Here is a 144,179-nt window from a genome sequence, read left to right as displayed (position 1 = left end):
TTAGCAGAAAAGAAGAACTGTTACTAAACTCAATTTGCATGGACCTCAAAGCATTATGTTGAGTGACAAAAACCCAGTATCAAGGGTTACATACTATGTAAGTCCATTTATATAACATTCTCAATGTCACAGAATTATGGGATAGAGGACAGATCAGCAGTTGCTAAGGGTTATGGACGGTGCAAGTATTCCTATTAAGTCATACATGAGGGAATTTGTCATGGTGGAAAAATACTGTATTCTCATTGTGGAGATAGTTACACAAATCTACATGTGTTAAAAGTTAATGGAACAAAACAAGACAATAGGTCAGAAAATGGCAATATAGGAAGACACCAAACTCAACTCCCCCCACAGACATACCAAACCTATAGCTACACAGGGAAAAATATCTTCTAAAAGACACCCCAAAAATAGCTGAGCAACTTCTACACAGCAGGTGAATGAGAAAAACCCACATTAAAATGGGTAGTGGAGTCTAAGACACAGAATTGCCATAAACCCCTTCCCTGGCACAGTGACCTAAAACTGGGAAGGACTCAAAATTCTGAGCTTCTCTCTGAGGAGGTAAGGATTTTAACCCCACATGTGATATGACAACTTTAAAGACTTGCCACCATCCCAACTTTGACAGACAAGCTGCCCAAACATCTAGTTTTGAAAATCAATGGGGACTGTATTCATAAGATCCACAAGAGAACTGAGAAGTAATTCTTCCAGGGCTTGCACAGACCTGTCCAGCTACCCTACTGAACCTACCTGAAATGTGCCCAGTCTTTCTGTGAAACAGCCCTATTTGCTTAATCTTAAAGCTTTGGCTTCAGTGGTAGAGCATCTAACCCATATGTGGGAGCCTACTGAAATACTCTCCAATAACTGCAGGTGTGGGCAGATGCCATCTTGGTACTCTTCTGCCCATCCCAGGTTACTGGTACCACCAAAGGCAGCACTTGTACACCCCAGCCTTTGGGGCTGCCACCTAGAGGGTATTTGATTGCCTGGTCTGGTGGCCAGTGAGGCTTGTGTTCAGTTTCAGTAGGATGTTAGCAAACAAACACAGTTATCAAATGGCTCTCACAACAGGGCTTAATGCAGAAGGTGCAAACAAAAACACCTATCTCCCAGTCTTCCCCAGAAAGAGCTTTATATGCATGTTTTAAAAGCTGCTGCCTGAGAGCAGGATATCCAATCAGCCTGAAGCTAGATGCTGACTGAGATTTTCCCCTTAGGAAAACTGACAGGTCTTGGCATACCCTCAACTATTGAGAGCTAGGAAGAACAAAGTAGTCTGTCTGGCCAATGTTTTGAGAGAAAACCAAGAGCTAGGCAGGGTTGAACAATAGAGTTCAATGCCTCAATTGTTAAATCATCAACTCAACAATACATTAGAAGTCATGGTCGCATACCATGATCAAGTGGATTTATTCCAGGGATGCAAGGATGGCTTAACATTTGCAAATTAATCAATGAGATACATCACATTAACAAAATGAAGGATAGAAGTGTATAATCATCTCATAGATGCAGAAAAAGCATTTGACAGAAATCAGCATCCATTCATGGTAAAGATTCTCAACAAAGCAGGTATAAAGGGAATGTACCTCAATATAATAAAGGCCATATAGGACAAGCCCACAGCTGATGATATACTCATCAGTGAAAAGCTGAAAGCTTTTCCCTCTAAGATCAGGAATAAAACAAGGATGTCCACCCTCACCATTTTAATTTAACATATATTGGAAATCCTAGTGTCAGCAATTAGGCAAGAAATAAATGCATGCAAATTGGAAAGAAAGAAGTAAAATGCACTATTTGAAGAGGACATGATCTAATATATAAAAATCCTAAAGATCCCACAATAAAACTGTTAGAACTAATGAATTCAGCAAAGTTACAAACTACAAAATCATTATGTAAAAAACATTGAATTTGAAAACATACCAACAGACTATGCAAAAAGGAAATTAACAATTTGATTTAAAACAGCATCAAAAAATAACACTTAAGAAAACCTTAACCAAAGGGATTAAACTACACTGCAAACTCTAAGTTACTGATGTAAGAAATTGAAGAGAAGATAAATAAATAGAAAGATATTCCATGTTCACAGAATACAAGAATTAAAATGTCCATTTTACCCATCTACAGGGTCAGTGCATTCCTTGCCAAAATTCTAATGCATTTTTCACAGAAATAGAAAAAAAATCATAAAATTTATATGGACCTAGAAGACTGCAAATGGCCAAAGCAATCTTTAAGTAAAAAGAACAAAGACGCATCACAGTACCTGATTTCAAAATATACTACAAAGTTATAGTCATCAAAACAGCACATCATCTGCATAAAAACAGATCAATGGAACAGAAGAGAGATCCCATAAATAAACCCTTGCATACATGGCCAACTGATTTATGACGGAGGAGCCAAGATTACACTATGAGGAAAGGACAGCCTCTTCAATAAATGGTGTTGAGAAAACTGGACAATCCATGCAAAAGAATGAAATTGGACCACTTTGTTACACCATATACAAAATCAGCTCAAAATGGATTAAAGACCTAAAATAAGACCCAAAACCATAAAACTTTTAGAAGAAAACATAGGCAGTAAGCTCCTTGATTTTTCAGTCTTGGTTATGATATTTTGGATTTGACAGTAAAGCTAAAGGAAAAAACAAGTGGAACTACATCAAACTAAAGTTCTGTTTAGTAAAGTTGGTTTAGTAAACCAACAAAATGAAAGGGCAACCTACTGATGGGAGAATATTTGTGAATGCTATATCTGATAAAGGGTTAATATCCAAAATATATGAACTCATATAACTCAACAGCAAAATGAAACAATCTAATTAAAAAATTGGCAGAGAACCTGAATAGACATTTTGCCAAAGATTTTAAATGGCCAGTAAGTACATGAAAAGGTACTGAACATCACTAAAATCCAAATCAAAACCACAATGAAATATCCCCACACACCTGTTAGAAAAGCAGTGATGAGTAAGACGAAAAATAATTGTGAGCAAGGATGTAGAGAAAAGGGAACCTTTGTATGCTGTTGCTAAAAATGTAAATGGGTAAAGCCACTAAGGAGAACAATATGGAGGTTCTTCAAAAAATTAAAAAAAGAAATCTCGTATGATGTAGGAATTACACTTCTGGGAATTTATCTGAACATAAATGCTAACTTAAAAAGATATCTGCACCCCCACATTCATTGCAATGTGTTTTGGCTAAGACATGGAAGCAACCTAAATATCCACCAATGGAGGAATGGAGAAAGAAAATGTGGTGTCTACATACAATGCAATATTATTCAGCCACAAGAAAGAAAAAAATTCTGCCCTTTGTGACAATCTGGATGGATTTTGAGGGCATTATACTATGTGAAATAAGTCAGAGAAAGATAAATATTGTATGATCTCACTTATATATGAAATTTTTAAAACATTAAATTCATAGAAACAGTAAAAAAGTGGTTGCCAGGGGCTGAGAGGTGAGGGAAATGAGGAGATGTTGGTTAAAGGATACAATCTTTCAGTTATAACATGAATAAGTTTCAAGGATTTAATATACAACATTGTGACTATAGTTAATACAATGTTGCATACTTTAAAGCTGCTAAGAGAGACTTTGTAAGTTCTCATAAAAAAATTTCCACTGGTGATAGATGTTAAGTAGACTTATGTGGTGATCATTTTGCAATGTACACACATAACGAATCATTATGGTGAATCCCTGAAACCAGTAATGTTATGTGTTTATTTGACCTTAAAAAAATGGGTATAAAGGGACAGAAAAATGCCTCTGAGAGGGAAGAATGGGTTCAGCAGGGGAGGGGCACACAGTACACATCAAAGATAATAACCTTCTTCTTCTTAAACAGAATGGAAAATATCATTTCTATTGGGGAAGTGTTCTCTGATAACTATTCATGCTTTAGAAAAGCAATCTCTTTAAAAAGCAAGGAGAAGTGATGCCAGTTTACCTGGAGAAATGCAAAAATACTAAATGGTGATTCTACACCCCAGGTTTTCAGCAAGTCCCAGACTCGGCAAGGTCTCCCAGAGACTTTATGAGTCTACTGACACTTCAAATACAGATATAATCCTCCTCTATTTTTTTGTTGAGAAAATATGCTCACCTCTTTCACTGTGTGTGTGCTTTAAGTTTAGCCTGGGAAAGTAAATTGATTTATCTTGGTAAGTAATTATCATCTGCTGAAAAATTCAATTCTATGTTATATACTTGGCATGTTCGTTCATTTTTTTAAACTATGATTTTCAGCTCATTCTCTGTTAATGGCAAATAAATCACATAATTTCTGAAACTTTTCTTTTTAATTTGTACTGAGAAAATATATCCAGAAGCTGATTAACTGATGACTGGATAATTGGAACACTCAAAACAAGATTATTCCCCAAAGCTCTCTAGATAGCTTGCCGCTATTTCTAGTTTCTATACATACAAAAAAAAAACAGTTCTCAAAATTTTAAGTGGAAAATATACAGCTGTTTAATTAACCTCTTAGCCATCCTGCATACTAAGGATAACAAACCAAAATCAAATCAATCATGTTGGGAATGTAAAGCACTAGAGTTCTGTTTGTTATAATTAAAGAAAAAGGATTTATTTCAATATCGGTTTTAGGTTAATTAAATTGGAAAAAATACAGCTTTGCCATATACATATATAAGTAAAAATTTATGGATGTGAGCAATATTTATTATGTTTTTTCAGGTTTAATCATCTGCTAGAGAAATATTCTATCAGTTAAAAGACTAAACCAGTGATCAGCCAACTTTGTATAAAAAGCCAGGTAGTAAATATTCTAGGTCATAGGAATCCATAGCAACTACTGGACCCCACCTTTGGAAAGCAAAGTCACCACAGTCACAAGCCAGCAGAAGGATATGTTATTATATTCCAAAATACTTTATTTACAAAAACACGCTGCAAGCCAGACTTGGCCCAAGGGCCATCATTTACCAGTCTTTACTCTAAAATATATTTCCAGCAGCTGGTATATGTGTATGTATACACATTACACGCATGTGACAACCGTATGCATGCAGTAGCATGCGTCTCTGTACTTTTCCCAGAACCAGAATTATGCGGTATGAATTTTATTTTCTTTGGGGATTGTGCTCAGTACCAAAAGTGAGTATTTATCTCAATGCGCATATCCCACATCATGGACAACGCCTAAAGATAAATGAATAATAATGATCGTGAAAAAGGCCACAGCAATTGTGAATCCAAAAATGGACCTTAAATGATTACCGTATCGGTTTTCCAAAATGGGAAGTATTGTCTTCATCTCCCTTCTGCCCACCACCCTGAGAAAGGGCTCAAAATCTGTTTTTTTCTCTCTCTTCTTGCCTATTACACTGTGCTTCCTGGAATGTGAACATCAATATGCAGAACAAGGGAGACTGGTTAAGCAGAATTTAGCTACAGTTGTAGGTAGTACTTAAAATAAGTACGATAAAGTGTTGAAATAGTACTCTAAACATTGTTTCTAAGATGAATTATTTTCAAAAGAATTTCTTGTAACTACATATTTACATGATATGAAAAGAACTGTGTTTTCTCAATTTTGTACATCCTGAAAATCCTTTATTAGTTCTTTCTCTCAGGTCAAGTATAACTAAAAAGTTGCGCTCATAAATTAAGGCTGGAAAGTGCTACCGTGTATTTTTATTGTATCGGATTTTTCCTACCCATTTAAACTAAGCAAAAACTCATTTAAACCCAGCAGCAGGAGGAGGAGGAAGGGTCAGTCAGCTGCATGGCCTGCTCAGCAGGCACCAAATTTGGTTTAATGCTCTGCTGTGGCCATCTTGAGAGTCTCAGTAATTTCAAACACAGGCTCTACATCTTTGTTCTGCTCTGTGTCCTAAAAATTATGTAGCGGATCCTTCAGGGTATGGTGAGACCTCAACAAAAGTTGGGATGTTTTCCTAATAATGCAATTTAAGAAAGCTCCGATCTTGAAATCTCAATAAAAGACTCATTTGCTTGACTTCAAAGGAAATTCCTGCTAGCATCAACTCTTCAGAAGGTAGAAAAAGAAAGAAAGGTGACATAAGGAATAAACGGAAAATTCTCTTTTCAGTTCTGAAAAAGTAGGTAATTGGGTTATTTTGGTTCTGTTCAAAATGTCAGAAAGAGCCAGCTCGATGACATATAAGATGGTCACTTTCTCTACTCTTAATGGTTTTCCTAATAAGGTAAATGGAGGACAAGCCGGCAACCTGATTACTGTAAATCCTGATGTGATAAACAGAAAGACACTGTCCTTTTACTTGGCCAGGTTTTGGAGTAGGTATAACGATGTAGGTGGGCACCACACAGACACAGTACTGGATCAGCCTCATAGCTGAGTATTTCTTTATATGCTAAATAACCAAAATTCTGAGCCCTTAGCAATTCTAACAGACTGAGGTAGGAATCCTAAAATCGGGAGCATGGTGCCAGCCTAAAAATTTAGGATTGTAGAGAAATGGATCAACGGTCGTATCAAAGGAGATCTTACATAAGGTCAGCAGAGTAGAAAGGAGAAAAACAATAGTAATAACTCATTCTATAAAAGTACAACCCATCTTTGCCTCCCTTCTGCTCTATAGAACTTTCCCCTTTTTGCTTTGCTTTATAATGTCAGCTCCAAGACATCAGATGTCTTTATTCACTGATGAATCCTGAGCTCCCAGAACAACACTTGACATATATTGGGTGCTGGATAAAATACAGGTCAAGTGAACGACCGAACCACTGGAGGATTTTCAACTGTACCTGGCCTCACACACCACCAAAGCATTCCTGCTGGGAGAAAGCAGCTACACATCAAAAGTTTACAAAGGAAAACCAGGCTTTAGCAGGCAGTATTGACTGATAATTACACTGCAAAAACCCCAGCGAATCCCAACGAGGTTTGAAAATGCTGAGGATGACAGGAAATGCAGGAGTCGCCTCCGATACCCGTCTGTGCTCCCAGACACGATGAAACCTGCAACGTGTAACCACAAAGCCTGCCTTCCACTCCTCACTGGTGTAGGTCAATGCAGGAGTTAAATCGAAACAGTCTCCTAAAGGCCAAACACTTCTTAACAGGTCAGCTGATGGTGCTTAATCCCTGCTCGCTGCCTCGGGCTTAACGTAGGGCTTCACGGCTCACATCAGCGGCCCGGTTACCTCTTCGGGGCTTTCTGGGACCGAGGACTCTTAATAGCGCTCAGCCAGAACCACCCTCTGGTCCTCCTCAATGCCCCCCATCACTGTCTGGATTTGGTCACAGAAGAGACTTGTCCCATTATCCCTTCTGCTCGGAGCCTCGGACAGTGAAGGAACTCTCGTCATCCAAACCCCGCTGGGGCTGTTTCGTTTTGGTTTGGCTGTTGGTTTTGCCCACCAGCACACGTGGTACTGAGCAGAATGCACCAGGCACCGAGCTTCTTTCTGAGCTACAGCGTCTTCAAATGTCAGTATGGGTCAAAACTCCTGCCCCAAGTGCCTCAGAGGCCATTCTCCCATGCACGGTTGGAATGAGATGACATAGTCAGAATGCTCTGTGGGCTCAGAGTACCGGACAGCAGGCACCCGTGTGGGCCTCACGGCCTCCAGGCATGAGTGGGGAGCCTGCCGGGTTGGAACCGCTGTCCTGTAGGAGTCTCATGACAAATGACGTCAACCAGCTCCAACTCACTTAAGCAAAAAACAAACTTGCTAACATTCATGTAGAGGAACAAAGTGCCAAAATGAGGGCCTCAGGGAGGACCAGAAAGTGGACAGCCTTGGGGACAGGCCTTCTCCCATCACCGTGACCGCTTTATTCTTTCCTCTCTGCAGACACCTCTTTGCTCTTCAGTGTACTGACGTGTGGCCACACCCACTTCTGATGTCACACACAACCTCTCCACCCGTCCTGCACCCTGGGTTCAGCACCACCATGGCAGCCTGATGGTGTCCACGCCTGAGCTACATATTAGGGCAGGGACAGCTGACCAGGGCTGCTAGGGCCCCACTGCCGTGCTGACACCCGGAGTCCTTCACAGGTTCGGGGGAGCTCCTGAGGGGAAAACACATACAACAGAAAACCAGAACCCCCAGGAAGAGAAAACAGGTATGCTGTGCTTCAAGGTCAAGGAATCAGCTCTTGATGGAGGACCGACTGAATCCGTCACACAGAATGTCCAGGACCCAGTCCTCCCCCATTACAATTTATGGGAGTCTTAGAGCAATGAGGTTGAAATAAAGTCTGAAAAGTGCTGGCTGTATCACTTTCCTGGTGCTGCCATAACAAAAAGGTACCGCAAACTCGGTGGCTTAAGACAGAAATGGACTCTCTCAGTTCTGGAAGCCACAAGTCTGGAATCAGGTGTCACAAGGACGCACTCCCTCCAACAGCTCATCCTTCCCCAACTCTTCCCGGCTCTGCTGGCTCCGAATGTTCCTGGGCTTCTGGCTAAAACCTTCCAATCTCTGCCTTTACCTTCACACGGCCTGCCTCTCCTTTGCCTGTCATTTCCTCTTCTATCTCATATTCTAAGGGCACTATCACTGGATTTAGGGCTCACTTGGGAAATCAAGAACACTTATTAAGTTAAGGGTCTTGAGAGGAGACCAGGGGACTCTTCCAGACTAAGGTCAGCTTCACAGGTCTGGAGTCAGCATGCAGGCAGATTTTTGGGAAGGGCCTCCGTTCAGGTCACTGCAGCCTGCCTCCCTGGACAGTAGGACTCCAAAGCTCAGCCTGTGGGCACTCATGGGCAGAAGAGGAGGACCTTTCTGCTTGGAACTTGTGACTGGAGCATGTGCAAACAGGGAGTGAACCCCCAAGATCCAGAGAAGACATGGGTATTGGGCATCAGAGAACCTCACCGACTGTAGGAGCAACCTGAACAGACTGGGCAGCAGAAGGCTGGATGGGCAGGAGGACGTACAGACAGGGAGGACCTCCCTGAGCAACTCCGGGATCATTCAAGACAGAGGAGACCAGGCCCAGGGCCTCCTCTCTCAAAAGAAAACAATTTTATTATGATCATTGCTGGTCTGTTACCCTCCACGGGCTGGTGTGTTCTGAGACATCTGAGTTTCAAGTACATATATATAAAATGATTTTTCAGTTGCATATTCTTCTAAAGAGCTTATCACAAACAAGCTCACTATAGCTCTAAAAAGGGCATAAGTTTTCTTCTAAGGGAATCAACATATTAGTCCTCTAACACCTCAGTGTGTATTTATTTAACTGGATAAATTGTTTCCCTAAATAGCAGTAAGAACAAAGTCACCAGGCAAGGGATAAACAGGCTTCAATGTTACTATCACTTATTGCTAGCACCCTGCTCTTTAAAATCCCTGTGCAAACAGGTGGCAAAATGAGAAAGAACTAACCCTACTGACTCACCTGCAGCATCCCAGTTCTACAGAAAGAGCTCAGGAATATTTGCATCTAAGGAAAACATGGACCTAGCAGTTCAGTTAGAAGCAAAGACATTTTGATGGCTAGAAGATAGATTTTTGCCTCTTTGACAGTTAGGCACAGCATCAAGTTTTACTTGATTAAACAAGTCAAGATATTTAAAATATAATAATGTATCCTGGTAAGAGGAGTGCAAAAGATCTAGAAAGGTCATATTGCCCTCTTCATGGAAGAAAAAAATAATCTCTGGGCAGGAGACAGTGAAAATGTAACTTTAATATTTTCTTTTGCATTATCTTTGTATAAACATTTGTGGATTTGTTTTTGAGTCATTATGTAAGTCCACTAAGCATATGTGAACACCTATCTGCCATAAACCTCAGATTGAGAACAATCAAAACCGTTGTTACCTCTATATCTTTGTCGGGGAAACAGTCTGCAGTGAGACGGCCTTTGGGTTTTGCTGATGGAGAAAGTCTCATTTCAGACAGGACTCCCTCTCTTATAGATATACTATTAAAAATGAAATCTCACATTTCTCTCACACCTTATCATTTTTAATGTGTGTTCTCTCACTTGCAAAACCTCAGCTGACATGAGGAGACATTTTCCAACATTCCTTCTCAGTGGAATGCCTGGGCTTATGGGAACCTCTGGGAAGTCACGGTTCATGGTCCGGGATCACAGTCTGTAACCCCAGTGGGGTGGTTTGAGCCCATACACCTGCCATTTCTCGTCACACAGAGGACCAGGGAGAGGAGTGTGGAACAAGTGATGGATACAGGGAATGGCTGGGGTTTGGAGTTGAGGCGGGGGAGGTATCAGGAAAGCCCTGGTGGGCACAGCAGGGAGTGCAGTCAGGCAGCCAGGCACCCAGCGGGGAAAGATCGAGATTGCCTGGGGACCCCACCCGGCAACGGTCACCAGGAGCACAGCAGGCAGGACAAGGGCCATCACGCCACACTGCATCTGACAACATCTGCTCATATGCCTCCCTCACAATTTCAGTCATAACCATGTACCTGAAGTCCCATTCTCAGTACTTCATATTTGCCTGAGATAGATTGAAGTAAATTAGAGACAACTGTATCACTGTCCGTAAATGGGAAAACAGGGTCACCTGCCATCAACAGAAGGTACCCAAAATAATTATGCTATTAAATGCTGACCCAAACTGATTTTCCACAGAAAGCCTTTAGCCTGAGGTCTGCTCTTTTTGTTAAAAAGAAAGATCAGCAAGTGTGAGAGAGTTAGAAAGACAAATAGTACACAGACTTTCTCCTGGATTTACATGAAAACTTCAGAAGACAATTGAAAGAGACTATGCACTGGCATGGACCAGCAGCAGCACCCGATCGACACTGGAAAACCCAGACACAGGAAGGAATGTGTCAGCAAGGATCAAGTTTCATGCACTTAAAGTCAATACAGGACTCCAGGTCTGAGGGTAGGGAGAGCTCAAGAACAAGGGAGGAGCCTGGCTTACAGAAGAAGGGAAAGATAACAAAAGGGGAATCAGGGAGGGTTCCTGTGATGAGTCAGAACACCTACCAGCTCTCCAATGTAATTCACTTACATTATCATCCATCGTGCTACATACACTGCTATGCTGTGATACACAGACAGGGCTGGATCATAATTGAGAACCTGGATACCAAGCCTGATGTGTAAGATTGAGCCCCACCACCACCACTTTCTGGCTCCATGAACTTGGAAGAGTCATAGCATCTCATCATTATAGTTATAACGGCTGGACTGTAGTGTCCTCATCTAAAAATCGAAATGAAAATGGGCATATTAGGATTATTCTCACAGGATTTTTATGAGGATGAAATGAGGAAATGAATGAAAGGGGCATGAAACAACCTTCTAGAAAATACTATGTAAGAGCTGGCTAGGCAGGCCAGACAGAATCATGCCTCCCCACCCTGACCCAGCACCCAAGATAGCTGCATCTTTATCCCTGGAAACTGTGAATCTTATCTTTCAAGGAAAAAGAATCTTTGTAGATGTAATAAGGCTAAGGACCTCATGGTAGGAAGATTACCCTAGATTTCCTACTCGGATGAGTCCTTAAAAGGACCTTTCTAGCTGAGATCAAGGTGGAAGGGAGATACCACTATGGAAGGAAGGGCAGGGAGATGCAACACTGCTGAATTCGCAGCTAGAAGGGGCCACAAGCCCAGGGCTGCGGGCGGCCCACAGAAGTAAGAGATGCAGGGCAACCAGTTCCGCTCTAGAGCCCCTAGGAAAGCGCACAGCCCTGCTGACGCCCAGTTCCAGCACTCCAGTGGGGCTCATGTTAGACTTCAAACCTACATAACTATGAAGTAATAAACTTGTGTGATTTTAAGCCATTAAATTTGTGGTAATTTGTTGCAGCAGCGATAAAATCTACATTATCACACTCACAAGATGAGAACTTAGACTCAGCCTAATAACTAGAACTGAGACGTGGGTCAGCGATGAACTTCAGGCGGAATGCCGGGAGCGTAGATGACAACATCTGCATTCTCTCCTGGGCTTGTGACAGAATCAGTCACAAATCCAAAGGCAAGACCACGTCTTCACATGAAGGTCAAGTGGCTCTGGCAGTGGTATAGAGGCAATGCTCAATTTTCAAATATTTTCTTTTTCTTCTAAGCCAAGAAGAAAACTGTTTTCTACTTGCCCTGCATCTAGACAGATCATTTTAGGCAATGGAATATGAAGAAATTGAAGCTTGCCACTCATACGTCTGGCCCCTAAAACATCCCCAGTGGTCTTCCCTGTTTCTTGGTCCATGGTGCTGCAACCACATGATGGAAAGGAGAGAACTCATCAGCGCCGAGCTTTATGGGGAGGCAGTTAGGGAGCGGATGCCTCAGAGGACCTCCCAACCTACTGCCAACAGTTGAGCAAAAACATTTTTGAAATTGGAAAGTGGGTGTTTTCCTCTTATGGTAGTTAGCATCGCTTATACAAGTATAGAACTAGAGGGAGGGATGCAGAATGCTCCTTGCATCAGCCTTCTCACAGGAACAGCTGGAGAACACAGGGATAAGGACCACGGTGGCTTCTGCTGATTTGTGAGCTGTCTACCTCTCCCGTGACTCATCAGGCAGTCAGCAGCATCCGCATCTCAGCCTCCCATTCTGTCAATGATGGATCGTCATGCAAGGGTAGGGCAGCTCCTCTTTAGCCTTGCTAAGAGGACAGACCCTGATTTAGATCCTGCACAGTAACCAAGACAGATAAATCTTAGCAAACTTATTTAGCTTCCTCCTGTGACAGCATGACAGCTTCCATAAACAATCTGTAGTCTGATTCTACATCTCATAGGACCCTTTCAATCATAATATTGGTAAGGATGGTCCAACTACCATCTCGATGTGACTAACTCTCCTGAACTTTGTACTAAAAGAGAACATACCAAGGTATGGAGATCTATTTGGATCTCTCCCACATTCATGATCCACATCAGCAATTCTGCCTCCAAAAAGGACATTTGACTTTAAATACATGAAATAATTAATATTACAGGAGGTATGTGTGTATAGCAAAAAGTTTTGAAGGTGTTGCATATGAATGACTGAACTGGAGACAATGATGTCATCTAAATTGTCAAAAGAATGATGTAGAATTCTCAAATTTTCCAGATAAAATTTGATTAATTGCTATGGTTAGAACTCTAGAATGACAGAAGTTATTTTAGACGGCAATCACAATTGACGAGTTTCAGTAAAGGCAAAAACATCCACAGTGCAAACAGAAGACCAGGAGGTAAAGGCTATGCAGAGGTACAGGTAGAAAAGATCTAGGGGTCACAGTGGTCCTAACAGCGAGAGTGAGAGAGAGCATGGGTAGGCAAAGGTCCCTTTTGGATAGTTGGAAAGCTCATTTCAAACCTCTTCCGTGCAGCCTTAGAAGAGGAAACACCGATGCCATGGCAGGATTCAAGGTCGGCCACAGGCATATCAGGTCACCGAAGACCTCTCAAGACAAAGACAACTGGAAATATGAATGGCTCTGAATGCAATTTTTTCTTACCTTTTTCAAGACAGGTTGGTGCAGGGAGGGGAGATAAGGCAGCGAGTAATATGTGGTTGAGGACACCATTCAAGACATCAGTAGACGCGGCATGAAATGGTGGAAAACCAATCCCCAAGAAGTCCCATCAGTTGTCATCATGTCCCCATGTGTGTGAACACATAAATGACAGAAGATGGGAACTGCGGATCTATCAGAAGCACTAACACTCTACTAAGAGTAATGCTAGCAAATGAACAAAGGCGTGCTTCAAAAATGTACCCCAGGGAAGGAGCTGATTGACACGGTAATGGTGGTGGTAGAGAGGGGCTCAGACGGGGTACAGTATGTTCCCTGATGGTATAAAAAAAAGTTATAAAATGACTGTATCCCTAATCGTGAGGCTAATGGTTCCATCGAGATACCACTGGGTTACCACTGAGATTTTCTCATCTTCTTGAGATATAGATGGTTAACAGAAGGAAGAAAAAAGTAGGCCTTCCTTTTTAATATCCTAACAGTGGTTTCCCTATATAACTTGTGTACTCCATTATGAGGTATTAATGGGATTTTTCAGTCAATTAAATACTACACAAAAATACCATCAAAATGTAATTAGTTATAAATTAAAAGTGGCCGTGAAATGGAAATTGGTACCAGGATAAACTACCCCTATGGATTAGAAATAGCTATCATTTGTTGAGTGCTTATTATTTACCAGGCAGTGTGCCAAGAACTTAGAGGCATCATCTTCTGGCATTTAGTCCTCACAACCCCCAAATAACAGTAGATAATAGTTTCCCCCAATTTATATCTCAGAGTTGAGGCACCGAGATCTGTTAAGTGATCTGTATCCAGCCACTCAACCAGTAAACAGCAGAGTGAATCCAGCTCAGGTCCTCTGGTTGCACAGCCAAGCACTTCTCCTCCACTCTGGCTGCTCCCCTGCAGTCCCACCACCATGGGGTCGACAGAGGGAGGGGCTTCTTCCTCTCTCCCAGCACTCCATTGCTCTTGGGTCACCTCTAGCGTATTCCTAGACACTCATATCCTGATGGGAAAAACAGTTCTGCTTTCAGCTAACGAACCCTCTGCTAACTTCCACAGCAGACAAGCACAGGAGATAGAAGTCTGAGGGTACCAGCTCTATAAACTGGGGAGAAGTAACTTTCCAATCCTCTGTCTGTAAAACAGGGATGATGAGAAAAGTTCTTATCTTGTAGGTTGTTGAGATGAGTAAAAAATTCAATGCATTTAGAACTTAGGATAGTAACTGGCATATGGAAGATGCTTAGTTAAGTTTAGTCATGATTTTTATAATTACCCAACCAATGCTTACTGCTACTCAAGGATACAGATTTTATTCAGCTGACTTGGAATTCCTGGGGCCCCATCCTGGTATCCCTCACTCAACACTAAGACCTTCTCAACTAGGAGAAGGATAACTATATAATCCTGGGCCTCTGTCTCTGAACAGTCCTTCTCAAATAAATCCTTACTCTTTTCTACCATTTCCCAGGGCCGATCAGGCTCTCAAGTCACCCATACATTGCAGCAGAATTTTAAAGGAGCGCATGTCACGCTCATGTCTTCATTTTAAATCAAGTTAGCTTCTAAGATACTCAGCTCACACCGAGCACCCATGCCCTCTCCTCGGCCCAGCACTCCCCACAGCACGTTTGGCTGAGTAAGTCAATCTCACCACTCAACTGGGGTATGTCTATGTTTTATTCATCTTTGTTCTCCCCTAATTATGTTGCGGTCTCACCCCAAGATATTCCATAGACAATATTTGTTCAAGAAATGATCAAGGGAAAAAAAAATACATGCGACTGAACCAGGAGTCCCTGAGCTCACCCTCCAGGTTCAGGGACCTGCTAAAGGGACTCACAGGACTCAGCACACAGACACCAGCAAGGGGAAAAGGCACATGGGGTGAAGCCCAGAGGACGTAGGCTCCCAAGAATTCCCTCCCAAGGGAGGCACAACAGACAAGTTTAATGCCTCTGGCAACTCACTGTGACAACACCTGTCAAGTGTTGTCTATCAAGCAAGCTCAACAGAGATTCAGCAGCCAACATTTTACTGGGGGCTGGTCAAATAGCCACCTTCTACCTAGCATGACCAAAACTCTAGATCAGGAAGAAAGCAGATGCTCAGCATCAATCATATTATTTGTACAGTGCAGACACACGAGCCACCCTTATCATTTAGAAAAAAACTTCTTATCAATGTAGGGAACTGTTTACTATTCACGTTCCTAGACGCCAGGCAAGAACTAACTTTACAAACAAAGCTCTCTAAATATAGCAATCTCAGGTCTATTCAATCTTCTTCTGAGCAGATACAATGAAACATAAACTCTACAATATTCCTTTAGCTTTTCGGGAGTTTTCCTTTTCAGCCATTTTCTGTAACAATGTGAGATTACAAGTCACTTAGTGCTAATGAAAATTAAAATATGAAAATTCAGTTACATTAATGAGAATTCAAGGCAATCGTGGAATAATGGCACTTTGTTTTCTGATAATATTTCTTTTAGAGGAGAGAAAGAGTTTCAGCCAAATATCACCCTGGCATTTGCTCTGGGAAGGTCACCATGCTTTTCATTTGCTGCAGAATATTAAACTTGAGAAACTCGAATCTAGTCAAGCTCCCGAATTAAGAGAAGTAGAAACTGAGGCCCAAGAAATGCATGCCTCATTCTCAGAAGGCAGCCAGCTAACATGGACAAGTACCGACAGAGATGCTATTTTTGGTCCTCAGAGTAGTTTCAGATCTCCAGATCGTTACTTATTTTCATTAAAGAGAATGGCTGCTTTGTCTCTTTTCTTCTTTCACGGTCTCTTGGTGACTTTCCGGAACTTTTTCAGGTCAACTAGTATTTGACAAAGGAGTGAAGAATATTTAGTGGGGCAAAGGATATTCTCTTCAAAACATGGTGATGGGAAGACTGGATAACCACATGCGGAAGAATGAAACCGGACCCCCGTCTTACACCACTCACAAAAATGAACTCAGCAGATTAGAGACTTAAACTTAAAACCTAATCATAAAACTCCCAGAAGAAGAATATTTAGGGGAACAGCTCTTGTAACTGGTATGGGTAACTGCTGGGTATGACACCAAAAGCACAAGGAAGAAGTGGAACTATATGAAACTAAAAAAAGGTTCTGCACAGCATTTCGTTAACAGAATGAAAAGGCAATCTATGAAATGGGAGAAAGTATCGTATCGTGTGTATCCTCTTTGGTGATGCACCTCTTATGTTCACTGGGTTGGTCAGAAGTTCACCACATTGGAAGCCGATGTTCAGGCCCTCCCCAAATTTAAAAAGGGGGAAAAGGATGGTCTAACTTTTAAGTCTTCAAGGAATGAGCAAAGAGAGAGCTAAAGAAAAAAAAATCTGGTAAGGGGTTAACAGCCAAAACATCTATTGTTAAAAACAGACCCCAAATGGAGCTGCTTGGGCTAAACTCAGTGTTACAAAACCAGGACATATAGTTCCCACTGCTTCTGCCCATCGAAGTCTTTCATTTCATATAGCTGCTCAGGGCTCCTTTCTATCTGCTGGATTGGACACTGCCTGAATTACATTGGCTTTTGCTCAGACTCTTAAGATGTTTAATATGCTTCAGTTTATCCTCTAACAGTTCAGTGTTAGAAAACAGAGCCGAAGGGGGCGCCAGTGGCCAGGAGCAATGACCAAGCAGCAAAGGTAATTTCTGAGCCCCTGGAGCGTGCTGCTTTCTTGCTGCCTCGGGAGGTTGTGGGTAAGTTCCTCCGGTTTTGCATCCAGAGCGTTCAGACTTTGAGCATTTCTCTTCCGGACTGAGCTAGAAACCAGACTTGGTCTGGGACCAGGCTGGGTCAAATGTAAGCTGAACTCAGTCCAGCATAAGGCCTCAGGTGAATAAAAATTTGTTTTAAGGCTAAACATTTAAGTAAACATTTAAAGCTAAGCAGGCTGACCTTACCAAAGATAATCTTGGATTACATTGGCCACAGCACAGACCTTTTAGCCTTGATAAATTTATCCATTTATAAGACGCCCTAGAGAAAAAGGGGTTTCAGCCAACATTTGCCATACAGGATGGAGGAACAATTATTTTTCCTTCTCTACAGTTGCTGGAGACCAGGATGAGACCCACTGAGACATCCCACTCAAGATCCTGCAGGCGGGTTCTGCGTCAACTGGCAGAAGCCAGCAAAAGGTGCAAATCTTTACCAAAGTCAGCTTTCCCAGATCTTTCTCTGTGGAGCCTGGTTGAGAGAGGAAGGTAGTATTTCACTGTGTCTCTTTCCAAAGCCAGATTGGCAGGCAAGAAACTTTTGTAAGAGTTAATTAGATCTTTGAATTGAAACTCGTAGAATTTACTCTCAGACACCTATTGGTTCTTGATCTCTTCTCTCCCCTTGATAGCTGTTGTCTTCTTATTTGTCTTGTTTTGTATCCTTAGAATTTGTCTTGGGGTGTCAGGTTGGGTACACAAAAATAGGACTGGATGTGTGGGTTACACTCCGCTTGTGGCTAAAGTCCTACTGAACAGCTGCCAACTCTTGGGATTTCCTGAGTCTTTCTTTTTTTCTTGGCCATCTTGGGAGGGGCTTGGGATCTTGGGAGGGTAGTATTGTTTGTATCTTCTCAGGGAACACATGTCTTTCATCCACAGGGTTGGTCGGAAGTTAGTCACAGCGGAAGCTGATATTCTTTGCCTCGTCAGATTAAAAAAGGGAAAGAAAGGATGGTTTAATTTTTAAGTCTTCAAGGAATGAGCCGAGAAAGAAATCCTAAAAAGAGAAAGGGAAGGAGGAAAGCAAGTGAGGAGAAGAGGATAGCTAAGAGACTGCAAGAAGATCTAGGACTGCATGGAAAGGCGAATTCGCAGGGATCAATGCAGACACCACCACCACCACCTGTCCTTTTTAGTAAAGCTGCTGATCTCTCTGTGACCCCACAGTGCTTTTTTCTCCTGTCTACATGTAAATACTATAGAAATAATTCTAAGTCCATCTCTCGTACACTCACACAAAGCAGGGGCTCATCCTGGTATTTTGGGTCACCCAGGTACGTCCACAGAACCTTCAAAAGAGGAAAGACCACCCAAAGGCTCTCATTTACTACCTGTTGAAATGATAGAACGAATGAATAAATACATAAATAAATGATGATTGTGGATGAAGAAACTGAATGCTGCTTTTCTTTAAAATGGCCTGAATAGAATGTTCAGTGTGACATCAATTCTTTACCCCGAGGGACACAGTAATTGTAAACTGTTGCCAGACCACTGCTAACAGACTTCTGGAGCTTCCCCCATCTTTACAAGACTCCTTTCTTTCAGCCTCAACTGTTCCCTTTATTTAGCTCTTTCAGAAGTGTTTCTTTTTAATTGATTCTGAATCCCTGCAATACCATAACTGTGTGTATATGTGTACATGAGTGTGTAAAAGCATGGAAATGTGTGTTGGCATGAATGTCTGCACATGTGTTTTCAAGTCTTATTTTATTTCTGGATTACCAGTGCCGGTCATGCTAATCAGAAAGACATACAGTTGTTTTTAAGCTCGGGCCCCAAGAGAAAGCACCTCCTACAGTTAAAAACACATTCCAACCAACCTCCAAAGGTCCACTCGAAGAAACCAGGCATCTGTGTGCACATGGCTTTAAATCATGAGACAAAACTTGTACCTTCTGCCTTTTGTCTGATGGAAAGTCGTATTTAATATTATTTCTCTTAGCTTCAGTTATAAATGAATCTTTTAATTTCAAGTACTGAAAAAATAAGCAAAACAGCTGGGCTTGCCATCAATCACAAGATAAATGTGCAGAAACCATTCAGACCAAGCGAGCAGACCAGCAGAAGTGCCATCGTCGCTGCTGCATGCATTCTACCCAACAAGGCCCATCTGAGACACCACCTCAGCAGTCCTTCTCAGCCTACTGAGTCCCTAACGATCTACTTACAAAGAAAAAAGTGACCCCAAATCAGAAGGAAATTGCTATTCTGTGGGGGTGCGGGGGAAAGTCAGCCAATGTTTGAATTTTCTCTGGCTTACTAAGCCCATAGTTCAATTTTTCGTCACCGTAAAACACAATACAATATTCTTTGGCTTTTAACAGGCATAGCATGGTGAAGGTAACAAATTTGAAAAGCTAGAATGACCTCAAACAGATTCCCTGAGGACTCCTTCTACAGCCAGCACCCACAAGGATGTACTCGGATATAGACTAAGACCTTGCAGACCTGGGCTCGTTCTATGTTCTTCCCCGTCAGCTGGGTCACCACTATGGATGGCTGCTGTCACCTCTATGGTGGACAACTCCACGTCATACAAAGACCTCTGTAGGACACTCATGCAGATTTAGGACAGCAGCAAAGGGAGAGGATAAAGAGGCCTGGCTGTTGATCCACAGTAAAGCACACATGAGCACACACAGACCCTCTCTAGCTCTTTCGGGCTAAGAAACTCCTTATGCAAAGTGGGAGCTACGAGCCAAGTCCTGGCTCTGAGTGCTGAGACATTAACACTGCCTCTTAATTCACTCAAGGGACTGTTTTAGGCACTGAAGAAAACTGGCTCTTTAAGTACTTTTATAAATCACTGGTATGCTGCTTTTGAAATAATTTTTTTCTACCACATTAACGTAGCTTCTGCATTTTCCTTCCCACACAGTTAGGAGCTCAAAGCCCTGAGTGAGACACCAGAGAATCCTTAAGACCTCAGAGGGCTGTCTGCTACAGCTGAGGATATATTTTCCTGGGCTGAGAGCAACAATGCAAAAGAAAGAAAGGGGTGGGTGAAAAATTCCAAACATAGATGCTTTTCTCAGAGCGTCTTTAGCCAGAAATAAGTCAAACTCAAAACAGCATTAGAGAAATAGTAAGCAGTCTGTAAAGGACAGCATCATAGCCAGAGGGGAGCTTCCTCTATATTTCTCTTTTAAGAGTGCTGAACTGATTTTTTCAAAATAAATTCTGGTATTAATTCTTCAGCCCAAAAGCCAAGTTCTTCAGCAATGTTTACATTATTCCCCACCCAGAAAAGCCTGTATGTTGTGATGTAGTCTAGAGCCATTGCTCTTCCAACTCCCCATTTCTTGAGCTGGTCTGATTTTTTTCTTATTGCTCCAAGAACTCCTTTTCTTCTTCTTTATTTGCACATTTGATTAATTAATGCAGTTTTGTTCTTCTTTCTTATGATAGCTTTGGCTACTCATGGGTCTTTTGTAGTTCCATACAAATTTTAGGATTATTTTGTGAAAATGTCAATGGTATTTTGATAGGGATTACACTGAATCTGTGTATTGCTTTGGGTAGGATGGACAAGCTTTTCATTCTTCTAGCCTACAAGTGTGGTAGATCTTCCCACTTAGTGTGTCATCTTCCATTTCTTTCCTCAGTATCTTGTAGCTTTCAGTCTATAAGATATTGTATAGGTCTTTCACCTCCTTGGTTCAATTTATTCCTAGGTATTTTCTTCTTTTTGATGCAACTGTAAAAGGAACTGTTTCCTTGATTTCTCATTCTCATAGTTCATTATTGGTGTGCAGAAACTCAAAAGAATTTTTGTGTATTTTTTGTATCCTGCAAATTTTCTTAGGAGAGAAAGAGTTAATGGGTTGACTTGAAAAGTTTTAATATTCTAAGTTTATACTTAAGGACTAAACAGACGATGGTGAGCTTTCACAAAAACTATTTGAAAGAAATTACCTGGAGCTCATATTTATGCCTACATTATTCTCTTTCATTCGGTTCAAGTCATTTAAGGGGAAATTTAATTTTTATGTTGGGATTTGTTTCTACACAAATCACGAAAACACACTTCGGAGCATCTGATGTATTTTTAGAAGTGTTCAATAAGTTTTTATGCCTCTTTCTCCAACCACAGAGGTGGCACCTTGCCAAGAGGATGAGAAATTATATATATGCTGTCTGTAACTACTGTTTACGTTCTCAGAAAGAGGGAAGTTCGTGGGCTAATGCAGAAGAGTGGTCGGGATGAATAATGCAGCGATGGTGCGCTCTGAAGTTCTCAGCACTCTGAGCTCACAGGACTAACAGTGTTGAAAATCTAGAAGCACATGTGAAATTATTCTGGTTCATGCCTGTGACCTGGTTCATACCAAGGTGACCAAAGAACATACATGGAAGTAGGCTACCCATGAGAAATAACAGACCTCAGCTTAGCGAATTATTTCTTCCACTTGAAATTAATGATGCCTTTTCTCCTGGTTGGTTTTCATTCGACTCTTAAGTGAAACTTTCATTCCTGGAGTCAAAGTGTCCGCCCACCCTCAGGAGTTCATTTATTAGGACACCGCAAGAATGGAGGGCCCTCTGCTCCACAAGGCAAGAAGCTTAGTGAGAAAAATGATGGTCTAGAATCCTTGCAGCAGACTCACTAACCCATAATAATCTTGTAATCGAACCACACTCACCAATCCCAGCCCTCTCTCCATAGGCCACTGGTACCCATTCCAGGTTGCTAAGTGATGCGTACATGTTTAGGAGTGATCTATTTTTTGTGGGAGTGGGTAGGTGGGCGCGTGCTGATCTTGGTCAAGGTAGTCGGCTAGGAGGGAACAGGTCGGGGAGGGGAACCAGAGAACCAAACCAGAACGGCAGAAGTGACAGGGATTATATGTTGCTTCAAAGTTTTCAAGAATTTCTCTGAAATGTGGGCTCAAATCATTTATAGGATTTTCATAGTCTTATCTTTTTCATGATTATTGGGTCTAGTCAGGTTCAACTTTTCTTACAATGATTTTAATTTATATTTTTTCCAAAAAAAAAAAAAGGAGTGTTTCATCCAAGTTCTTATTGAGATTAGCCTACTCATACCTTTTTTGGTATCTTCTCTAACTGTAGGTATTCTACATTTCTCATTCTTAATTATGTATTTGGGTGTTTTCCTTGGTTAGATGAGCTAGATGACTCCACTGGATATTCTTTTTATTATCCATAATTGATTATGAAAAATATTATTTGATGCATTTAACAATTCTATTTTTTTCTTTTAATTCATTAATCTTGCATTTATGCTTAATATCTTCCTCCTGCATTCCTAAGCTTAATTTGTTGATCTTGTTCAATTTCTTTGAACTTAAAGATTAGTTTTTTTTGGTCTATATTTAACCTCCTTTCCTGAAAGTCCCCTCTTCTTGGCTTCTTAGAACTCCCCACCCTTATGACTTAGAAAAAAAATTGGAATATGGGTAAACTAACTTTTTCTTTAAATACATAAAATCATTTCTTTCAGCCAGAATAGGTAATGCTTTCCTTACTATTTTTCCTATGGTTAGTGAGAAAGAACATTTCTTGATGCTTTTCAGAAAGCTGTTCAGCCAGGTCCTCACAGAAATACAGATGGATCAAATAGGCCACCTTGGATACAGACACTGCATGATCAGGAAAATAGCTCTAAGAGAGACACAAATAATTTTGTCCAGGTAGAAGCCAATTTGGAACTTGAGAGCAAAAAAGGAAAACTAACACCATTGCTAAAACACCTCACTTTGTGTACTGGGCTTAATCCTATAGTTTATTTAATTAAGCTTCCATGAAATCTCCCTTTAATACTGAAGTTGCCAACATGCCTGAATCTGTTAATGGAAAAAAATAAAACCAACACCTCACAGAAAAAAACCAAGGACCTGTCCAATGGCAAATTGTTTTTGGTAGGAATTAAACATAAAGCAGTTTGACCATTTCAGAGAGGCAACCGAAGGATCAAGAAAATGGCTTTTGGTTTTAGCTGCTAAGAGGGTATTTATATTTATAATAGCTATGATTTTTCCAATGAAATCCTGCATGAGACAAGGTTCTAATATAAACATATGGCTCGCTGCACATTGCAGGGGAAAAAGAAAAGTGTTTCAAGGTATTATACTGTTGTCTGTACCCTGAAATGATTTTTATCAAAATCAGAAGAGTTTTTAGTCAGTCAAGTTGGGATTGCTAAATCATGGGAGTTTTGTAATAACATAGTCAGATGGTTTCCATGGAACATTTCTTGGGTATTGTGTTATTAACACAAGAATTAAAGTGTCCCCAAAAGGCCTCTGACAAGATAGACCATAACTGCTCCAAAAGGGCCATTATATTCTAGTCTGTTGGTGATTCAGAGATTGAGTGCCGGGTCTCTAAGGATGAGCAGACAGGGGAGAAGAACCGTGACTGAATTGAGTTTCTTTTGTCACGGCACGGGTAGGAGTTGTTAATCCGTTTTTGCTTTCAGTTTTGAATAAAGGAGAAGAAATTATCCTCCTCTGGAAAAATGTCTACCCACCCTTAAACTCCCCTGTGATTACAGTTGAACAAAAAATGTGTCCTTCCTTTCATAGACCAAGACTGCTGTCTCCTGTGCTGGGGGATTGAACAGCTGCCGTCTGCTGTGCCAGGGGAGAGGGCTGCAAGTCAGGGATTAACTGCAGTAATTTCCCTAGAAACAGTAGAACTTGTGTGCAGAAGTCACTATGCAAGGACCAGATGAACTTTGTAAAGTCATACCCAGCCCTCAACTACTAACTGTAGAAGCTTAAAAGGCTTCCGACCAAGGGTGGATCTTGGTAATATCTTCATGGTACATTTCCACAGTCCATTTGATTCTAGGTTACTATTCCCATTTTATGTAGAAGACATCAGACTCCAAAAGTTAAATGAATTGCTCAAAGTTCTATTTTTGTCAGTGGCAACAAACAATAGTAGGCCTGCAGATTGCAAAGCACATGCTGTTTTTCAATGGCATCTAAATGGTGGAGCCACAAAGATGAGAAGCCATCGAGACAGCAAACCAACTGGTGCAGTCTTCTCTGAATTAGTGCAAAGAAAATAGACAAAGGAGACCAAGATAAGGCCTGTCTTTCAAATTTGATTACTCTTTCTCACAGCTCCAGCATCTTCTATACAGTAGGACATTACTACCAAACATTTTTCTCTGGTTTCTTCTTTAAATATGAGTCTGTTTGGAGAGTAACCAAAGCTAGTATTTATTGATTGTTCCTTTTGCCAGACTTGCTTTTAAGCACTTCCTATGTATTATCTAATTTAATTTCTCCAACAGACCTATGTGACAATGTACTGTTATCACCATTTTAAAGGTTGGGAAACCAAGGCAGAAAGGTTAAACAACTTGTAATTTTCACAAGCATGGAAAAGGCTGAAGCTGAGGATCTCAAGTTAAGATGAGATCTGGACTCTTACTTTTCTTATTCAACAGTTCCTCAGTTTATCTAATTGTTTAGCTTGAGAGTTTATGAAGTAAGCTTTTGGAGTATGAAGCTTGAGAGAGGGAAAGAGGAGAGAAGGTTAGAGAAGCAGGACATGGGTAGGAGAGAGCAGAGGAGAAGTACTTTCTAGGCCAACAATTTATGAGGAAAATTTGGGGATTTTGGAAAATAATTTGTATTTCAACTTTTTCCTGTTAGTTGAACACAATTAGTCTTATTTCTATGGTCCCTGTCTCATCCTCAGATACTGAAACCAGGATTCAGAATCAGAAATGGAATCATCAGTCCATTATACAAAAGATAAAAGAAGTTTGTGAAAACTCAACTTCCTTTTAGGGAGAACAAGATTTTTTTTTAATATGGAGTTAATTTGTACATGTGATGACATGAGAAATTAATTACCACCTTCTACAAAATCATGACAAACAAAGGAGTGAGGAAAATACAGGGTGTGTTTTGAAAGCTTGGTGGCTGAAACATACCAAGATCATTCCTCTTTGCTTCATAGAAGGCCACATCCTTATTCAATTTAATTATTTTTATTTAGTTTAGAAGCTTCAAATACACATCAATCTTCCTCGGCCTGTTTCAGAGGCAAAGGGCAAGGCCAGGGCAAGGTTGACAACAGCAGCCAGGACTAGCAGTCTGAACAATTCAGAACATCAGCGTGAACACTGCAAGTCAAGTAGCAAGAGGTCCTGGTCCAAAGCAGTTAATATGATGGAAGAAGAATCAGGCGGCTACAAGGTCACACAGGTGTAACCTAGAGACCAGCTCAATCCTCTAAGATTTCTCGGCACTCCCAGCGACTTCCCTTCCCTTGTCCCTGTGCCTTCACGTTTCTGTTCCTCCATAAACCTACATCACACTCCTCTCAAGACTAGTGGCCTCTTCTGACCCTCTCTCTGAATCAGATGTAGACAAGTGGCTTGATTCTCAAATGCACATGTGCGTGTGCACACACACCACACACACACACACATACCTAGACACCAAAAGCATTTTTGTTTAGCAGCACATATTACTGAAGGTTTGGGTAAACAGATGGATTTTTTTTCTTTGTAGCAATTAAAATGACTTAAAATCCGACAGCTCTCCAGCCACCTGACCATGTTGTTCAATCATACATGCTGCCCTTACTTCCAGTGTCCCACAGTCAAATTCTCCCCATCCTTCCAAATTCCTGCTTAACTTTCACAAATAGCAGATTGTCAATTAAACTGTTAAAGAGACTCACCCTGATAAGTATTTTGGAATTTGTAAGGTATTTTCTACATAGAGACAGCCCTCCACCTAGTAGAGCCACCATGATTATGGTCATCTTTATTTATCCAAGCTCTAAGGTCAAGTTGCCTCCTGGTTTTCCTCTTATTTGCAAAATCCTCTTCTTTCTGTCTTCCAAATGAATGTCAGAACACCAGGGTGCAGTATTCTGACTTCACTGACCATCACACTCTGTTTCAGTGTGAGCTTATGAAGCCTTAGGACCTTAAAGGACAAATACACTATTGACTTCCAAGCGTTATTCCTCTAGCTTTGAGGTCTCCCTAACAGCAGACTCCTCTATCTAGCTATGTCCTCTGCATCCCCACTGGGTGTCAGATGAACATCTAGAACAGTGAATCCAACAACAGTATCCCAATTATATTCCCCAAACCATTTTCCCTCCTGCATTTCCCATCCTGGAAATAGAACTATCATTCATTCAGTTGTTCAGGCCAAAGCATTTAAGTTATGCTTAACTCCTCTTTTTCTACAAAATTTTATCCAAACCAAGAGAAAATCCAGTGGATTCTGCCATCAAAATATGTTGTAAATCTAATCACTTATCCCTTTCTCCACTATTAAATGAACCACCATCATCTCTGTCCTGAACATTTAATAGCCTCTTAACTATTTTTGCTCTCTTTCTTCCCTACAGTCTGATCTCCACAAAGAAGCCAGTGATTCTTTCAAAACAAACATGTGCCACTCCTCCTCAAAACCCTACAATGATGTCCCTTTACACAAAGAATTCAGTCTTTGACACCTCTTCATGGCTGCACATGCCCTAGTGTTTTCATACCCTTCTGATTTCCAGGGAGACAACTGTCCATGGGTTTCTCATATTTCTCATTTCTTACATGTGGCACTAACTGGATTTATTCCATCTCTTTTCAAAGGCATTCATAACAAAAGGCAGGCATGCTTACTTCTCATTATAAATGATTCTAGTTCCATAGCGTTGGCACCTCTCCCATCACACAGCCCATTGTGTGAGTAGGTGTTACCTTGTTCATGTTGCCTTGAAGAAATTGGAGTTTAGGTAACTAGCACAAAAAATGTTGAATCCTTGGCTAACACTACTGCTGTGAGTAACAAATTATCCTTTGCCTCTGATCCAAGAGTTTTGTGCCTTTAACTAGCATCCATTAAACTGTGACAGATTAACTTGTTAGCTTTCAATTAAAGGAAATTCTGACCTTTCATAATTAACCAAACCAATCAGGTCACCTAACCATCAAATGGGTCACCTAGCAATCCACCTTAAGAAACTAGAATAAACTCAAAGCAAGAATGAAGGAAATAAAACTTAAAGCAGAGACAAATAAAATAGCAAAAAGGAAACAAAAATTAACACCAAAAAAAGTTGTTTGCAGGAAAAGCTTTTAATAATTAGCAAATTTTTAGTTAAACTGAAGAAAAAAAAAAGAAAGAGAGAAAAGACTCCAATGATTAAAATCAGGAATGAAAATAAGGAGACATTATTGTCAACTCTCCCAAAATAAAAATACCATGAATAATTGTGTGAAAATAAATTAGATAACCTAGACAAAATGGACAAATGACTAGAAACACACAGGCTGCTAAAACTGACCCAGGAAGAGATAGGAAATCATATTATACCTGTAGTAAGTAAAAAGATTTAGAAATTATACACTTCAAACAAAGAAAAGCTAGAACCAGATGACTTCACTGGCACATTCTACTAATATTTAAAGAAGAATAAATACCAACCCTTCACAAAGTCTTTCAAAAGATAGAAGAGGAGGAACACTTTATAACTCATTCTAAGAGATCAGTATTCCCCTAATAAAAAAGCCAGATAAAGAGATCACAAGAAAAGATAACCAGAGACCAACACCCCTTATAAATATTAAGGCAAAAATCCTCAACAAAATACCAGGAAAACAAATCCAGCAGAATAAAAGGAGGGTGCACCATAACCAAGTGGAGTTTATCCCAGGAATGCAAGGTTGGTTCAATGCACAAAAATCAATTGGAATAAACAAACACATTAGTAAGAAAAAACAGGCATGATCCTCTCAGTGGATATAGAAAACTGATTTTACAAAATCCAACACCATTTCATGATAAAAATATTCAATATACTAAGAATAGGAAGGAATTTCCTCAATCTGATAAAGGACATGTGGGATAAATTGCAGAATTTCCAGAATCTCCTGCCTGTTCTTTGTCTATTTACATATCAACAGGTGTTTACAACTGTAGTTTCCCACAGCCTCCAGGGCAAGGGGTGGAGAGATAACTGCCATTCTCTCCTCCCCTGCATTCCTGGTACATGTTTGGTCTGGCATCTGCTGGTCACCAAGGACCCACCGATGGAGTTCCTCCTTGAAGGGGCAGGCAGGAAGTAGTGCATCATAAGAGAACAGAGCATGAGCAGTGGCTGGAGGAAACAGACTGGGTCAGGCCTAGCTAGTGAATTTGAACAAGCTGTGAGCAATAAAAATCCTTTCTCCTAAACTACTCTTTCCCTTGACTCATTTGTTTCACCAGTTTCATAGGGGATTCATCCCAGGTCAGGACACCCTCCCCGCCAGGGTGCTCCAGGATTCCTGTGAAAAATTTATAAACATGTTAATGGTGAAAAACTGAACATTTTCACCCTAATATCAGGTGAACAAGGTGAATCTAACTAGGAAGTTTTCTTTCTCCACTTTTGTTCAACACCTAGAATTAGGACAATTAGGCAATTAAAAGGCATCAAGATTAGAAAACCATTCATTAGCACCATATTTGGAAAATTCTTGAGAACACACATGTACACATACATCCACACCCCATACCCAATACAGAAGCTTAACAAAATTGCAGTATAGGAAGTTAATATACAAAAATTCGCTGTATTTTTAAATATGGGTGTTTTACAATCTAAAATTTGAATTCTATAGACTAGTAATGAAAAAAATTAGGAATAAACTTAACTAAGGAAGTGCACACTACTAAAAGTCATTAAAGAAGACCTAAACAAATGGAAAGACATACTGTGTTCATAGATTGAATTATGTGGTGTCACAACTTCAAGACTCCTCAAATTGATCTAGATGTACCACAATACCTATCAAAATTGCAACTGTCTTCTTTGCAAAAGTAGACAAGTTGATCAATCCTAAAATCATATGTAAATTCAAGGGACTCCAAAGAGCAGTAACAGTCTTGGAAAAGAACAAGTTGGAAGGATGCATGTTTTCCCATTTCAAAAATTACTACAAAGCTGCAGTAATCAAGGCAATGTGGTACTGACTTAAAAACAGACATGAGGATCAACAGAATAAAACTGGGAGTCTAAAAGTACACCTCACATATATGGTCAATTAATTTTCAACAAGGGTGCCAAGATCATCCCATGAGGAAAGAATAGTCTTTTCAACAAATGGTGCTGGGACAACATGAGAGGCACATGCAAAGGAATGAAGTTGGATCTCTAACTCATACCATATACAAAAATAACTCAAATGGATAAGAGATGTAAGTTTAAGAGCCAAAATTCTAAGACCCTTAGAAAGAAACATCAGTGTAAATCTTCAAAGTTGGATTGGGCAGCAGTTCCTTAAATGTAACATTGAAAGCTAAAGCAACAAGTAAAATACAGATAAAATTCAACATTAAAATTAAAACTACTGAACATCAAAGGATACTACTAAGAGAATGAAGAATTAATCTACAGAATGGAGGAAATATTTGCTCATTAGGTAGGTATTTCATAAGAACTCAGGATCCAAAATACATTAAAGGACTAATAACTAACAAGAAGAAAACACAATGGAAAAATAAGCAAAATATTTGAATAAACATTTATCAAAAGATGATACACAAATAGCCAGTAGGCATAGGAAAAATGCACTGTATCATTTTGCATCAGGAAGATATAAATTAAAATCACAATGAGATGCCACCTCATACCCAAGAGGATAGCTGTTGTTTTTAAAAATTGTGAAATAAAATAATAAAATGTGTTGATAAGGATGTATTAAAACTGTAACTTTAACACATTGAAAGTGGAAATGTATACTCATACAGACATTGAGGAAAGCAATGTGGCATTTCTTCAAAAAGTTAAACAAAATTACTATAACACCTAGCAATTCTACTCCTATGTATATACCCAAATGGATTTTTAAAATATGTACATACAAAAAAGGACACAATAATGTTCACATCAGTGTTATTTATAATAGCTAAAGAATGGAAATAACCCAAATGCTGTCACACCAATTAGAATGGCCACTACACAAAAGATGAGAAATAACAAGTGTTGGCAATTATGTGGAGAAATGGCAAACCTCCTACACTGCTGGTGGGAATGTAAATTGGTACAACCACTGTGGAAAGCAACATGGAGGCTCCTGAAAAAACTAAAAATAGAAATACCATTTGACCCAGGAATTCCACTTCTAGGAATTTACCCAATGAAAACAGAATTCCTGACTGAAAAAAATATATGCACCCCTATGTTTTTCACTGCATTATTTACAATAGCCAAGCTATGGAAGCAACCTAAGTGTCTGTCAATAGATGAGTGGATAAAGAAGACATGATACATATATACAATGGAATATTATTCAGCCATAAAGAAAAAAGAAATCATGCCATTTGCAACAACATAGATGGACCTAGAGGGTATTATGCTGAGTGAAATCAGCCAGGCAGAGAAAGACAAATACCATATGATTTCACTTATTTATGGAATATAAAAACAAAGCAAAACAGAAGGAACAAAACAGCAGTAGACTCAGACACTTAGAAGTGACTAGTGGTTATCACGGGGGAGGGGTTGGGGTGGATGAGTGGAGAGGGTAAGGGGATAAGGGGTACACGCATAAGTTCCTCATGGGGATAGTAGTACAGCATGCCAGATATAGTCAATGATTCTGTAACATCTTCCTATGTTGACAGATTGGAACCACACTAGTGGGGGTGCAGATTTAATAATATGGGTTAATGTTGAATCACTGTGTTGCACATGAAACCAATATAAGATTGTATATCAATGACACTTCAATTAATAAAAAAATATCCCAAATGCCCATCATTGATGAATGGATAAGTACACAGTATATCCAGTCAGTGGAATGTTATACAACCATAAAAATAAATAAAGTACTGACACATGCTGAATATGGATGAACCCAGAGAACATTATGTTAATTGAAAAGAACACAGACACAAAAAACTAAGCATTGTATGATTCCATTTGTATGAAAATTTCAGAAGAATAGGTAAAGCCATAGAGATGGAATAGATTAGTGTTTGACAGGATGGGGAGGGGGAGGAGCTAGAATTTTTTACGTTGATATAAATGTTCTGGAGTTAGCAGTGATGTTTGCACTACATTCCAATATAAGAAAGCTCCACCCACTCATTGTATACTTATAAAATCGAAACTTTTTAAATTTTATCACAATAATTGTTTTTTAAAGGACAACACATTGTATTTTATCTCTGGAAGCTAGCACAGTATGTAACATAATAGTACGTGTTTAAATATGAATACATTGACAAATGAACCAAAGTTATCAGGTCCAAAGAAGTAGAATAACTTACATTGAGTTGTGAAAATCTAAAGTTCTACAAGCCAGAGTCAAGTCCTGGGAGTCTAGGTTGGGCAGGAAGGATCCAGTGATGTGATCGTAAACATTTAACAGCCCTTTTTGTGGGGAGAGCCCTGATTTGTGAATAGTCCCACCCTCCCTGGTTTCAGGCCACCTGACATCACTGAATATGTTGCTGAAAAGAGACATGCACAATATTGGCCCTTGGGAACCAGCTCCAACACACCACCAACAGAATTTCAGGTCAGGGAACTGAGAGAAGCATTGGTGGGGAGTGTTTGGTGAGCTTATTTCCTAGGGCAGGAGCACTATGCCTTCTGCATAGGTGTGAATTCTAATGAGAAAAACATCAGACTCCTACAGACACATTCTATTCCTGATTAGGATGCTAGCATTTCCTCACAAACAGCACTTGGGGCAAAAAAGAACCACTGCCTTTGGTCACTGCTGCCTTGATCCACATAGGCACCTGCTGGCAGACACCTACAGATATATCACAGAAAGTCAATACAAATTAGACCTCTGCTTTCAGAAGCAAACACTCACTTGTAGGAACACTGTGGAAGCAGCTCCTGTCTCAGGGCACAGCTGCATGTCTCTCTTGTTTCCCAAGTCAATTTTATACCTTGTCTCCTAAGCCCGAGGACTCAGGCTGCCTAGTGCACAGCTGCTTGCTTACAGCACCAGGTGGTGAGGCTTCCAGATTGCCAGTTGAAGGAGCTTCAAGAGAGCAGTTTAAATGTCTACCTAACGTGTTCTGAATGGATTGAAGTAGGCAAAGTATTAATTTTCAATCTCATAAATGTCTCCAAAATCTATTCAAACCTGAATGGGGAACTGTTAGCTCAGAGCAGAAGGGTAATGAGTTTATCCCAGAGCCATTGAATGAATCAGTGGTTTGAGATTGATCAGCGTGGGCTTAGAACTGCAGTTCTAAGGGTAATAAGTGACTTGTGACTAGGGAAAAAAGTCAGATATCAATAATAAAAGTACCTACAGCTACGAAAAACAAACAAAAAAGACCACACAGTCGAAGAACCTTGCCCAAGCATATTTATCATGAATTCAGCCTAGTGGTGAATTGTAAAATAAAGCTGCTAATAAAGCCCAAAGACACTGCACTGGACATAAAGCTGCTTCTCCACACACCCATCTCACCACCACCTCCACCCAACTCACAAGGGAAGGTGGAAACAAAAACTAAGTTTCTTGTATATCATGAGCTAATGATTTCTCTTTAGACCCAAGACCACAAACACTGCAGGTTATAAATGCAGCAAAACTCTTCCTTGGTTATTAATGAAGTAAACAAACTTGACTATGGAATAAAATGTGAAGAAGGACAGTGACAAGCCAGAAGACATGTTAATTAATGGCATGTCGTCCTAAGGATGTATTGCTTTTCTGCATCAGCATCTTAAATAATTGAGCAACCTCTAGAGGCAGTCTTTGGAGGCTGTTTTTAACAGCAACAGTGTTTAAAACAATTAGAATGAACAGTTCTAATCACTGAGATGGTGTGAATATAGACTTTGAAGCCACAAATTAAGTGCTTCAACTAGGTGAGCAGAGCTGCAACTAAGTGAACAGAATTGCCTGAACGGAATGTGGAAGACAAATCATACTCAGAATTATTTAGAGCAGTTCTGTACTAATAGGGAGGACTTGACTTAAGCATTTCCCAACCCACTTGCCCCACAAAAATCACTGTTCCTCACAAACCACTCTGGTTAAATATGAAAAATAATATAAATGTAAAAATCTGGTTAAAATTTTTTCAAATCATTTGGAAAACACTACATACTATATTTTCTTTTTAGAGATCAAGCATATTAAACCTGAGAGATTCTATAGAATTTAGAAAAAGTATAATTTTGTTTATCCCATTATTTACCAAACTCACTTTTAAAAAAATACCCTATTCATATCTAAGAATTACATTAGCATTCCTCAAAATACAATGTGGAAAACCCTGGAATAAGACATCTTTTTGAGGCACTCACAACAGTAAGCTTTTCTAACCTATTGCAAAGGTACTTTAAAATATCTCCTTCATACTGACCCCAAAGGAATCCAATAAAAGATTCAGCTAGAAATGCTCACAGGAAATATACTACCCCACAGGACAAATTTAATTCATACCCTTGCTGTTTTTTCCATGTAAGCAGAGACCACAGAAATGGCCCATACTAGAGTATAAGGTCAGTGCGAGCAAACACTCCTGTAAAGAGCCAGGTAGTGTTTATTTCAGGCTTTGTGGGTTAAACAAAGATTGTGAATGAATCTCCGTAGCATAAGAGCAATTATAGTTGATATGTAAAGTAAACTTATCAGCATGGCTGTTTTGAAAAAACTTTATTTACTAAAATAAGTGGTGGGCTTGATCCAGATGGTAGATTATAGTTTTCTCATATCTCAAGTAAGGCATAGTATTGGCTCCTGCCATGGACTGGATTTTATCCCCCCCTCCACACACACACACAGACACACACACACACACACGCACACACACACACTATGCTGAAGCCCTAACCCTGAAGCCCTATCCCCCCCTACACACACACACACACACACACACACACACAGTATGCTGAAGCCCTAACCCTAAAGCCCTATCCCCCCCTCCACACACACACACACACACACACACACACACACACACACACACACAGTATGCTGAAGCCCTAACCCTAAAGCCCTATCCCCCCCTCCACACACACACACACACACAGTATGCTGAAGCCCTAACCCTGAAGCCCTATCCCCCCCTCCACACACGCACACACACACACACACACACAGTATGATGAAGCCCTAACCCCAATGTGATGGTATTAGAAGATAGGGGGACATGAGTTGTTTCTCTCTCTGCCATGTGAGGAGACAGCCAGGATAAAAGGTTGTCACCAGATACTGAATCTGCTGGTACCTTAATCTTGGACTTCCCTGCCTCCAGCACTATGAGAAATACAATGATGTTTATGCTGCTCTTTGATATTCGACTATATATAACATATATATTATATACACATACACAGAAGACATCTTTTTCATTAATAATTAAGTTTCCTAAAAGCTGGGCCCCCCACAAGCATACTATTCTAGTTAGTAAAGAAAAACTCAGTAATTGCCACCTTGATGGTATTATGCGACCATGTTTAATAGAGAGTTTCCTTTTTAAATAGGACCTGTATCTAAAAGTTGTGTGTCCCACAGAATACCCATTCTTTCCCTTTCCCCTCATGTCCCAGAGAGCACACAGGGGGATAACAGGGCCATGCTGGAGGAAAGCCCCAGGGGATGAACTCCACCCACCTGCTGCTCTCCTGTCTGTTAGTATGACAGCAAAGTTTCAGCTGGCAGACAGACAGCCTGGGGCAGACACCTCCTCCGCAGGGAGCTATTTGGACATGCCAGCTGCTAGCACCTGGTGAGCACATGAGGTGAGGTTTCTTAGCTGTGGCCCCTCCCATGCAGAGAGGAAAAGCTCCTTGCACCCTGGATAGCTGAAGGGTAGCCCCACCCTCAGGGCTTGGGTGAATCTGTTCCCAGCTAACTCATAACCTGACAGTGAGAAGAGGTTACCCTTCATTCCTACTCCCAGTCATTTCTCAGTCAACCAACAACTTTGTGCATAGAGCAAAGTTCAATAGATGAATTCTTATGGAATGCTGTCGAGGCAAGAACTTATCCAATCTCCAATTAGATACGTGTTGGGAAGCATACACACATGTTCTTATACATGTGCACCTTTCACGCTTTATCCATGTAAAACATCACCATGTACCTTTCCTACATTCTGACTTTGTTGTTCTCATGCTTTGAATAGACCAGTTTGAGGCCACTGCCCCCAGATGAGGCCACTTCTCAACAGGAAGGAGCAAGACCCCAAGGTAAAGAGACCAAAATGAGTAGCTGCTCTGAAATCGCCGCACCCAGCCTCGGGGCTGCAAGCAAATGACTTTGCTGGCTCCTACTGCTGATTTTCCTCATCTGGAAATGGGGCTGATGGGATGTGTGATAAGCATTCATTAATGTTTGTGAAGCATTCTGAGATCCACTGAGGAAAGGGACAGAATGTTTGTCTCAGCAGGGCAAACAGACACTTGGTACCCCTCCAGCTACATCATGCTGAGTGAATTACTTTTAAGACTTGAAATTGTTGTCCCAAATCTATTTCCCACTTTCTTGCCCCAGGCAGATTAGCACCTGTCCTGTTTTTCTGTGAGTCACCAAGTTAGCAGACAAGTGGGGTCAAAAGACATGACTGTGGTTCATGGAGACTCCCGTTAAACTGAAATGACTGTTAGAAGAGAACATAAGAAGTGCATTTTTAACGTGTACTTGATGCCAGGTTATAAAGGCAGCCAGCAGGAATGCAAAGCAAGCACATTATTTCAAATAATGTATGAAAGCTAAGATATCAGAACCATAAGAAATACAGCCGTATGCATATCATTCTATTACTTTCCCGAAGAACGTTACTTGCTCACTTAAAAACATTTTTTAAAAGTCGCAGACCTGTTAGGCACCTGCAACAGCAAACACAACTTCCCCAATAAAGCCAACTTGTACCTAACTTTTTAAGAGAGGTAAAAGGAACACACTGCAGCCTGAGTCAGATTGTTTAAATATCATTTGCTAGCCAGCAGACAAGCAATTTAGACAACACGAGGAGAAAACCCAAGCCAAAATCCAAAAAGACATCTGGGGTAGCAGAATGGAAAGGTGCAAGGTACCATTAAGAACTGCAATAAATCAGCCCACTTACCCCTCCAATCAAATCTGATCAGAGACTACAATTCTAGGATAAAAACTTTTACCAGTGTCTTGCCAGTGGGTTTCAGCTCAGGACAAGTTCACTGTGGATTCAGTGTGACCAAAGAAATGACAGTAGAACGTCCTTGGGGTGAAAGGGTTATACGCAACTTAATTCCAGTGGCAGGTCAGTCACCGGAATCCCGTCCACTCAGAGCAAGTCTGCATGAGGTAAGCCAGTCTCTGCCTCTGGGCCCCTCTGCCCCCGCAGCCATTTCAGTCCCTGTCCTCAGCGCTGCCACCACTCCAGCCTCTGCTCTGCTCTCCTGCAGCCCTGCAACCATGCCACCGTGTCGCCCAGAGCACTGGGCAGAGCTCTTTACATAGAGTCAATAACAGCATATTGCCCACATTGTGTAGTCAGCTAGCCAACCAGGGCCAGGGGAGAATCCTGGCCACAGGAACCTTCACATTATCCACAACCAGAAACACTTACCAGCTCACACAGAACTTCAGTTTTGCCTTAAAGAAGGTGGGCAGAATCTTCAAGCTCTTTTGGATCCAGAGAAGACTGGTTTTAATGTAAGGAAGAGTGGGAAAAGAGCTAGTAGAGCCTTGGAGAGCGGAGAAGAGTGAGCTGAGTCTCGGGCAGCGTGTTTCAAAGTGTGTGGACTTAGATTACAGAATCAACATTAGCTGAAACTTGTTAGGAATGCAGATCCCCAGGTCCCATGCGAGATGTACTAAATCGGAGACTGGGGAGTGAGGCCTAGCCATTTGGGTAATTAACAAGCCCTTTAGGTGATTCTGATCCAAGGTTAAAATTTTTTATTTCATCATGCTAAGATTTGAGGATCACTGGTTAACAGTTGCAAATTGGTACCACCCTGAATGTGAGTGAAAAATATCATTCAACTGGTGTAAATCACGGGAAAGCTAATAAAGTGAGAAAATCGAGCCAGCTAGTGCTAAGCTGTGAGACCTGTGTTTCCCTGAGTGTGATTATTTGGGGCAGAGACCCTGTAGTAAATAAAGAGGGATGCTTTTTTGGTACTGAAATCATTCTCCCACCAGCATCTAAAAAAAAAACAAATAAGTGTTACCAGTTAGGGTGGTGTCTTGCTAGTGGGTTTCAGCCCCAGACAAGTCCACTATGGATTCAGTGAGACCAAAGAAAAGACAGTAGAATGTTCTTGGGGTGAAAGGGTTATGGCTAGCTTTATTCCCACAGTGGCAGGTCACTCACTAGAATCTCATCCACTCAGAGTGAGTCTGAGTGCAGCAAGCCGGTCTCTGCCTCTGGGCCTCTCTGCCCGCGCAGATGTCTCAGTCTCTGTCCTCAGTGCTGCCATGACTCCAGCCTCTGCTCTGCTCTCCTGCAGCCATGTCGCCCCAAGCACTGGGCAGAGTCTTTATATAGAGTCAATAGCAACGTGTTACCCACACGTGTGCAGTCCGCCGGCCAACCAGGGCCAGGTGAGAATCCTGGCCACAGAAACCTTCACTTTATCCACAGGTGGAGACCTCTAGCTATCCACCAGACACACAGTTCCATTATTTGGGAGCACATTTAATTTCCCAGCCTCCCTTGCAAGCAGGTAGGCATCTGAGCACTCCCCTGGGCGTATGAGCAGAAGTGATGTGTGTCACTTCCAGACCTGCCCCATAAAGAACATCCAAGTGTGCTTCTCCGTGCTCTTCACCCATTCGTGTGGATTGCGATGGCAGCCCACTGGAGGGCACATGCGAAACGTGCTGTGTCGCAGCAACATGAAAGGGAGCTTGCCTAGACCCCAGTTCCCGGCCTGAAACTTTCATGAGAAAGAGGTCAGCTTTTTGTTCCTTGAGTGACTATTTTAGACATCTGCTTTTTAAAGCTGCCCTAAATAATATAATAGAACTCAGGTCCATGATATATCCTCCCAGAAGCAACACCAAACATGATCGTGTTCTCAAATTTAAAAAGTTTATTCTGGAAATTTGATACTTTCATAAATCTCCCTAGAACATGGAAAGTAGAGGAACGGAGATAGAAAAAAGGAGGGAGGGCCTAAACACTGCAGGCCTTCCTTTAACTGTGTGTCTATTTACACTCCCTTTAACAAAGCAAGACACCAAATTCAGGCTAATACATTATTTTCCTTTAATAATCATGATGTGAAAACATCCCTGCAGAGAACACTGTGTTTTATCAGTAGCATCTACATTTCCCTTTTCAGAAAAAGGGAAGAAAACCAGGTAAGATTATCCTGTACAAGTGACGCCCATTAAGCTATTTTCAGTGCACTTCCAGTTTAAAACACCCACCTTCAGTTTGCTCAGCGTCATTGTTTTGACATATAAAGTAGGTCCTAACATATCCTTGCTGAGTCGATACATTCATGTTATACTTTTATTCGAGATTGTTTAGTCTCATTCTCACTCGGGTCTGAGAGTGACATCATTTGATGTACCTGTGACACCTAGTATCTGCAATTAAGAGGGAGAAAGATTATGGGCCACTCTTGCCTGTGGCAAACAGCAAATAACTGGGAACATGCATCTGGGTTCCTTGGAAAAGTACAGTTCTAAGGAGGGCAATTCTGCTTCTCCACAGACAAGGCAGGTAATCACAGAGCATCACCCCGAACAAGATCAGCACCCCACTTCTCAAAGTTCTGCAGTGACTGGCAACCACAGCCTTCCAAGTGTCAGGGGACTTCCAGTGTCATCACGAGTCCAGAGGTCAGACACCTTGGGTTTAAGTCCTGGCTCCACCTCTTAAGCTCTGTGGCCCTGCAAGTTTCTGACCTTCTCCAGGGGCTTCATTTTTTTTTATCCACACAAACACCCCCTCCTTCCTGACCCCTGGTTAAATCCTTCCGAGTCTCCACATCACCCTGAAGAAGGGACATGTTCTTCTGTAAACAAGGCTCTTCATAACCTGACCCCAATCCAAGCTTCCAACCCATCCGTGTCACCTTCAGGCACATAGCACTTCTGGCTTCCTTGACTCTGCTGTGCTCCACTGAGTAGCAGCTTTTGTGCTTCCAGCTTCAGGTGTTTAACAAAATGAATGCAAACATCCCCTCCCCAGCCAGGCCCTTGAGACGCCTCTGGGCAAGCCACTCCCTTGCTGCTGTGCTCTCCTTACACACAGCACACACCTCCTCTTGGAGACTTACTACCCCCAACTACAATGATTTATAATGACTTGGTCTGTTTGTTTAGCTTTCTCACCCCTGGAAAGCAGTGTCCTGACCCCACCCGAAGGCCTTTGCACCAGCTGGGAACATTCATCCTGCAGAGACAAGGGCTCACTCCCTATTCCTCCACATCTTTGCTCAAACCTCAGCTTCTTCCTGCGGCCTCCTCTGTACTCCCTGTGTACAGGGTCAATGGGACTGCCCTGTCTCCTGGGTCCCCGGGGCCAGGCCCCTTCCCCTCTGCTTTTTCCATTTCAGTTACACCCTTTTAAAACACAATATAATTGACTTATTAGTGATTTTGCTTATGATGTTGGTGTGTCTCCCTATCTAAAACATAAGCTTCGTGAGGACATGGATCTTTCGTTACTGACAAATTATAAGCTCCCAGAACTGTTGTTGTGCCCAAAGTTGTGAATCCCAGAAGACCACCAAGGAGACAACACTGATACAAAAGCACAGAGCCTTTATTCGAGCTAGCTCCAGCTTAATCTTTCATCTGCACCAATGCAGTGGCAAGATGGCAGAGAAAGAGAGCGAGTTTCAAAAGTACAAAGGTTTTATTGGGGATCTAGGGGCAGTTGGTGGGGTGAGAGGTGTGGCCTTGGCCAATTGGCTAGGTCTAGGGGTAGTTGGTGGGGTGAGAGGTTGTGGCTCTGGTCTATTGGCAGGGTCTAAGGGTGGTTGGTGGGCTTCTTGCTGACTGTTGAGGAGAGAACCGAAGTTCCGATTGGCTGAGGTAGGATCCGCCCCAATTGGCTGGAGAAGGATCTGGGTCCTGATAGGCTAAGCACGGGGAGGTGGGGGGGGTGGGGGGCGGTTGCCTTATAGTGGGTGAAAGGACAAGAGCGACCCACAGCAGCAATTCACCTGAGAATTTCGCTTTATTAGGGAAAGGTGCTGGGTTATATAGGAAGGGGCATGGGGTGATTGAGGTGTCACTTCTACAGGGCTAGTGGCTGTTGGCTAGGTGCTGGGATTGGGAGGTGGGCGAGAGGTGATTGGGCTTCAGGTGGCACCGGCGGGACCCCGAAGAGAAGCCAGAAGTTCGCCATCTTACTGGTGGGGGCCCTTCATTCCCCCCTTTCTTCTCTATGGGGTTGTGGACATTGCGTTCTCTCTGGCTGCTTCCTGCTGAACGGGGGTGGAGAAGGGAGTGAGGGCTTGAGGACCGGGAGGAAAGGGTTGATAGGACTCCCCGCAGTAAGGACGACTAGATGTGGACTTCTTCAGGTTGGAAATCAATGAAGGTTCCCTGTAACCATAGGTCGAGGACCTGTTGATTCTAATGGTGCCAAGAGGATATGGGTGTCAGGAGCCAGGCGTCTGCGGCTATTGTTTCCAGGAACAGTTTCCAGCAGAGAGAGGGGTCCATCTCAGTGTGTGGTGAGGAGGTCATGTGAGGGTGAGGGATCTTCTGTGGCCAGAAGCTGGTAGTTCCTGAGTAAAAGTTGGTTGAAAGCTTGATTAGAGATTTTTCTGACTTGGGATTTCATGAACTTTATTATACAGGGTAAGAAGAGACAGGCGAGAAGAATGATTATTATGGGGCCTGCAATGGGCCAGAGCCAGGTGATGAGGGGGTTTGTTAGTATTGAAGAGAATGGGTTGGAATTGGAAGCAGAGTGGAGACTGGAGGCAAGGTCGGTGAGTTTGGTGATGTCAGTTTCTACAATGCCGGATTTGTTGATGTAATAGCAGCACTCTTCCCGGAGGAAGACGCAGGTGCCGCCCTTCTCGGCTGTAAGCAGATCTAGGGCCCGCCGGTTTTGAAGGGTGACCTTAGCTAGCGAAGTGACCTGTCTTTGCAGAGAGGCTAGGGAATCGGCAGTGGATGTCAGGGCTCCCTCAAGTTTGGCGTTGAGATCTCTAACTGCCTATAGAGAGTGACCCAAGGCTTCTCCCGAAAACCCTGCCCCAATGACTGAGGTGATCAAAGAGATACCGACCATGATGGGAAGGAAAGCAGCTATTTTTGTGCACAAGGGCAAGGGAGGTTGGAGCTCAAGAAATTCTGCCATGCTGTAAAGTGTGAGCTGTGGGATTAGGGTGACGAGAATGCAGGGTGTATCGGAGCTGAGAGGCAGTGAGTTGAAAAGACTGCCATTACACCAAAAGAAGTGTCCCGGTTCCGTAAAAGTCTTAGAGCCGGAGGTAGGGGTGTAGATAGAGAGGCAGTGAAGTGCGCTGGAGGGGGGTGGAGTTGGGCCTACACAGTGTGGATGGTAAGATTATCTGCGTATTCTGGTTCCCATAGGGGTATGCCTGCCAGGGGGCAGAGGGGTTGTCTTTCTGCATGGAAGGAGTGGTTGGAAATATTAAGGGGCACGGCGGCCAGCAGTGGGTGCTGTAGTGATGCACACAAGAAACAATTGGTGGTGTTAAGGGTGTAGTTGAGAAAGATGGTGGTGTCCTGAATGAGCTGTAACGAAGAGTAGGAGAAATGGGGAGAGGGGCGGGGATAAGAAGATGAAGAGGCGCCATCAAGAGTTTGGATAATGACTTTTTCGGAATGTCTGATATCTGATGCAACTTGAGAGATCTGGGAATGAGAGGGAACATACTTTCGAGAGATATGAAGGGTACCGTGGGGGGTTGAGGACCCCCCATAGTAAACTGAGGCTGTGACTCCAGCAGCCCATCGAGAGTCCCAGGGATCTGGGATTGATAAGTAGAATGAGCCGTTGGGATATTTCATGAAATGATTGGAGGAGTAATACTGTGGGTACTGGAAGTTACTCATGTAGTGAATGGTGCAAGACTAGTAGGGACATCTCCTGTAGGTGTCTGGCTATCACCTGCAATAGGCTTGTTTTTGGTCATAGAGGAAGCAGAGGCAGGGAGAATAAGGGTAGCTGCTAGTGAACACTTCGGTGGAGGGAGGAAAGTGGAGGTATAAAGGCTCAGAGCAGCCTTCCAGAGGGCAGTCTGATGTGGCAATGAGGGCAGTAACTTTTGTTTGATGCTGTGTGTAAGTCTGTCTGACTTTGAATCACCATACAAAGGAGGCTGGGGTGGCGGGGAAGACAATAGGAATGAGGAAAAAAAGCAAGAGAGCAGTAAAGGAGGAAAACGTCATGATTCGGGTATGGATGGCAAAGGGGGTGAACGGGATTTTGGAGCAAAGAGGACAGTAAGGTCAGGAGTCTGGAGGGAGGGAGAGTCTGTAAACTTTTGTCGGTTAAGAGATCTGTTAGGTGATGTGGGGACAGAATGGTAAGGGGCACCCTGAATGTCACTTTATGAGCTTCTTTCTGCAAGAGCTGTCTAGCGGCTAATGCTCGTAGGCAGGGGGCCCATCCCCGAACTGTGGGGTCTAATTGCTTGGAGAGATAAGCTACTGGGGCAAAGGATGAGCCATAATATTGGCTTAGGACTCCTAGAGCTTGACTGGACTTCTCATGAATGTATAATGAGAAGGGTTTTGACAAATTAGGAAGATGGAGAGCTGGGGCTTCCACAAGGGCTTGACGGAGCTTAATGAAGGAGTGTCGGGGTGAGGAGGATAATGGTTTTTTAGGGGGGCTCTTGCTGAGGTCGTATAGGGGTCTTGCCAACAGGGAGAAGTTAGGGATCTACACTCTAAAATATCTAGCCAGGCATGGAAAGGAAAGGATTTCTGTCTTGGTTTTGGGAACGGGCAGGTCAGAGAGGAGCCATTTTCTGTCTAAGGTAATGGACTTTCTTTGTTGAGATAGAAGGAATCTGAGGTAAGTGACAGGAGGGGAAGAGATTTGAGCTTTGACGGGGGATACTCGGTAACTTCTGGAAGCTAGAAGGTTAAGTAGGGAGGCAGTGTCAAGTTGAGACTGTTCCCACGAGAGACTGCAGAGTAGAAGATTGTCCATGTATTATAATAAGGTGGACTTGGAGTGATCATGATGAAACTGTTTGAGGTCCTGAGCTAGGACCTGTCTAAAAATATGGGGACTATCTCGGAAGCTTTGTGGCAAAACTGTCCAAGTGAGTTGTTCAGAATGTCTTGTGTATGGGTCCATCCAGGTGAAGATGAAAAAATCTTGGGAGCAGGGGTCTAGAGGGATAGAAAAATGGGTCCTTGAGATCTAGGACTGAGAAGTGGGATGCTGAGGCAGGGATCTGCGATAAAAGGCTGTATGGATTTGGAACTAAGGGATGGATGGGGACAACGGCTATGTTGATGAGGCGAAGGTCTTGGACATGGCGGAAAGATCCGTTGGTTTTTTTAACAGCTAATATGGGGGTATTAAATGGGGAGTGAGTGGGTCTGAGGTAATTTTTGTTTAAGAGATCTTGAATGATGGGTTGGAGGCCTATCACGGCTGCAGTGGTTAGGGGGTATTGGGCCTGACAGATATACTGAGAGGGGTCACGTAATTTGATAGAGGCAGGGGGACATAGGGCCATGGAGGGGCTTGTAATGTCCCAAACTTTGGGATTTACAGGGTGTATGAGGGCGGAACCAGAGCTTTCATTGGGTAGAGGGGGGTCGTCAGCTATGATTTACAGGGTGTATGAGGGCGGAACTGGAGCTTTCATTGGGTAGAGGGGGTCGTCGGCTATGAGGGCCATCAGAAAGGGAGTACTGGGGGCTGTGGGAGTGGATATAATTATGGAAACGTGGAGGAGGGAAAGGATGTCTCGTCCTAGTAAAGGGATGGGACACTGGGGCATAACTAGGAAGGAGTGGGAGAAAGGTATGGGACTGTCTAGGATTGTGCATAAAAGGGGAGGGGGTTTAATGGGAAAATCTGTTTACCTCCTACCCCGACTATAGGAGTAATGGCTGGCATGGTAGGGCCCCTGTATTCTCGCAAGACTGAGAAGGTGGCTCCTGTATCTAGGAGGAAGGAGATGGGGCGACCGTCTACTGTTAAAGTAAACCTGGGCTCCTGTTTGGTGATGGAAATGGTTGGGTGAGAAGCCCCCGGGCCCCGTCAATCTTCTTCTGCCAGCCCCACTACGGCAGGCTTAGGATGGGGGTTGTTCGTCCAGCCTCCCCTTCGGGTGTTTGGGCAATCAGACCCCCAGTGGCCCTTTTTGTGGCATCTGAGGCATGGGGTGGTAGGAGATCTGGGGGAGGGGCATGCCCTTGACCAATGTCCCTCTTTTCTGCACTTGAAACAAGCTCCTGGGGGGGGGGGCTTGTTTGTAGAGGGGCACCCAGGTTGTGGTTTTATCAGCTGGGCCAACATCTGGAAATTGGCCTGATTAGCCTTTTGTTTATGGCATTCTTTCTCCTTTTCCCAGTTATGGAAGACTTTAAAGGCCACTGTTAGGACCTCAGTCTGTGGGGTAGCGGGGCCCTGTTCTAACTTTTTGAGTTTAGCTTTAATGTCGGGTTAGCTTTGAGCTAGGAAGTATGTCATAAGGACATGTCTTCCTTTAGGTGTTTCTGGGTCTAGGCTGGTATACTGTAATAGGGCTTGAGTGAGTCTGTCTAAGAACTCGGAGGGGGTTTCGTCTCTCTTTTGAATTATGTCTTGGAGCTTTTGAAAATTGACTACTTTACGAGCTGCCTTTTTCAGACCTGCTATTAAGCAGGAGGCAAAAATATTTTGAGAGCGGAGACCCATGGTGGTGTTATAATCCCAGTGTGGGTCTTGTTCAGGGACAGCAGTGGGGCCAGGGGGATAGGTGGGGTCAGTCTTGTGGGTTTCGGTAGCGTACGTTTGGGCAAAGTCCCAAACTCGTCTACGCTCTTCAGGGAGGAGAGTGTTGGCCAGGAGCATGAAAATGTCATGATGTGTGAGGCTGTAAGACTGGAGGGCCCATTGAAACTCCCTGATGTATGTCGTGGGATCAGTGGAAAAGGAACCTAGGCATTTCTCTAGTTGGGCTAAATCTCCTAAGGAGAAAGGGACATGAATGCGCACGATGCCTTCGGATCCTGCTACTTCCCGGAGGGGGGCCATAATTTTGGGAGGCCCTCGGGACCAAGTCTGAGGGGGACTGAAGGCTTCTGGCTCAGTCTGTGGGGGAGTAATGCGGTCTAGCCGCGCCTAGTCGAGCAGGTCCTGAAGTGCAGAAGGGGGTCAAAGAAAATAAAGAAAGATAGAATCAGACCGATGTGTTGCCAGCCAACAGCCCAGTTGCTTGCCTCTGTAGCTCTAGTTGGGCTTGAACTCATGACTCTGAGGTTAAGAGTGCCGTGCTCTACTAACTGAGCTACAGCAGGGCTCCAGTTAATTGCTTCTGGAATGCATAAACAGAATGTTCTTTGTTCTCCATTCCTGCCACATCGGCAAGTGGGGGAAGGGCATATCTAGAAGCAGGGGTGGTGTTTCTACACATTTTCAAGGTCTCCCTATTTTCAGAGTGAAGAGTCTTGGCAAGATATGTTTTTGTGGACAGATAACTTCCAAGGACTGCACCGGTTGTTCTCTAGCTTGTGCTTTCCCATGCTGCGTTCAGACATGGGGGAAGGTGCTTTCCCATTCTCCCTACAAACATGTGAGAAGACAAAGGCGGTCCCTAACAGGGGAGAAACAGGTGATGAGGGCAAACACGGAGGAGGCCCCTGGGACCTAGTTCAAGGGGGGGCTGAAAGGCTCAGGCTTAATCTGCGGGGACGAAGGCGGAGGAGATGAGATGGGGGAGGAGATGGTGGGGGAGGAAGGGAGAAGGGCTGTTGTAGGAGAAGAAGGGGAAGGGAGTGAACGGGAGGCTTTTGTGGGGGCAGTGGCTTGCAGGCTAGGAGAACTTGGGAGGGGGCAGGGGGAGGAGGAGGCAGAAAGCTTCGATATAGGGAATCTCCTTCCATTTTTTCAGGCCCCGGCAGTAGTTAAAAAGATCGTGAGTGATGTTAGGATCAAGAGTTCCCCCTGCGGGCCATTGGTTGTTATTGTCTAGGGGGTATGTCGGCCAATCTTGGGAGCAATATTTACAGAGAAGTTTTGGTTTTATATCAGGCGTCAGGGAGAGGGTAGCCAGATGCTTAAGCAGGCATTCAAGAGGTGAACTTTCAGGGAGGGATGAGGAGGCTCCCATGGCTGAAGGACAGAGAAGGAGACAAACAGGGGAAGACGAACGGAGATCCTCGGACTGGAAGCAGACTGCAAGGAGACAAAGGGCGTCCCCGATGATCCTTGGTGGTCTGTGGAAACTCGTATATGAGTCGGAATTTCTTGGGAAGTGTGGGTCGTCACCCAGACTTCCCTAAGAAGGCAGAGTGCCGGAGTCACGAGGTACCTAGCGCTAGGAGTTTTCGGCAGACAGAACAGATTTCGGCGGACAGAGCAGAAGGAGGAAGGGGGGGAAGGGAGCGTTCTCATCTGCAAAGGAGTCACCTCATTTATGGCTGTTGGAGGGGGGTGTCTGAGAGTCTGCCACAGCCGTGAAGGCCTGAGGCGGGGATTTATAGCTGTCAGAGGAGGGGCCTGAGGGTCCGCCGCAGCCGTGAAGGCCTGATGTGAGGAGCGTTCCCTCCTCATCCCCGAGCATCAGGGCCTTGCCGGACGATCACCGTCAATGGCACTGTGATAGCTCGGGGAAGAGTGGCCCACCCCGGGGGGAAAACTTACCTAAAGGCCAGAGAGGAGTGGTGAGTGTGATGAGCCAGCGCCGGAAAAAGAGGACGAGGGCAAGCTGCTGCTGGTGTCGGGGGGAAGACAGGGCTCAGTTGGGGTGTCCTGTCTCCCGGTTTCGGCACCAATGAAAGGAAAGGAGCGACACACAGCAGCAATTCACCGGAGAAATCCGCTTTATTAGGGAAAGGTGCTGGGTTATATAGGAAGGGGCATGAATTGATTGAGGTGTCACTTCTACGGGGCTGGTGGCTGTTAGCTAGGAGCTGGGATTGAGAGGGGGGCGAGAGGTGATTGGGCTTCAGGTGGCGCCGGCAGGAACTGAGGACCCCAAAGAGAAGCCGGAAGTTTGCCATCTTACTGGTGGGGGCCCTTCAATGGGTGCTCAGGAAGTATTAGCTGACTAGGTAAATGAATCTTTTTATCTCAAAGTGCCCAGAAGTTCAATAACTACTGAACTGAATTAATGAATGAATTAATGCCTGTCCCTAAGTTGTTTTCATGCACACTTAAGAAAAGGAATCAAATTAAATCCATCAGAAAGAACTCCCAGTTGTATTACCTTTCTCTTTTCCTTGAGAGAAGCTTGGGCTGAAAACACACATGCTTACAGACAGAACTGGGTGCAAATCCCAGCGGAGACACTTCAGTGCTATTTAGGCTCTCCTGATCCTTATGCCTCAGTGTAAAATGGGCTCAGTAATAACATCTACCTCTTTTCGGCTGTTGTTCAGAATGAGAGATTATGGAGCAGAAGCATGTACCCCCGGACCCAGAACACTGAAAGTGTTCTGTAGCTCATAGCTGCTCTCATGACTGCGTGCTCAGTAACGGGGGCCACTATTATTACCAGGAGGCCGCCGTCTCCTTCTCTCCTCCTTGCAGTGCAGACTCACATCTCTAGAGACACTGGGTAGGATAGAAGGTTGGTAGACACATCGACTTCCCCGACTGCCCTCTTTTCTTCCATCCAACATACTACCTCCAAAACAACACAAAAACCCTACATGATGTGCCTTCCAGATAACACACCAAATAAAACTAAAATCCTCTAATTGTACTCAAGCGCTGATATTTATTCTTTCACTCATTCCCTTCTCTATTCAGCAGTATTTATAAATGCTGACCCCTATGCTAAGCACAGGGTGTGTGTATCAGACAAGGCACCTGCCATGAGAGCTTAGGATCTAATGGGCTTAACAGGCAATAAACTGGTATACAACACAAAATACAGACTCATAGGCTGTGACAGATGCTCGTAAGGACAGATGCAAGCAAGGTGTGGTAGGAGATAACAACAGACAGTGAGATGAGACCTAATTAAAACAGGGTGAAGAAAGGGTGGTTACCTTTAATACTGGGAAATGTAGCATATAATACACTGCGGATCTGCAGTCGACTATTTCATGCCTGTCTCTCTGCTTTCCAGCCAGACTGCAAGCTCTTCAATGGTGGTGAAGGGTCTTAACTAGATCCCCAAGTTCAGTACTACCTGGCCAGGCCTGAACTTAACCTTAGGTTAAATAGTGTTTACCTGGTTGGCTTTTCCTGCCCTTTAGGACAGTCAGGACAGAATGGGAAAATGAGATTTCTAAGATCTATATTTTATGAATGCTATAAGAGTTTAAATATAGTATCAAACCTGATTGATTTTTCTAAAAACCTCTCAATTTTTTAGCTCAATTACTATATCTTTGCTTCTCATATTGAAAATAGAACCATCATTTCTTTATTTTTAACATATGCAGATAGTGCTTTAGAGTGTTATGTAGATTTGAACAGGGAGGAATATGCCCCAAAGGAAATGTGTAACTGGTAAGCTTCGAGGAGAGTGACCTTAAATGCAATTGACATAATAAAATTAGGTATTTTTCTATGACTGTTGTTATTTTACGTAACAGATGGACTTGCATTTGTAGGTGATGTTTTATGCGAAGAGACAGGGATCTGGGCATGGTTTGATAATGTTTTTAATATGAACTTAGATAAAAAGAGGAGAAAAGAATAAAGCCCAAGAAATAGCACAATATGATCACTGGCATATTCCTTCTTGTTTCCTTTCCTGAGAATAAAGACAAAGACAATCGGGATCCACTGGAAAGAAAAACTGCCTCATACTGCTCATTCATGAGTTTCCAACTGTAATTAAACATCTAATGCTCCAGATGGCTAAGTATTCAAAATTGGTACATTTCAGCTCTACTGAAACAGTTTATTTTGAAATGTTCAAAATATTATCCAGTGGTGCTTAACAACGGAGCAAGAGAATCTTTCAAAACTCTGTAAGGTATATGTGAGTATGTGCCTCATGTAGAAACTCATGATTCAATAATTCTTCCTTACTATTTTCTTTCCTTCCTATCGACCTATATAGTGAAAGTTCTTGAAAATTAGATGTGCGTGTACTTGTCACGTATGTAACTCCCATTCTACTTTAGGAGAGAATCCCTGGTCTCTGCCAGGTGAGAATGCAGTCTCTTGTTCCGTAGAAACAGACGGTATTTCCTTGTCTCTTCATTTTGGGTCTGGTTATGTGATTCGTTTAAGCCAGCACGGCCTGTGGGTAGAAGTGACAGCGATAGTGCTTCCGCTTTCCCTCTCATGTCTCTGCAACTGCCATTGAAAAGATCTCTAGCTGAGTAGCTGCTGTCCCATCACCCTCTGCCCAAAAATGACTATATGTGCAAAAAAACTGAGCACAACTCCTATCAAACGGTCAGGTCCAGCTGGCCCCTTGGCTTGAAGCATTAACTGTCTGGCCGATCGCCACCTATATCAGCCGACCCCCAGTTGGACAGCAGACACGTGAGTGGGCAGAAATCATTGTTAGGTTAAATCACTGACTTTGGGGTGGTTCATTAGGCAGCAATAGCTAAGTGATAGATTATGTCACTCCTCCATTCTCTGAGGTTGTAGTAGGGAGGAAGCTAGAGGGACAGAAGTGGCAGGCCACATAAAGGACATAAGAAATTTTTTTTATTTTGAGCACATTTGTCTTACATCCCCCCCCAAATGATTTTAAATTTCATGGGTCTGAAAAAATGTGTTACTTATCTTTGACAAGTCAAGAGTAGCCACTTAAAATTCTGTTGCCTTGGCTGTATTAAAATTTTTTCACTGCAAGTATCAGCACAACTCTTTTCGTAAACAAAGACCCATGGTTCCACATTTTCTTTTTCGCAACTCAGTTTCAAGCCAAACAGTTTAGAGAAAGGTACTCTTAAGTGCTTCTGCTAAATGAAAAATTTTGGTTATGTGTCTAAGCACTGTGACTGTTTTGCGAAAAATTCACTCATTACATTAAGTGCTGCTTTTCTCCTGGGCATTTTTCATAAATGATTTCAATGAGTATTTAGAATACTGTCAGATAGGTTGCTGTCACTTTCAAATCAGTGAATAGAGTCAGAAAGGTTAAATAACATGCTCAAGGCAACATAGCTAGGTAGAGTTAGGATTCATACCAGGACCATCTGATTACAATTTTTCACCCCAAATACTACGATATCTTCCAAGAAATGAATTGGTAACCAAATAATTTAAAATGGTAATGTATGTTGAAATATATATATATATATATACACACACACACATATATATTTATATACCCACGAGCAGGTTTACTGTGGTATCTTAATATTAATAACTGAAAGCAACAGACACCTTTGTATGTCCTTTGGAGAGAGGTGGGGTTCTTTGAGATGGACGCCGTCTTTCAAGTGGTCAAAATGACTTTTGATATGCTGAGTGGATAACTCTGCAATTACAAACTTTATTTGTAGCCCATTTATTTAATGCCTGTCTCTTTTATGAAAGAGTAAGCCCCATAGGGTAGGGCTGTGTCTATCATATGCACTGTCATTTGTCCAGGAGAGTGCTGACACAGATGAAAATTCAGTGAATATTTGTTGAATAAAAACAAAACAAAATGAACTCTTAAAACGTTCACCTAAATCACTCATCTGCCTTGGCTTAGTCCCCAACCCTACACAGATATATAAGCACTCCTTAGCAACTTACTCTGGTGTACCCCAACGTAATTCAATATTTTTCTCTCTTGACTGTATCTCCCCTTGATCCTGCACATCACTTCTTTCTCTATCCAATGCATTTATCTGATCTGATTGTTTTCAACTTCTCAGCCTACACCAAGAAAATGTATTTTACTGAACTCTTGGGATCAGCTTTCAAACTTATTAACCTGCATAATGGCCTGTATAAAACTGATAAATTCACATGGGAATCCAAGAAGAAACCACTACGGAGTTAAATTAGCAATGTGAGAGCAAGTAAAAGAGAAGGGAGAGTGAGAAATCTGAGTAGATGAGGAAGGTTAGAAGGCCACTTCCCTCTTTGTAAGAAGGAAGTGGACAGCAAGGGACATGAAGCGTGGTTAGAAATGTAGAGCAAAGGCAGGAATTCTTGAATGAAAAGTCTCAGTTGAGTAGTTAGGGTCTTGCCTGAAGGATAAAGAGCAAGAATCTGGATGCTGGGAAGAATCACATGCAGGCAGTGCCCAGTGGGAAAGAATTCCTGGACAGACATTGAGCCATCTCTGCAGCCACTGCTCCCTGGAACAACTGGAGGACAGGTGAAGAGTCTAGGCTATTATTGCTTTGTCCATTGTGCCCACTCACTGATTCTGCCCCCCATCTCCCTCTGGGGACTCAGCCACTCTAAGGCGATGCCTTGTCTTTTCTCTCTCTGTGCCTGCACTTCCTCACTGTCTCTGCCTCAACCCGTAGAGATGTGTGTGTGTCCCACTCTGGGTGGCAGCAGCTACAAAGCATGTGGTCAGGAGGACCATCCATGGATTAGAGGTGAAGACTAACGGGTGGCAGTCCTCCATGGATCTTGACTGGGGTGATGAGCCCCAATATCAAGGTCTTCTCCAAGGTAGATTCTTTTGTGGAGATAAAGGATAGAAGAAATAATGGAAAAGAGAGATAATGATAAAGACTGCATCAACATTTATCTAGGCCAACATTAATGATGGAAGGATAAAAGGGGAGTGAATTCTAAATGTAAAACACGACTTTGAAATGTAATTTCTTAAATAATAGCTTAAGAGCCTTAAAGTAAATCAATGAATTAAAAACATATTACTCACATGGTAGCAGCAAACAATTTTAATTATATTAGGTCAGTTGATGTGGTTTTCTAATAAAGCACATTCTTGCTTAGAGCAGCTGTGCATCAAATCTATTAAATATGTGAAAACACTGTGCATTTGGGAAAAGTTAATTTGAAATTTGTCATGTTGCTTTCCTCTGTTTTGACTTTGGCTATTCATTTACATTCAGAAATAGTGCTTCAAGGATGGGTGAGTTGTTACAGTGTTCAGATAATTTAATATGCAACTATGTTTTGAAAGTAAGATAATCTCATCCGTGTCATTAACAGACAATTGATTTAAATTTAAACACCTTGGGCTCAAGTCACCAATCAATCTTATAAAAATGACGCAGGGGAGATGGATTCTTCTCTCTTTGGAAATAACTATGCTACCCTAACACAATCTTTATTTCGCACTGCTTTCTAAAGTACATAAGTATATTGTTTTTACCGTGAGCTGCTTCCAATCTGCTCTGGGAGTGAGAAGGGTATTAAGTCCATAAATAGACTCAAAGTGAGTCATGCATTAGTCAATAGGGAAATTGTCAAAGGATTTTGCTTATCTATATGACCAGAACAGTTCTGCTAGTTAGGATTTGGGATGAAATACAAAAACACTACCCACTTCACAGACCAAAAAAAGGAATACAGGTAAATTCTAACACCTAGTAAGCATCTGAATCTAAAAGAAAAGAAATCCAGTTAATCCCTTTCTGACTTTGACTTACAAAATGTCAAGATTGGAGTGGACTTTCTGGGTCCCCCAGGTCCATTCCTCCATGGGATGCTGGAACATCTGAGATTCTGTACTCAACCTCTAGTCGAACACATCCAGTGGCAGAGACCCTGAGCCCAAGTAAGGCAGTGCATCCCATCATTGCCTGGCTCTGATCTTTACAAGATCCTTTGGAATAGTGGGTGGGTCAAAATCTTTCTCTTCGTCATCGTCATTCATTCACAGGGCAAGACAAATTTCTCTTTCACATCCTAAACCCAAGGAAGCGTGTCTGCCATTAGATCCCTCCTGCCTTAGGTTGAGATCTGGCATAAAATACAGGAAAATTTACTTCCTATGAGTTGAATCAGCTACTGACTACTTTATGGACATATACTTTACAAGCGTCTTTTTTTCTAATTCTGCTTTTCTCTTACTTTTCCCATGGAACAAAACTACACGAAGCATACTGAAGAAGAAAACTCCTATAAATTATCTCTACTCATTTTTTCCCTCTAGTTAAGGGATTAAGGGCTTTCTTCTCTTTAAACCTTGACCTTGAAATAAATGTCAGACCATGTAGACTGTGGCTTTTAGAGCTGCTCTGTTAATAATGGTATTCACTAGCCACATGTGGCTAGTGAACACTTACAATACACTCTGTGTAACTATATTGAATTTTTAATTTTATTTAACTTTAATTAATTTTTTTTTTTTTTTTTTTTTGAGAGGGCATCTCTCATATTTATTGATCAAATGGTTGTTAACAACAATAAAATTCAGTATAGGGGGGTCAATGCTCAATGTACAATCATTAATCCATCTCAAGCCTAATTCTCGTCAGTCTCCAATCTTCTGAAGCATAACGAACAAGTTCTTACATGGTGAACGAATTCTTACAGAGTGAATAAATTCTTACATGGTGAACAGTACAAGGGCATTCATCACAGAAACTTTCGGTTTTGATCATGCAATATGACCTATAAACCATCAGGTCAAATATGAATATTCATTTGATTTTTGTACTTGATTTATATGTTGATCCCACATTTCTCCTATTATTATTATTATTTTTATTTTTAATAAAATGCTGAAGTGGTAGGTAGATGCAAGATAAAGGTAGAAAACATAGTTTAGTGCTGTAAGAAGGCAAATGTAGATGATCAGATGATCAGGTGTGTGCCTATGGACTAAGTATTAATCCAGGCTAGACAAGGGCAGCAAGACATCCACGGATGCAGAAGATTTCTCTCAAAGCAGGGGGGGTGAGGTTCTGAGCCTCACCTCTGTTGATCCCCAAATTCTCACCTGATGGCCCCCCTGCGACTGTGCCTGTCTTAGGTTGTTCCTCCCTTGAGGAATCTTACCCGTCTCTGGCTAACCAGTCATCTTCCGGGGCCATACAGGGAAATGTAAAGTTGGTAAGTGAGAGAGAAGCCATATTGTTTGCAAAGGTTAGCTTTTTACTTCTTTGCAGATTTATGCCCTGTGGCTTCTATGCCCAGCACTTGTCTCGAGGTATCTTTACCACCTGGAGGAATTATGATACTCGGTAAATTCGATATGAGGCACGAATTCTATTTAAGGTTTGTAATTAGGAAGGAAGAAGAAAAGCTATAGATGTAGCATATGAAGGAAACTTGGGAGGATTGATTATTTCTTTGGCATATCTTCTTGTATAGTACCTTAAGTATGTATAAGTTTTAAACTACTAACTAATTTGCACACACATATTAACATAATAGGAATACGGTGACATAAACAAAGCAAATCTATAATTACCAGCCATCTCCAGTGAAGCCAAGAAAACCATTTAGGCACCCTAGGCATTTGTGAAAATTTATCTATGATATGATGGATATTTTCCAACTGTACTTGAACCATCAGACAAATTAAAGCAGCCCATTTCTGGGATCTGTTCACATCCCATATGTTCTTTTAACCATAGATAGTCTATAGTCATGAGATTTTGGGGTGCTACAACTTGCACCCCTCCCAACTCCTGGTTGAGTTCCAACAGTACAGATCCAGTCAAATTCGTTGTCTCACTGTATGCACATGCCAGCCTAGACATCTCCCTCCTCCTTCTTATGGCAAGTCCAGGAGACGGTGGGCTGGATGCAGCCACAACCGCAGCATCGTCCGGTCACTGTGGAGGCTTTTTGATGATCATCCCCCGGCACGAGTCCTCCAGAGAGTGCTGATGCCGGAAGCTCCTCCTCATATCGTATCTTAGTTCATTTTCTGGATATCCAAGCTAGGCCTTGATCTTCTGCGTAGAAACAAACAGACCCTTTGCCCACACTTTGACATGCCCTCTATACCACTGTGCAGAACTCATTGGAGGTCAGCACACAGTAACTGCTTTTTTTTTTTTTTTTTTAATTAAGAGAAAGGAATATTATCAGAAAAGAGTACCTCCATAGCTGATCATCTGACACCCTTTAAGTGATCAACATTAAGGATATTTAAAGCATGCGTTGATCTTTGATTTACCAATAGTTTTATCCTGTTAAGGAGTAATCCCCCTTTTCTTTCTTTCTTTCTTTTTTTTTTTTTTAAATTTTTAATCTACACTTACCTGAAGAATACTATGTTTACTATGCTCTCCCCTATATCAGGTCCCCCCTAACAACCACATTACGGTTACTGTCCATCAGCTTAGCAAAATGTTGTAGAGTCACTACTTGTCCTCTCTGTGTTGTGCAGCCCACCCTCCCCTTTCTCCCTCCCCCCCATGCATGCTAATCTTAATACCCCCCTTCTTCTTCCCCCCCCTTATCCCTCCCTGCCCACCCATCCTCCCCAGTTCCTTTCCCTTTGGTACCTGTTAGTCCATTTTTGGGTTCTGTAATTCTGCTGCTGTTTTGTTCCTTCAGTTTTTCCTTTGTTCCTATACTCCTCAGATGAGTGAAATCATTTGGTATTTCTCTTTCTCCGCTTGGCTTATTTCACTGAGCATAATACTCTCCAGCTCCATCCATGTTGCTGCAAATGGTTGGATTTTTCCACTTCTTATGGCTGAGTAGTATTCCATTGTGTATATGTACCACATCTTCTTTATCCATTCATCTACAGATGGACATTTAGGTTGCTTCCAATTCTTGGCTATTGTAAATAGTGCTGCGATAAACATAGGAGTGCATCTGTCTTTCTCAAACTTGATTGCTGCGTTCTTAGGGTAAATTCCTAGGAGTGGAATTCCTGGGTCAAATGGTAGGTCTGTTTTGAGCATTTTGATGCACCTCCATACTGCTTTCCACAATGGTTGAACTAATTTACATTCCCACCAGCACTGTAGGAGGGTTCCCCTTTCTCCACAGCCTCGCCAACATTTGTTGTTGTTTGTCTCTTGGATGGCAGCTATCCTTACTGGTGTGAGGTGATACCTCATTGTAGTTTTAATTTGCATTTCTCTGATAATTAGCGATGTGGAGCATCTTTTCATGTGTCTCTTGGCCATCTGTATTTCTTTTTTGGAGAACTGTCTGTTCAGTTCCTCTGCCCATTTTTTAATTGGGTTATTTGTTTTTTGTTTGTTGAGGCGTGTGAGCTCTTTATATATTCTGGACGTCAAGCCTTTATCAGATCTGTCATTTTCAAATATATTCTCCCATACTGTAGGGTTCCTCTTTGTTCTATTGATGGTGTCTTTCGCTGTACAGAAGCTTTTCAGCTTAATGTAGTCCCACTTGCTCATTTTTGCTGTTGTTTTCCTTGCCCGGGGAGATATGTTCAAGAAGAGATCACTCATGTTTATGTCTAAGAGGTTTTTGCCTATGTTTTTTTCCAAGAGTTTAATGGTTTCATGACTTACATTCAGGTCTTTGATCCATTTTGAGTTTACCGTTGTATATGGGGTTAGACAATGGTCCAGTTTCATTCTCCTACATGTAGCTGTCCAGTTTTGCCAGCACCATCTGTTGAAGAGACTGTCATTTTGCCATTGTATGTCCATGGCTCCTTTATCAAATATTAATTGACCATATATGTTTGGGTTAATTTCTGGGGTCTCTAATCTGTTCCACTGGTCTGTGGCTCTGTTCTTGTGCCAGTACCAAATTGTCTTGATTACTATGGCTTTGTAGTAGAGCTTGAAGTTGGGGAGTGAGATCCCCCCTACTTTATTCTTCTTTTTCAGGATTGCTTTGGCTATTCGGGGTCTTTGGTGTTTCCATATGAATTTTTGAATTATTTGTTCCAATTCATTGAAGAATGTTGCTGGTAATTTGAGAGGGATTGCATCAAATTTGTATATTGCTTTCGGCAGGATGGCCATTTTGACGATATTAATTCTTCCTAGCCATGAGCATGGGATGAGTTTCCATTTATTAGTGTCCCCTTTAATTTCTCTTAAGAGTGACTTGTAGTTTTCAGAGTATAAGTCTTTCACTTCCTTGGTTAGGTTTATTCCTAGGTATTTTATTCTTTTTGATGCAATGGTGAATGGAATTGTTTTCCTGATTTCTCTTTCTATTGATTCGTTGTTAGTGTATAGGAAAGCTACAGATTTCTGTGTGTTGATTTTGTATCCTGCAACTTTGCTGTATTCCGATATCAGTTCTAGTAGTTTTGGAGTGGAGTCTTTAGGGTTTTTTATGTACAGTATCATATCATCTGCAAATAGTGACAGTTTAACTTCTTCTTTACCAATCTGGATTCCTTGTATTTCTTTGTTTTGTCTGATTGCCGTGGCTAGGACCTCCAGTACTATGTTAAATAACAGTGGGGAGAGTGGGCATCCCTGTCTGGTTCCCGATCTCAGTGGAAATGCTTTCAGCTTCTCGCTGTTCAGTATAATGCTGGCTGTGGGTTTATCATATATGGCCTTTATTATGTTGAGGTACTTGCCCTCTATTCCCATTTTGCTGAGAGTTTTTATCATGAATGGATGTTGAATTTTGTCAAATGCTTTTTCAGCATCTATGGAGATGATCATGTGGTTTTTGTCTTTCTTTTTGTTGATGTGGTGGATGATGTTGATGGATTTTCGAATGTTGTACCATCCTTGCATCCCTGGGATGAACCCCACTTGGTCATGGTGTATGATCCTTTTGATATACTGTTGAATTCTGTTTGCTAATATTTTATTGAGTATTTTTGCATCTACGTTCATCAGGGATATTGGTCTGTAATTTTCTTTTTTGGTGGGGTCTTTGCCTGGTTTTGGTATTAGGGTGATGTTGGCTTCATAGAATGAGTTTGGGAGTATTCCCTCTTCTTCTATTTTGTGGAACACTTTAAGGAGAATGGGTATTATGTCTTCTCTGTGTGTCTGATAAAATTCCGAGGTAAATCCGTCCGGCCCCGGGGTTTTGTTCTTGGGTAGTTTTTTGATTACTGTTTCAATTTCTTTGCTTGTAATTGGTTTGTTTAACTTTTGTGTTTCTTCCTTGGTCAGTCTTGGGAGGTTGTATTTTTCTAGGAAGTTGTCCATTTCTTCTAGGTTTTCCAGCTTGTTGGCATATAGGTTTTCATAGTAGTCTTTAATAATTCTTTGTATTTCTGTGGAGTCTGTCGTGATTTTTCCATTCTCATTTCTGATTATGTTGATTTGTGTTGACTCTCTTTTTCTCTTAATAAGTTGGGCTAGAGGCTTATCTATTTTGTTTATTTTCTCAAAGAACCAGCTCTTGGTTTCGTTGATTTTTGCTATTGTTTTATTCTTCTCAATTTTGTTTATTTCTTCTCTGATCTTTATTATGTCCCTCCTTCTGCTGACTTTAGGCCTCATTTGTTCTTCTTTTTCCAGTTTTAATAATTGTGATGTTAGACTATTCATTTGGGATTGTTCTTCCTTCTTCAAGTGTGCCTGGATTGCTATATACTTTCCTCTTAAGACTGCTTTCGCTGCATCCCACAGAAGTTGGGGCTTAGTGTTGTTGTTGTCATTTGTTTCTATATATTCCTTGATCTCTATTTTGATTTGTTCATTGATCCATTGATTATTTAGTAGCATGTTGTTAAGCCTCCATGTGTTTGTGAGCCTTTTTGTTTTCTTTGTAGAATTTATTTCTACTTTCATACCTTTGTGGTCTGAAAAATTGGTTGGTAGAATTTCAATATTTTGGAATTTACTGAGGCTCTTTTTGTGAGCTAGTATGTGATCTATTCTGGAGAATGTTCCATGTGCACTTGAGAAGAATGTATATCCTGTTGCTTTTGGATGTAAAGTTCTATAGATGTCTATTAGGTCCATCTGTTCTAGTGTGTTGTTCAGTGCCTGTGTGTCTTTACTTATTTTCTGCCCGGTGGATCTATCCTTTGGGGTGAGTGGTGTGTTGAAGTCTCCTACAATGAATGCATTGCAGTCTATTTCCCTCTTTAGTTCTGTTAGTATTTGCTTCACATATGCTGGTGCTCCTGTATTGGGTGCATATATATTTAGAATGGTTATATCCTCTTGTTGGACTAAGCCCTTTATCATTATGTAGTGGCCTTCTTTATCTCTTGTTACTTTCTTTGTTTTGAAGTCTATTTTGTCTGATATTAGTACTGCAACCCCTGCTTTCTTCTCACTGTTGTTTGCCTGAAATATGTTTTTCCATCCCTTGACTTTTAGTCTACGCTTATCTTTGGGTTTAAGGTGAGTTTCTTGTAAGCAGCATATAGATGGGTCTTGCTTTTTTATCCATTCTATTACTCTATGTCTTTTGATTGGTGCATTAAGTCCATTTACATTTAGGGTGACTATTGAAAGATATGTACTTATTGCCATTGCAGGCTTTAGATTCGTGGTTACCAAAGGTTCAAGGTTAGCTTCTTTAGTATCTTACTGCCTAACTTAGCTCGCTTATTGAGCTGTTATATACACTGTCTGGAGATTCTTTTCTTCTCTCCCTTCTTATTCCTCCTCCTCCATTCTTCATATGTTGTGTGTTTTGTTCTGTGCTCTTTTTAGGGGTGCTCCCATCTAGAGCAGTCCCTGTAGGATGCCCTGTAGAGGTGGTTTGTGGGAAGCAAATTCCCTCAGCTTTTGCTTGTCTGGGAATTGTTTGATCCCACCATCATATTTAAATGATAGTCGTGCTGGATACAGTATCCTTGGTTCAAGGCCCTTCTGTTTCATTGCATTAAGTATATCATGCCATTCTCTTCTGGCCTGTAGGGTTTCTGTTGAGAAGTCTGATGTTAGCCTGATTGGTTTTCCTTTATAGGTGACCTTTTTCTCTCTAGCTGCCTTTAAAACTCTTTCCTTGTCCTTGATCCTTGCCATTTTAATTATTATGTGTCTTGGTGTTGTCCTCCTTGGATCCTTTCTGTTGGGGGTTCTGTATAATTCCATGGTCTGTTCGATTATTTCCTCCCCCAGTTTGGGGAAGTTTTCAGCAATTATTTCTTCAAAGACACTTTCTATCCCTTTTCCTCTTTCTTCCTCTTCTGGTATCCCTATAATACGAATGTTTTTCCTTTTGTATTGGTCACATATTTCTCTTAGTGTTGTTTCATTCCTGGAGATCCTTTTATCTCTCTCTATGTCAGCTTCTATACGTTCCTGTTCTCTGGCTTCTATTCCTTCAATGGCCTCTTGCATCTTATCCATTCTGCTTATAAATCCTTCCAGGGATTGTTTCACTTCTGTGATCTCTTTCCTGACATCTGTGATCTCCTTCCGGACTTCATCCCACTGCTCTTGCATTTTTCTCTGCATCTCATCCCACTGCTCTTGCATTTTTCTCTGCATCTCATCCCACTGCTCTTGCATTTTTCTCTGCATCTCATCCCATTGCTCTTGCATTTTTTTCTCCATCTCTGTCAGCATGTTCATGATTTTTATTTTGAATTCTTTTTCAGGAGGACTAGTTAGGTCTGTCTCCTTCTCAGGTGTTGTCTCTGTGATCTTTGTCTGCCTGTAGTTTTGCCTTTTCATGGTGATAGAGATAGTCTGCAGAGCTGGTACAAATGACCGCTGGAAGAGCTTCCCTTCTTGTTGGTTTGTAGCCTTTTCCTTGGAGAATAGCGACCTCTAGTGGCTTGTGCTGGGCAGCTGTGCGCAGACAGGGCTTCTGCTTCCTGCCCAGTTGCTTTGGGGTTTATCTCCACTGTTGCTGTGGGCTTGGCCTGGCTGGGGCTGTTCCTCTAAAATGGTGGAGCCCCGTTGGAGGGGGAGCAGCCAGGAGACTATTTATCTCCGTAAGGGGCCTCTGTGCTCCCTGCTGCCCAGGGGGTTAGAGTGCCCAGAGATCCCCAGATTCCCTGATTCTGGTCTAAGTGACCTGTCCTGCCCCTTTAAGATTTCCAAAAAGCACTCCCCTTCACAAGGCGCTGGGTTCTTGCAGGTGTGGATGTGGTCTGGATGTTGTCCTGTGTCCTGTGGTCTCTATTTTAGGAAGATTTTTCTTTGTTATATTTTCATAGCTCTATGTGTTTTTGGGAGGAGATTTCCACTGCTCTACTCACGCCGCCATCTTGGCTCCCACCTCCTAACTTTAATTAATTTAAATTAAAAAATTAAAGCAATATAAACTATGTTCCCAATAAACCTTACTTTATTGTTTTAGCAGATTACATTTTACTTCACCCACTGCATTATGTAAGATAATACTGTATTATAGTATGTGTTTCTGGCCCATGCGTCATTTCTAGCACACACATAAATGCATGACCAATCTAATAGGTGTCAATGGCTTGATTCAGTTTTAATGTTTTTTTTCCTATGCACAAATGTAACATTGTAATATGTTTATTTGAATATTATATATAGACAGCAGAAGTTGCAGGGTAGCTATGGAACTCATACGTAATAAACTGAAAGACTTATTGTAATAATAGAACTAAATTATTTTTCTAGTACAAAAGAATGTATGGGCAAGGTTTTTAATTTAAAATGAAGACATACTACTCATGCAGAATCAAGTGGAAATTAGAAGCCAGTGTTATGACCCTCATATAATGTAAAAAAAAAAGACACTGGAAGAAGATGGAGTTTTTACAAAGAATGGCAATTGCAATTTGCTGCAGCAGAGCAAACTGAAAAACTGCTTCTTTGTTGCATTAACAAAGTTATACAAAATTAAGTAGGCAAAGTTAACTGACATTTTCAGCAAAAATTGTGAATGGGTAAGAAATGTGAATAGTCAGAAGCATTCAGTGAAAATCATTTACTGAAATCAGATTTAATGTTCGCTGATTATCATTTAATGTTAAATGATTTTTCAGTAGGAGCTGACTTTGTTACTCTGGTTTGGATACTTAACACAAAATAGAACACCATTTTTAGATGGAGACATGGTAAAAATAAGTTATTTCAGTTATTGAAATTTTATAGGAAAATTATGAAGAAAAATTTAAAAGATGTTGTAAAAAATGTTAAGCCACCACACAACAGCATATAGAAGCCAAAATCTTGCTAATATTAAAGAATAATTGATTCAAAATTGGAAAAATTACAAGTATTTTTCATTAGTTTGGGTTGAGTTGTGTAAGTCACAGACTGGTTAATACTTGGGTTATCTTTTGTCTCAAAGGGTTTCTAAATTATAGAGAAACACCAATTCCCAGCCTAAAATGGGAATTGGCAGAGCTATTTCAAATCTTTGGAAGTATCAAAGAACTTTAGCTAAAATATGGAAAAAAAATTTACTTCCTATTATGACAGACATTGCTTTAGATACATTAGATCAAAAAATCTGAATTTATGGCACTATTAATACTCACATTATTTGTTAACAATTAGTATTAATATTAACAAAATAATTATTATTAATACTAATAAAAGAGACTGTTTACTGTTTTATACCAATATGTGATACATATTGAAATCTGTGATTATTTTTAAGGCAGATTCCACTAAAAGTGTCATGGATAGAGTTCTTAAAATCATTCAGTATATAAGCAAATGCTATGAAAAATGATCCATTCATGAAACTGTTGAAAGAAACAGAAGACTATCTTGTATTCTCTGCAAATGCTTATTGGCTGAGCTGCAGAAGAGTTTTACAAAAATTTACTATAATGTTAACTCTAATTCACGATTTTCTTGAAACAAAAGAAATGCTTGCCAAATATTCAATAATCAAAGACCAAAAATACGGCAGTATGATTCATGCCAAAAAAAAAATGACAGTGTGATTTATGTTTTCTCACTCATATGACACTGCATGTAAATGAGCTAACTGTGATGCTCCCAGGAAAGTAAAAACTAATTTGTGACCTAGCAAGACAGTGTGGGAACTTATGTTGAAATAGGAACTTTTCATAATAAAACTCAATGGTAATTATTTGGCAATTAGTTCTGAGTCACCATGTTACAGATAACAATTATAATTTACATAGAACCAACAGTACTGTATAGATTGCTGCCAAAACTAATGCTGAATAATACTTTGTTAAGGGTGATACATTTATAGATGCTTTTCATTTATAAAATACCACTTTGAATTTGATGGCAGTCATACCGAGGTTGACACTAGACTTAGTGAGTTTACTTCATTGGAATGTAGTTTTGAATTCCTGTGAAGTCAGTACCAAAAAAGATTAACCAATTTTGTTAAATGGATACAAACACTAAAGGAAAATGCCTTTTTGATATCTGCTTCAACTATTGGACAATGTTTAGGTATGTTTAGGTACTTGCTATGTGAACCTACTTCTTCAACATAAAATTCTAAGTCTAAATATAGATCAAGTATCTCTGATGAAATTTAACATCCAAATTGATGTGTATTGTAAGTATAAATCACCTGTCAGACTTTGGAGACTTTTTGTGGAAACAAAATGAACAACACCTTGTAAATAATGTTTTATATTGATTATGGATTGAAATGGTAATATTTTTCATCTGTGGGGTTAAATAAAATATATATATCTAAATTAATATTATTAAAATAGTTATGACTGTATAGAAATGAATGGTACATTTATTTACTTTCAGTAAACAAATAAATGAAGGAGAATAGATAAATCTCCCACACAGAATTCCAAATAATTTATGTAGATATCCCTTCCTCAAGTCTTCCTTTCAAAGAGTACAGTGTGTAAAAGGTGGGAAAGTACTTTACAGTGGGGACACCTGACAAACACATCTTCGGCCAGGGAATCAAGGTTAGCATCAACGATGGTAAGTCATGTACCCTTGATACAATGTAATGAGAAAACCAGTATAATGCCGTGGTCTTCCCCCCGAACATTCATAACCTCTATGACCTGTGTGTTTTTACCATTACTGCAAGCAATGAACTCAGTTCCAATACTATACACATGGAGACCGCATCAGATTCCACAGGTTAAGGTCCCAGACCTGCAAGACTGACCCCTTGACCATTCCATTTCAGATACCAACCCAAAGTCTGGGTTGTCACCTGTGCTTTTGACTGGGACTTCCAACGACCCCCTGCTTGGTTTCAATTAATTTGCTAGAACAGCTCAAAGAACTCAGAGAAACATTGCACTTACTAGACTACCAGTTTATTACAAAGTATATTAAAGGGCAGGAATGAACAGATGCTTCTCCCTGTGGAGTCTGTAGCCCTGTACGTGGAAGCATTCTGGTTCATAGCCTGGAAGCTCTCTGAACCACCTCCTTTGGTGGTTTTGTGGAAGCTCATTACATAGGATGACTGATTAAATCACTGGTGATTAACGATTGGTTCAATCCCCAGCCCCTCTCCCCTCCCTGGAGTTCAGATGGTGGGACTGAATGTTCCAATCCTCCAAACACATGGTTGGTTCCTCTGGCAACAAGCCCCCATCCTTAAGTGCTTTCCAAAAATGCCTCATTAACATAAACCCAGATGTGGTTAAACGGGATTTGTTATGAATAGCAAGATAACTTTATTGCTCTTATCACCCATGAAATACTAAGGGTTTTAGGAGCTCTGTGCCAGAGACAGGGACAAAGACCAAGTGTATATTTATTACAAATCACAATATCACAAACCTTTGTATGACCATGAGAAAAACATCAGACAAACTTGAATTCAGGGACCTTCTACAAAATGCCTGAGCAGTATCCTCAAAACTGTCAAAATCATCAAAGCAAAGAAAATCTGAGACACTACAATATCAAAGGAATCTAAGAAGACATGATAGAAGGCTTGGTGGGATCCCAGAACAGAAAAAGGACATTAGGTAAAAACGAAGGAAATCTGAATAAAGTATGGATGTTAGTCAATAATAATGTATCATTATGGATTTATTAGTTGTGACAAGTATACCATACTACTGTAAGATGTTAGACTAAAGGAAATTGGGTTTGGGGTAAACAGGAATGTCTGTACTATGTTCACAACTTTTCTGTAAACCTAAAACTTACTCTCAAATAAAAATATTATTACAAAAATTTAATTTGACCTGTTTCCTTTATTTTTTTTTAATGTGGCTACTGAAAATGTTTACATTTCACATATGGCTTACATTAGGATCCCATTGGAAAGCACTGCTCTAGAGAATGGAATTGCTATGGAACAAAGAGCAGTGGATCTGGTGTCTGGAAACCTCTGGTTTGAAGTCTGACTTTAACTCTTACCACACACATCACAGGCCCTCTTAGCCTGAGGTCCTCATATATATGATGAGAATTAAAGAGTGTTGCAAGGATTCCATAAGATGGTTTATTTGAAGGAAACTAGCTCCTGATCTATAATGACCAAACAGTTGTTGACTACTGATATGTGCTGGATTTTTACTCTTGCAAAGGGAGGCAAATAATGGATTGCAATGCAGTACGAAGCTCTGGGGAATTGCAGAGAAAGGAATGACTACACACTCAGGAAGGTTTCCCAGAGAGAGCAACAGTGACCTAGATCTTCAAAGACTGAGTCCAGGCCCAGAAAAATGTTGATTCCCATTACAAGTACCTCCAACTTAATGTAATACAGACTTACTTTTTTTCCTCCTGTCTTTAGGGCTTGGTGCCAATCCTCTTAGTCACTTCTTTCTCTGTTGCCAACACACCTTGTTCTCCCTGTGCATGCCCTTAGACTACACAAAACTGGCACTTGACAATTTCTACATTTTATAATTTAATTTCTGTATCACATGCATAGACTTTTTTTGCCTGAAGCTTAAATTAAGTATAATTTTAATGCATAGGGATAAAGGGGCTTAGTCACCATATACTACCTAATCTTAAATGTATTCATATTTGGCTATACTACTAAGAAATACAGCCCATGGTTTTCTTCCAAGCAAGAGATGGACAGTTAATTTCATTTCCAGCAGAACGCCTCAGTGATGACAACCTCTTCTCCTACCAAAGTACTAGCCAGCCAGCCATCTTTTATTCTACCCACTTATTCTTTCATCTCACACATGTTGAGTGCTTACCATGTATCAAGTGTTGATGACACAATCTTTTGCATGAATGGGTTTTCCTGTCTTTTTCATGTGTCTTTGTCATATTTTCCAAGTAAGGTGTAAATGACTTAAAGACGTGATTGATGGCTCCTTTCTCTTCTGAAATCCTCTTGCTTACTGGCCTCCTCCCCACTCCAATCATACTCCAGCACTATCACTACCAACAGCTACTCTGTTGTCAGGCATCTGGATCTGGGGAGGTCTCTCCTTGTGCACTAGGTAAAAGCACTAAGAGAAACCTCACCCTGGATGGGGCAGAGTTCTTGACTCTGAAAGAGAAAGATTTCTCAAGCAGGTCAGACGAGTGTAGGTAAGGAAGGAATTCATAAAAGTGAGAGTAGCAGGGAATAGCACCTGCCTTGCGGGCAGCAGAGAGCAAGGAAGAGCAGAGGAAGAAAAGGGAAGATCATTGAACTCCTGCTCGACATAGCACAGATCCCTTGCCAACTCCTAAATCAGATCACCTGGTGTCCAGTGTCCACTTGAATCTGCATGGCATGGGAACTAAGCCCCTACCACCCTGGATTTGGGGGAGCTGCAGAGCGCTGGATGGAGTGAGATTATGTTCTGAGAACTTCCCAAAGGCAACGAAAGGAGATTTCCAGGCAGGCTACTGAAGAGCATGATCATACAGCTGCAGTCCTGTCTGGGTCACCCAAGTGACAGGAACTGGCAAGCCCAAATCAGAGATCTCAGTAGCACTTCCCTAATTGTCTGAAGTAAGACAGAACGAGTGAAGATTTGTGCTTAAGTCTGGAAACTAGAATAAAATAGCAAAGTGACAAAGACACTTACCCCTGGAAGAGCACAGAGACAGTAGACAGTAAATTGGACAGTGACAAGGCTTTATTTAAAAAGTACACACTCGAAGAAAGGGGAGTGTAAGCAACCACAGAGAGGAAGTGCACTTAAGGGCTTAGGATTCTCTTTTAAGGCTTTCAAGAATGAAACAAAGGGCGGCAGGGGGTGAGGGGTATAGTCTTGACATGTGGTCTCATGATGTCTGTCTCCAGTGAGAGACATTATGTCACTATCCACAGTCAGTCCTCCAGATAATTCTGTAGAAGAAACTTAACACTTAAGACAAAGAATTTATTGATCCAGTTCCTCTCCAAGATAGTGGTTTCCCTCAAGCACTGGGAACAAATCGGTTAGGACTGCTTGTCCTGCCTTAAGATAGGGTGGGTTAATTTCTGATTACCAAAGAATATGTTAGGAATCTTACCTCCTAACTCCCTGGTTTTTAAAATGGAATCTTAGCCTTAAGATGGAGTCCTTCCTGTTCTTACTATATTGTTTATATCTTGGCATTTTTCATCACAGGCAGGAAAAGTTCGGATGCTCGTCCCAGGTCCCTGCCCTGCTCCAGGGCCAACTATACTTTCCTACCCGGAAGAGAGAATGGTGAGCTTCCAACCGACCTGCAGAGAAAGGAGCAGAGGGGTGAAGTATAATATCAGCCAATTTTTTTTCCTGAATATAAGTCTGGCCCTTCTTCTACCACCTTCCCCCTGCTTCTAGATTACAACGTCTATTGTACTTTTACTGTGGAATTCAGCTTTCAGTCACTGTGATTCAATCAGGCTTGTCCAGCGAGCCATCCTCCTTTACTTGATAAATAAGTCACACATAGTTTCCCCTAAACATCAGCCGAGTTTACCAGTCTTGGGAAAGAGGGGCACATTTTCAGCCACAGGAAATCAGGTTTGTGTGGGTTTCATCCATCTAACACTTGCCGTGATACCAAACTTAACCGCAGTTTTGTAGAAGAGAGGCCCAGGGCTAAGTCCGAGGTGCTGATCGGCAACCCTGAACTAGCGGCGGATTTGAGTTTGACGCAAACCAGATGGCAGGCACTGAAAGCTATTAAACCTAATTACTCCTCCGGTATGGGGCAAAACGGGAACTGGGCGCTATAATCACTGCCAGTCTTCTTGACTGATCGGGGTTGTTAAAGCTGCAAAGGCCATTGGTTTCGGTGGGGGAGGAGGGTGTCACCTGGCTCCCTTCCTACGACTCAGTTGTTATTCTGAAGAATGCATTTAATTACAGAGGGAACTCGTTTATTTGCTTTCTAGTAGCTGGCTTTTCCTAGGTTATTCCTACCGGCGCCTTCCCCGTGCCGAAACACAAAGGCCTGTGTACGACTAGATCACATCTTTTGACTTCCATTTCAGAGCTTCCTCTGAAAGCGACAGGAAAGCAAGGTAGTGTGATGCAAATAGCCCCACAGGAGGTTACCTTTACCAAAGGGGACCCATTTTCAACTGTATGCAAACTAGAACTCTCCAAAGACCTGTGAACTGCAAATAACTCCGGGTGTGAAAGGGGTCAGCTTGGTTTAATTTAAGAGTTTCACAGAACTTTTCTATAGAAATTCAAACACCGGTGAAGAAACCCCTCGGGGGCCTTTAAAAAAAATTCCAGGGCCAGCACCTCTATTTACTCTTTAGACTCCTGCCTGTCTGGTGGAGGTCTGCTCTTAAAAGCTAATCAGCTCACCTAGGGCTGTTGCCCAGGCTCCCGGTGGCAGGCTGCCTCCTCAATGCGGAGCTTTGGAGCACAGTGCCAGCAGGGGAAGCTGGGAGAGGAAGCAGTTGTGGAAAAAGCAGGATTGAGATTAATGCTCAGGCCAGGATGAGGCTAGGGATCCCCAGACAGTGGCCAAGTGGAGCAGAGCTCATGGTCACCCAGCACTGCTCTCTTCTTCTGCTCTGGAGGAAGACCACCCCCACCCCGCACCCCATCCTGCCCTGTCACACAGGTGCATCACCAGGGTCTCCTGAGGAACATCTTCATTGCCATATTTTATTATAAAATATACCCTCATTTCTCAGAAGCCAGAAAAGTCCAAAGGAATACTGCGCATATTTATTCTCTGTCTGTCCCTTCTTTAGATGTTATTTATGGGGAGACCCTGCTCAAGTCTAGGTAGACATAACAGCTCCCCTCAAGCTGGAGAAAGGATTTTACATTCTGAATTCTCACTTTAGCCATGCTCGGAAAATGGCTTAGACTGTGGCAAAAGATTTGAGTTAGCTCTTAAGGGGGACGTTTTTACTGCAAGAATGTGGAGCGTGGAATACAAAGTAAGATTTTTGACATGTCTTGCTCTGAGGCTATTTAAGAGAGAGCAGAGATTTTAAAAATTTTTTCCTGGGGTTATAAGCACAGTTCTACTTTGAACCAGATGACTCCTCCACAGTGGCAAACTTGGCAAGATTTATTGGTAAAGACAGCTGCTTAATCTGGCAAGGAGAATGAAAAATATCCCAGCATACACCATAAAGCAACTTAATACCCCATTATGATCACAACCTAGAATGGCTCTCCCATGAAAGAAACTTGAACTTTTTGGTTGTACATGGTTTAATTCCATGATCTTCCTTTATTGATTTATACTGCAAGGAGATACCCTGATGGATTTCTGAGCATCAATGCTGATTCACCCAGCGAGGGCGATAGGTCCTGTATAGTTCAAAAACAGCATAATCTTCTCCTTGATCAAGCAAGTCTACCAGGCTGACTTCAGTCATGGACAACTGATCTTAATGCACAACTGAGCTTCTGTTGGTGGGATCTCAGAGGGCCTGGAGAGTCTGTCCGCCTCAAACATCTGCTCTCTCCAGCCACAATATGCAACTGTGCCAGGTTTTAGAAAAGGTCTGTCTTTGAACTAGTCTTTGATTAAGACATTGCCTCTACAGTTATGCTAATATATTATCTGGAAAAACAAATGTTTCATCTGTTAGTGATGCCGGGGTTCTTGTTTGTGGAGCCAAAGAATGAGCTTCACAGTCAAGGTAGGAGAGGCTTTTATTTAGAGATACAGTGAAAGGACAGAGCTCCCGGCTCATGCCAGGAGGGGACAAGAGAGTCCGTGGTGGTGCACTGTCTAGGGGTTTTATAGGCAGTTGAGGATATTCGGGACTGTGAAAAAAGCTTAGGGGTGTGGACTTGGTAAGTGGTCTCTGAATATTTAGAATTAACACAAGCAACATCCTCTGATGATTTCTCCGTGGGATACCAGCATCTTGGTCTGGAGTCATATAAAACAAGGCCACCTGCTCAGACCCCAGGGTGGGCTGAGGTATTGTTTGCTAAAGAGTAAGTGAAGAATTTTTAACGTCTTAACGTCTTGCCTATTAAAATGCAATCTTATCTTTAAGGTGGAATCTTTCTTGCCTTTTACTGTGTTGTTAATGCCCGGGCTTACTTGCTAAATTAGTTGCCCAGTTTGCAAAATCACTTCATCAGATCTGAAGGAGAAAGACAGCACATAGGCCTGGGCCTTTTAGTATGCTAAAGGGAACTTTACACATGATATTAAATGGTTAGCATAATAAAACATGTTCTACTCTTCTTTATCTGGGGAACATTAACTAATTTTACTTAAGAATGATTCTAGAAGCTCAATGTTAAACATAGAGTTTTAGCAGGGGTGGGTGGGGGTGGGGGTGGGGTTCCTTGCATGTAGTTACATGGCTCTGACTGAAAATATTCCGCCCTGCTTTTCCCCGGAGGCCCTCACCCTACTCTGACTACACTCACAGTCCCTGTCTCATTAGTATCTATGAATCTGTTTGTATCTATCCACAATTTGCAAAGAGGTTGAATACCTACCCTATAGGTATTACCTAGGACAACCTAGCAGAAATGAACACCCTGAGAGTACTCAACTGGGAAGGGGCATGTGGGGGTGGGGGGAATGTAGGAGAAGGAGAGAGAAGGAGGAAGAGAAAGAACGAGAATACTGGGAGGATCATGAAGACAGTGTGGAAAGCACACGGATCCCGTGTCGTAGTTTCTGTGCTGTTTGGGGCGGTCTCCCTCTGGGTGAGCCCTGCCGGCTTGCCATGCACTCGCTTTCACTTTGGCACTAGAGCGTGAAGACCTAGACACTTAGGTGCTAGAAGGTGAACCAGGACGGGCAACAAGAAGAGCTAGATCAGTGTAGGGGCCCTGGCAGGGCCAAATGTTTCTCTAAGGAGGATCACAGAAATGCATCCCTGGTGTGACGGAACCGAAAAGGAAGCCTTGAAAGGCAGCTGTTCTATGACTATGATATATACAGCCTTGCACATGAGATGCCTGAGCCTGCCCACACAAAAATGAGCACCCTCACAAGAATGTGCACACATGTATGTATGTATTTACAGAAATGCACTGAGCAAAGATAGCTATGGGTGCAGTCAGCTGGACCTTTCTCTTATAAAAAGAAAAAGAATCCATTCAGTCAAAAAGAAAAAAAATGTTGAGTTCTAACTAACTTCTGGAAACATCTATTCTCAACATTTCCATGATTCTGTCTAACCTGGTTAAGTTTGACTTCCTTCAGATGGTGTCATGGCCTCTGGATTTGATTTCTGGCTGCTAAAGGCTGTCAAGTGCCAACAAGCGGGCTCTGCCTTACTCTGGTCTCACCGTGTTGGCTTCCCTCCACCATGTGAGAGGTTGAGCCAAAGCAGGGTAGCCAGAGACCTGAAGCCCCCTAATAAGAGCTTTAGATCCTGCCCACCATGAGCAGGTGAGTCATCCACATTCAGCAATTAGTAGCATGCCCGCCCTAAGTAAGTAACCCTGTTGAGGACTGGCAGCTGACAGAAAGCCAGCTCTCCATGCCTGCATTGTATCCATGAATCTACCTCAGTCTCTCAAGCTTCATTTCACTGGTAGCCTGATATGAATCAGGTTCATGCTTAAATGTCATTTATTTTGAATGCACATCCCATGCCCAACTCCTTTCTTTCAATCTCAGTGGTCTGAGGCCCTTTTGCCCCTCTCAGGGACCTTGCCTTCCCTGCTCACACCCCGTCGTGATCCCTCAGTCAAAGCGCTGCCACCTCCAGGCAGGTTTCTCAGTTTTCAGATTCCTCTCCCTTTACAATGACTTGATCTGGCAGAGTTCTTGACTGTCCCATGTAAGACTCTCTCTTTCCCATCTCTGTCCCTCAACAAGTAAACAGAGAATAAACTAGAGGAGGAAGGTAAATCAAGATTCCTTGGAAATGTATAGGAAACAAGGCTGTGTGGCTGAGCCAGGTGACCTTAAATAGAATGGACTGGAGGTGTTAGGAAAAGACATGAATGAAAGAAAGCAGGAAATAAACACAGGGGAGACTAATTAGCTAATCCAGCTAAGAGGTTAGACCAAGGTAGATTACATAAAAGGGCACATGAACAAAACCATGGCCTAAGCAATAGTCTTTTGGATACATTTAACCTTAGGAAGCCATCATTTACCTCAAGCGACCAAAAAAAAAAAAATGTGGAAATAAAATGCTTAGCAGAGAGAGTCTTGAGAGAAATAACATTTCTTAAATGCCAAGAAACAAAGGAAATGAGAGGGTCTGAGGACCATCAGTGGGAAAATTCATGATGGGGAAAGACTGGGAAAATGGCTGTGTTTCAGAGAAGAGGCCACCATCCAAATTTTCACAGGGCCCAGCCCCTCTGCCACAAATCCCTTGTAGCTCATCCATCACTCATTAAGACTGCACCAAATGAGCCTTAAGAAAGAGAGAGATGACCTTTCATATTTTTTCATGAATAATGTCAGTGATGGTGACTTTCATCTTCGTAGAACTGCTCAGGGCCTCAAATCAACCTTTCTGTGCTTAATACAGAATAAAATGCAAGGCCCTATGGCAGAAACACTGGCAATGCTAAACATCCATTTACTCATTTACTATTTAATTTTACCAGAGCGCAAATTCCTTACAAGTCAGTGTCTACTGTAAAATCCCTTTGGTGAGTCAGCATGTTGCTAAATTCTTATTTTAAGCCTTAGCACAGCTGTGGGATGGACATAAAAATACAGCTTCTTAAACTATAGGAGTAGAGCCCATGATCCTATTAAGAAATAGCTCAGGAGGCTACGATGTTTTTTTTCTCTACAAGTATCAGAATACTATCAGTAAAATGAAATACCAGTTACTAAAGAAAGATACTTGAATTTTGACTACGAATACATGGAATCTTAAAAGTTGTGAAGGAGCATAACTTGGATGATAATGAACCTCTGGGCAATATAGTGCTACATAGATACTAAATATTAATGCTGTGACAGAATTTAAGTTATTTCAAGTTCAGATTTCCTAGAATTGGTTCAGGCTGTATTCACTATTCCCTTTTGGAGTTTTTAGTGAACTTGTTTGCTTTTCTTAATCTAAGCAAGAAAAGAGGCTAAAAAAATGTGTTGTTGTGGTTAGTTTTTCACTCAAACCAAGCAACAATCTTGACCTTGAGCATCAAATATCCATCATAACTGTTCTTTTTATGCTGAGGTCACTTCTTCCTTCCATAGTGCCTGAGTTTTCATCTTTAGTTTATTACCCTAAAAGCATCTGCACTACTGATGGCTGAGTACATTTCATCCATGAACAAGGTATATTTTTACATAAAGTAATTAAAAAACAGAGACAGTCATTCTCATTCCCCAGTCTTTCCATGACTTTTCAGGAAAAGATGACGAAGCTATACTACAGGAAAAAGGAAATAAAGGAAAGGTGGAAAAAATGATGAAAGAGAGGAAGGGGGAAATAAAGAACAGGGGGATGGAAGGACAGAGGGTGGAAAAGAAAAGAAGCTAGTGTGAGACCTCCTATGAAGCATATTTATGATCTATTAAGGGCTTTCTCCCCCTAGAGTCAATCTCTAAAGTGGTTAGTGTTCACCTGAAGTGTACACATAGTGGGACTTCAAGACCAAGAACAAAGTAGTACATTTCTCTCCATCAAGAACATGATGATGATCCACACCTTTCATCCATCAAGCCTGCCCAGACCTGCCACTTTTTTTTTCTTTCATGAGTGCAACTGAGGAGATGGGAAGGAAAAGGCTAGAAGTGATCAATGGTAGCACGAAAGGACTAGCCACACTGATATTAGCCATAAAAGGACACAATTCAAAGAGGCCAAAATAGGCATCTCCATCTTCCTCATACCCCGCATACATGCCTTAGTGTCTAGCTTCTATCTTTAGAAGTTTCTCTGCCTCTTAAACATATCTTAAAGACTTCTTAATGTACCTCTTCCTTTCTAAAAGTAGATTGATTGAGGCATAATCAAAATACAAAAAATATGCATATTTTAATATATGTATGCATCTGTCAAACCACCACTACCATTAAGATCATGAACATACCCAACACTGAAAAGATTCCATGTGCCCTTTTGAAACCCCTCTTTGAAAAAAGTAAATTTTAAATCAGTTTGTCAATTTCTACAAAAAAGCCTGCTGGGATTTGATTGGCATTGCACTTAGATAATAGATCAATTTGGATAAATAGTCATCTTAACAATATTGAGTCTCCCAACGATGAACGTGGTATAGCTCTCCAGTTATGTGTATCTTCTTTCATTTTCCCTCAGCAATATTTTGTAGATTTTGGTACAGGTCTTTCTTATCTTTTGTCAGATTTATCCCTGACTACCTCATATTTTCATGCCACTGTAAATGGTATTCCTAATTTCAATTTCTGGATGTTCATTGCTAGTATGTATAAATATAATTGATTTTCTATATTGATCTTGCATTCTGCAATCTTGCTAGACTCAATTATTAGCTCCAGTAGCTTTTGGGCCCCCTCCGTCAGATTTTTCACATAGACTGAGATGTCATCTGAACATAAAGAATAGCTTTATTTATTTCTTTCCCATGTAGATGCCTTTTGTTTCTTTTCCTGGCCTGAATGCACTGACCAGTTTCAGGTACATGTTGAATAGAACTGGTAAGAGTGGACATCCCTGTCTTGTTAGTGATATCAAGGGGGAAATCACTCAGTCTTTCACAATTGAGTATGATGTTAGCTGTAAATTTTTCATCAAAGTTGCTTCTATGGTTTTAGCATAGAGGGATTTTGCTTACATTTCTAGTTTGCTTAGAGAATTTTCTGGATGAGATGGTAGATTTAACCAATTCCTTTTTCTGCATTTATTGAATTAGATTATCACATGATTTTTTTCATTTTTAGTTTGAAATTTTTTTTAATGTTGAGCTGGCCTTTCATTCCTTGGATAAATTCTACTCATCGTAATGTATCACTTTTTTACATATATTGTACATATGTGATTTCCTAAAATTTTTATTAGAGTTTGCATTTATATTCATGAGGGATATTATTTTGTAGTTTTTTTATAATGTCTTTATTTGGCGTTTGGTATCAGAGCAATTCTAGACTCACAGAATGAGTTGGAAAGTATGTTAGTCAAGGTCTAATGAGGAAATAGAAATTTGAACAGGGAAGTTTAATACAAAGAATGATGAACTAAAACAGGGGACTGGAGTAACGAGGTACTGGCTTATAAGAAGCAAAGTCTAAATAAAATAGGAATCACAGATATTAGGAGCAACCACAACCCCTAGGGCTGACACAGAGCACTCAAGGAAGATGTGCCCCTGCTCAAGGGCTGAAATCCAGACCTTGGGGTAGAAGGCATGGTGTGGCTCATCAATGACAGACTAGTCACTACGGCACACACCAGTAAAAATTGATAGAAATCAACCCTCCAAGGAAAGCTGTTCATGGGGAAGTGTCTCATTAGAGTCTTACTCCATGATAGAACTGAGAGGGAGTGGGAGAAGCTGCTGGCCACAGAGTGCCTCTGACTGCCACTTACTGCAGGAGCTGGGTGTGAGGAAGGCCTGCCCTGCCTCAGGAGCTTCCTGCAGTAGGAGGCACCTACGCCACCGAAGGTGGGCACTAGGGAAGCCGTTCACCCTGCAGGAGCCAGAGGCTTGAAGTTGTTTCATAGCTCGGTTTCCATCCTCTTTCCTCTCCACTCCACTTTCTATACTCTCTTCATTAATCTTTCCTTCTGCAAGTTTATCTTCCATTAATCATATCCAGTAGAATTTTCATCTCACACATTCTAGTTTTCATTTAGAAGTTCAGTTTTGGTCTTTTAGATACCTTCCAGGCCTTAACTTTTGAATATAGAGAACAGAGGACTTCAAAGTCCTTGCCTGTAAGTCCAGTATCTGTGTCATATCTGAGCCAAGTTTCATTGACTGATTTTTCTCTTCATTATGGATTGTACATTCTTGCTTTTTTTCCTTGCCTGGTAACTTTTGACTGGATACTATAAATTGAGAATTTCATGTTTTTAGTTGTTAGACAACATTTGCTTTCCCATAAATGCTCTTCAGCTTTGTTCTAAGAAACACTGTGATCATTTCAGATCTTACTTTTAAGCTATTTTGGGCAGGACCAGATAGAGCAGTGTTTAGAAAAATTTTTGTCCCTCTACTAAGGCAAACCTCTTCTAAGTACTCAACCTTGAAGCCCCATGAATTATGATATTTTCTACTTGGGCTGGTGGCAAAAGGAGCTATGCCCGTTTGCCCTGCCTGGGTACTTGAGATTTTCCTTCTGCTCCTTGCACATGGTTCTTTCCCTGCACTGATTAATACTCAGCTCAAGAATTAAGCTGGACCTTCAACAGTTCTCCAAAGCTGTCTCTGTCTGTGCAGTACTCTCTCCTACCTCATACTCTGTCCTGCGAGCTCTACCGGATTTGGCCTCCCCGGACTTCTCCCTCTGTCTCCTCCAAACAAGACTACCAGGCTCTACATGCGTTCCCCTGGCAGGCACTGTGTCCTTTAAATTCTTTCCAGGTAGCGAGCTGGGCCAATCGTAAGACTTCCCTCATCTGTTTCCTTCCCCTAGTGGATCACTGTCCATTACTTGCTTGATAGCCAATGCTCTGTAAACTGTTGTCTGATACAGTCTGTGGATTTTTTCAGTTGTTTCAGGCAGGATTGTAAATCGACCCTAGTCAGAAGCACACACTGCAATGTGCCCCTTCTTAAAATACAAATATCTGAAGGGTAACACCCAAAGCCTCAGCCAACCAGCATTTAACATATCAGATTAAAGCATCATTAGGAGCAAGATTCTACTGAAATGAGACCCAGAATTAAGTGTTCGCGGGTATGTGGGGCTAGAGGGTCAGGAAAGATGCACCAGTATTAAAAACACTGGTGTGGCCTAGTAACAAAAAGCCCCTGTGCATTTCAAATCTTTATGATGTGACTAGTCCACACAGGTGAAAGGTGACAGCGTGCTGCTGCAGGGCTACACACTGGCCTGCTCCCTCCTGCCCAAGAGCCTCTGTACCACCACGGCAAGGAGCATCCCTGGGACCTGCTCAGCCCTCACACATGTGCAACCCAGAAGTGACTATAGAGACCTGTCCCTTTCTTTCCCCTGACAGATGGTTTAAGCATCTTTCAGCATCTCTCAGGAGGTCCTGTGGAATCTCACCAACTGCCTGTAGCTGAGGCCAACTCAGGAACAAATTCTTACATTGACTTTCTCTCTTGTTCTGTTTTACTCCCTGTGGTAGACTGAACTATTGGTATCGGTGGTGTGGTATTATCCATGCTGGTCCTCGTGGCAGGCAGACTCTCCTCTCTTACACTGATTTTTCAACTTGGCCACATGACTTGGTTTGACAGTTGGGATATTGTAGACATGACACAAGCAGAAACTTGAAATCTGCCCTCTTGTGCTTTAGACATTCCCATGAGAAAAAAAAAAACAAACCTCACTTATCTGCCCCTTCACTTGTAGGTCCCAGAATAATATGCACAGAGCAGAACTGTCCCAACTGGCCCCAGCAGATCTAAAGATGTGTCAGCAAGAAATAAACACCTGTTACTGTAGATCCATAGTTGTTTATAATGCTGTAAAAGTTGGATGATATAAATAGTGGTACCTAGAGGTAGGGTACTGTTAGAACAAAACCTAAAAATGTGTGACACTAATTTTAAGATTGGATAGAAGGCAACAAAGATGCTGTTCTGGGAACACATCTGGTGATGATGGTGCACGGGCACTTCAGTGATTGCAGCCTGACAAGGCCGTGGCAGCGAAGGTCTCACACTCTCAGGGATGAAGTTCTGGCTCAGCCCACAGGAAAGCAATTTAGATCAGCCACACTGCTGGTCAAAAGCCAAGGAAATCCAGAATGGGCATTAAAGAGCAGAGAGTCTCTGCAGATACTGTGCCTGGTCACCAACTTGAAGGGATGTTTGTAGAGAGTGGTGAACCTGAGGAAAAGGGCTGTATTGAATGCCCACTGTGTATCACTTCATAGCCTCCAGGTCTTATCTCTTATCTGGGCTTTGTCCAACTTTGTACATAAGCAACTTGGTAGCCCCTCACCTTGGCCAGTGCCGTGCACTTCTGGCTTCCTACCTCAGGGCTTCTTTGATGTCATCAAGTGAAACTCTGGTGGTTAGTCTCTTGGCACTCATAAGTAAGCAACCCAGAAGTTCAGGGGAACTGACACCCGAGAGGACCCAGGTGGGGAAGGGTCTTACTCAGATGGTCCTGTGGGACTGCCCCATCAGAGGCTGGGGGCAGTGGTTCAGCTGTCCTATAATGGCTCTCCCTCTTTCACTGCTTAGTTCCTCCATCCCTCATCCTTCTCCCAAGATCACACTCCAATAAGCTATCTACACACAATCTTTATCTGCAGCTCTGCTTTGGAGGGAAGCCAGACTAAAGCTGTTTCACAATGTGGAATATGTGGTACCAATGGCCAGACGACCAAAGCCTCTGGGGAGAGTATGCAGATTCATTCATTCATTTAGTTATTTAACACTTATTTATTAAGAAGCTACTGTATCACTGGCCCAGTAGTAAACAGGCTGTTTTTGTCAAACATACATTCTAGTAAGGGAAGACTGACAATAACTACATGATGCCAAGCAGTACTAAGTGCTAAAGAAGAAAATAAAACAAAGTAGGAAGAGAAAGAGAGAGATGAGAGATTTATTTTTTAAAGTGTGGTCAAGGAAGTCCTTTTCAATAAGGTCAAAGAAGTGAATAAAGTGAGAAAAACATACATGAACATATAGGTAAAACACATTCCAAGAAGAACTGGTACATGAAAAGGCTCTGCAATTGAGGTACATTTTGCATAGTTTAGGAAACAGGAGAAAAGTGAGTGGAGGATATTGGAAGGAGATAAATGAGAAAGATGGTGCTCAACATCCTATCATTAGGGACGTACAAATCAAAACCACAATGAGATATCACCTCATACCTGTCAGATTGGCTATTATAAAATAGACAATGATAACAAGTGTTGGCGAGGATGTGAAGAAAAGGGCACCCTTGGGCACTGTTGGTGGGAATGCAAAATGGTGCAGCCACTATGGAAAACAGTATGAAGATTCCTTAAAAAATTAAAAACAGAATTACCATATGATCTAGCAATCTCACTGTTGGGTATTTACCTGAAAGAAATGAAATCAGTATATCAAATAATCATCTACACTCTCAAGTTCATTGAAGTGTTATTCATAATATCAATACATGAAAACAACAAGTGTCTGTCAGTAGATGGATGGATAAAGGAGATGTGGATATGTAACACAATGGAACATTATTCAGCCATGAGAAAGAAGGAAATCCTAACATTTGCAATCATATGGATGAATCTGGAGGACTTTATGGAAGTGAAGTAAGCCAGAGAAAGACAGACACTGTATGTTCTCACTTATATCTGGAATCTTAAAAAAAAAAAAAATGGTTTAAGTGACAGAGGCAAAGAGTAGAACATTGGTTACCAGGAGGTCTAAGGAGGTCAGAGAAGTGGGGAGATGTTGGTCAAAAGTTACGTAGGATGAATACGTCCAGACTCCAGAGATCTAATGTGCATACATGAAGACTATAGTTATTAATACTGTATTGAACACTGGAAACATGCTAAAAGAGTAGATTTTAGGTGTACTTGCCACCAAAGGAAAAAAAAAAGAGGTAACTACGTGAGAATGTATATTAATTACCTTGACTGCAGGTCAAGGACTTAGAATATTACATAAATTGAGTGGATAAAGCAGCAACAGGGTTGGAGGGGACTGACTCCACTTCTGAAAGAAGTTCTGTGGGTAAATTGCTATCAAACAGCATAACATGCTACAGGGAAATTGTTTGTCAAAGGAAGAGTTAACTGATTGGGTTACAACTTCATCACTGTCTTATTTTAAGAAATTGCCACAGCCGCCCACCCTTCAGCAGCCACCACCCTAATTAGTAAGCAACCATCAGCACTGAAGCAAGACCCCACGCCAGCAGAAGATGACAACTCACTGAAAGCTCAGATGATAGCATTTCTTAGCAATAAGGTATTTTTAATTAAGGCATGTCCACTATTTCTTTATACATCATCCTATTGCACACTTCATGGACTACAACATTGTGTAAACATGACTTTTATATGCACTGGGAAACCAAAACAATTCATTTGACTTAATTTATTGGGATATTAGTTATACTGCAGTGGCATGGATCTGAGCCCACAGTATCTCTGAGGTATGCCTGCATCTAATGTTCACAGATTGGTAGGTGAAAAATTATAACTTGCCACCTTAATACATTCTAAAATGTTCATTACATGAGTCAGTCCTGAAAACCTACCCTGCCTCTGATATTAAGCAAAACTTCAGTCATGTTTGTACTGTCTGAAGTTTAGCGCTGCTAAAACATAGATCAATACAGAAACAGTGCACGAATATCAACCCCTAAAGCAGTTTGTGCTAACATCACAATGGGAGTTATGTGTTTCCACTTCCCCCATGACACATTCATTTAATATTTCCTCCACCAAGTTCAGACAGGAAATTATATATAAATATATGTATTATACACAAGATATAGATATAGATCAATCTCATTATACAGCTGAGATCTAGAGATGGAGAAGCATAGGGATGAAGGGAATATTAATGCTTAAATAAAATAATTGCACTCCTTTTAACTTATGGAAGTCATTCCTTGGTTTGGAAAGAACATTACCATTTATAGGACAAACAAGTCCTTTTCTTAACAGGGAATAAGGTGGCAAGCATGGTACAGCAGAATAGTCTCCAGATTAGGAATTAGAGTATCTCCGTTTTAATCTTCAATCCCTCATTCATAAACTGTGCCACTAGGGAAGTCACTCAGCCAATGTGAACCTCATTTTCCTCCTTTGTAAGATAAAGATGTTTATACCTGCCTTGTATATTTCATATTGTGCTATTATAATTAACTGCAATAATGTATGTCAACATGTTTGGGAAACTGAATTATAATTAATACTTTCATATTTTTGCAATAAATTCCACATTCATTTTTACATTTAATTATGAAACGACCATGAATATACAAGTTTTTATGCAAGTTGTTATGTTACACAGTCTCACATTATGAACCTAAGTCAAGGCATGATTCAATATACCTCATGTGATCAGCAAATAAACTCCCCAACACATAGAATATAGTCCTTTAAGCTGCATTTAAAGAAAACCATATTTCATAGTATCACTTTTTTCTTTTCAAAGAGGATATTCAAAATGGCCTTAAAAAACACACTAAGCAAAGAATCAATAGAGGTAGGATAGCAGTAAAATTGTTTCAGATTTGCACTTCCTAGAAACTGAATACCATGTAGTAAAATCCTAAGTAGTAGATTTTCTCTAGCTATCTACACTACTATAAAAACACAGTGAAGTATATCTTTCTCTTGTTTGATAGCACTTGGTAAATATTGTTCACTTAACAGACATTATAAATTACTCACTGCCACGCAGGAAAAAGAAAGCCAGCCTTTACAACTATGAAGTAATCAAAAGGCTATATTTAAAAACTTGGAGGCCATAGTCATAAAATGTGATTTAACTGAGGATTTTATGGTATACTCATGAACAAGTAAATCAGACTCTTCAGTGTTTATCTCTGACAACTTCTGGTTTCACAGCCCATCACCCAGGAATGAGCTGCTATAATTAACCACTAATATAGAGATTCCATAAACACCCACAGATAATAAAAATGATAATGGATTCCCCATTTTTTGGTGCTTTTAAACTTTCTTTGCTTGATCGTATCAGCTCTGAAATCCTGAAGATGGAAAAAAAAGGGACAATATCTGAAATACTATGAATTTTAAAGGTAAACCTTAATTTTATAAAAAATTGTTCAAAAAAATTGTCAAAAGTCAATAATTTACATGGGGTATTTCTAGTAAATAAAATATGCATGTTATTTAAGGAATATTCTAAAACAATTACTGGCAAACTTTTTCCACAAAGAGCTAGACAATAAATATTTTAAGCTGTATGGGCTACACAAGTTTCTGTTGCAACTACTCAAAGCAGTCATAATAGCTCAAAAGCAGCCATAGACAGTATGTAAATGAATGAGCATGGCTATGTCCCAATAAAACTTTATTTATGTGCACTGAAATATGAATGTCATAGACTTTTCATGTGCTATGAAATATTTTTGTTTTGATTTTTTACCTACCATTTAAATGTATAAAAACCATTCTTAGCTCTTGGACTTAAAAAAGACTGGTGGAATGCAGGATTTGGCCTGAGGGCTGTAGGTTGCTGACCTCTCTTCTAAGATATCATGGACAATATTATCCTAATAGAAAAAGAGCATTTTTCCTGAAGCCTGTGGGTTTCCATCCATTTATCTAATTTTTGGAAGGTAAGAAAACCTATGCCCTGTTTCTAGGATAAACTCTGACTATGGAATCATCATTACGGTGACTTAACCTATGTGATGAAAATAAAAGCTATAGGATACAGAACAATCCCATCACCCAAAAAACCTCTCCATGCTAGCCTTTTACACAGTCACATTCTCTCCACCCTAACACACACACACCACTGTTCTGTTGTCTATCATTATTGTGTTGCCTTTTTGAGAATGTCATACAAATGGAATCATACAATGTATAATCTCTGGAGGTGAACTTTGTTCACCAAGCAAAATGCCTTTGAAATCCATCCAAGTTGTATTTGCATCAATTGTTTCTTTGTTTTTATTGCTGAGTTATCAGTGTTTCATTACATGATGTATCATGGTGTGTTTATCCATTTGCCACTGAAGGACACTTGACTTGTTTCCAGTTATTAATGACTACAAACAGAGCATCTATAAACGTCCACATACAGGTTTTTGTGTGAACATTAGTTTTCAGTTCATGGGAAATCATCTAAGAGTAGACTGCTGGATATGTAGGACTCAGATGGTAAGTGTATGTTTAACTTTACAAGGAACTGCTAAACTCTTTTCCAGAATAGCTGTACCATTTTTATATCCTATTATTTCACATCCTCACTAGCACTCGATATTATCAGTAGGTATATTTTTTAATTTCATTGTAACAGGTGTGCCATGATTTCAACTTACATTTTCCCCATGGCTAGTGATGGTAAGTATCTTTTCATGTGTTTTAGTTATCATCCATATTTCCTCTGCAGTGAAGTGCCTCTTCAAGTCTCAGACCCACTCTTAAACTGGGTTGTTTTCTTAATGTTGAGTCTTGAGAGTTCTTTATACACTCTTGATACAGGCTGTTTGTTGGCTATGTGATTTGCAAATAATTCCTCCCAGGCTGTACTTTGCCTTTTCACTCTCTTAACACTGTTATTTTTATAGAGGAAAATATTTTAATTTTGGTAGAATCCAATTAAACAATTTTTTTCTTCTCTGGATCTGTTTTTGGTATTATATTTAAGAAATCTTTGTCTAATCCCAGGCCATAAAGATTTCTAATGTTGTCTTTCAAACATTGTATAGTTTTATATTTTACATTACATGTTTGTTCCACTTTTTGTTAATTTTTTAATAATATGTGGGATTTATCAAAGTGCTTTTCTTTTTGTATATGTATGTCCAAAACCAAAAGGCTATGTCTTCTCTACTGATTTGCTTTAGCACCTCTATCAAACATAAATTTAGACATATTTGTGCATGTGTCTATTTCTAGACTCTCTATTTTGTTCCACTAGCCTATTCCCTTATATATACCACATTATCTGTATGCTGAATCTTTAGAGTAAATCTTAAACTTGGGTAATATGATTCTTCCCAGCATGGTCTCTGAGACTTTATTCCTTTTTTTAAAAAAATACTATTTCTTTGTTCTGTTCTGATTGTATAATTTTATCTGTCTTCAAGTTCACTGATTGCTCTGTCATACTGCTATTGTATCAACAGGTAAGTTTTCAATATTAGTTATTGCATTTTTCAGTTGTAAAGTTCTCATTCTTCTTTGACTCTTCTACTTGCTTAGACTTTCTTCATTTCCATTATTTTTTAGAGGGGAAATATTCATCCTTACTTGTTGGAGCATTTTTATTACAGCTGCTTCAAAGTCTATTTCAGGTAATTCCAACATCTGTGTTACCTTGGCAGTGACATCTATTGACTGCCTTTTCTCACTGGAGTTGAGATTTTCCTGGCTGTTCCTGTGCCAAATAATTTTTAGTGGAATTTTTAATTTCAAATACTATAGTATAAGATTCCTGATCTTACCTAAATTCTATGTTAAATGTTGAAGACTTTGTTTTCTAGGCAGTCAACTTGGCTAGATTCAAAGCTCAGCTTATGACCTGCTTTCTGTAAATTTTGGTTCAGTTCCATTTTCAAAGCCTTTGTACTGCTGTTTGGATCTAGCATGTGTCGCCTATCCAGTGACCAAACTGGGCTGTGAGCAGTGTTCTATCTTGGAACTCAGTTTTCAAAGTCTACAGTTTACCTTTTCAGGTTCAGTATTGACATGTGTGGTGTGGAATGTGATCTCCTGAGCTCACAACAACTTTACAGAGTCACTTTCCCAAGCTTCAAACTCTGAGTTCCCTTCAGTCCTCTTTGGTTCACTTGTAGCTCTGGAAGTAAGGGGATTGCCCACCCAGGGCAGGTTCTTTCTGAGTCGGAAGAAACCGAAGGACGACAAGATAAAGTGCAGGTTGGGAGAAAGGGGCTTACTGCTCACAGCTCAGTCTCTCACTTGGCGCTTTCTGCCCGCTCTCACTTGGCTCACCCTGGCACGCTCCCAAGCCCTTCCTCTGTGGCCCCAACCTGCAAGCCCGCAGCACCCACCCCTCCAGCCTCAGGGCACACCCACTTTCCCTGCTCGCCCCTTCTGGGAAGAACTCCAGGGGTGGATCCCTGGTGACTGGTGGGCACCAGACCAATTACACGTCAGGAATGGAGGGGAGGAGAGAATGGCCGCGCTTTCCACCCACTACCCCAGATTGACTAGAGGCTCCGCCACGGTAAACATCCATTGGTATGCAAATAGGCCAAGGCCAGGCAGGAAATTCTGGGTGAAAACTTCCATTTAACCTACGTCACTGAAGGTACACTTTTTTTTTTTTTTTTTTTTTTTTTTTTTTTTTTGAGAGGGCATCTCTCATATTTATTGATCAAATGGTTGTTAACAACAATAAAATTCAGTATAGGGGGGTCAATGCTCAATGTACAATCATTAATCAATCTCAAGCCTAATTCTCGTCAGTCTCCAATCTTCTGAAGCATAACGAACAAGTTCTTACATGGTGAACGAATTCTTACAGAGTGAATAAATTCTTACATGGTGAACAGTACAAGGGCAGTCATCACAGAAACTTTCGGTTTTGATCATGCAATATGACCTATAAACCATCAGGTCAAATATGAATATTCATTTGATTTTTGTACTTGATTTATATGTTGATCCCACATTTCTCCTATTATTATTATTATTTTTATTTTTAATAAAATGCTGAAGTGGTAGGTAGATGCAAGATAAAGGTAGAAAACATAGTTTAGTGCTGTAAGAAGGCAAATGTAGATGATCAGATGATCAGGTGTGTGCCTATGGACTAAGTATTAATCCAGGCTAGACAAGGGCAGCAAAACATCCACGGATGCAGAAGATTTCTCTCAAAACAGGGGGGTGAGGTTCTGAGCCTCACCTCTGTTGATCCCCAAATTCTCACCTGATGGCCCCCCTGCGACTGTGCCTGTCTTAGGTTGTTCCTCCCTTGAGGAATCTTACCCGTCTCTGGCTAACCAGTCATCTTCCGGGGCCATACAGGGAAATGTAAAGTTGGTAAGTGAGAGAGAAGCCATATTGTTTGCAAAGGTTAGCTTTTTACTTCTTTGCAGATTTATGCCCTGTGGCTTCTATGCCCAGCACTTGTCTCGAGGTATCTTTACCACCTGGAGGAATTATGATACTCGGTAAATTCGATATGAGGCACGAATTCTATTTAAAGTTTGTAATTAGGAAGGAAGAAGAAAAGCTATAGATGTAGCATATGAAGGAAACTTGGGAGGATTGATTATTTCTTTGACATATCTTCTTGTATAGTACCTTAAGTATGTATAGGTTTTAAACTACTAACTAATTTGCACACACATATTGACATAATAGGAATACGGTGATATAAACAAAGCAAATCTATAATTACCAGCCATCTCCAGTGAAGCCAAGAAAACCATTTAGGCACCCTAGGCATTTGTGAAAATTTATCTATGATATGATGGATATTTTCCAACTGTACTTGAACCATCAGACAAATTAAAGCAGCCCATTTCTGGGATCTGTTCACATCCCATATGTTCTTTTAACCATAGATAGTCTATAGTCATGAGATTTTGGAGTGCTACAACTTGCACCCCTCCCAACTCCTGGTTGAGTTCCAACAGACAGATCCGGTCAAATTCGTTGTCTCACTGTATGCACATGCCAGCCTAGACATCTCCCTCCTCCTTCTCATGGCAAGTCCAGGAGATGGTGGGCTGGATGCAGCCACAACCGCAGCATCGTCCGGATCCCTGTGGAGGCTTTTTGATGATCATCCCCCGGCACGAGTCCTCCAGAGAGTGCTGATGCCGGAAGCTCCTCCTCATATCGTATCTTAGTTCATTTTCTGGGTATCCAAGCTAGGCCTTGATCTTCTGCGTAGAAACAAACAGACCCTTTGCCCACACTTTGACATGCCCTCTATACCACTGTGCAGAACTCATTGGAGGTCAGCACACAGTAACTGCTTTTTTTTTTTTTTTAATTAAGAGAAAGGAATATTATCAGAAAAGAGTACCTCCATAGCTGATCATCTGACACCCTTTAAGTGATCAACATTAAGGATATTTAAAGCATGCGTTGATCTTTGATTTACCAATAGTTTTATCCTGTTAAGGAGTAATCCCCCTTTTCTTTCTTTCTTTCTTTCTTTTTTTTTTTAAATTTTTAATCTACACTTACCTGAAGAATACTATGTTTACTATGCTCTCCCCTATATCAGGTCCCCCCTAACAACCACATTACGGTTACTGTCCATCAGCTTAGCAAAATGTGGTAGAGTCACTACTTGTCCTCTCTGTGTTGTGCAGCCCACCCTCCCCTTTCTCCCTCCCCCCCATGCATGCTAATCTTAATACCCCCCTTCTTCTTCCCCCCCCTTATCCCTCCCTGCCCACCCATCCTCCCCAGTTCCTTTCCCTTTGGTACCTGTTAGTCCATTTTTGGGTTCTGTAATTCTGCTGCTGTTTTGTTCCTTCAGTTTTTCCTTTGTTCCTATACTCCTCAGATGAGTGAAATCATTTGGTATTTCTCTTTCTCCGCTTGGCTTATTTCACTGAGCATAATACTCTCCAGCTCCATCCATGTTGCTGCAAATGGTTGGATTTTTCCACTTCTTATGGCTGAGTAGTATTCCATTGTGTATATGTACCACATCTTCTTTATCCATTCATCTACAGATGGACATTTAGGTTGCTTCCAATTCTTGGCTATTGTAAATAGTGCTGCGATAAACATAGGAGTGCATCTGTCTTTCTCAAACTTGATTGCTGCGTTCTTAGGGTAAATTCCTAGGAGTGGAATTCCTGGGTCAAATGGTAGGTCTGTTTTGAGCATTTTGATGCACCTCCATACTGCTTTCCACAATGGTTGAACTAATTTACATTCCCACCAGCAGTGCAGGAGGGTTCCCCTTTCTCCACAGCCTCGCCAACATTTGTTGTTGTTTGTCTTTTGGATGGCAGCTATCCTTACTGGTGTGAGGTGATACCTCATTGTAGTTTTAATTTGCATTTCTCTGATAATTAGCGATGTGGAGCATCTTTTCATGTGTCTCTTGGCCATCTGTATTTCTTTTTTGGAGAACTGTCTGTTCAGTTCCTCTGCCCATTTTTTAATTGGGTTATTTGTTTTTTGTTTGTTGAGGCGTGTGAGCTCTTTATATATTCTGGACGTCAAGCCTTTATCAGATCTGTCATTTTCAAATATATTCTCCCATACTGTAGGGTTCCTTTTTGTTCTATTGATGGTGTCTTTCGCTGTACAGAAGCTTTTCAGCTTAATGTAGTCCCACTTGCTCATTTTTGCTGTTGTTTTCCTTGCCCGGGGAGATATGTTCAAGAAGAGATCACTCATGTTTATGTCTAAGAGGTTTTTGCCTATGTTTTTTTCCAAGAGTTTAATGGTTTCGTGACTTACATTCAGGTCTTTGATCCATTTTGAGTTTACCTTTGTATATGGGGTTAGACAATGGTCCAGTTTCATTCTCCTACATGTAGCTGTCCAGTTTTGCCAGCACCATCTGTTGAAGAGACTGTCATTTTGCCATTGTATGTCCATGGCTCCTTTATCAAATATTAATTGACCATATATGTTTGGGTTAATTTCTGGGGTCTCTAATCTGTTCCACTGGTCTGTGGCTCTGTTCTTGTGCCAGTACCAAATTGTCTTGATTACTATGGCTTTGTAGTAGAGCTTGAAGTTGGGGAGTGAGATCCCCCCTACTTTATTCTTCTTTTTCAGGATTGCTTTGGCTATTCGGGGTCTTTGGTGTTTCCATATGAATTTTTGAATTATTTGTTCCAGTTCATTGAAGAATGTTGCTGGTAATTTGAGAGGGATTGCATCAAATTTGTATATTGCTTTTGGCAGGATGGCCATTTTGACGATATTAATTCTTCCTAGCCATGAGCATGGGATGAGTTTCCATTTATTAGTGTCCCCTTTAATTTCTCTTAAGAGTGACTTGTAGTTTTCAGAGTATAAGTCTTTCACTTCCTTGGTTAGGTTTATTCCTAGGTATTTTATTCTTTTTGATGCAATGGTGAATGGAATTGTTTTCCTGATTTCTCTTTCTATTGATTCGTTGTTAGTGTATAGGAAAGCTACAGATTTCTGTGTGTTGATTTTGTATCCTGCAACTTTGCTGTATTCCGATATCAGTTCTAGTAGTTTTGGAGTGGAGTCTTTAGGGTTTTTTATGTACAGTATCATATCATCTGCAAATAGTGACAGTTTAACTTCTTCTTTACCAATCTGGATTCCTTGTATTTCTTTGTTTTGTCTGATTGCCGTGGCTAGGACCTCCAGTACTATGTTAAATAACAGTGGGGAGAGTGGGCATCCCTGTCTGGTTCCCGATCTCAGTGGAAATGCTTTCAGCTTCTCGCTGTTCAGTATAATGCTGGCTGTGGGTTTATCATATATGGCCTTTATTATGTTGAGGTACTTGCCCTCTATTCCCATTTTGCTGAGAGTTTTTATCATGAATGGATGTTGAATTTTGTCAAATGCTTTTTCAGCATCTATGGAGATGATCATGTGGTTTTTGTCTTTCTTTTTGTTGATGTGGTGGATGATGTTGATGGATTTTCGAATGTTGTACCATCCTTGCATCCCTGGGATGAACCCCACTTGGTCATGGTGTATGATCCTTTTGATATACTGTTGAATTCTGTTTGCTAATATTTTATTGAGTATTTTTGCATCTACGTTCATCAGGGATATTGGTCTGTAATTTTCTTTTTTGGTGGGGTCTTTGCCTGGTTTTGGTATTAGGGTGATGTTGGCTTCATAGAATGAGTTTGGGAGTATTCCCTCTTCTTCTATTTTGTGGAACACTTTAAGGAGAATGGGTATTATGTCTTCTCTGTGTGTCTGATAAAATTCCGAGGTAAATCCGTCCGGCCCCGGGGTTTTGTTCTTGGGTAGTTTTTTGATTACTGTTTCAATTTCTTTGCTTGTAATTGGTTTGTTTAACTTTTGTGTTTCTTCCTTGGTCAGTCTTGGGAGGTTGTATTTTTCTAGGAAGTTGTCCATTTCTTCTAGGTTTTCCAGCTTGTTGGCATATAGGTTTTCATAGTAGTCTTTAATAATTCTTTGTATTTCTGTGGAGTCTGTCGTGATTTTTCCATTCTCATTTCTGATTATGTTGATTTGTGTTGACTCTCTTTTTCTCTTAATAAGTTGGGCTAGAGGCTTATCTATTTTGTTTATTTTCTCAAAGAACCAGCTCTTGGTTTCGTTGATTTTTGCTATTGTTTTATTCTTCTCAATTTTGTTTATTTCTTCTCTGATCTTTATTATGTCCCTCCTTCTGCTGACTTTAGGCCTCATTTGTTCTTCTTTTTCCAGTTTTAATAATTGTGATGTTAGACTATTCATTTGGGATTGTTCTTCCTTCTTCAAGTGTGCCTGGATTGCTATATACTTTCCTCTTAAGACTGCTTTCGCTGCATCCCACAGAAGTTGGGGCTTAGTGTTGTTGTTGTCATTTGTTTCTATATATTCCTTGATCTCTATTTTGATTTGTTCATTGATCCATTGATTATTTAGTAGCATGTTGTTAAGCCTCCATGTGTTTGTGAGCCTTTTTGTTTTCTTTGTAGAATTTATTTCTACTTTCATACCTTTGTGGTCTGAAAAATTGGTTGGTAGAATTTCAATATTGTGGAATTTACTGAGGCTCTTTTTGTGAGGTAGTATGTGGTCTATTCTAGAGAATGTTCCATGTGCACTTGAGAAGAATGTATATCCTGTTGCTTTTGGATGTAAAGTTCTATAGATGTCTATTAGGTCCATCTGTTCTAGTGTGTTGTTCAGTGCCTGTGTGTCTTTACTTATTTTCTGCCCGGTGGATCTATCCTTTGGGGTGAGTGGTGTGTTGAAGTCTCCTACAATGAATGCATTGCAGTCTATTTCCCTCTTTAGTTCTGTTAGTATTTGCTTCACATATGCTGGTGCTCCTGTATTGGGTGCATATATATTTAGAATGGTTATATCCTCTTGTTGGACTAAGCCCTTTATCATTATGTAGTGGCCTTCTTTATCTCTTGTTACTTTCTTTGTTTTGAAGTCTATTTTGTCTGATATTAGTACTGCAACCCCTGCTTTCTTCTCACTGTTGTTTGCCTGAAATATGTTTTTCCATCCCTTGACTTTTAGTCTATGCTTATCTTTGGGTTTAAGGTGAGTTTCTTGTAAGCAGCATATAGATGGGTCTTGCTTTTTTATCCATTCTATTACTCTATGTCTTTTGATTGGTGCATTAAGTCCATTTACATTTAGGGTGACTATTGAAAGATATGTACTTATTGCCATTGCAGGCTTTAGATTCGTGGTTACCAAAGGTTCAAGGTTAGCTTCTTGTATCTTACTGCCTAACTTAGCTCGCTTATTGAGCTGTTATATACACTGTCTGGAGAGTCTTTTCTTCTCTCCCTTCTTATTCCTCCTCCTCCCTTCTTCATATGTTGTGTGTTTTGTTCTGTGCTCTTTTTAGGGGTGCTCCCATCTAGAGCAGTCCCTGTAGGATGCCCTGTAGAGGTGGTTTGTGGGAAGCAAATTCCCTCAGCTTTTGCTTGTCTGGGAATTGTTTGATCCCACCATCATATTTAAATGATAGTCGTGCTGGATACAGTATCCTTGGTTCAAGGCCCTTCTGTTTCATTGCATTAAGTATATCATGCCATTCTCTTCTGGCCTGTAGGGTTTCTGTTGAGAAGTCTGATGTTAGCCTGATTGGTTTTCCTTTATAGGTGACCTTTTTCTCTCTAGCTGCCTTTAAAACTCTTTCCTTGTCCTTGATCCTTGCCATTTTAATTATTATGTGTCTTGATGTTGTCCTCCTTGGATCCTTTCTGTTGGGGGTTCTGTATAATTCCATGGTCTGTTCGATTATTTCCTCCCCCAGTTTGGGGAAGTTTTCAGCAATTATTTCTTCAAAGACCCTTTCTATCCCTTTTCCTCTTTCTTCCTCTTCTGGTATCCCTATAATACGAATGTTTTTCCTTTTGTATTGGTCACATATTTCTCTTAGTGTTGTTTCATTCCTGGAGATCCTTTTATCTCTCTCTATGTCAGCTTCTATACGTTCCTGTTCTCTGGCTTCTATTCCTTCAATGGCCTCTTGCATCTTATCCATTCTGCTTATAAATCCTTCCAGGGATTGTTTCACTTCTGTGATCTCTTTCCTGACATCTGTGATCTCCTTCCGGACTTCATCCCACTGCTCTTGCATTTTTCTCTGCATCTCATCCCACTGCTCTTGCATTTTTCTCTGCATCTCATCCCATTGCTCTTGCATTTTTTTCTGCATCTCTGTCAGCATGTTCATGATTTTTATTTTGAATTCTTTTTCAGGAGGACTAGTTAGGTCTGTCTCCTTCTCAGGTGTTGTCTCTGTGATCTTTGTCTGCCTGTAGTTTTGCCTTTTCATGGTGATAGAGATAGTCTGCAGAGCTGGTACAAGTGACCGCTGGAAGAGCTTCCCTTCTTGTTGGTTTGTAGCCTTTTCCTGGGAGAATAGCGACCTCTAGTGGCTTGTGCTGGGCAGCTGTGCGCAGACAGGGCTTCTGCTTCCTGCCCAGTTGCTTTGGGGTTTATCTCCACTGTTGCTGTGGGCTTGGCCTGGCTGGGGCTGTTCCTCCAAAATGGTGGAGCCCCGTTAGAGGGGGAGCAGCCAGGAGACTATTTATCTCCGTAAGGGGCCTCTGTGCTCCCTGCTGCCCAGGGGGTTAGAGTGCCCAGAGATCCCCAGATTCCCTGCTTCTGGTCTAAGTGACCTGTCCTGCCCCTTTAAGATTTCCAAAAAGCACTCTCCAAACCAAAACAACAACAGCAACAATGAGAGAGGGAACAGAAAGGAAAAAAAAAAGAAAAAACACGCGATTTTTTTTTTTTTTCCTCAGGTGCCGGTCCCAGGCACCCGCGCACTGGTCCTGCTGCCCTGTCTCCCTAGCACCAGGGTCCCTGTCCTTTCAAGGCTTCCAAAAAGCACCCACCCACCGGTCCCGCAGGGAAGGAACGCTCAGTATTCTTTGTCCTCAGGCACTGGTCCCACGCACCCGCTCACCAGTCCTGCCGCCCTGCCTCCCTAGCACCGGGGTCCCTGTCCCTTCAAGGCTTCCAAAAAGCACTTGGCAAAAAGAGAGAAAAAAAAGGGGAAAAACGCGCGATTTCTTCCGTCCTCAGGTGCTGGTCTCAGGCACCCACCCACCGGTCCCACAGGGAAAAATGCGGGATATTCTTTGTCCTCAGGTGCCGGTCCCAGGCACCCGCTCACCAGTCCCGCCGCCCTGCCTCCCTAGCACCGGGGTCCCTGTCCCTTTTAGGCTTCCAAAAAGCACTCGCAGAAAAGAGAAAAAAAAAAGGGGAAAAACGCGCGATTTCCTCTGTCCTCAAGTGCCGGTCTCAGGCACCCGCCCACCGGTCCCGCAGGGAAAAACGGGGGATATTCTTTGTCCTCAGGCGCCGGTCCCAGCCACCCGCTCACCAGTCCCGCCACCGTGCCTCCCTAGCACTGGGGTCCCCGTCCCTTCAAGGCTTCCAAAAAGCGCTTGCCATAAAGAGAAAAAAAAAAGGGGGAAAAACGCGCGACCTCCTCCGTCCTCAGGCACCGGTCTCAGGCACCCGCCCCCAGGTCTCGCAGGGAGAAACGCGGGATATTCTTTGTCCTCCGGCGCTGTTCCCAGGCACCTCCTCACCGGTCCCGCCACCTGCCTCCCCAGCAACGGGGGCCCGTCCCTCTAAGGCTTCCAAAAAGCGCTCGCCAAAAAAAAAAACTGCTCCGGTTTCTCTCCACCCGCCGGGAGCCGGGGGGAGGGGCGCTCGGGTCCCGCCGGGCTGGGGCTTGTATCTTACCCCCTTCACAAGGCGCTGGGTTCTTGCAGGTGTGGATGTGGTCTGGATGTTGTCCTGTGTCCTGTGGTCTCTATTTTAGGAAGATTTTTCTTTGTTATATTTTCATAGCTCTATGTGTTTTTGGGAGGAGATTTCCACTGCTCTACTCACGCCGCCATCTTGGCTCCCGCCTCTGAAGGTACACTTTTGAATCTGTTTATGAGAAAGCTGGTACTTTATTTATACTGCTGTGCAATTTTTGAAACTGGGTCACATCAGAGCCAAGAAGCAGGAAGACAGAAAATCAGTAGGTATTTGTTCCACCCTCCAGAGGTCCCAACAGGGAAGTTCCCCTCCCTTAGCATTCCACTGGGAGAGGAAAATGGAAGCTCCATGCTGGAACTCTCCTGGACTGGGCCTCATGCTTCTCTCCCCTCAGCTTATTTTTATCTTTCACTGTAATGACCCAGAGCTGTGAGTGATAGATGAGTTCCGTGAATCCTTCTAGTGAATTATCAAAATGCAAGGAGGTCTTGCGGAATCTCTAAATTTGAAATTGGTGTCCAAGGTGTGGACAACTGGTGAGGGTGGTCTTGCAAGTTGTTCCCTAACTTCACATTCTATGTTCCCTAATTGGATATGTTAAAGTGGGAGCAGGCCAGAGACGGGGCTGTCTTTGAATATAGTTTATGAAACTATGCAGGCCTCCTCAAAACTCGGGCACAGTCCCAGAACCAGGGAAGAGGGTGTAATTGAACAGCCCTCGCCGGGAATCCTGATATGCTCCTGGCTTTAAAACTCCTTCCATTGGGAATTCTTGATATTGTCTACATAAGTAACAAAACAGAAGATAACAGGGAGTTGGACAGAGTTCCAGAGTTGATTGCTTTATCACTGACCTGCTTAAAAGCATTCCCTGGCCTACTATTACCTAAGTAATAAATCAGATAAGCCCCACATTCTACATTCTCTGCAATCTAACCCCAAACCAGGTTTATTTTCTGCTGCTTCCTCCCACACTACCCTAGCAGGTCCTCACCCAGTACTCTGATTGAATGGCTTAGGGAGGGGCTCTGGCATCAGTATATTTTTTAAAACCTCTCAAATGATTCTACTATTGATCTAGAATAGATAAGCTCCTAAGGTTTTATTTTCTAGCCAAATAAGATTACTATTTATTATATAAATGTAAGATAACATGCATTTTTACCTCTGGAAATCCAAACGTTCTTGAAGGTCCACTCAAATGACAAATTATCCAGGAAGCCTTCCCTGGTCACACTAGACAGAATCAATGACTGCTTCCCTGGGTTCCTATAGTGTTTTATTCTCATCACTCCACAGAACTCTTCACATTCTGCATAGTACTACACCTAGGAAGCTGCCATGGGAGAAAAGTATGGTCCAAACATTGGCTCCTTAAATTCCCCAGTGATTTTAGTGAAGTCAATTTTCAGTTCTCAAAGCTTTAAATATTCCATCTATAAAATCTGAAAATAGATGTTGGTCATCTTACAGTACCATTAAAAGGTTGAATCAAAGCAGTTCTGTGCTCTTCAAACTTCTGCATGTTATACTACATCGACAGTGTTATTTTGAAAGCTTGGAGGATGCTTATGGCCAGAGGTGACAGGCTGTGGGCTCCCTCTATTCCTGGCTTTGCCCAACTGCTCCAAAGTTAATAAGGTTGGTGTCTTGACCTACCTTCACCCAGTCAAGAAATACTCATTAGCTGCCCACTGAAATCATATGGAAAGCACTGAAAACTACTGAGGCTTGGATATCACTTCCAGAGACTATGACTTAATTTGTCTGGAGCATAGCTGGAGCATGTATCGGGCATCCTTAAAGCTCCCCAGGTGATTCTCAAGTGCATCCAAGGTTGAGGACCACCCATCATAAAAAAGTTTAGATCAGAAACATCACTGAGTAAATTTCTAGGTTTTAAATCTCTTGACAGTGGAGACTATGTATTGTTCATTTCTATAGAACATTGCCCAATCCCCAATCCTTACCAACATTATTCTTTCAAGACAAGAGATAAGCAATGAGGATTTTTGGAATTCAATCTAATTCAATAGAGAAATACAATTTTAAAGGTCAGCACAAGTTGTGGATGTCACCAGAGAAATCATTTCCAAAGTGGTCAGACATAACCTGAATGGGCTCAGGACCCTTAGAACTCCATTCCCACACCCCACCTACCTCTTCTATACATGGTGTCATCTCCCAGGCTGAGTAAAGCAGACCCATATTGCCATATCATCAGGATGTCACTGTTGTTTCTCAACCCTACAATAGAAAGTAAAATAATAAAACAAATGTTAAAGAGAGCAAAATGTCCAGATAGCCAGGAATATTTTCAGTCTAGTTCTCTAAATGCAAGAAAATTAAGCATCTTCACACCTAAAGAATGAATACTTCTGAACTCAATTGTGTTTTTAGGTTTCATGGTAAACAGGATGCTCTCTTATGGAATTTGCCTCCAATGTTTGGAAATCTTGAAATAGAAAGAAAAGGGACTCCTCAGTGATTCCAATCCTGATTACTAAAATCATTTCATGTAAGGGACCCTTCTTTATTCATTCATCAAAAACGCTAAACCTCATTAATTAATTCCATTTATATTTAAAACATCCTAAATATATTGCCACAGAGTATTTTCATGTAAGATAACATGCTCAACTAACCACTGGCCAATCTCACCAAGGACAATAGAGAGGCTACTGATCTCAAATGAAGCACTCCATCTCTGTTTAAAAGTTTGAAATGCATATGGGCAGGTCATATAAAAAAGTCTCAGATACTTTAAAATATGTAAACCACTGCCTCGCTCCCCCACCCCCACACAAACCTGTTATTGTGCCGTGTAGTTCAGTAGCTGGAACACTTGGGTCCGAACGCTAAATGTGCCATGCAAACATGCTTCTGTGCCTTGGTTTCCATACCTGTAAGTGCTGTATAATGGGAGGGGGGTGGTAGTGATGGCATAACATTACTAATGCCTTTTCAGCCCTGATTATGAGTTCATGAAACTTTTAGAGTAAATGAAAGGAAAATCAGCATTTGGTGTGCTTGCTTCCAGAAATTAATCATGAGAATAAAGAACATACCTAATACTAGTTGAGCAAAAACACTTTTGGGGAAGTACTTGTAATACCCAAAGGCAGGCATCAGAACAGGGCCTGGTAAAGCACTACTTCCAAGAAGTGGGTGTTCCAGAAACAATAGGATTCTCCTCAGATTCCAACTCATAAGCTCTTATTGCTGTTTTTCTCTGAGCACTGCTGGGATTTGTCCTTTCTCTACCCAATGGTTTTTTTTTTTGTACTAGTGAAAACTGGCCCCAGTGGTAAAAAATGCCCAGCATATCCCGGTCTGACAACTAACCTCTCACCTCCAGAGCCCAAGAGCAACTAAGAGTCTCTGTGTCCCAATTACAAATGACCAGAAGAGAGAGTCCGACTGGTCTGGTTTGGATCAGCTGTCCACCCATAACATTCAGGCCCCATGGTTCTCAATGGGAGGCCCCAAGGGCTGTGAGCTACAGGGATTTGGGCAAAAAGTACCAAGAGTTGTCTATTTCCAACTTTTGGCTGCTGGACCTTTCACCTACTATCTCCATCTCTGCAATAACCTTACAACACAGGATTTCATTCACATTTTGATGCTCAGAGAATTTGAGTGACTTACCCAAGACCACATGGCGAGTGGCAGTTTTGGAGTCTATGTACTTTCCACTAAAAGATATGTATCCTTGGTGGAACTTACACAGTTTGGTTGTATTTGCTATATATTCTGGTTAAAAAAAGACAGTTACTTGATAGTTTTGTTTGGGCATTCTAGGCCTTATAAACATTATTAATTACATGATTATTTTAATTAAAAATTTTTATTAAAAAACAATTTTTTTAAATAAGAAGCAATGGTACTATTTTAAAAAGCTGATAGGTTCCTTTCCTTAGCATTCTTTCTAGGAACCAACAAAGGTTCTGTGTTCAGGAAGAACAATAAAAGCTTCAGACATCTAATACTGCGATGTGCCAGGCAGAGGGCTAAATGCTTTACCCGCACATCTCACTGGGTCCTCAAAACAAGCCAGTGATGGAGGCATGTTACCCAGATGAAACAGCTGCATTACCCAGATGAAACAGCTGAAGCTGGGAGAGGCTAGTAACTTGCTCAGGTCTCACATTACATAGTGGCTGACCTAGGATTTGAACTCAAGTTCACTTGACTCCAAGTTCTAACCACTAGGCTTTGCAGCTTCCCAACCTGGGGTCCATAAGTGTATGAGGATGACATTTGAGTGTCTTAATATATACTAATACAGATGTATTTCAAATCTCACTTTCTTTTACATCTGTCTCTTTCAAATGTCATGTATGCAAATATGTCAAATATGACAGCATATATTAAATCTACAGCAAATACTTGGCACATATTCAAAACACCAGAAAAAACATTTTGCCAGAAGTTTTCCATCCAATTCTTATTGGCAGTCTGTTATGTACCAATTTTTTGTAGACAGACTAGAGTCAACTGATTTTTTTTTTTACAAGACAGTAATCTGATTTCCTATGAAAATGTTTACAGATGTTTCAAAGGAAACAAATCTACTTTCTCACTCTTTGTTTGATAAGAAAAGGGAGTGAAGTCTGTCAATTGTCAGCAGATGTACCCAGTTTCCTCTGGAACAAATTATAAAGGACTGTAGCCCAGCCTTAATCCTGCTTCAGAGGCATTTTGATCTCTTCCTGGTTTCCCTCTTCAGTAATCCCTCGAGACATAAAAATTTCTGTAAGAGAAAAGAAAGACAACAAATAAATGAACACTTTAAAGGCAACCTAATTTCACTTTTCTCATATTTAAAGAAAGAGAAATGTAAAATATTTCACGCATCTGTGTTTTAAATTAAGGAAAAACCATTAAACTGGCATGTATTTAGTAAGTATAATTGATAAGAAATTTTATAGAACAGCTCTGTTAAGGTAAAAATCAGAGAGAAGAGAAAAGAAAATGAGGGGAGAGAAAATCAAAGATGACAATAGAGAATAAAGAAAGCATAACGAAAAAGAAAAATTACACTTACAAACATTTAGAGATACATTAAAGTAGAAAAGAAATAAATAGGGATAGAGTATTAGAGGCAAATTAAAAGAGAGAGGAGAGTACAGAGGGAAAAAGGACCGATATTCATCTGGCTCAACTCAGTTACTCAGAATGTGGTCAGAGGAGCATGAAACTTGCCTGGAGCACCTGTGGAAACACAGACTGTTGGATCCACTGGACATATGGAGTCAGATTCTGTAACTGAAATAACCTCCTCAGTTAGTTCTCAGGCACATTAACGTTTAAGAACCACCACCTGAGGTTAATAGGAGACGAACCTGTGGTGCCAATTTGCAACTGCAGAGTTTCCCTAAGCCCAAAGTCCAAACTCTGGTAATTTCAATAATACTCTGTATCTTAAATAGGGATAAACACTCTGATTTGTAAAAATAGCAGAAGTATATGAACTCAGAACACAAATATTTCACTCCTACCTAATTTGAGAGCATCTCTTTTCATCATTTTTCACAGAGGGAGAATCCCACTTCCTGGCAGGACAATGCTGAATGCTAAATTTCACCTTTACAATAAGATTGTTTATTTTCTAATCACAACAGAGAACTTCCGTGAACTTACTGAATCACGTGTGGAATTTTATGAAGCACCTTTATTTTTATGAATAAAATGTGCGTAAGGTTTTCAGATTCTGTTATTGGCTCTCCCCAAAATCAAGAACCACTTGTTAAAGTTAATACTAAGATTTGGGGGGGGGTGTTGAGATGACTTTTTTTTTAGGTAATTACAATAAAATGCACAAATCTTAGGGTGCAACTCAAATTGTGACATGTGGGTACACTTGTCTTGCCAATGGGTTTCAGCCCTGGACAAGTTCACTATGGATTCAATGAGACCGAGGAATGACAATGGAACATTCTTAGGGTGAAAGGGTTTATTACCAGTTTGTTCTCCCAGCAACAAAGCAATAGAATTATGTCTGCATCCAACAGTTTGTGGGTCTATAATCCTCCTTCTCTCTGCCTCCACCTGGAGCACTGAGTAGAGCTCTTTGTATAGAGACTCAGTCAATAAAAGCTTATTGCCTATGGGTGTGGAAACATTAGCCCAGCAGCAGGCCAGTTACATCATCAAGTGGTTTAGGTTCAGGTGAGGATCCTGGCCACAGGAGCTTCAATTTTCCCCACAATACTCATGTAACCACCACCCAGATCAAGACACCAAACATTCTTACTAATTTTTTCCCCTTCACCTATTTTAAAAAGTCACGTTGCATTTTTACAACTATAGTTGTGAAGACTGTCTCAGTTAATCCAATTGTTTTCTCTGGCCACTTAGCCAAAATTTTACTCTTCATGCCTCTAGCAGGCAGTATTCCTAAAAATCAAACTTTGATACATGGTAGATATGGAAATCTAAATCTGAAATCAGACAATTTTGCCAGTTTGATTAATCTTCAGTTTGCTTCCCCCTGTGGGGAAGTTGGGGTTTCTATGGCCAGGATCCTCACTGAACTGAAACAACCTGATGATGTAACTGACCTGTTGCTAGGCTACCACTTCCACACCTTTAGGCAATATGCTATTATTGTGCTATATAGAGAGTTCGGCCCAGTGCTCCAGGCGAAGGTAGGGACGTTAGTGTTCAACCTCCTGCCGGGAGAACAAGCCGGGTAATAAACCCTTTCACCCCAAAGAACATTTGCTGTCATTTTCTTTGGTCACATTGAATCCATAGCAAACTTGCCCAGGGCTGAACCCCATTGGCAAGACAGCCCCATGTTCCATGTAGCTCCAGTGTTAGCTCATGTCCACAATTTTTTGCTTATGTAAAGAGTTCAAACTCTTTCACTTCATGTACGCATGTTTACATCACTGTCTAGAATATTCTTTTATTTGACACTGAAGGAAATGAGCATTTTTTAAACCCTCAAACTCCAGTGGCTCAAATCCCACGCTACAAAGCCAGCCAATTTTAAGTATGTTTAAAGTTCACAGATTTTCCATTCTTAATACAGATTCAAAAAAGGAAATTTCACCAATTGTAAATAGCATCATTTATCAAGTTTATTGCTCCAGCACTTCTGACTTCAGAATTTACCCGGCTGAATGACTTTTACAGGGTTTCATTCTTCTGGCAAAAATTCACTTTTAAAACCTGTGGCCCAAGATGAGGGTGCAAGATATCCCAACCTGCACACATTTGCTCTGCAAATTTATTTAAGCTGTGAAACAGTATATGGCAGAACCAATCCCTTGTTTTCTTTACGAACCACTCTCCCTTACCCCTTAGTTATGAGAAATACAGCAAATCGTATATTCCAGCCACCCTAAAAATTACCCAGAGTCTTACAAAAATTAGAAATCAGTTCATATTTCATGCTCCCAGGGAACATCCAATTAATCACACAAACAAAAGGATTTTTACTGTGCCTACCATACTGTGCAACCAACACCTGCTTGCTCCTAACTTCCTTGTCACCCTCTACAGACCCAAGTTATGTTTTAGAATTGGCCTTAGCATAATACATATTCTAATAATAAAAGATAGTGTAATCAGCCCAGTACATGCTTCGCGTGTCTTTTATTTGCAATGACCACGACAGTACTTATTTATAGTCAGCCTTTTAACAATGGAGAAAACATATAGTTACTACTGGTATAAGCAGTTTCAAAATACTTGATCTCCTTTTCTTCTCCCAGCAAAATGAAACTTGACCAACACTTCGGGTCAACACTTGAAATCAACATTTCATTTCTGGGGGTGTCTTCATTGTCTCAGGGACCATGTTCAGGTTAATGATTTGACCTCAGGACTTACAGCCTTTGGGAGCCCCAAGAATATGACTATATACTACATCTGACTTTTCTATTCTAAAACCCAAAATTACAGCTGTAGCAGAGGATAGGTTCTCATCATGCTAAGTCAAATTTGCATGGCCTTCCAGAAAATGGGAGAAAAAAATGTGTTAACCAGTCTTTCAAATGCTGGTATGCAAACTGGTACCTGATCAGCTCCATCGGTTCCTGGTGATCCCCACCCCCACCCCCCACCGTGAAGATTACATTTCAGTAGTTCTGAAGGAAGCCTTAACAATCTGGATTTTTAGAACAGTTCTCAGTGGCACTAACAGGCAGCAAGTCTGGGAACCAACTGAACTACACGACCCTTAAGAGCCTTCAAAATTCTCTGATTCTCTAAACTCTCATCTTTATCCTTCACAAACACTGAACAGATCACAGAAATACACCTTCCAGAAGAAATGACTGCTGGGCTCCCACTTCCACGCCCACAGTGCAGTCAGGTGGGAGGGTGCCACCTGGATGTTTGTGGCACTCTGCGTCTTCCCTGCCTCCGCAGCCCTGGCCTATCCCTCAGGAACAGAAAGCTTGGAAATTACATTTTCCAGACTTCCAACCAGTGGGGCTCCAGCTCAATTCTGTTACTGTCAGGCAGTTATGCAAAATTTGGAGGAATGAGTAAGTGAAGGAGCCCTATCTCCCCAATAGCAGTTCCTGGCAGGTGTGTGGACAGGGGCGGGGGATAAGGTGGCTCCGGTGTTTGCCAGCAATTTCCAGGAGCTGAAGATAACCAAGACCTCTGGTGGTGGCTTTCCTGAAATTTCCTGAAAGTAACCTTTCTAACCCATGCCCCTCCCCATTCCCCACCCATGCAACGGCTGTGTTTGTCCCTTATTCTGTATCAAATCTCTTCCTCCCTGCAGTGGGTACTGCTTTCTTGACATGACTGTATCAGTCATGGTTACACCCATTAACCTGCAGACCTTCTTGGAGTTGAACATATTAACCCAGGAATTTGCACTCAGCACTCACAAGAGTTACAACACAGCACAGCAAAGACAGAATCTCCTAGAAAAATGCACAATAATAAAAAATAACAAATCCCAAAGCTCCAGTGGGAGAGTACACATGAATCAAATCACTGAAAATTTGCATGTTCCCTAGTGTTAACTACAAGAGCAAAGATGGCAAGTCTTTCCCACAGAGGGCTGGTGCTTTCCATATTTATAAAGTACAAAAGGTTGGCTAGCTCCATCCTGACACAAAGTGAACCCTAATACTACACCTCATCCTTCACACGGAGCACCACAGAGTTCTTCTCTCTTATGGGAGTCCGGGGCAACTTTCAAGAAAGGTTTGACTCAAACAACACTGGAAATCTGAGCATCTACAAATTCTAAGTTTTTCAAGAGTTTGCAAAAAAATTTACTTTAGCACTGGTTAACTTTAGAAATGCTAAATGATGTCAGATGTAAATATATGGATTTTTCCATTTCACTGGTCAGAGTTAATATATTTTATGTTTTCCAAAGCAACCCACAGTTTCAAAAGAAGGGAGAGAACCTGAAAAATGAAATCATTCAGACCAACACCATCCAATAGAACTTTCTGTAATGATGGAAATGTTCTATATTTGTGTTGTCCAATATAGTAGCCCCTAATCACATGTCACTTCAGAGCACATAAAATACGGCTAGTGAAACTGAGAAAAATAAGCATTTAATTCTATATCATTTTAATCAATTTAAATTTAAGTTTGAATAGTCATCTGTGGCTACTATATTGGAGAGGACAGATTTTTCAAACCTATGTGACATAGGTCTGACAGATATAAAAATTATATGATATTTAATTGAATACATTTATGAAAGGAATAAAATTGCATCAAAGTGTAAAGTCCTTTATATAGTCAATAATAAACTGGTTGCTATAGAAACTCCATATGAATTGTACTTAAACCTGTACATGTCTTCTCAATTTTAAAACAAATTGGATCTTAATTAAACAAGTAGTAGAGGAGAATATTCTTATAAGCTCTTCAAACAAAGCTGATAAACAGCAAGCCCCCTGCACTCTACTTCATCAGCCAATTGATTTCCTGCATCTTCTGGGGGCAAAGGGGAAACTCTATTCTAGGTTGGATATATATATCTTCATACTTTTTTCTATGCACTTAGAAACACATTTGTATATAGATACACTATCATCTATACAGACTAAATGTGAGTGTATTTTATTGCTCTCAATATGCTTGCATATATACCTCATTCTTTTTTACGGCTGTGTAACATTCCTAGGTCTGGATTTCCTATAGCCTATTTGACCATTTTGATCTTTCTTCCTTTGATAGAATCTTAGCTTGTTTATAGCTTTTCTTCTATTACAAACAATATCACAATAAGCATTCTTTTATGTGAGTCCTTATGTATATTTTAAATTTTAAATTTCAACTAAATTTCCCTCTACATTGACTATATAATTCATTTCACCATTGCCTCCCCTCATATTATCAAAGAGCTTTTGTTTTTTGGCAATTTCATGAACCAAAAGAGAATCTTATTTAAATTTTTGTATCTCTATTTACTATTGAGTTTAAGCAACTTTCCATATACTAACTAAATTTCATCCTCTGTGAATTGACTCTTTATGTAATTCATATCATTTTTTTAAATCAGGAAAACACATACTAAAATATAGCAAGACCAGGGCTGAATTATTTTTCCCTGAATATACAGTGCCTTGTACATAGATCTCCATAAATAATTATTGAATGAATGAATAAAGCAGCCAGCATCATGAAAATCTCTCTCTCTCAAAGGATAAATTGAGTCCATATTGTTTTTAACCTAAGTTCCATATTTCAGAATATCAAGGATAGAAAAGTAAATGACACATTTATATCACTATTTATAGACTCCATTATTTTGCTAGACAAATACATTTTTAAATCAGATTAGTCATTCCATAAGCCCCAGAAATATTTCTGATGGAACTTTTACTCTAATTTGAAGTGACCTCTTTTCTAGACCTCAATCTCTCTAATGTCTCCACAGCAAAATTAGAATGATATTTTAATTGCTGGACTTTTCCTATTTTATAGTGTTGACTGCCACAGCTAATCAACTAAGACAACACAGGCTCATTTGTGTCACAGATGCTCCCAGAATGTCTCCACTTTGGCCTTACCAGCATTTGCTCTTCTGGCAAGAGTACCATGTGGATATCCTTCTTCCCTGCTTCAACCCCCATAGCATCAATGAGGGGGACTCCAATCCCAGCCCAGGTGGGTTTAGAACCAAAGACTGCTTCCACCCCTGTGCTTCTCCATCCTATCCTAACCAAATAAATAAACAAAGCCCTTTTTTGGCTTGAAACCATTTGAATTAGGGTTTTGGTCACTTGCAATGGAAAGAATCCTAACACACTTGGAAGGAGGGTTTTTTTGCAGGATCACTCTGAATTATCTAATACTCAGATTACCTTAGCTTTACTCTGCCTCTCTGCTTGGTTATAGACATTCCTGTGGCTGACAACAGCATCATTTGTATGTGAAACACTTTCTCCATCTGATAGTCTCTCATGGAAACACTTGCACAGAAGCTATATAGAGCAAATGCTATTATCCTTGTTTTATTAATGAGAAAAATGGAGACACAGAAAAGCAAATGATGTTCAAGGTCTGGGACAATATCCAAGACTTCCAACTCAATGCCGTTTTTGGACCCTGTACATTTCCCAAGTGATGCTAAAAGTGAAGTGGTGCGAAAGACCCAAGACACTGTGGATGGTGGTCTGATGATGCCATTCTGGACCCTTCCTGGCCTCACGGCATAAAAATCTGCTTTTGCTTTGTTTGACATGAAGTCCTTTTGCTGTTGAGTATGAAAACTCCCTCTCCCCTAGTAAATGCACACAACAGAGACCATCACCCATCACGGTTGGTGCTGATCCCACAGACGATGGCCTCTCACCAATCATAGTCACCAATCAGGGTCATGGTCCGTAGTACCAAAGACTCAGTGAAAAAGACACCGGAGGCTGACGCCCACCTCATTCCCCAGAGCAGTCAGAAGTCCCTGCGGGCCTCTGGCAGCCGCACAGGGTTAGCGGTGTGGGTGGTGGGGAAGTTAGGAACAAGGTCTGAAGTTAGACAAACTGGTGCCTGACTGTGGGCTTTGTCACTGCTTAGTTTTGTGTCCACCAGTATGGCATTTATGCTATTTTATTCTTACTGCCTCTTCTGAGTTGGCTCAACCCTCCTAGATTCTGCTGAGCAGCAGGAATGAGAGCCATCGAAGCACTTGCTCCAGCCTGAGACAACCTACTAAGAGCCCCAGGAAAATGAGTCCCTGCCATATCTCTGTTCCACCCAGCTTCCCTCCGGCAGTGAGGACAATCGTGTTAACTACACAGTTTGCTATCATCTTGATTTGCACTGGAGTTAGAGGAGCGAGCAGTGTGGCCTGCACCACACCCAGAGGCTCTCCCACCTACAGGCTCTCTGTGGGCATCACAGACCCTCCCAGACTCCTCCCACACTGGGAGAAACTAAGGGGAAGAAAATGAGCACGGCTTAAAACACCACGGGTATAGTCTGTGCTTTTTTCTTTATTAGAAAGTCATGTGATTGGATGGGGGGTGGGGTGCCACTGCCAGGCATCTGCGCGGGGTAGGAACAGGCCTTTTCTTTGGGTGCTTTACCTTGTCTGCCCAAACGTCAGCTGGGTCACAGGGAAGCATTCCACAGCCCTCCTCATTTTGTTCATTTCTCCACGTGGTCCTGGAGGAGCAAGCACCTTTCAGTGGCTTTGCTCGTTCACATAGCCCACACCACTCCCATAACCCCGCTGCTACCTCCTCCTCCTTCCCTCCATACAGTGACTTTCCCTACTCATGAATATCACCCGCGCAAAAACCTGTCCTCCCTGAACTTCGGCTTCGCCATCTACAAAATGGCGATGTGGGAGAAAATCGTGCTTAAGTGGAAAGCTATGCACATCTAGAGGCTGTCCATCCAGGGAGCTATTTTACAACTCTGTAAGTCATACATAACTGACAGCAATGCAAAATAGATTTCGTCTGTAAACATGCAAATTCTGTTCAGTTAAACAGAAGTTCCATGAACTTCCTTCACTCTACTGTGGAATAATTGTTTTGCCTCCATGTTTACATTCACCTCAATAGCTCTGATCTACACATGTGTTTGTTCTCGGGAATTTCTTCTGAATCAGTTGGAACATCTGCCTGGTTTTCTCACTGATTAATAAGTAGGATAAAACCTTTCACGTATGCTCTTTTTTATATCCATATGATAGCCATGATTTTACCCTTTTTGGAACTTATTTTTAACAGAAGTAAGAACAAAACCTATCTCAGAGAGCTAAATTGATTATCTAGTACAGTTGGAAATATCAAAGACTTGTAGCCACTCTGTCAAAGAAGTAACATTTATAAAACTTGGTACACATTAAGCACTCAATAAATGTTATCTATTATTATTTCAAAAAAGAAGGGCAGTCACTTTTCAACCAATCCTTTTTTGCATTTAAATAAACCTTTAGATAAAAGACCCCTTCTTGGAATTGCTTAGATATACATATCAGAGAAAAATGGATCTTCTCTATAAAAATTATTAATAATGTTGGCTCCCAGCCTGGCACACCCAGGTCCAGCACTCTCCATCTTATGGAATAATGCCTTACTGAAGCTTTTTCTCATCTGGGAATTTTTCTCACAACACATAGCAATCAAAACATGGTAACAGACATTTTACAACTGGCAATAGGGAATGTGTGTGAAAATGGAAGTCATTATTTTTAAGTACAAAATTAAAATGTGCCTCCAAAAAAAAATAGCGAAGTTTAATTCTCTGGCTTCCAACACATCCATATATTATTGTTCCAAGGTACAACAACTGAACTGAAGCCTTAGCAATGATTTGTTCATGTTTTAAGGTGTACGCTTGCCACTAAAAATACATGTGCAGACATTTGTTATTGCTCATCACCAACTGCTGGCCTTTGTCCTATCAAGGACAGAGGTTCCTTTGGACAACCAGGGGACAGTGAACGATCTGAAAGTTTTTATCACGTATCTTTCTTTTCTTCCATAATAAAACCACCATGTATTGTGTTGAACGATTATTTTTCCCTGCAACTGGTGTAATTTCCTCTTATTTTTCTAAGTGTTAATATTTTCAAATAATATTTGAATTTCTGTCTTATTTCCCATTTATTGAAGACACTGTTGTGCGATCTTTAACTTGCATGGTAACCTTTGCCAAAGAAAACTTTACTGTAAGAATAACAGACATTGAAATGCTTAATACATAAGGTCCTAATATTACAAAAATTCCAAGGAGATTTTGTTTCTTTCTCACCTATTTTGCTATCCAACAAATGCATCCTACCTAAAAAAAAGTTTTATTTTCACCTTACTGATTTAGAAATTTTCTATTAACACGATTTGCTTCTCAACAATGATGTCTAGTCTTTATGATCAAATCTATTTTTAGCTTGTCAGTATAGGTGTTTGGGCCATAAGAGTAACCAGTAGATGGAATTGCCATAGGTTTAATTCAATTAAATGTTTTAAATGTCACAAGTACCCTGGTTACATTATGCAGTTACTCTAATCTTCCCGAATCAAATGTGCTGTGCACATTCCATTGATTGCGTCCCCGATTAGTCATTATTATGGCCTAGAAATGTCATCAAAAAGAAAATCAATTCAAGCATACCATTGATAGAACAGATATTCTGGAGCCAAGTGTAGTCTGGTGAAATTTAGTATAGTTGGAAACATCAAAGACTTGCAGTCACTCTGTCAGAGATTTTTAAGAACACTCCCAGTTCCACATTAAAGTGGTCTACTAGATGGCTTTTCCCTCACTCTTCTCTTTTAGATGTGATTCACGTACCCATTCCTAACAGAAAAGGCTCTACCAAAGCAGAGTATTTCAATAATACCCAGTGTTTGCAATGGACAATTCTAATGTACAGTTTGCTAATAAGCATAAATCTAACAGAAGTGCATGACTCCTTTGTGTATTCACTTCCTCATCATTCATACAGCGCATATTTGAAGTAACAATATATGAGAAGAAAGAGGTTAGTGTGAACTATGTTAATCAGAGAAAGCTTTTTGAGTAGACAAAATTAATATGCTTTACTCTTGTACTGCTCTGTATGTCTCTGAACATACAATGTTTAACTGGCTCTTGCACTAAACCACAATAGTATCTCATTCTCCTTGGTATTCTCAGTCCCTTACACCTGTCACAACCATAGTCCAAGTTCTCTCTGGCGTGAGTCACGCCAGCACATACTGCAAACTCCTCCTGGACTTCTGTATACTTGTTCCCTCTGCACCTAATTGTGCCAATGGCATGCCTTAGTTATTATCATTACTTATCATTAATTAATAATTATAACTTTTTCTTTTCATATCATTTATCTACAATTACTAATAATTATAATTTATTTGTTATGATTATTAAATGAATAAAAGTGGGGCAAGAAAAGTCGATGTGGTTCTTGTGAAATAAAATGTATGCTTCAGATAAAGTTGATACAAGGTCTTTTATCTTGAAAAGGAAAAAATTATCTTAAGTTCATTGTGGGCCTTAAGTTCACTTTTTTCTTGATAAGGAAAAAAATGACCTTAAGTTCATGAATATGAACAATGAGGACAAAATACATTTTTCTGCACTCAAATTACTTTGCATGTATATATGAGTTCTTGCTCCATTTAAAACAAGCCCTGATAATGGAAATGCATACCATGCATTATGGTATAGCTTAGATGAGGAAAGCTACGCAGAACGCCAATGAACACCCCATGGGTCAATATCAAAGATGAGTAAATGAATTTATGTGTCTATATGTCAGATTAAAATAAAATATTTAAGTTAAAAAAGATTCTTTTGGGTAATTCCCTGCTTTGACTTTTAATTAACTGACCGACTGTCAGTCCCCAATGGTTCAGATGAAAGGGTTCTACCGTAGGCAGTATTCAAAAAACTGTCAAATGAAAGACTCTGATTAAATGAGTCTAGAATATTGAAGATATGTGGACAGAGGAAGTTCGAGTGGTACAATGGCAGGGTCCTCGGGAGGAAGCTCAGCAAGGTTTCACTGTGATATTTCTGCCTTGTCCATATGCCTCACTCCAAGGTTTTTGCTAGGCTTGCTGGCCTCATTTTAAAGGAAAAAAAAATCAAAGATCATTTCCTTTCATTCTTGTCTTCCTCCTGGGGCATTATTTTTCCTGGCCTCATTTTTAAATTACTCGTTCATCAGCTTGAGCCATTTAGAGGAGCTTAACATTTTTTCTTAGTTATTTTCTTTTAAGTCAAAATAATGCCAAATGTCAACATAAGGCATGTCTGGATCCTGCATTAGGTAACGCATAGTGTATTTTTAACATTTTATATTACTTATTAAGAGGTAAAGATTCGGTTTTGCTCATTAGTCATCTTTCAAAAAATGTTCCATATACTTCTATTGATTTTTTTTATGAGTAATAATTCTTTCAACATTTCTTAACTGGAAATGTTTTAGAAAATTCCAGACCATAGCATCATATGGTAAGGTGTTTGTAAGACTGTGCCTTTTCATGGCTTCCTCTAAGGAAAAGAAAAATGCAGCAATAAGGCTTTGACAAAGATTAAATAGCTGAATTCAGATCATCTTTGACCTCATTATGAAGTTGGCTTTTCCAGACTACGCTGGAATCTATCACATACCTACTAAGCGCTCAGGGATGAGAGGTAACACCCTGCAAAGGCAACAGTGCAGAGAAGCCTGCCAAGATCCTTGATGTGTTTCATTCATTCCCATCTTCCTTACATTCACTGCTCAAAATCTCTTCCTTTAACTCGTGATTACTATGAGCCAGGCCTGGGGGATGCAAGTGAATCTCCCCCAAAACACTTGGAGGTTGACTCAGAAAGCCATACATAGGAACCCAATCTCTGTTTTAATGTCTGTCAAAGAGAGAGAAAAAGGTAGGCTGGACAGAGAGGACCTGCTCAGCCACATTCATTCACAACCACGATTTCTACATTTTTAAAGATGGGTATGCCTGTTTAGTTTGATGCTTTTTTACTTCTTCAAAAAATATTTGACTTATATTTCAGGTGTAGTGTGCATCGTGCCTGCTTTTATCTTTAACAAACCCATAGGAAGTGGATCAGCTCCTCTATTTAGGAAAACAGATAAATAATAGATATGTAGATAGCTACAGAGACAATTAGAAATAAAGATAGAAATACATAATTTGTTGTTTTTAAGTAGCACCTACCTAACACACAAAGTTAAACTGTGGGAGTATTCCAAACATTAGTAACACAGACATCATTAATCCTAACACATTGCTCTCCACAGACTATTAAAGTTCCCATGCTATCCAAAGCCTCTCAGAACATGAGACTTAAGTAACAACATTTTGATAACGATTTCCGTAAACCGAGTTTACGTTTCTGGATTAAAAGTTTACAGGGAGCAGCCTGCCATCTTTGTCTTCTACCCGTAGCTGTACTGAGCACCCCGGAGCAGCTGCCATGAGCCTGCCCCCCACTAGCTGAAGGGCAGCACGAGCTCCGAGAGCCTCTGCAACCCGCGGTCCCACTCAAGTCTGCTCGTCCAAAGGTGTTCTTCTTGTCTTTTCGTCTAGTTCAGATTGTCCACTCTTATCATACTCTGTTCTTCTCACAAACATGGAGGAGATTAATTTAACCCTAACCTTTGAGTACTTGTCATCCGCCACAGATCATTCACATTTCAAATGTGTCTACATTGTCTTTAACATGCCATGTCTACCTCGTTTTTTATGGTGAATTATAGAAGGTGGCATAAACAAAAACTCGGTAGGTCTGATGCTAACATGAACAGAACTTCCTCGGGTTATATTTGCCTGTGGCCCAATTGACAAATTGAAGGTGATGATGTATGTTCACAAGAATGCAGCTAGTGGTAACCGCATTCTCAGTGAAGCTTAATAAATGTTTTATAGTTTACAGAGTGCATAAGAAATATTCTTTTTTTGCTGCGAGCAAATAGCTAATAATGTTGTGTTCAATAGGATTTTCAGAAAAAGCCCACAACATAATCTCTGTCCTGTAATAAACAGACGAACATGCCCTTACGTGCACGTAGTGGTTTATTGACTGTACTTGGGTGGATGACGAGTCAGACCTGGGAAGTGTGTGCTGTGGCGTGTCCTGGGCTCTGGCACTTTCGGTTCTATTGGTCCCTAACTGCTGAGCAGCGTCCCAGCCACTGTGCCTGCAGCCAGCTACACAGCTTCCATGGCAGTTATTCAACTTCCAGCTTATATGAAATCAAGAGGGTCTCAGACTCAGTCAAACTGCAATTTTATTGGAATCTCCAGGATTTTCCACATGGGGTGGTTTGGGGACTTACATTCTGGGCAGCCTGGCATTTTAAAAAACCCAGAGAAGTCCTGCAGTAAGGAAGCCTGTTTCCTTTGATTAACCCAGCATTTCCCACACTTTCAAAAATAACAGAAAGTCCCTTAGAATGTCCTTTGCAAAACGCTCACTTGGAACCTTCTTATGCTACATGTGTGAGGGCAGTCTGTACACACACCCTCTTTTGGTGGGGTGGGTATAGAAAGAGAATACCATGGTATCCTCTCTCCCTCCCACATTCAACAAGCAGCTCCCCAGGAATCCTGAAGGTCTCCAGCGATATTTGCATATAAAAGGGAGTGCACAGAAGTTCCCCCAACAGCCAGCAAGCACTATGTAGCAGTGGCTATACAGCCTCTGGCTTACTGGCTTCCTGCCCTGCCAAGTGCCCTGGACCTCATTGTGCTGACTCCCTCAATACATGCTGTGTTTCCTATTTACTCAGAATCTTTAAGTGACTCGGTTTGTTTTTGAATTGTTGATCAAATACCATAAAATTATATTCAAAGACACCAATGCCTAAATAATCTACATAAAATTGGGTAAACTGCAGGTTAAATTAGTGGAAATTAAGGAATAATTAAATCAGGATTTTCTGCCTGACAAACATCACAGAGATTTAATCCCCTCATTTTACAGGTGAGGGAACAGAGGACACAGATGTCCAAAGAAACTGACTTGATCATTTTTAAGGACCAAGAACAATGCAAACTAGATGTGGACAAATCTAGTTTGCACATGGAATGGATTTTTAGTACCTCAAATATTAAAGCAGCCTAGCGTTGAGAAAAATCTTTAAAGCTGATCACTTATCAAACAATCACACAACTCTCCTTCAAATGTATTTATTTTAATTACATTGATATTTTATCTCCTTATAGTCTATATATGCACAGAAGTGTGTAATCTTGGTACACATATATGTCCAAAGATAGGTCTTCTGGTGTTTAGCAGCACAATTTCTTTTCAGATATCCTATCCTGATGAAGTGCACGTGTTAACCCAGATTATGAGTTTACTTTATGATTACAGAGCAATAGAAGATAGATAGCTAGACATACAAAGATTTGTCATTTGTAAATAGTAATGTTCATAGATAATTTTAGACTTTCTTAAATTTAAAACATGACATGGATTCCTAGCTTTATAATCTGCAAGTGGTTATAAAACGCCCAGTACTGCCTGTCAAAATATCAAGCCAGTTGCACCATGAACTCGCTGCAATAGTAACACAGCAGCTAAAACCGCAGGCCGCAAAGCAGGCCTCACCTCTAGTTCGCACACATTTCATTCAAACCTCTGGCTGCTCTGGGTTGGAGAATGAAAGGCATCAGAAGGTTGGGTTTTCAAGGATCAAACTTTCCACTGTCCTTTGAATCAGAGATTGCCTGTGAGTACAGAGCTTTGCATAAGCATTAGTCTTCTTCCTGTATCAAGTCAGCTATTTTCAGCTCAGCCTAGCAATCTTCGATTTCTTGGTTTGTAACTATGGCAATAAGACTAAATGGCATTCAGTAAAATTCATTTTACAAATTAGCTTGGGAGGTTGTCCATGACTATGACACAGGAGGAATGCAAAAATACTAGGAAACAAGACAGAAATTAATTCAGCTTTTATAATATTCATCAAAATGATCCTCAGAACTGTCTAGTGCCATATGGCAGTTTGTGAGTGACGTATGGTGACTTAAAAGAAAAACGATCAGGTAACTTCACTGAGCTTAGACCACCACACCTCTCCACTTGCCTGTCGACCATCATACAAGGTCCTTTGTCTGGGAATGCCTGTGTGTCTGTGGGCTGGCCAGGGTCTTTGATCTGGGACTTTTTATACTAAATAACAGTCAAATCAATTTCAAACACCTTCATTACAGTACACAGCTCATTATGTTCCAGAGAAATGTTTAGCTCCAAGCTGCAGGCCCGTTATAATGAGGACGGGAGTGCACCCCCGTAGACACTCTATGGAGTGGCTCCGTATTTCTAGGTGATGGAAAGATCATTGCTCTTCCAAGTGAAAAGCAGGCATTCATTTGCAGCCTTAAAAGACGGTTTCCTAAAGTCTTAACCCATTTGCCATAAAACACTGTTTTGTTTTGTTTTTTTAATTGAAGTGTAGTTGACAATAATATTAGATTAGTTTCAGGTGTACAACAAAGCGATTCAACATTTATGTACATTACAAAGTGATCACCGCCATAAATCTAGTTCCCATTTGTCACCATATGAAGTTGCTACGATATTTTTAACTCTTCTCCATGCTGAAGATTGCATCCTCCTGTCTTATTTGTTTTTGTAGCTGGAAGTTTGTGTCTCTTAATCCCTTTAAATTTGTCACACTGTTAATGCTTACCCTTTCTGCTGGTAACTTTTCGAAAGGGCATATATGTAGACATGGAAAAGAAGGAACTGGATAAATTTTTGTTTGCAAATCATTAATGAGTGACATAGATTGTACATAAATAAATATAAACATATATAATATACACAGAGAAATTTCCTTAACCATATTTTTTGGAATTTACTTTGCTGAGGCAGGAAAGTGAACATAACCCCTCATGGCCTCATTTCTGCTCTGTAATCTTTGTGCTTTTTCAATGCCTAAGTGACTACGTGTGAAATTTTGGGAATTGTACTTGAAATAAAAGTGACACAGTGTTGGCTACCAGTGTTTCTTCTCTTTGATTTAATTATAAATTCTTGCAAGAAGCCAGTAATAGGGAAATTACTTCACTGGACACACAAGGCATTATCAAAATTACCTGTGTTTCTCTGTTGCTCAAAATATAGACCAGTGGGATAGGAATTCTTTTTGCTGTTACTTTTGATTATCATAAATTAATTGTTTGTAATTCTAGATGGAACCAAACGCATACTAGCGTATAAATAATCACAATTGGTTTTCTTGCCAGCAAAATACAGTCGGCTTGGTATCTGAGCAAACACTAGTATAGCAGAGGAACTGCAATGTTTTTTAATAAAAGGATGGTTACAAAGATAAAACAGATTTTTAATGCAGCATAAGCAAGTGATAACGGTTTTCATGTTAACCTTGAAACTCTACTTGAGAATGGGATTCAGCAGTATTTTTAGCTAGCCATGTACATCTTAGAGGGATCCCTGGGAAACAAGCAGCCCTATGTGAAAGAAGCATTTGAACCATAGGTTATAATGTGGTAGGACAGCTAAGGTCTGGCACAGGGGCCCAGATTACTAAAAGCAATATATTATCTGCATAATTCAGGGTCAGCAAATGGATATGAAACAGACCAAAGGGAAACCTGAAATCAAGCCTTGTCCTTCAGCACATGTCATTAAAAGCCTTGGTTTCAAGTGGGCAGAGGTGAGAGTATCTAGAGAAGGAGAAAGCTCACTATTCAGCAAGGATACTGCTCCAAATTGGACTGTGCAAATTAGCTGGGCCCATAACTTATTTGCAAATGCTGAAAGTAAAGAGAAAATGGCAATGAACGTCCACAACAAGAAAAAATTTATTCATGAAATATCCTTCACATTAAGTAAGCACAATAGAGAAAAAAACCTAGGTTTATGGACAAATTTATTTCTCTTAAAATCAGGTTTATCTTATAAACATTACACAGTATGTTTGTAAAGTAAGACTTTTGCAAATAGAGTAACATTTGAGTCACTAAAATTCGTTTTATACCTAACACTTGCAGGTCAGGTATAAATGAAGGATACAAATGCTTCAATTCTGGGAACTTAAGATGGTTTAAAATAGCTGTTTTATATCTTGGCCTAAATGTTTCTATGAATGAAGAATCCAGTTGCTATGAATCAGTAAGAAATAACAGATATGTCTTGAAATCCAGACATGGACTTGTTTTTTAAACAGGCATTTATGACCTGTAATCAAGGTACAAATCAGTAAATAGCAAAGCTGTGAAGAATGTGAATTTGAAAGAGAGGAAAAGAATGTTAGTGTTCTAGAACACACATACACAAGGAGCTAAATACATGAAGATTCTTCTGTAATTATTATTGGAGATTATTACAAATAAATAAGAAATTAGTGTTCCTGCTTAATTAGTCAGTAGCACCTGCTCCATTAGACAACAGAAATGTTTGTAGTTTGGGGCGAAAGTGGAGACTTCTTAAATAAGTGTCAAAATGAACTGCCTGCTACAGCATAATCTGTGTAATCTTTCACAGAGCTTTAGAATCCTATAAACAAGAGGAAACTGCAAAAAGACAGGTCTTACCCTCACACATAGCTAGTGGAGATGTAAAATGGCTCAAAGATTTTGGAAGACAGTTTGAGAGTTCCTCAAAACATGAAACATTAAGTTACCTTATGACCATACCATACTCCTAGGTAAATACCAACCAGAAATGAAAACAGGGCAACTTCAAAACTTGTGCACGTATATTCATAGCAGCATTATTCACAACAGCCCCAAAGTAGGAATAATGCAAATGTCAATCAACTGATGAATGGATAAATAAAATGCACTACAGCTACAGAGGGGAACAGCATTTGGCAATAAAAGGAAAGGAAGTACCTTTACAGCATGGATGAACCTTGAAAACATTACACTAAGGGAAAGAAGGCAGTCACAAAGAGCATGCATTGTATGTTTCTGTAGGAAAGATCCAACAGATGAATCTACAGAGACAGAAAGTAGATTAGTTGTTGCTGAGGGCCCGTGGGGGGAGAAGGGTGGGCAAGTGACAGTAAATAGGCCCTTCTGGACACACAAAAACCTTCTAAAATTAGATCATGGTGATGGTTGCACAAACCCATAAGGAAGACAAAAATCACTGACTGACACACTTTAAACAGGTGAATTTTATGGTTTGTAAATTATATCTCAATAAAGCTGTTAAACAACAACAACAACCAGGCTTCCCACAGCTCAGGAATAGAATGCTTAAGTTAGTAAGGAAGCTGCTACAGAAAAATAGAGTTTCATATAAAAGATTTAATCACTGTTTGTCTGTCCCCAGCCCACCCTGGGCTGTGTTACAGCACAGCTTGGTAGCCAATGTATTCTCATGTTCTCTCTCTCATTGTCTTTTTTTTTTTTAATTAGACAACAAGGCACAGACAAAAACTCAAGGTTTACCAGAACAGGGTCTATCAATACTGTGTGTAATTGCTGGCTGTCACCCGTCTTTTAGATGGTGGATGTGCTGTGTCCTGCAGAGCCCCCCTGTGTGGCAGGGGGTGTCTGCTGGTAACAGGAGCCTGTGGATGAAGTTCACTCTCTCTTCTGTTTGGCCCAAAGGGACCAAAGCAGAAACTGAGCCATTACTTAGCTGGCAATAGAGTAAATCAGGAAGAGCTGATGCTTATCTGTGGCTGAGCCAGCTCTGCATAGTTCTTTTCACCTAAGTAACTTAAACCCCTTTTCATTTTTTCAATCTGTAAGAAAGGAAGTTCTGCTGTTAAATGGAGGGAGCCACGTTCCTAGGATTACTGAAAACCAGCACATTGGAATCTCCACCTGGCCTTGAAAAAAGATAGGCATGACCCGCTCCTGCCCGCGACATTTCAGGGGAAGGACTTTGGGGTGGTGGTTTCTTGTTGGGTGTTTTTATTTTTCTCTCATGGGACAAACCTCACACATTCCATTCATAGAAAAGGTTTCCCAGGAAACTTCCATTCAGAGCTAGAAAATGGATAGAGGGATGCAAACCGAGACCAAAGGGGAATGTTAATGAAGAGTATGAATGCCTCTGTCCTCCCTCAGGATTTACATGGCATATCACTTAACAGGACCCTTGCGAAGAGTGTTTCTTTGGTTCGCCAGTAACACTCTGCTTTACCACTGGGTCCACAAAACGTCCTCACCTGTCAACATGGAGATTCAAATTCACTGCTTTCTTCTTTCGCCACAGAGTCATATGAACCATCATTCTCTCCTTCCAATATTAATGTCTTGACTTATGCAGAACGGAAGGCCACCACCCATCTCTGTTCTCATCTTACCTGCAATCTCCTTTCTAAATATTTTGATGCATGGTTTTAAAATATAAGGTCAGATAGCAAATAGATCTCTTAAAGTTCCTCAAGTGTGTTTTTAAAAATCAGGAGTTATGTAGTTATGTACTTAGATATCTCATTAGGTATTAAATACACAGATATTTTACTTACTGTGAAAAGTCTGATTATAATTGGTATTTCAGTGTTCCACTCCTTCTCTGGAGGAAAAAACACCTTCTGTGATGTCTGGAAAGTCTACAGGGTATTTCTGTTAATCTTCCTAAGAGAAAATCATGAATGATAGTGGTAATGTCTTACCTGTGTGCAGTCATTCACAAATCACTCTTATGCCCTTGGTCTCCCTGGAGACTGCCAACAGTCATTTGAAGTCCAAAAGATAGAGTTGTTTTATAGACAATTGACAATGTGCCTGCAGACAGGAGAATGCTCATCAGAGACATAAACAAGGTAACAAGAAAATCCAACACTGCAGCCTGTGTCCCTGACCCCTCATCCAACACCAGTCAGCCCCTCTCCGTGAACACATCACACCTAATCCCGCCCCAAATGCAGCCGTGAGTCCCATTCTCCACACTAAGGTCAGCTCTGCCTCAGACAGAAACTACACCAACAATTCTGTCAACAGGATGTCCTGCTTGGAAAGTTGTCAAGAATAAGTGTTGGGATTAACAAAGAATGAAAAGATAACACCCACAAGAGGCTAGAAGATCACATGTAAGGGAGGACCACCTGTAAAGGAGGCTCACTGTGCTGGCCCCTCTGCCCATGGACAAACTTGAGCCTCCAGGTGTGCAGCTGAAATGCCAAGCCTGCTGTAGACCTCCAGAATTCTGCAGCCACAAGGAGCACTCTCCATGTTCTTTACCTATAGGACATGCTGCTGACCATTTAGAAGGAAAGCTACCCAGTGCCTGGGAAAGAACACTGGATTTGGAGCCAGAGGACTTGAGCTCCCACTCTGACCCTGGGCATGTTACTTGACCCTGTTGCATTTCTATGGGAAGTACTAGAATTCATGAGGTTGCTGTGAGGATTAAATTAGCTAATGCTTCCAAAGCACTTGGCGAATAGTACATTCTCCGTAAATGCCAGCATCATCATTATTACTATTAATCTAACATACTCATTTTATAGAGAACAAAATAAGACATAGACAAAAGAGTGTCTGCACTGAGGTAAACATGCATAAATAATAATGATGCCCAACTCAATGGGGATTCAATATATGTGACATGTGCCTTATGAAATGTAAGTTATTTGTGTACCTATGCCAATACACCATTTGGTTGCATACCCTGCCAGACAAGAGCAGTATCTCCTTTATTTTGTTTCTCCTCCACAGCCTGGAAGAAGCTTTCAGAGTTAGAACTAAGTAGTAGCCAAATTAAATAACCAAACTACTTCTATATATAGCCATTTCACAGGATGTTAGACATCTTACCCAGAGGTTATAAATTGTCTAATTTATTAAATTTACTGAATCTATGCCTCTACAGATTCAACCAAGACCTACATTTTTATTACATCATAAACAAACACCACCGATCACTGATTTGGTAAGTGGCTGGCCTGCCCTCCTAGGTGGGGACCCCGTGGAATCATCTGGAGCACACCAATTGTTTAGGAGATAGTTTTCCTCCTGTCAGCTGGGCCTAAATGTCTAACCCACAAGCATTCATTTAGGTGCAGTATGAGCTTCTTTTTCCAGAAGTTAATCTCCAGCAAGACTGGGAGGCCACAGGTAGGGCAGGGTGAAATTCCCCAGCAATACGTCACTCTGAACTACACTTGCAGCATCTTGATGGCCTCCAAAATCCACAGCTTTACTTCCTTTATTTGGCCGTTAGCCAACGCATTTTATCTGTTCAGGACAGCTTTCAGTTTAAAGATTACAGGTGGGCCTTGCTAGAAAAGGGAGAGGTAGAAGCGCCACTGGATCCACTGGGATGTCCCCAGTGAATAACGGCTGAAAAGGGTCTATGCCGGTGCTGCCTATCAGGAAAGAGACCAAGACAGAAAGGCTTGGGAAACAGCAGGTTCTTCTGTTTGAAACGGGTCCTGATACTGGAGTCAGAGCCTTTTCCAGAAAGGTGTGTGTGAGCTGACATTGCTTATTCCCTTCTGCACGTCTGGCCCATGAAAATTCATCTTAAAACCTCATTAAAACCAATAATTTTGTCCAGGAATCAAGCCAAATCCAGGATGGCTATACCCAGTATTCTGGAAGTTTCAGATTCAATGTTCTTTAAGGCTGAGAATGAAATTTTAGATTTTTATCCCACTTTTCCTTTTCTGTTGTCAGAGCTGCTCCAGTATCTTGAAACAATGATCTTTCGCAATTTAAATACTGCGTTCAACACCTTAGAAAGAAAAGTCAACCAGAATTTGGTTATTTATGAGCAAACTGGAAATAGGACTTTGAGTCACTGGAAGAAAGTAGAAACCTATTAATTTTCTGTCAATAAAAAAAAGATCATTCCCTGAGATTCACACTCCAGACCCTCTTAGAAATTATTCTAGGAACACGGTGCCAAATGGTAGGCACGCAAGGACACCCTGGCCAAACAAAAAAGAAAATGAGGTGAGCAATGAACCTTATTAGCATTTGTCCTCTCAGAAAGATGACTGTCATTAGGCTGCTGGAGGATGACATCATTTTCTCTAAGTGGCAGTCAGCTCGAAAATGTCAACTATCTCAGTGAATTAATTCTTGCAGCTGCTTTATGTTGCCTTCTGCTCCTTGCTAAAAGAAATGGACATATTTCATTTCTGGGATCTGTCAGACATGTTGCTGTTTTAAATATTACATTGTAAGCCCAATCCAATCTGAACATATTGTGTTTTGAGAAACCTGGTGGAAAAAAAACATTGACTTCAATAACGTAAAAGGCCAAGGTGTAAAACTCTGTAATCTCGTTTGAAAAGTAATCACTTTTTTGGTTCAAACTGCTTTCATTTTATAATGTCATTTTTTTTTTTTCAAAGACCGCTCTGGTATGAAGTTAATAGGAACAATGATACTCTACTGAAATGGTCATAAAATAGTTATATGGGGAGGCCAGGGCAGGAGTGAGAAGAAACATAGATGGATTTGAGAGGACAAATAATATAACTTAAAACAAGCCATCCAAAAGTTCTTAACTCTGAATGTAGCTCTTTTTCACTTGCCCAGACACATTAGAAAAATATAGTGTCATTTACTAATTTTTTAATTACACATTGTTGAATGTCTATATATTCTTTCAGTGCTGGACACCGGGGGAATGATTTGAAGACACTTTCCACCTTTAAGAGAGCTCCTAGTTCAGCAGGGGACAGAGAGAAGGAAAGGGAAATAATAAAAGTGTGGAAGTTCCATAAGAGAAAAAGGCTCAGCAGAAATTTCTAAGAGTGATTTTTAAAGGAAGATTGTGTATTTACAGACATGCCTATACAATCCTCTGTGTAGGGGTGAGTGAGAGGAAATGGAAAAGACAAACAGAAAACTGTCTTTAACAAACAACCACACATGTACCAGGAACACTGTCATAGGTGAATAAAGCCCCGAAAAATGTGATGTCAGAGGCCCCCAAAAGATCTTGCAATATCCTAAAATATCTTTCTTGCCTTCTGTCTGATGGCTGAACTACTTTGAACTGAAAACAAATAGAGTCGATCCACTACTAGAATTGAAAACTCATAAACCACAGATTTAAATAAACAGCACAGTGTAGTAGAATGACGTCACATTGTCTTTCTGACAATAAGTATGCAGAGAGATGACTAAGAAACCCTAATGCTTTAAGTAATAGGAAATAACTAAACTTAGGGCTAGAAAAATGGTGTTTCCTTGCATGTTTTTATTTTAAATTGTTTTGATTTACACACAGTAAAATGCACCGTCGTTAGGTGTTAGTGTTAGTTGGCTGTTTCGTGAATGCAAACACTAGTATAGACCGCACACCCATAAGACCCAGAACATTCCTGTCATCCTGAGTGCCTGCCAGCCCTTTCTGGGCAATCTCCACTGCCCTCCAGGTCAAAGGCAATTGCTGTTCTGATTTATTTCCCCAATGATTAGGACGGCCTGTGTTCTTACATTTTCTGTAAATGGAATATTCTGTATGCACTCCTGTTTCTGACATTTTTCATGTAGCCCAGTGTATCCACATTTTATGAAGAACAGCCATTGCTTCATTTTCATTGTTGAGTAGCATTCCGTTGTGTGGATATATGACAGTCTGTTTACCTATGATCTGCAGATGGACATTTAGCTTTTTTGCAGTTTTCAGCTGCTATGAACATTCTTGTACAAGTCTTTTTGTGGATATATGTGTTCATTTCTATTGGGTAAATATTTTGGAGTGAATGGCTGGAGCTCTAAGGTCAGTGTGGGTTTTAACATTTTAGGGGGACTTACCATGAAAGGAGAAGCATTTACATTCAACCATGAAGGGCAAAGTAGAAAAGGAAATAAGCACCCCCTGGCCCCCACGGAGACAGTGGGAGGTGGAGAAAAGCAGCAGGGTGGGTAGGAAAGTGGGTGTGAAATTGGGGAAGGTGAATAGTCAGATATGAATCACGAGGTACACGGAGGGTTTTCTTTCTGGCAAACAGCTCCTGGGATGTTTCCAAAGTCTGTGTTATTGTTACCAGAGTCTGCAGAGTCTGAAATAATTACTGGAACTTCTGAAAGTGTTACTAAGCTTTTCAGAAAACATCTTTGTTTCTGGGAAGCCTAAGAACAAAACAAGAATAAAATCCTATCTCCTGTTCAAGGGTCTGTTTCCAGAGACCTGATTTGGAAGAACAGGTACCCAGCTCGATGCTGGGTGTTGGGCCCACCACTCTTGGACTAGAACAGGTCTTCCCATGGGGGGACCCAGTCTTAGCCACTTTGATGGCACAAACCATTCTCTGTTCCCTTTCGCACAGTCAGGTCTGTACCTAAGAGCTGTGGGATCTCCAAGGTTGTAGGCAAGATGGGTCCACTTGCTTTCTGGAAGTATATACCATTCAAATACCATCAGTTCAGTCAATTCTGCCCAAGAACCCTTTAAGTATATTATTAATTCTTCCAGTGTAACAGGAATCTTACATATTAAACTTGATCATTAAAAAAGAAAATGGAGAGCTGTTGAATGATTCAATCTACTCTCTTCTTTCATTTTTCCTACCCCAAAACACAGTTCATAATTTAGGACTGACAGCTGAGATTTCTAGCTCTACATTATTTTCCTGGACTCTGTCAACTGTTGTTCAAGAAAATAAGTTCCCAAACCACAAATTCCCCCCAAAGAGCCCTAACTCTCCAGAAAGACATGTAATAGTCACAAATTTACTTAAAATAATCACACACACACGCACATTTATCTGAGGAGGCTCTGAAGCAGTGGACAGTCAACACCTGACCACGCAGGACAGAATGTGGTGCTACCCCACCTCTCCCTTCCAAAGGGATCCTATGTGTCCCGAGAGCTCTCTAATTCAAAAGCCATCATACGGAAGATCAGACTGCCTGGGCTCAGTAACACTGTAGTCACAGGAAAAGAAATCTCAGTGACATGAAAACAGAGGCTTTTTTCTCACTCTCACACCCACACCTGACTGCTGCTGAGAGGATAAGGGACAAGGAATTTTGGGACCAGTGTCTCCACCACCAGCCATCTGTCCCAGGTCAAGACTTTTAACCTCTCTGAACTCAATTACTTTACCTCCAAAATAAAAATATCGTGCCAGCTGATCTCTAAGACCCCTTCCAACATTGAGATTCTGTAACAAATAAAGGGAAATGATTAAATTATAAGAACACTCATCAAATGGGCACATGTTGACTAGACTGGACCACAATTTGGCTGCTCCAATTATCCTGGTCATCTCCAGGATCAATGATGTTCCCAGTGTCCCAATCAATTATGTCATAGGTTGTGTGGATCATTATGGTGACTAAGGCACCCTGACAGGCTGAGCCATGGTCTGTGCCAGCCTCTTGCTCAGCCTTGGCTTTATAAAGGGGAAAATGTCCAAGGGTCCTTTGGACCCAGGGTCTTTTCTCTCTTGTTGCGATCTTGATCCCCTTCAATTTTTCAAATGGAAACGAATACTAAGACCACATAAGAAAAAGAAAACTGAGAATATGGAGTTGATAGTGTTGCTGTGTGAAAAGCTCCCACTTGCAGATGCTATACTGGGTGCAGGACAAACAGTCTCTGCGCGAGACACTGCTTCTGCCCCTCAGAAGCCAAGTCTACTCCATAGGTCAGCAAAGAAAGAAAGGATTATGCTGCCCTCAGCTCCTGGCACTCCTATTTCTCAGGCCTTCAGACTCGGGCTGAATTACAACACTGGCCCCCTTCCTGATTCTCCATCTCGCAAATAGCAAACTGGGAGACTTTTCCACCTCTGTAGCTGTATAAGCCAACTGCTATCATATATATATATATATATATATATATATATATATATATATATATATATATATATATATATATATATATATATATATATATATAGAGAGAGAGAGAGAGAGAGAGAGAGAGAGAGAGAGAGAGAGAGAGAGAGAGAGAGAGAGAGAGAGAGAGAGAGAGAGAGAGAGAGGCTAGAGCTAGAGACACATATCTCCTATCGGTTCTGTTTTTCTGGAGAACCCTGACTAATGCACCCTGTCAGCTGCTCCTAGACATCCCTCAAATAACTGTCCTGTGGTTCAACAACTTAGGGGAAAGTTGTATACCACATCTGTCTCTCCGTTGCAAAGAATGTAAAGCCTCAGGGGTCGCCTGCAGCTAAGAAACCTGTTTAGCTGTATTTAATCTGACTCTTCAGGAACTTATTTCACAGCCTTTAAGAACTAAAGAAACTTTTGAAATGCTCACAGGACTCATGTTTTAAAGAACTGACTCTGTTAGACACTTTGCTAGAAATCACATGATGTTCCTACCTATATTGCTGACTCATTTTTCTCGAAATAAGAAATTGATAACTCATACTTCAATTTGATATGACCTCCAGAATTAGTCTTGTGTTAAGATTTAGAACACAGGTTATGTTGAATCAGTGACTATTAAAAAGAAAACAGAATTCTGGCAAGAAATATTTACAAAAGACATATATGCAAAGGACTATGATCCAAAATCTATGAAGAACTTTTAAAACTCAACAATAAGAAAAATGAACAACCTAATTAAAAAACTGGACAAAAGATCTGGATAGACAACTCACCAGAGGTGATATACTGATGGCAAGCATATGAAAACATGCTGAACATCATATGGCAGTAGGAAGTTGCAAATTAAACTAACACTGAGATACCACCACAAATTTATCAGAATAGCTAAAATCCAGAAAATGGATACACCAAATGATGGCGAAGATGTGGAGCAAATAGGTATTCTCATTCATTTCTGATGGGAGTACAAATAATACAGACCCCTTTAGAAGACGGTCCACTAGTTTCTTTCAAAACTAAACACACTCTTATGATATAATCTAGCAATCATGCTCCTTGGTATTTACCCAAATGAGAGGAAAACATAGGTCCACACAAAAATCTGCATACAGATGTTTATAGCAGCTCTGTTCATAACTGCCAAAATGTGGATGCAACCAAGATGTCCTTCAGTAGGTGATGGATAAAGTGGGGTACACCCAGACAATGGAATACTTTTCAGCACTAAAAGAAAAGGTTTCAAACCACAAAAAGGCATGGAGGGATACATATTGTTAAGTCAAAAAGCCAGTCTGAAAGGCTAATTACTGTATAATTCCAACTATATGACATTCTGCAGAAGGCAAAACTACGGACAGTAAAATGTTCAGTGTTTGTCAGGGCCCTGGGAGGAGGGAAAGAGGGAAGGAGGGGTGAATAGCTGAGGCACAGGATTTTTTAGGGCAGTAAAACTATTCTGCATGATTCTCGAACATGGGTATGATATGCACTTGTTAGATTCCATAAAGATCATAACACAAACCACCAACCTTACTGTAAACTATGGACTTTAGTTAATAATAATGTGCCATTATTGGTTCATCACTTATAAAAAGAACACCACACTAATGCAAGATGTTACTAATTTACTAATAGCTGCGTGGAGCAGGAAGAGTGAAACAGGAACTCTACTTTCTGCTCAGGTTTTCTGTAAAACTACTCTAAAAATAAAAATCTATTACAAAGCACACACACAAAATGTAAACAGGAAAAATAAACACAACCCCAAAATGCCGAAGTCTTGACTATCTTTTGGAGGCAACGATGCTTTAGGTTAGAGTAAGTGGAGAAAAACAGCAGCGGCTTGGCTGATGAAGACTTCAGTTTCCAGACCTACCTTAGTGACGGAGAGGGACCCAGATCTCTACCCCTCAACTTGGCACACCCAGGCTTCTGTCCTGACTCTCCACTGCCCCTCTGTGCTACCATGGACGAGTTTCAGAACCTCTCTCCCAGATTTAGTGTCCACCTTGTTTAGACAGGGCAATGAAAGGTCCTTTTAAGGGCTTCTGCAAGAATAAATTGCAAGCATCAAATCAGATTATGCATGCAAAGCGCATAGAAACGTGTCTAGCACATGGAGGTGTGTCAATAAATAAATATTATCATTAGTCATCTTGGTCAAATCACGTAAGCATTTAAACCAGTTGATTTGTATAAAAATCAAGGAAAACAGGTACCGGAAGCACTATGCAAACTGTTTGGTCTTGATACCAGGCCACCAACAAGGTGATCCGTCTGATTATTGTCCTCATAGTTTGCCTTTTAGAATCAGATGGGTCCTTTCTTGACCTGGGGCTTCTTTATCAGCAGTTCTTTTGTCCTGAGGGCTATTCTTTTCCATAATCAGCCAAATCCTGCCAGTTGGTGAATAACTCTCTGAGAACAAGTTAGGCCCCTTAACAACCTACGTCAATCGACTCTGTCAGGCTACAGGGGTATTCACTAATAAAATATCCCCACAGTGCATTAAAGAGTATCTTGGTAGCTTAGATCAGTTACTATCTATTTCATACTTATTTCCACAGAGTAAATGCTTTGTATATTTGGAGAATATAACATTATCTTATGTCATGGATAATCACTACTGAATTAGAAAGGTCCCATTTTCTACAAATGCATGCCCAAGTTCCTTCAAATTCCGTATGTTGCTTATTTCATTAAAATAAAATAAATTTAAAGTAATCATCTCTCTCTACAATTAAACTTGTAGCTTTCCTCCCAACCTTCCCAAAACCATGAAATTTCTCAGCCCTTCTAAAAGTACTTTTCATTTATAATATCATAGGGACTTTTTCTGTTGGGATCAACTCAGTCACCAGATTAAAAGCAACTAATTAACTCCCCGTGCCACGGATAATAAATAGCCTCCAATACTAACCATTACCAACCGCTCCCAAATTTGCAATCTCGTTTCCTCTTCCATGACATGAACGATTTCACGGGAAGTGCATGAGCCTTATCGCAGACTGTGGGTCATTTATCACCGAGAAGTATGGCTCCTTTAACCAACCAGCCTTAAGAGGCATCAGATTTATCACCAGAAATACGTGTGTACTTTTATCCCCTTGATTTACCATTATCTAACAAGGCAGGAAAAAGTAGACAAATTCTTTGATGAATAAAAAACTAGATGGAAATATTTTAAATAACATTTCTCTATTTCAGACATAGGTCACTTATCTCTAAATGATTCTGATGGGCATATGAATACTAGACAAAATGTTTGAAAAACAGGGATAAAAATTCATCCAAATCTATTTAAAATAATCTAAATCTATTGGGAGGACATTCCTAATGATTATACACTTTTGCCTTAAGAATGAAAAACCCAGTCTTCAAGAACTAAAATTGAGGGGAATATCAAAGCCTCATCTAATAGTTAAGGCTACTCTTTGCACAGATGCACAAGTGCACTTGCTATTATTATTCTACTGTTGATTTTTAAAAGTGTTAGAGCACTCCATCCAGGATGATTGAATTGCTACAGCCTCCCTTTCCTGGATAAATGCAGTATGGCTCTTTTGGCCCCTTGGGTGCACAATGATGGGCAGACCAGGAACCTATTTGAGCAGAGGAACCCAGCCAGGGCCATGTTACGTAGGTCTAGGTAGGAGGGGAATCAGAGCCAGGGGTTTGGTATTAAGAAAACAAAGTAAATGAGAGCAAGAAAGTACAACCCAAAGTTCTGAAGATGTACAGAGGGTCCAAGAAGGAAAAAAGTCTCATGAGCCCAGGTGGTAATCAAAGTCCAAAGTCACTGAACATCAAAGAAACAGGAAAGAAAAAAATCAGGGCATAGAACGCTGAGCTAGCAAGCAGTTATTTTACTGAAGCCCAGATTTTTGCACCACTGCAGTTCCTCAGCATATTGCCATGAAAGTCAGACAACTGGGTGCTGATGTACACAAGTCCTGGGAACATAGTGAACAGGACAGAGTCCTTACTCTCCCAGAGTTTATATGTTAGTCATGAAAAACTTATAATAAGCCAGGGAACAAATAAGCAATACAATTTTAGAAAACAATGCATGTTATGAAGAAAACTAAACAAAGTAAGGACCAAAGTGATGACAGGCAACTAGAATTGATGAGAAGAATTGGCGAGCAGCATTTGAACAGAGACTTCAATAACCTGCTCAGGGTTCTTTTCCAAAGGACTATCAAAATGGTAAGGTCAGAGTATCCCAGAAGTGGTATGTGGTACAATTTTAGGTGGCTTAGTTTATAGGTAACTTTTAAAAATTTAAATAGTTGTGTGTATTTTCACCTGTTTACTTATTACAGCAAGGTACACTGCTTTACTATTTGAGATAGTGATAACAAAATGTTAAACAAAAAACAGGACCTTAAAACTCTTATGTAAATATGCAGGTAATATACAGATAAGGGCAAATCATGGAGATAGAACCAGAATAGCTGAGTAAGCCAACTGCATTCATTACACTAATTGTAATTAGCATGAACAAATAGGAATCTAATGACAAAGTTAGTACTCCACTTGGAATACCTTCCTTTTTCTTCAGATCAAAAGAAAAAGAAAATGTTGTCACTCAGCTAATTAAAAGAAGGGGAAAGCCAACTTTTCATGGGCACTAGAAAAAACAATTCGAAACTCACTGTACTCTAGTTAAAAATTGCGTGACTCAGCTAGATCTCACTTCTCTACTAAGCTGTTCATTCACACCTTCACGTCCACGACCTGTCCTCAGACAATCGTGGTCCTTGTCTTAAACTGTAAGTTCTTCGAGGGCAGTGGCCACATCTTACATTATTTCATATTTATTTTATGTCCTGGCATAGTGTTAACCCTGGATTATAGGTTAAATATGTACTAAATAAACAAATTGATTGACATGATTTTATGTTTGTGAACTCCGGTTCAGGATAAACAGAGGTCATTTTGCAGAACTGGAATATTTGCAAATCAGCGTCACTTTTGGAATAGCATTAACATATATCATATGAGTATGTCTGACTCTATAATAAATAAAAAAGTCATGGACATACTGATGAAAATATTTAGATGGGAAAAGGCTTACAACTACTTGGGAGAAGGTGGACAACAGAATTAAACTCAGAAGCGAGTCTTCAAAGAACGTTTCAGCCAGCAGATAGAAACCTGAAAGCTGAGGTCAGGCAGTAGGGTAGTTTCAGAATGCTCATCATTCCACTGGCCAGCATGCTATGATGGGCTGTCCTGCCATGGTGAGCATAATAGGTAGCAGACCCCCAACCACCAGGATGAATCAAATAGTGGACAACCAATACTGAAAGGAGGGCTGATAGAAGGAAGTCAGGTGCAATTCAAAACAGCTAATAGTACTACACTGTCCACTAGCAATAATAATAGCTACAAGCCTTTAGTGGATATGATACTATGGGCCAAGCATCCTTCTAAGGTCTTTATATGAATTATTTACTGTAAAGGTCACAACCACCTTGTGAGAGAGGTACTGCTATTACCTGAATTTGATAATTGAGGAAGTACACAGACATTAAATAACTTGCATAAGATCAAACAGCTAATAAGCAGAAGAAATAGGATTTGAATCCAGACCCTCAGGTCAACAGCCACTAACCAGTACCTGTAATAGACAATTTATGGAGACAGAAACACCAGCAGAAAGATTCACTTATGAGAATGACGTATAAGATAAAGTCTTGGGAATAAAGCAGAAATCCATATGTCAGAGTCAGCTTAAGTCCCATGATGGACTAGCATTAGAGACAACTTAATACTGCATCCCAGAATGCTGAGCTAGACTTCAAAAAGTCTCCTGACTCAGGTTATTAACTGGTCCTGGAGACTTGGAAAAGACTAATTAGGCATTGATGGAGGTGGAACCACAGTAACCAAGAACCAGATGGGTCTTAAATCATCAGCAGTCTCTTCAAGGACTATCAATAAGTGCTATGAATTTCAGAGATAGAGGGAGAACAAACATAAAACATACATTTGGCATCATGATTAAAAACCAACAAGACACTGTCTCATCAAAGTGAAGAAGAAGACAAAAATAACAACAATCACTATCCTTAATTAACATTGTTTTGGAAGTCTTAGCCAAAGCAATTAGGCAAGAAAACAAAAAACAACAAAAAAAAAGAAGTATGCATATAAGAAAGAGGGGAGGGAAATTCATTATGTTAACTAACAGTATGATTATATACCAGATTTGAGTGCAGGCTCAAGCATCCTGAGCTACATGGCCTCAGCATCTTTTTTGTGCCTCTAACCCTACTTTTGCAGGGCCTGAGGTGATTCCTAGTTGATCTATACTAAAATAGTCACACATATCCTGCAATGACTTGTACTGACCCCTGGCTTCCACCTAACCTAAATAAAAAGAATATGCTGTATAGTCAAGTCTGTCATCCAAACGAAATGTGACCCAATCTGCAAAGGCAATCTATCATCTGTGTGGCTCATTCAACCAAACAATGCTTACTAAAAGCGATTCATTCTTTACCATACCCCTCAAAAGAAATTTCCCTGTTTCACTATTTATGTTCAATTACCATCTTGAATATCCAAATGTGGAAATATGAGGAGGTTTATTAGTCACATTTCTAGTTAAATACTATCATATTCCTGAGTTTTATTCTAGTAATAGTTCTAAAATTAGATTGCTTAATAACAATAATGAATGTATCTTTCTTCTAAAAACAGTTTAGTAATCTTAGACTGATAGCAGGCTAAATTAAGAGCTGCAGCGCATTGTAAATTTGGAAGCTATCCCTGAGCAATCATACAGAACAAACCTAATCTTTCTTCCTCAGGATGGAATATTCCTTCCTCTTGACCCAGACCTTCCTTTTCCAGGATGCTGATTTGCACGGATAGCAGCCAATTTCACTGCCCTGAGCCAGCCTACGGAGGGCTGTGGGTGGAAGTGAACTGCCCTCTTTCTGCAGAGCATCCTGTGCGTCAAACTATTGTACTCCACAGTGTTTGTGTGTGTGTGTGTATATATCTGTGTTTGAAGTGGGACTTGGTGCATTGACTGAGTTGAGAGAAAGCCTCTTTCATCCATCTACCTGCAGGTTACCAGCTGGAATAGCAGACAGAACCAAAACATTAAACTTACGTCAGACCAAAGAAAGTGTTGGCACCCAACTGGTTAAAAGAAGGGGCAAAACAAAACACCTTTTTATGAACTCTAGAAAGAAAAATACATTCAAACTCACTGAATGATTGAAATGGAAGAGTAACAGTGAATTATTTTCAAAGAAACCACATTTGTTTTTTTATGATACATGTATCAAGGTATATATGTTTGCAAATAGAATATATTCCAATCTTCCCAGGTGTGAAAGGAATGCATAAATCAAGCTTTGTGCATCTTCACAAGATAAAATTGCTGTCAACATGAGAATCTTAATCCAATGCTCCCTGCTGAACTTGGCACAGAATCACGGCTCTGTGAGATCTGGCATCCTGCCTGATACTGAGAGAGAAGGCTGAGCCTAGAGAGGTCAGGGCCACTTCAGATCAGGTTCTGCATTATTTCTAGTGTGTTCTTAAACTTGGAAGGTGAGCCTCCACCTCTGTGGGAAACTTCATGGAGATTTTAAGAGAACTGCAGTATACGTTTTTCCATTGAACTCAGCAGCAGGAGGCAATGGAAATGTCACCAAATGTGGAGTCTGGGAATCTGAATTTGAGGCGAGGATCTGCATTTTCAAACCCTGTGGCTTTGAAAAATTAAGCAATCTTCCCTCCTATACAGAATGTGGGAACTGGGCCAAGCCTGCCTCAACGGTTTTGAGCATTTGCATGATAGGAAGTACACAAAAGTAATTTGCAAACACAAAAGCATTGCGTAAGTGCAGAACGCTGTAATTATTACAATTATTATTTATAGTTATCATTAATTAACTAGCTTTTAAATTCTTTTTCCTACATTCCCTGTGCTAAACATATGGGAGTATACGGTGGACAATTAGGACTTGCTGATAAGCTAGCATAAAAGTATTTGGGAATTTCACTCTCTTCAAGGAAGGTGTGTGGGAACTAACCCTGGAACTTCAACAGCTAAACATGTGACCTTGGCCATATAGAAATTTATAAAATGAGAAGACTGAATTAGAGGATCTTTGGAGTCTCTTCCAGTTAGCTTTGTGAACCTTGCCCAGGTTGCCACGGTCCCTGCCTTTGCCCTCATTCCTCTCCATAGTTCATCCCAGAACCATGCTTTCTTCTTCACATGTTTCTCCAGTGTCTGACCCAAGGCTTAGATGTCAATCATAGGATGTTTACTTCACTAAGTATGGACCAAACCTGTGATGTAACTATTCAATTCTCCTCAGCAAGCAAGCTGTGGCAGGTAGGGTCATTGGAATATGAGAAGGTAGGCTCAGGATTTTAGAGATGGTCAGGAATGTGGGAGGATATTATTAAACATTTCATAGAAGCATGTTTAATGCTTTGTGACTCCCTGATATCATCACATATTAGGAAGAATCTTGGGTTCCATTTTGGCTCAGCCATTCCAGCTGGGTAATCTAAACAAGTCACACAGCTCATACATTCTACATATTTATTAACTCACAGGTGCCAGCACTCTAGGCAACAAATATATAATGGGAGATACAAACAGATACAGTTCCTGCTCCTATGGAGCTTACAGTCAAAATGGCAGTAGAGTCTTTAATCATACAATAGGTATTAGTTGATAACAGCAATAAACACTACAACAAAGAGTAGCATGGTGCTAAGAGTGAATAATACAGAAAACTGATATGGTCACACAGGATCAAAGAAGCCTTATACACTGATGTGGTGATGGAGCTGACATTTAAGAGAAAGTCAGAATTTTTCAGGCAACAAATAAGTAGGAGGGTGGGAAGAGCATTCCAGTCAGATGGAACAACATGTCTAAAACTCTTGTTGTGGTTCAGTTAAACACACTAAAGAATGTCTGGGCAATTGGGATGCAGAATGTGGGGAGCACGGTGAGGACGAAAGCTCAGGAAGCAGAGAGTGGCGCTTTGTGGGCCACGTTAAGCATTCTAGTATTTACCTGAAGAGTGGAGGAAAGTCATCTCAACTGTTACATGCCAGTGGTAGTATAATCAGATTTACATTTTGAAAAGACCCTTTGGCTGCTGTGTAGAGAATAAATGCAAGGAGATCAAGAGTGTATTGCCAGAGAGCAGCTGAGATGGTGGCTCAGACCAAGGCTGTGATGGCAGGAGCACAGGCCTCATGCTGCAAAGCACAGAGCCCTCTGCATGATTTTGGATGGTTGAGTCCTAGGTGCCTTTGAGATCCAAATTGAGATGTCAAGTAGACAACTGGATATAGAAGTCTAAAGATGTGAAGAAAGGTCAGGGCTGACAATAAGATTCTGAGCTAGAGCTTGCAATGCACTATGAGACCAGAAAGGAGGTTATCTAATGACACTGGAGAGAAAGAAGAAACAACCTCAGAACCCTTGCTTCTTCAGGTGGAAAACAGGAATTGTAGCAGCTGTTTCACAGAATTTTTGTAGCTGAGATGTAGTAGGTGATCAGTAAAAATTCAGATTATATTGCCATTTTTATAGTACTAAAAATTTTAAAATCAGCCAGTTGCAAAGAAATTTACAGTATGATCCAATATTTTTATTCTAAAAAATATATTTTAAATTACAGAAAAATGAACTGGGGCTTTATTTTCCATTTGCTAATGATTACTGTCAAGTGATCAGATTAGAGTGAGTGATTCACATTTCTTTGCATTCCTCAATAATTTCTAAATTGTCTGCGATGAACACGCATTATTTCAATGGTGAGAAAATAAAATGTTTTACTGTTTCAATTACATGAAGTACTTTTCCAACACTAGAGCTAAAGATGATGAAACAAGCTAAAACAAACAGGCTGTGGGAGCGGCCCAGGTCTGGTGCACACAGCTGAGTGGCTTTGTTTGGGGCTGGTTTGTGTTTCCAGGTCTCCACCATAAAGAAGGAGAGGTGAAGGGCTTGGAATCAGACCAAATGTCTGTGTTGGTCTAAGCTGACCTGGCTGGGTTTCCATGGCTCATGTGGCCTGAGAACCTCTGTCTATAATTCTCCGCAAAGACTCGCCGCAGCAAAGAGGTCCTCACAGTCCTGCAAAACCCATGCCTAATTATCACATACAGGTACAAAATTTGCTTGCTTCCTTCTTCTCTCACCAACATTCTGGAAGTTTGTCCATATCACTACTATGTCCGTGGCAGCATGTGCATGCACAGGTGACAGCGCTGTCCAGGAACGTGGCTCTGAGCTACTGAGAACACAACAATTTGTCTAATGTTTGTCTACCTACTTGGGTTTCCCTGGCATTTCACAATAGTCAGGAAGGACCAGCCCTGCTGCTGTGACAAGGGGGCATGACTCCCGCAGATACACTGCACAGTGTGATAGAAGGAGCTCGACTGAGGGAGTCAGGAAACCTGGATCCTGGCCCTAACCTATAAATTCTCTGTGTGACCCTAACCTATGCTGACTTCTTGCTTATTTTTTTTTTAATCTGTAAAATGAAAAACATTCCCTTTCAGCAATCCCATGCAATGCATAGGCTGAAACTATATATTGGCCAGCAAAGAACTTGTACCCGCTTGAATGTTTTCAGGAAGGCTGACAATGAGCATGCTACTAAAAATACTACTTCCCACATTACCTAAGCCACCACTTCCCACTCACACCCCCTCCCCAGCCACTCCCTCACATAAATATTCCCATGCTCTACTTTCTCCATAATGTTTCTCACTATGGGAAAGTATTTTTGTTTTTAAACATCTGTTTCCTTTTTCCCCCATCCAAGAGGAGGACTGACCATTTCTGTCCTGTTTACTGCCATATCCTCATGTCTAGTGTAGAGTCTGGTACACAGTGGTGCTCAAAAGTGTTGAATGCGTTTGAATGTCAAGGTGTCCTTTTTTGGGGTCACAGGACTTGCAAATTTCCCAGATAAATAATGTGTAGGATTTTGACCAGAGTATCAGAACAAAGGGACAGATGGGCACTGCCCCACCCCAGCCCCTTTGCACATTAAGCCTGGATGCCTGGAGAGAAGAGATGTACAGAGTAAGTACAAAGAAGAGGAATCAGAGGATCTCACCTTGGCTCACCTACTTACTAAACTTACTAAAATCTCTGGGAAACTTAGCATCTCCATCTATCAAACAGAGAGAACAATTATACTTACCTCACAGGATTGGAGCACAGCTCAAATGATCATAAATGGGGAGAGGGTGGTTATAAATAGAAAAGCAGATAGATTGGATTAAAGATGGTGGCATGAGAGGTAAGAGAGAAACCTCCTCCCAAAACCACATATAATTTGAAAATACAGCAAATACAACTAATCCTGAAAGAGCAATAGGAAAGAAGACTGCAGCAGACTGCCTAAACCTGGGGAAAAGAGCAGACCTCATGGAAAAGGGTAAAGTACCAAAGCCACGATCCAGCAGGACCCAAGCCCTTCCCCCACCTGAGCTCATTGGTGGGAGGAAGAGAATGAGAGCGGGGAGGGGATGGAGGCCTACCACTGCTGAACACCCAGCCCTGAAGATCTGATCTGGGAGCACGAACCTACATTACATGGTGCTCTGGAGATTAACGGGCTTAGAAAGCTAAGACAGGTAGAATACTTGGAGAGAATGAGATTCCAGCCTCTTGTGGAGAACAGGTACCAACAACCAGCCACACTGGGACAAAAGAAAAGCAGCCACCCTGAGAGACTTCCCAACACCAAGAGGGCAAGGATTGCACAGAGCTTGCTGCTCAGGAGAAAGGACAGGTGGACAAAATTGTCTTGGCGCTCTAAGCCCAGCAGGTTGGGAGCTTTCAGGAGCTTCAGGTGCTCCATCCACCTGGCTGGCAACACAGCTCCGAGGCCCCACACTATGATACACAGCCTCCCATGACTTCCTTCTGACCAGCACCAGCTCGCTAACTGGCTGTCCTCACCATTGTGCCAGGCCTGACAGAGGGTGACCCCACCTATGGCAGCTACAAATGCATAGCATAGAGGCTCCTCCTTTCACACTCAGCCCACTGGCCCTGGCAATGGAGGCAGGCACTGCAGTTGGGAAGCAAGAAAGACCTCTTTCCCCCCTGGCAGGTACCAGTGTCACTCGCCTGCAACCCCTATCATTGCTCCAAGAGCTGAGCACCTCCAGAGAATAGAGCTTCTGGGCAACAGAGGGTGCCACCTTTGCCAATTTATTTTTACAAATGTGAAATGTCAAAAGAACCTGGTACAAAGCAAAATCCCACAAACACCAGAAAGTGACCCAAGTAAAACTGAACTCACTGATATTCTGGAAAATATTTCAAAATAATTATAAACATGCTCATGGAGCTACAGAAAAACATTCAAGACCTCAGTGAGGAATTCAAGAAAGAGACAGGAACTGAAAAATACAGTATCTGAAATGAAACATACAGTGGAGGGATTTAAAAGCAGATAACATGAAGTAGAGGAGACGGTAAATGAAACAGAAATTAGAGAACAGGAACATAAATAAGCTGAAGCACAGAGAGAAAAAAATATCTCTAGGAGTGAAAGAATATTAAGAGAACTCTGTGACCAATCAAATGGAACAATATTTGCTTTATAAGGGTACCATAAGAAGGAGAGAGAGAAAAAAGGAAAGAAAGTGTGTTTGAGGAGTTAATTGCTGAAAAATTCCCCTATCTGGGGAAGGAGATAGACTCTCAGGTCATGGAGGTGCAGAGATCTCCAAACACAAGGGACCCAAGGAAGACAACACTAAGACATATAATAATTAAAATGGCAAAGATCAAGGATAAGGACAGACTATTAAAAGCAACCAGAGAGAGAAAAAAAGATCACCTATAAAGGAAAACCCATCAGGCTATCAGCAGACTTCTCAACAGAAACCTTAGAGGCCAGAAGGGAGTGGCATGATGTATTTAATGCAATGAAACAGAAGGTCCTGGAACCAAGAATACTCTACCTAACAAGATTATCATTTAAATTTGAAGGAGGGATTAAGTAATTGCCAGATAAGCAAAAGCTGAAAGAATTTACCTCCCACAAACCATCTCTACAGTGTATTTTGGAGAAACTGCTGTAGATGGAAGTGTTACTAAGGCTAAATAGCTATCACCAGTGAAAATGAAACCGCAATAAAGGAAGTAGACCAATTAATTACTAAGCAAGTAAAAAATTAAATCAGCTACCCACAAAGTCAGTCAAGGGACACACAAAGAGTACAGAATATGACACCTAACATATAAAGAACAGAGGAGGAAGAAAAAGGAGGAAAAAGAAAAGAAACTTTAGACTGTGTTTGTAATATCATAAGTGAGTTAAGATAGACTGTTAGATAGTAAAGAAGCTACCCTTGAACCTTTGGTAACCATGAATCTAAAGCCTACAATGGCAATTGGTACATATCTATTGATAATCACCCTAAATGTAAATGGACTGAATGTACCAGTCAAAATACACAGAGTTACTGAATGGATTAAAAAACAAGGCCCATCTATATGCCTTCTACAAAAGACTCACTTCAAACCCAAAGAAATACACAGACTAAAAGTGAAGGGATGGAAAAAGATATTTCATGCAATTAACAGCGAGAAAAAAGCAGGTGTTGCAGTACTTGTATAAGACAAAATAGACTTCAAAACAGAAAGTTACAAGAGACAAAGGACATGGACATCACATAATGATCAAGAGTCACATAATGATAAAGTCCAACAAGATGACAGAGCCATTATAAGTATCTATGCACCCAACAAAGGAGCACCTACATATGTGAAACAAATACTAAGAGAATAAAAGGGGGAAATAGAATGTAATGCATTCATTTTAGGAGAATTCGACACTCCAATCACTCCAAAGGACAGATCAACCAGACAGAAAATAAGTAAGGAGACAGAGGCACTGAACAACACATTAGAACAGATGGACCTAACAGATATCTACAGAACACTCCACCCCAAGGCAGCTGGATACACATTCTTCTCAAGTGCACATGGGACATTTTCAAGAACAGATCATATAGTAGGCCACAAAAAGAGCTTCAGTAAATTCAGAAGGATTCAAATTGTACAAACCGTTTCTCAGACCACAAAGATATTAAAATATAAATAAACTGTGCAAACAAAACAAAAATGCCCACAAACACATGGAGGCTTAACAACATACTCCTAAATAACCAATGGATAAATTACCAAATAAAAACAGAGATCAAGCAATAGATGGAGACAAATGATAACAATAACAACACTGCAAAATCTGTGGGATGCAGCAAAGGCCATGCTAAGAGGGAAGTATATTGCAATACAGGCTTCTTTCAGAAAAGAACAATCTCATGTAATCAGTCTAAACTCACAAATTAATGAAACTAGAAAAAGAAGAACAAATGAGGATGAAAGTCAGTAGAAGGAGGGACATAATAAGGATAAAAGCATAAATAAATAAAATCAAGAAAAATAGAACAGTAGAAAGAATCAATGAAAGTAGGAGCTGTTTCTTCGAGAAAATAAACAAAATAGAGAAACCCCTAGCCAGACTTACCAGAAAAAAAGAGAGTCTACACACATAAACAGAATCAGAAATGAGAAAGGAAAAATCATGACAAACACCACAGAAATACAAAGAATTATTAGAGAATACTATGAAAAATTATATGCTAATAAAACTGGATAACCCAGAAGAAATGGAACACTTTATAGAAAAATACAACTGTCCAAGACTGACCCAGGAAGAAACACAAAATCTGAACAGACTTATTACCCACAATGAAATTGAATTGGTAATCAAAAAACTACCTAAAAACAAAATCCCTAGACCAGATGGCTTCACTGCTGAATTTTACCAAACATTTATTGAAGACCTAATACCCATCTGCCTTAAAGTTTTCAAAAAATGGATGAGGAGGAAACTCATTCTATGAGGCCAGCATCACTCTAATACCAAAACTGCAAAGACACCACCAAAAAACAAAATTACAGACCAATAACCTTGATGAACACAGATGCAAAAATATTCATCAAAATAATAGCAAACTGAATTAAAAAATATATCAAAAAGACCATCCATCATGATCAAGAAGGATTTATTTCAGGGATGCAAAGATGGTACAATATTTGAAAATCCATCAACATCATCTACCACACCAACAAAAAGAAGGACAAAAATCACATGATCATCTCCATAGGTGCTGAAAAAACATTCGACAAAATTCAACGTTCAATTATGATAAAAACTCTCAACAAAATGCGTATAGAGGGCAAGTACCTCAACATAATTAAGGCCATATATGACAAAACTACAGCCAACATCATACTTAACAGTGAAAAGCTGAAAGCTTTTCTGTTAAGATAGGGAACAAGACAAGGATGCCCACTCTCCCCATTTTTATTCAACATAGTTCTGGAGGTCCTAGCCATGCAATTAGACAACACAAAGAAATAAAAAGCATCCAGATTGGCAAGGAAGAAGTTAAACTGTCCCTGTTTGCAGATAACATCATAAAAACCCTAAAGACTCCACTCCAAAAGTACTAGAACTAGTATCGGAATTCAGCAAAGTTTCAGGATACAAAATTAATACACAGAAATCTGTTACATTCCATACACTAATGATGAACTAGCAGAAAGAGAAATCAGGAAAATAATTCCATTCACAATTGCATCAAAAAGAATAAAATACCTAGGAATAAACCTAACCAAGGAAGTAAAAGATCTACACTCTGAAAACTACATGACACTCATGAGAGAAATTAAAGAAGATACCAATGAATAGAAACACATTCTGTGCTCATGGACAGGAAGAATTAATATTGTCAAAATGGCCATCCTGCCTAAAGCAATCTATAGATTCAATGCAATCCCTATCAAAATACCAAAAGCATTCTTCAACGAATTAGAAAAAAATAGCTCTCAAATTCATATGGAAACAAAAAGACCCCAAATAGCCAAAGCAATCCTGAGAAGGAAGAATAAAGCTGGGGGATTAAGGTCCCCGACTTCAAGCTCTACTACACAGTCACAGTAATAAGACAATTTGGTACTGGCGCAAGAACAGACCCATAGACCAATGGAACAGACTAGAGAGCCCAGGTATAAATCCAAGCATATATGGTCAATTAATATATGATAAAGGAGCTGTGGATATAAAAATGGGGAAATGACAGCCTCTTCAACACCTGGTGTTGGCAAAACTGGACAGCTACATGTAAGAGAATGAAACTGGATTATTGTCTAACTCCATACACAAAAGTAAACTCAGAATGGATCAAAGACCTGAATGTAAGTCATGAAATCATAAAACTCTTAGAAGAAAACATAGGCAAAAATCTCTTGACTATAAACATGAGCAACTTTTTTCCTGAGAGTATCTCCTTGGGCAAGGGAAACGAAATAAAAATGAACAAATGGGACTACATCAAGCTGAAAAGCTTCTGTACAGCAAAGGACACCATCAGAAGAATAAAAAGGCATCCTACAGTATGGGAGAATACATTCATAAATGACGTATCTGACAAAAGGCTAACATCCAAAATATATAAAGAAGTCACATGCCTGAGCATCCAGAAAGCAAATAACCCAATTTAAAAATAGGCAGTGGAGCTGAACAGACACTTCTCCAAAGAAGAAATTCAGATGGCCAACAGGCACATGAAAAGATGCTCCACATCGCTAATCATCAGGGAAATGCAAATTAAAACCACAATGAGGTATCACCTCACACCAGTTAGGATGGCCAACATCCAAAAGACAAATAACAACAAATGTTGGTGAGGATGTGGAGAAAGGGAACCCTCCTACACTGCTGGTGGGAATGTAAACTAGTTCAACCATTGTGGAAAGCAGTATGGAGGTTCCTCAAAATGCTCAAAATAGAAATACCATTTGATCCAGGATTTCCACTCTTAGGACTTTACCCAAAGAAAACAGGATCACAGATTCAAAAAGACAGATGCACCCCTATGTTTATCGCAGCACTATTTACAATAGCCAAGATATGGAAGCAACTTAAGTGTCCATCAGTAGATGAATGGATAAAGAAGATGTGGTACATATACACAATGGAATATTATTCAGCCTTAAGAAGAAAACAAATCCTACCATTTGCAAGATCATGGATGGAGCTAGAGGGTATTATGCTCAGTGAACTAAGCCAGGTGGAGAAAGACAAGTACCAAATGATTTCCCTCATTTGTGGAGTATAACAATGAAGCAAAACTGAAGGAACAAAGCATCCAGCAGACTGACAGACTCCAAGGAGGGACTGGCAGTTACCAAAGGGGTGGGGGAGGGCCGGGATGGTGGTGAAGGAGGGAGAAGGCAATTGAGGAGTATTATGACTGGCACACTCGGTGTGTGTGGGTGTCACAGGGAAGACAATGTAGCACAGAGAAGACAAGTAGTGACTCTGTGGCATCTTACTAAGCTGATGGACAGTGACTGCAGTGGGGTGTGGGGGGTACCTCATGATATGGGTGAATGTAGTAACGACAATGTTTTTCATGTGAAACCTTAATAAAAAACAAAAAACAGGAAAAGCATTATCCAAATGTGAATTATTGCTCTATGCAAAACCCAGGACATTCTACGTTGTTAAGATAAGAAGGCAATGCCAACATAAAATAAAAACGTGTTCGTTTTGATGTAAAGACCCCATGGCTGTGCACCAAACTCAAGCGACCACATTAAATTCAGGCCCTGAGGTAACCAGGGCTTTGTGAGTCTTATTTGGCATTTCCAAGAAGCACCCTTTTTTGTTTTTAAAGTGTCAAGCCTTTATCTGAATGTTACCAAAATATTCTTTATGAAATCGACTGGGATATCCTGTTTGATTCCATACATTTACAAACATTCTTCATGTGTGTCTGAATTTGGCAAATGATGGATTTATTGTCAAATTCCGAAATATAAATATTGCAATTAAGTTACAGATGATAATGTGTTCCTTGGGTACAGACCATGTACTCGTGACAGTATTCGCGGAAATCTAACTGAGCCAGTCCATAGCATTCTGTAAAGGTCTTCTCCCACAGAGCCAGCCATTGGCTATTACATGATAACTGTATTACATAAGAGGTATTTCAAAGGGAAAAATAGTTAGTCTGCTACTCTGTACATATGAGAAATGTTAAACTTCATTATTCAGGGAAAAAAATTAGAACAGCAGACACTTGTGACTAGACCATTTGTTAAATTAGATTTTTTTTAAAGCATGATCGATATAGTGTCTTCGTTTCTGTTTTTGTTTTTCCAGAACAAAGTACTCACTAAAAGTAACCTTTTGAGAAACTCTAAAAGAAGACATTTGTAAATTTGGCCTAAAACATATGTAGCTGAAAGCCCTTGACTTTTGGCCTTTGTTTTTTCTCTCTTTTTCAGGAAGCTTCAAAGTCAGAGGCTGGGGGCTTTGGCAGAGCCCTGCTTTGAAGGGTCGGGGAGGAAAGTCAATTAAAAACAGGTCACAGAATGTGACGTTTCAAAATGGCTGCTGATTTTTAAGTACTGGAAGCTTTGAACGATCAGCCCCAGCTTCTTAATTGCAGTAACATAATTAGCAGAAGATCATAACATCTTATCTTTCAGGGAAAGTTTTGACTTGCAGTGATTTCCACAGCCGCACCCCTATTTTCTGACAAGCATGATTATTGGTGTAAGATATCAAAGTAACTACTTACAGGATACAGTCAGATTACTCTCTTCAAGCCAGCGAGTTGTTGGTAGGCCTGTGCCAGCCTCCTGCCACAACACCTGTGCCATAGGGCAAACAACCCTCCTAGGCTACAGGAAAGACACGACAGGGGGAGAGGGATCACGGGGCATCCGTATGCAAAACATTTCTTTGGAGACAGTAATTTAACATAACTGCAGGGGAAAATAGAATTTACTGTATAAGCTGAAAACCATCAAGCCAAGAAAAATCAAGAGAGTGCCTTGCCTTCTCACCCAGCTGATTCAAATAAAACCGTGACTCCCCCTTTCCCCCCTGAATTGTATCTGCTGTTGCCATTACCATTTGCTCTATTTGGATGTGCTTCAGGGCCAATGAACTTGAAAGTGTTGTCCATATTTTTAACAGTCCCTGCTGCCCTTCTCTGTCTGACAATGGTCTGTTAAGTAGCCACTTGGGATTCTGGTTCAGTCAGTATGGGTAGCCTCACAGGGGTTTTCCTTTGCTTTGCGCCTAGGATTCCAGAGATTTCTTCTCCCCTGGTATTGTACGAGACCCCCACTGGGGATCTACACTCTCAACTGTGTCCAAAGTCTTGCACAGGCTACTCCATGCTCAGAGATCCTCCCTCAGTGAGGAGCAGGTGGGCTCCAAGCCGTGACAGACAGCTCCACTGTGTGTGGCTAACAGGTGCCACACAGACTGCAGCGCTGTAACCACGGTACGCTGAGGAGGGTCGGTCCTCTGGCAGGCAGAGCCTCTGTGATCAGGCAAGCTGGTGGGAGAGGCCCCGAGGGGAGGGAGGAGGCCCAAGCCGACTGTGGGAGTCCAGCCCTCACAACACAGCTTCCCCCCAGATTCCCGGCTCTTCCCCAAGGGCCTGAGACCTCACACCGTTAAAGCCAGTCAAGGGCAGTGGAGACTTGGAGCTCTGCCCACGGACTGGGAGGTTTCCCAGATCAGGTCCACAGTTAGTAACTCCCTTCCCCATGACCCCTCAAAATAGAATGAGAAGCAATGTCACTGAAATTTCCT

At 40.8% G+C, this 144,179-nt stretch overlaps 1 long non-coding RNA gene across 1 annotated transcript; it reads left to right on the top strand.

The window, feature by feature from the left end:
• Positions 1-51,358: 51,358 nt before the first annotated feature.
• On the top strand, positions 51,359-105,764 carry LOC108406251 (uncharacterized). The gene is made up of 4 exons (XR_012125062.1): positions 51,359-51,527; positions 67,386-67,466; positions 104,732-104,914; positions 105,146-105,764. It is a non-coding gene; the product is annotated as an uncharacterized lncRNA (long non-coding RNA).
• Positions 105,765-144,179: the final 38,415 nt, after the last annotated feature.

This window comes from Manis javanica, chromosome 14, assembly GCF_040802235.1.
Source record: "Manis javanica isolate MJ-LG chromosome 14, MJ_LKY, whole genome shotgun sequence".
Classification (NCBI taxonomy): domain Eukaryota; kingdom Metazoa; phylum Chordata; class Mammalia; order Pholidota; family Manidae; genus Manis; species Manis javanica.
The sequence above is the reverse complement of the archived record's forward strand: the minus strand, read 5'-3'. Positions and strand labels throughout refer to the sequence as shown.